General features: G+C 39.9%; 5 protein-coding genes across 13 annotated transcripts; 3 read left to right on the forward strand and 2 right to left on the reverse strand.

The window, feature by feature from the left end:
• Positions 1 to 6,397: 6,397 nt before the first annotated feature.
• Positions 6,398 to 20,255, forward strand: FBXO28 (F-box protein 28). Of its 2 annotated transcripts, XM_065058577.1 has the most exons (6): positions 6,398 to 6,652; positions 12,766 to 12,875; positions 13,903 to 14,041; positions 16,560 to 16,755; positions 17,981 to 18,037; positions 18,522 to 20,255. In XM_065058577.1, the coding sequence occupies exons 1-6, from the start codon at positions 6,440 to 6,442 to the stop codon at positions 18,914 to 18,916; spliced, it is 1,110 nt and encodes a 369-aa protein (XP_064914649.1). In that variant the 5' UTR covers positions 6,398 to 6,439; the 3' UTR covers positions 18,917 to 20,255. The 2 variants fall into 2 exon arrangements, with proteins under 2 accessions (XP_064914649.1, XP_064914650.1); XM_065058578.1 differs by lacking the exon at positions 17,981 to 18,037 and having other exon boundaries at positions 6,399 to 6,652.
• A 4,810-nt stretch (positions 20,256 to 25,065) lies between these two features.
• On the forward strand, positions 25,066 to 31,044 carry DEGS1 (delta 4-desaturase, sphingolipid 1). The gene is made up of 3 exons (XM_065058579.1): positions 25,066 to 25,303; positions 26,238 to 26,980; positions 29,209 to 31,044. The coding sequence occupies exons 1-3, from the start codon at positions 25,222 to 25,224 to the stop codon at positions 29,353 to 29,355; spliced, it is 972 nt and encodes a 323-aa protein (XP_064914651.1). The 5' UTR covers positions 25,066 to 25,221; the 3' UTR covers positions 29,356 to 31,044.
• Positions 31,045 to 36,618: 5,574 nt separating this feature from the next.
• On the reverse strand, positions 36,619 to 82,597 carry NVL (nuclear VCP like). 4 transcript variants are annotated; one of them, XM_065058573.1, is made up of 23 exons: positions 82,291 to 82,597; positions 80,663 to 80,736; positions 79,478 to 79,530; positions 79,292 to 79,388; positions 78,332 to 78,386; positions 77,594 to 77,860; positions 76,393 to 76,519; positions 76,022 to 76,098; positions 75,600 to 75,734; positions 73,994 to 74,095; positions 72,078 to 72,195; positions 71,466 to 71,610; positions 68,354 to 68,624; positions 65,611 to 65,829; positions 64,888 to 64,992; positions 64,025 to 64,087; positions 62,532 to 62,651; positions 60,622 to 60,721; positions 48,868 to 48,974; positions 44,706 to 44,782; positions 43,233 to 43,321; positions 38,642 to 38,712; positions 36,619 to 36,863 (listed from the first exon to the last, which is right to left on the reverse strand). In XM_065058573.1, the coding sequence occupies exons 1-23, from the start codon at positions 82,345 to 82,347 to the stop codon at positions 36,819 to 36,821; spliced, it is 2,574 nt and encodes an 857-aa protein (XP_064914645.1). In that variant the 5' UTR covers positions 82,348 to 82,597; the 3' UTR covers positions 36,619 to 36,818. The 4 variants fall into 4 exon arrangements, with proteins under 4 accessions (XP_064914645.1, XP_064914647.1, XP_064914646.1 ...); XM_065058575.1 differs by having other exon boundaries at positions 79,478 to 79,525; positions 80,663 to 80,795; positions 82,291 to 82,412; XM_065058574.1 differs by having other exon boundaries at positions 80,663 to 80,795; positions 82,291 to 82,412.
• A 37-nt stretch (positions 82,598 to 82,634) lies between these two features.
• Positions 82,635 to 91,824, forward strand: CNIH4 (cornichon family member 4). Its single transcript, XM_065058581.1, has 5 exons — positions 82,635 to 82,877; positions 84,302 to 84,370; positions 85,348 to 85,460; positions 90,904 to 91,044; positions 91,623 to 91,824. Exons 1-5 carry the CDS (start codon positions 82,809 to 82,811, stop codon positions 91,648 to 91,650), a joined length of 420 nt encoding a protein of 139 aa, XP_064914653.1. The 5' UTR covers positions 82,635 to 82,808; the 3' UTR covers positions 91,651 to 91,824.
• A 4,854-nt stretch (positions 91,825 to 96,678) lies between these two features.
• WDR26 (WD repeat domain 26) lies at positions 96,679 to 130,146 on the reverse strand. Of its 5 annotated transcripts, none has more exons than XM_065058568.1 (15): positions 129,047 to 130,146; positions 127,395 to 127,494; positions 127,210 to 127,266; positions 120,452 to 120,588; positions 119,795 to 119,892; positions 118,837 to 118,993; positions 117,150 to 117,206; positions 113,983 to 114,121; positions 109,555 to 109,695; positions 108,102 to 108,221; positions 107,179 to 107,324; positions 106,578 to 106,656; positions 105,883 to 106,012; positions 102,964 to 103,149; positions 96,679 to 101,417 (listed from the first exon to the last, which is right to left on the reverse strand). In XM_065058568.1, the coding sequence occupies exons 1-15, from the start codon at positions 130,123 to 130,125 to the stop codon at positions 101,392 to 101,394; spliced, it is 2,652 nt and encodes an 883-aa protein (XP_064914640.1). In that variant the 5' UTR covers positions 130,126 to 130,146; the 3' UTR covers positions 96,679 to 101,391. The 5 variants fall into 5 exon arrangements, with proteins under 5 accessions (XP_064914640.1, XP_064914642.1, XP_064914639.1 ...); XM_065058567.1 differs by having other exon boundaries at positions 99,930 to 100,225; XM_065058570.1 differs by lacking the exon at positions 117,150 to 117,206.
• Positions 130,147 to 144,179: the final 14,033 nt, after the last annotated feature.

Raw genomic sequence — 144,179 nt, forward strand, 5'->3', positions numbered from 1 at the left:
CATGTAATTCAGCAGAAATACAACCAGCCATCTTAAGCAAGTCTGCACTGTGTCTCAAAGAGAAAGAAACTTCCTTTTCTTTTAGTCCCCGGGATCTGTGAAAAAGATGTGGGCTGGCACAAATTAGTGTTTTGTATGCATCATACACAGCTGCCATTCTTCTCAATAACTAAATTATATTCACCAGGCTCACCCTGGATCCCTGTCCATTTGTCTCAGCACAGATCCTGACAGAAAATCCTCTGTCACAAAATGTCTGTTTAAGGCAATTACAGCAATGCAAGAAAGCCATGTCTGCCTGCAGCCACCCAGCCAGCCCCATAAGGGAGCTGGTCAGTGAGGAAGAACAGGGAAGGAACTAAAAAACATGCTTATTAAGCACATATATATGTAGCTCTTGCAAACAGGAATTCTGTGACCAAAATCCCATTCCTTACCAGAAACCTTAAGACACTGATCAGCCATGCAGTGATGCTGAACCTTCATCCCAGCTGGATGGTTAGAGAACGTGGAGAGTTAATTTATCACTGCCATTTTACTGCTGCCTCATCCCTATTTCTCAGCCACCAAGCAGCCAGCCTTAGCTCACGCTAGCAGTCCCTCTGGAGTCAAGAGAGAATGAAACCAGATGCATTTCAGAAAATACAAACTTATTTCTAGATCAGGCTCCGCACAGTTTATTTTTCGTAAAGTGACTGCAGAACTGAGAAGACTACATCTTTGATGATGTATTTTCCTGGTCAAGTTAGGTATTTTCTTCGCACATTCTCACACAGAGCTATAGTCCCATGCCTCAGAAAATCTAATTCTGCTTTAGATAACCCTGGCAGACACAGGTACATGGTCTATAGGCAACAATAGACACTTTGGGAGCTGTCTTTTTCTTATTCATCAACATTATTGGTGCAGTTTGTCATGTCAGTGATGTTTCACTGAACTGAACTGATGAGAGACAGAGAGACATTGCCGATGTCTTCACTGAATTAATTTTATCATAGTGTAAATATGTGGTGAGATACTAAAATCAAAGGAATTTCTTGGAACTTACATCAAAACTGAGCCCCTCCTATATGCGGGAACTGATTCCCCAGCCTAGGGCTTGTGAATATCGTACAAGAAAACAACACGGAGAATTAGTGATAGTAATGTAATCTAATTAAAACCTTTTTGTTTATTTAAGCTTTTTCAAAGAGCTTGCCTCCGAGTACAGCTGTGTGAGGATATGTAACCTGACCACAATAACATGCTATCCAGTACCTGATTCTGCAGTCTGCTTTCAGGGATGGTATTTTGACGCCAAGAAAACAGAAAGGTTATTCGCCTGAATCCTTGTCCTTTTTATCCTCCAGGTACATCAGTTTACCTAATTAACATATTACATGTCTACAAACCCCAGCTTTCTTGTGGATTTAAAAATACTTTCAGTTAAACCTTTTCTTGAAATTTAGAACAGAAAACCATATTGAATGAAAACTTGACTGGACAACATGCTTAGCCTACAAAAACTGCTCAAGATTAGTTTGGTCCCCATGCTTTCAGCTGAGAAAAACCTACAGGGATGGTATTTTCTTTCATCCTGTCTTCTACCTGTTTTCCTTTTGCTTCTACCTCTCATTTCCCAGGGAGCATCACATCCTTCTGCCTCTCAACTTCAGCTTATGACTGCTATCAGATATCTAATGTACAGCATTACAAATAAATTACAAGGTAGATGTTGATTTTAGAGGCGATTTCTCAACAAGCTTTTTATGCAACATGTAGCACTACTGGGCTCAAACCAGATTACACTACAAAGGATCCATTTAAATATTTATATTGATTTAATTAAACTAGGATTAACATTCACATCTGAAGCTATAACTCCGGGGAAAATAAATATCAAGTTACCTACTACTGGATCAAAAGTCTCAGTCACAAAACACAAATCTGTGTGAATTCACACTCCTGTCTACATTTGTTAAAAACATTTTAAAAGGAAATTTTAATATGGCTTTCCCCGCCTCCCCCACCCAGTTCTTTTGTAATGCCTCTCTAAACAAGACGTTTAATCAAGCTGGAGGTGACTCTCTGTGGATCTCCCCCAGCTTGCTAATAGGTCTCTCCTCTTCTGGCTCAGAAGTCATGGGTCCCTGGATGTGCCCATATGTAGCTGCTCTCCTGTATAAGCAAAACCAGGCCCTATGTTTTGGTCAGATATGGCCTTGCACCAAGCCTCTGTATTAGTTCTAGCCTTAGACTTTACTCTGTCCTCAGTGTCCAGTGGCCCAGATGAAAATATGGCTGTTCAAATATGCCAGACATCTTACAGATTTAGCACCTCCTAAAAAATCCCCTAATATTCATAAAGTGAGCAAACTGCCCCAGAGATGCAAACGTGCCGTGTGGGAAGGCATTTTCTATCTTTCTATTGATTACACTAACTTAATAAAACAAATCTGTTCTCCTCCCACCCAACTTCTGCTCTTATCCTCAGTTTTTTGAGCACATTACTCCTCTTTCCTCCTATATTCCTCACTAACACAGCAGTTTTTGACCTAGTTACACACATTCCCTTACCTCCTTCCTCCATCCCTGTCTTCCCAGATACCCGCTTGTTAGCTCCTGCTTCTCACTCTCTCCCCTTCCTTGAATTTCTTCTCCTTTCTCACATTTGATAGTTACAACTTTCCTTGTATTTGAGTCAGGCTCCTGCTCTTCAGCGCGGCTCTTGCCATTGTGTGCTTCCACACAAAACCCAAACAAACCCACGTACTTCTGGTAAAATTTCACAGTCTCTGCTGTCCTTAATAGACCCCACTCGAATCAGTTGGAAGCACAATATGTGTACTCTCTATGAGCTTCTAGTACACTGAGAGGCTTAATCTGTTCAGTATAGATACAACCAGTAATTTGACAAATTTTAAGACAAGTAGTGAGATTTTACAAAGACTTATGGCATAAAAATTGTTTGCAGATTATCACAAAGAAAGCAAACCAAATAACCTTGGCCCAAGCGGCCTTCCTTTTAAACCTCATATTCCTAGGGCAAAGTACAGAGACACAGAAATTTCATCCCTCAAAAAAAAAAAAGTATTATGAGAATTTTTACTTAAAAGGGGAAAACCAATATATTTCCGCTACATCCTTCTTGTGAGTCATTGCAATGTTTCCAAAAAAATTCAGTCCAACTATACTTATCCTTCTAAGATGGTATAATCAAAACTAAGGCTATTTCAAGGCTTTTTAAATCTTACAAGCATTGCAGAAATCTGAAGAAGTGGAACCCAAATGAGGCAAATGAGGTATGTCTCCTGCCGGAGTTGTCAAATATTGACAAAATGTTTGCATGTTACTTGACATTCAACAGACTCTACATAACTTTGTTTCATCCCTTCCAGGAAGTATTATCAAGTTGTCTGCCTTCACCCTATCCCACAGTAACTGAAAAGTTAAGCCACTAAATAGTCTGTGATGGGGATTTTGTGTGTGTTTGGTTTATGTTTTTTGCAATTTAATGCATGCTCAGAAAAATGACACAAGATGCTCTGGGGAAGCATGTGGATCAGAACCTGGAAGGCAGCTGAATTAGCCTACTTATTGAAGCAGACTTATTAACTATAAAGATATTTCTATTGTTGTAGTTAATAATATAAAATATATATTGTGCACCTTATTAATATATTGTACTTAGTAATATAATACACATACAGAACATTCAGCTTATATTTATTAATCATAAAGCTGTATCTTACAAACTAAAAGTGTTCTAATTATAAGACAAAACAAAAAGTGTTCTTGAAACTATCTTAAATTATATATGTTTAGGTAAGATGAAAAAAAATCACTTCATTTAAAACATGAATGGACTGCCAGCCCAAACTTCATGTGCCAAGTCACAAGTTTATCAAGAACTCTCCTGAGTGTGTTTGAAACTGCTGAGTGTGCATGTGAAAGGAGATCAGGTCCTAAAATCATGCACAAGAATAAAACCCTTGTTGCAAGACAGCCAGATCATTTTACAGCAACACTGATGAGTTAAGGGGCGGGGGGAGGCAAAACACTTCCACATCCGTACAAGGCACACAGTGTTCTGCTCCCAAAAAGGAAATATTAATTTCAGCGAACATTTTTGGAGTGCCATTAGGATGACACACATAAAGGCTTACCCTTGCGTTTGCCCTGCTCCCAAGTTAATTATTTTCTATCTGTAATTTTTTTCTTTTAAGAAAGAGGTTCCAGGTGGGTTTCCAAGGAAAGGGGGAAGTTGCATGTGAAAGAAATGCACTGAGATAAACCTTCAAAGAGAAGAAGCATGGCTGAAAATAATGACCAGCGTTGCTGCAGGCAGCTAATGCTTTAGTCCTATCATATTTTAAGCTGTAGTACCTCAGTGCAGGTACTGCAGTGAGTAGTCTCATTGTGTCCAAACATTGTATGGTTTTTTCCCATACACTTTGCTACCATCACTTCTGGCACATACCTATTGATTTTCTTTGACAAGGAGGTCTTTGGCAGCACCAGTTCCCCAGTCAAACATGCATGCTCAGCACTACTGATGTGAAAAAGCAGCAGCTGAAGGCAGAGAGGAGACTGGCACCATACTTTTCAATGGCTGTGTCAAGTTCTGTCAGGCTAAAACGTTTGTGAAACTGTGATGTGTCCATGAACATGCTAAGAAGCACCAGAGAATGTTCTAGAAACAGCCCTTGGTCCCATCCCTTTGCTGCTCCAGATATTACCTCCAAGAAACCACCCTAATATAACTGGATTAAAGGCAAATAAAAGAGTAGAGTTTAATTGTTTCACTGCCTCAATATCTGCCGACCCGCTGCTCACCCTGGCTCCCACTGCTCATCCCAGCCAAGGCGGGTGGGCCCAGGTTGGACACAAAGTGGGGGCGCTCATCTATCTATACATAGAATAGAAAGACCAGGATTAAACTTATAAGAACTACATAGTTGTGCTTCACAAGCAACAAAGGTGTTTTTCTGTCCTGTAGCTGCCTCACTGCAATTCAGCCATATTTTCCTGGGGAGCGGCTGTGCCGGTGCAGCCAGCGCTGCTCCTGCAGTGTAGTGGGAGCACCTCTGGGCACCTGCAGCTGTGAAGCCTTTGGAGGTTCTTCTCACATGGTTTCCTCAGAACTAGGCATGGAGAGGGAGGCACTGATCTCTCCTCTGCCACGGGCCGGAGGGGATGGCATGAAGCTGCCTCAGGGGAAGCTCAGGTTGGATATCAGGGAAAAGCTCCTCACAGAGGGCGGTCGGGCACAGGAACTGGCTCCCCAGGGAAGGGGTCACAGCCTCAAGCCAGTCGGTGTTCAGGAAGCCTTTGGAGATATATAGATATATACAATTTAGCTTTTAGGTTGCCCTGTGTGGGATGAGGAGCAGGCCCAGCCGATCCCCTGCAGCTCAGGACAGCCTGTGTCTCTGAGCCTGTGCCTCCACCCCCCTACTCTGCTGTCTCTTCTTCCACAGAGCGGGAAGAAAAAAGCCCTGTAGTTTTGCAACGACCCATGTTAAGACTAGATGACCTTTAAAAGCCATTCTCTCCAGAGAAGGAGACTCCACAACCTCCATGGGCAGCCTGTTCCAGTGCTCTGGCACCCTCACTGAAAAGTTTATTCTCAAATTTAAGTGGAACCTCTTGTTTTCCAGTTTATACCCATTACCCCTTGTCATATCATTGGTTGTCACCGAGAAGAGCCTGGCTCCATCCTCCTGACACTCACCCTTTATATATCTGTAAACGTTAATGAGGTCACCTCTCAGTCTTCTCTCCTCCAAACTAAAGAGCCCCAGCTCCCTCAGCCTTTCCTCACACGGGAGATGCTCCACTCCCTTCATCATCTCTGTTGCCCTGCGCTGGACTCTCTCCAGCAGTTCCCTGTCCTTCTGGAACTGAGGGGCCCAGAACTGGACACAATATTCCAGATGTGGTCTCACCAGGGCAGAGTAGAGGGGGAGGAGAACCTCTCTGGACCTACTGACCACCCCCCTTCTAATACACCCCAGGATGCCACTGGTCTTCCTGGCCACAAGGGCACAGTGCTGGCTCATGGTCATCCTGCTGTCCCCCAGCACCCCCAGGTCCCTTTCCCCTACACTGCTCTCTAATAGGTAGTTCCTGACGCCCTCACCAAGCCCCGCTTGTGTTTTCACCCCCTGCCACGTTTGCCGACAGCAAAGCCTCAAGGTTTCGCTACACGCGGTACCACACATTTTCCAGCCGTTTGTGTTAAATCTGCCCTTGGTGGGGCGCTCAGCCCGAGGGCGGCCCGCGCCGGGCCTGCAGGGGGCGCCGCCCACCAACGGCCGCCCTGTCCCACGCGCTCCACCGCCCCCAAGTGGCCAAGGGCGCGCGGGGCGGGGCGTTCCGTCCGGTACAGCCGGGGGCGGAAGTGTCGTCATGAGAAGGCTCATTCTCCTCCCTCAGCAGAGGAAGGACGGGCGGCAAGATGGCGGCGCCGGAGGAGCGGCTCCTGTCGGACGGGGAAGGCGGCGCCCTGGGCTCGGCGCGGCTCTCCCCGCCCCCGGTCTCGGAGCCTCCCGAGGCTCTGGCGCCCTTGGAGCCGCCGCCTCAGAGCAACACGCTCATGGGGCTGCCCATCGTGGCGATTGAGAGCATCCTCAGCTTCCTGTCCTACGATGAGACGAGCCAGCTCCGCCTGGTAGGGCCCGGGGAGGGCAGGCGGCGGGGCGGGCGGGCGAGGGGTCCCGCTGCGGCCGGGGCCCGGGCCCACCGGGGGAAGCTCGCCTCGCCGGCCCCGGGACTGAAGAAGCGCTGGGGCGGGGCGGGGTGTCCGCGGCCCCGGCTGCCCCCCGCCGGGCGGCTGCTCCCGCCGGGAAAGGGTCGGGGTGCCGTGGGATGGGGCTTTCTCCCTTCTCCCCTACCGGCCCGCAGCCTCGGACATCGGCAGGGACGTGTGTACGCGCCTTCCTAAAGGTCTTTTAACCATCTCGTACTAATTTCGTTTCGCTCGTCCTCTGTGAGAAATTGCCAGGCTGCTGGAGGCTTGTTTTCCCCGGTTACCGCTGTTCTCAGGGGACTAGTCTGTTGTGTCTCGTGTGTGTATTTATTTTTACTTATAAAGCTTAAGCCTTCAAGTGTAGGAGATGGTGACGCTGCTACTCCAAGGGCCCTGCCCTATCTAGAAATAAATGAGGAGGGAAGAAAGAAATGTTTTTAAAAGCCCTTATCTTCCTGAAAGGCTGCCTGCTTATTCCAGTTATAGTAGTAGATCTAATAAAAGCATTATCTCTACCTCTGAACTTTATAATGCCAAAAAAAGAGCAGCTGTCAGTGAGATCAGTGTGTATCAGTCTTTAACTGCCTGCATAGGGAGCCTGATGTAAACTATGACATAATAGGATAAGCTGCTGTCTCTTATTGAATTTCTTATGAGGTTGTAACTTGAATAATAGCGAGGGATTTAATGCGTAGCTTATGTAACCCTCAGTAAACTTGCATGTACTGTACTGTTTATTTTTTAAGAACTCAGCCTAAACTGGATAACACTAGAAGCATATTTCTGTAGAAAATGAGATGGCATGTGCCCTGGATCAGCAACCTGAAGTGCTGCATCCTGACTGTAACTGTAAACTGAAAGCTCTTCAAGCAGAAAAATCTGTTTTTATTTATACTTCACCAAGAATACCAGTACCTAAATATTTCTAGCATGCTGTCAGTCCATTAAAGACTTCTGTTTCTTCTGTGAGAGTAAGTAGTGCATCTGTGAAAAAGATGTAGCTCTGCCTTTTTGGATTGCAGTCTCTGCTTTTGAGTCCTTAGAGTTTGGATAGAGGGAAGAGAAGTACTGTGTGCTGTTTGGGAATGCTTAGTGCCTCATGGTCTGTATTGCAACACTACTCACAGCCCTTTGCTGCAGCTGTCCTGTTGCATTTTATAAACAGTAGTGCCCATGGGAGTTGTCAATAGAAGGGTTTTTTTCTTTCTGTAGGGTGAAGTTAATGTTTGTAAGCACTTTGTTAGCAGTGACTTTAAGAATAAGAAGGATGGTGGTGTAAGGACTAAAACAACTGTTTAATTCTCTGTGCTACTTAAGAAGTGAAATGTAACACTCCTATGCTCTCTTGTGTAGCACCTGCAAGTTCATTTTTCCAGAAGACTGCCCCTTTCAGAAGTTTCAGAAATATGCAGAACCAGACTGGATAAATACCGACTTTGTCGCACACATGGAACAATATTAGTAGCAAAATGAAGGAAACTATAGAGCTGGTCTTTCCCTATTTTTAATGTTTTTGAGTCAGTGACAACTAAGAAACTTAGTCTCCATCAAATTCCTTACTGTTCCCTGAAAGCACATCAGAAGGTATAACTAGTGTTCTTGTGAGAAGTAAGTATGCTGGTCTCTGTTAACCAGCAGCAATGTAAAGAATTGAAGCCTTTCCGGTTTGACATAATCAAAAGTGTAACTCATAACCACACCAGCTTGATCAGCGAGGCCTTTCAGATGGCCATTCAAAACTACAGATGTTCTTTTGGCAGTTCACTGAGAGGAGGAGACTGGATATTTTGCATAACAGGGAATTGCATGACAGGGAATTAAGGTAGTCTTTAGAAATAACAGTGCCTAGGCATAAATTCATAATGAAATTTAATTACTTCCAGATTTTAAAGGCTACAAGTAGCCTTGGGAAACACTTGTATATTCCTGCTCTAAGATCTGTCTTACACAAACAGTGAATCTTTCTTCTCTAGAAGAACTGACTCAAGCTTCTTATGAGAGATGAATGGATGTATGAGTGGTATTCTGCTAAAGATACATTGCAGGACCACATTAATTGAATGAAAGCGATGAAATTGCTTATGTCTCATGCATATTAAAATTGTTCCCAAAAGAAACCTCATCAACACCTTAGAATGTGGCATTCCATGGAATAAAGCATCTTGAGAAGCTAGGAGGATATGATCCAGGACATGACCCATCCATGGAAATGTCCAGGGCCAGGCTGGATGGGGCTCTGAGCAACCTGATCTAGTTGAAGATCATCCTGCTCATTGCAGGATGTTGGACTAGATGACCTTTTAAAGGTCCCTTCCAACCCAAATTCTATGACATCAATCAACCTAAATGAAGTTTGGTCATAAATGTGTAGTCACAAAATGTGGATTCCCTAGACTGATCACTTTGATGCATTCTCTGGATCACTGCATTGGAAATGGATGTAGTCATCTCTTTCTTCTGGATCACCTTATCTCACTGATCCTCCCCCCACAAAAAAAACAAAACAAAGAACAAAACACGACCACCACCAAACAAACAAAAACCCACCCAACAAACAAAAGAAAAAAAACTCACCCAAAATCTTTGAGTTGAACTGGTGTTGCCACTATATTTTATACCAGGAGACAGAGTAAGGAGTTGGCTGGGTTGGAAGACACAGATCAGCAAGTTTTCAGATTAAAATAGAGACAGGAACCTGTATTGTTTATGTAGAGCATAATGAGGAGTATAATCTAAGGCTTAAGATCCATAAGTCTCTTTCTGTCACCAAAGGATGAGGTAAAGAACATTTCCTGCTTATGATGATTGCCATCAGGAAAGGCAAGACCGCAGGCCCCTCATTGTGCAAAGCAGCACTTGCTTTCCTGAGCGTAATGCTTTCTGCTATTCCTGGTGTTACTGCATTTAAAAGCATAAGTGAAGCACCTACTGGTTAACCAGAGAAGTAGTTTTGAAGTAATGGAGACTAAACAATAGGTATTCAGAATGCAGTCTTGTCTGAAATTATGCCTTAGCGCAAATCTTAAGTTCTTAAGCTTTTGTTCAGATAAAGTGATGAGGTGAAAAGCATTTTGCTTTCAGCCCTTTTAGTATTTACTTCATCTCCTTCCTCTGATATGTCATTATAAGAGAAACACAGAAAACCTGAAAGATCATTATATCTGAAGCTATAATGTTGCAGACAAGCTACAGCCTAGCATGCATGCTGATATGGAAGCTAAGCTATCTTCCAGCTTTTGAAGGCTTGTTGTACTGTGATGATTTTTTTTTTTCCTTTTTTTTTTCATGACTTACAGAAGCTCTGGATTTTTTAGCTGAGTGGGATAATAATGAAATTCTTATATTCCAGTTTCTTTTCCCTCACATGTCTGAGCTTGGAAATGCACTTCCATTCAGACATGATTAAAAACAAACAGTCCACAACCTCCTTCCGTGAACACTCTGAGAAAAGGGTTATCTTGGTTTCTGACACGTCAGAAGTGTCCTAGATTCAGCAGCAAACTTGTGTTTATTTTCTGCACAGCTCAAATAAAGACCGATAGCCTTTGGACATTATGCCTTTAATCTTCCTACAGTTTCCGTAAATCTGTGTTTACAGGCATTTCTATTTTACAGCTTCTTGCTGAAGTCATCAACATTTGGTCACTTACTTATACTTTACCCTAGAAAGACATTATGAAACATGATGTCTGTGTAGCCTCTAAGAAAAATAATATCTATTGAATGCTAAATGCTTTAGGATATTTTTATCTCTGTTTTGATATTGGTTATCTGTTGGTGAAGCGTGTAAGAAATAAGACATTCTTGAGGAAAGGGAAGCTGGTAATAGTTATCTAGTAGATTGTGTCAGTTTGTTTTTTTACAAACGAAATGGAAAATTCGTTATTTCATAGAAGCTGTTATTGCATATAAGTAAGTACATTAAGAAGCAACGACCTTTTCATTCTGTTTTTTGCATGGACTCAGAATAACTTTCTAATGCTGAGATTTGAACACAGTGCTGGTTGGACTTGACATTTGAGGAAACTTGGGCTTTTTCAGCTTAATGGCTAGAATAAGTAAATATTCACGAAAAATTGCAAATAAAAATATGAGCAAGTTTAACTTCTTACTTTCTTATGGTCAGCTGAATAGCTAGTATCAAACTGTTTGGACTAATATGAACACTTAAAAGTGTAGTAATTCTACTTTGCATATGACTGCTAACTATGCAGTCTAAAAGAAGTATATTGTTCCTATAAATAGAGGTGCCACGTGGTTTAAATGGTGACTTCAGGAACCAACTGAGAATTGAGGGGATTGGTAATATAAGTTGCAGAAAACCACTTTTGGTTTCTGCTGGTACCTGTTATCTGTTCAATGTCTGTGTTCTAGACTGATTATTTGCACAAATATGGGTCATGTCTAGACACTGGAGCAGGTGATTCTTCATGCTGCGTAGTGTAAGCGAATGGGCAAGATTAAAAAACCCAGTGTTCAAGAAATCTAGTGTTAGGCATTGTGACCTACTCTCTGGGATGTGGGAGGGCTTTAGCACCCTGAAAAGTCCCTGCTGCCACCAGGTGTCAGTGCACACAAGGTGAACATCTCTTTCTGTGCTTCCTCTGCATTGGTAGCCAATAGTGTATATAGGATTGTTTTGGATAATTGCCTTGCTAACACAGCCATTGTGCAGGTACTGGTTCCGAGTTCAGGGGTTTGGTAGCATTAGAATTACGTTGCAAAGTCTTGTACTCAAACACGGCCTCAGATCTAGGCAGCCCTAATGCAGCTTATATCTTAGAAGAAATGTGACAATTTCCTCCGTCCTGTAGTTGAAGGGCTAGTGTTATTTTTTATGTGTATTTTTTATGGTTTAGTTGATTTGGTGAGTTGGGAGGGTGCTGTGGCTGTATCTCTGGAGTCAACCTGGCTCAGCCTTTTCCTTTGACTGATAACAAGGAAGATCTAATACAAAGGAGCACAGACAAATCAACAACAATTGCTTAATGGGCTGTTAATACAGATATGTTTGAAAATGGTATGTTCTCACAGAACCTCAACTAGACTCAGAGAAAGTAGAATTTCTTTAAGTAGTGCCTCCAATATGAAGAGAAAATAATTGGCTTTTCTGTGAGAAGCAAGAATCTTCTTCCACAAGGTTTAAACTTACATAGACCTTAAAATTGTGAAATGAGGAGTGCTATTTAAAAAAGAAAGGCAAAGCTAATCTATTGGAAAGTGGGGTCACAGTGGGAGCTTGTGCAGTTTAGTATAAAAAAAAACGTAAACAGTTTCAAAGTACAGTTGTTCACTAAGCCCTTGCATCTTCAGAACTGAATTGCAATTGCTTTAAACTTTTGTAAGATTTGGCTTTGTTTTGTAACTGGTTACTCTGTGAAGGTTTAAATTTAGCAGTTTATTGTATTTCTGCAGCTATTAATGTCATTACTCCCTGCATCTGTGGGAAAAAAATGAGGCTGTTTGCATCCAACATAGCAAATAAAGGAATCTGTTAAGCAAAGAAGAAAAGGCCTTTTTTTAATATGAAAAGGAATCTTGTTTCACATGCATTGTATAAGTTTTTTAACTTAATTGTGTCTGTCTTCAAAAGCATGAGCCTTAAATACTGAGATAAAACCATCATGATTTCTTGTTTTTAAAGGCTTCTTTTTTGAGACTACAAAATATTAACTTGATCTGCCAGAATCACTCTGGAGACCCAAGTTAAAACCTAGACATGGGCATTTGCAACTTCCATTAAGATCAGAGGAAACTGTATCTCCATATATATGGGTGGCATTCAGCCTACTGTCTCATTAAGGCAATATGAGGAGATAAATTTGTGAACTGCATGGAACATAGCAACTCGTTTTTGGAGTGTCATTGTTGTTAGAGTTGGTGATGCCTTAAGCTCAACTGCAGTTTCTGCTTCTTGAAATGGAGCAAAAACTGATAAGATAATATTTTACTTGCCAGCAGTATGCATCAGATAATAGTAGAAGTGACTTTTGGCCTTAACTGAGCCTTAAGTTTTTCTTTTTACATTAATACAGGTTTGTAAGCGAATGGACTTGGTTTGCCAGCGAATGTTAAATCAGGGATTTCTGAAAGTGGAAAGATACCACAACTTGTGTCAAAAACAAGTTAAAGCTCAGCTCCCAAGGTATGTACCAGTTAAAACTGTACTTAAATTTAAATGTGCTACATTATTTTAAGCAGAATATTGAAAAGGAATTTCTTGCTTGTTATTTCTTCTTATATATCTCAAATTTGAGTCACATTCGGTTTTATTTCACTTTTTTCCATATGTACCTCGAACCTAAGATCTAATTATAGAATAATAATGTAGATGAATGTAAGTTGTCATGTACTAGAAACTGGACTATTGGAAAGTGTCTCTGGTATTTTAAACAGAGGAAAGAAAAGTGGGTCCTGTATTACTCAACTGTTCTGGCAAATCAAGCAAGGACTCCTAGGAATGAATAAATGCCATTCCTTTTCAAGACCAACTGCTTTCACTGATGATTTATCTATGACTACTTAAAAAAAAAAGGGGGGTGGGGGGGAGGGTTCAGTGCTAAGGATTAAACGGGAACGGGAGGTGGGTTTGATGTTGTGAGCATTACTGGGAGCCAGTTCATCACTGAAGCAATGTCTTTTATCCTCTTTCCAGTGAGTAAGTGCAGCTGCCACTGTGTCCTATCAGATTTCCCAGTCAGAGTGAAGAAACTAATTGCTACTTACTGTGGAGATCCTTTGTCAAAAGAGCTTTTATCTCAACCTAAACTTTGTAGCAAGCACTAATAATATATTAAATTTGTCAACTGCATTGAAATACTAACTGTAGGAATGGGGGCTGATAAAAATGTTAACACCAAATCAGTATCTACCGCTAATTAGTACTGAAAGTTTTATGCTTTTAAATAGTCCTACATCACATATAGAATTTATGTATCACATAAGATGTAGGAATTATTTAGAGACCTAGTTTTGTCTAAGAAAGCGTAGTATGCTCTTACTAGCTGGCTCTCAATCTATCAGTTTTTTTTTCCATAAAGACAGAACTGATGTTAGTGGTTACATTTTCAAACCTCAGAGGTTTTCAGGGTGAAATGACCTTGAGCGATTGTTACAGTTTCATTTTGTTGACTCATTGTTAAATCAGTGTCACTTAATGGTCTATCTTTTAGACGGGAGTCAGAAAGAAGAAACCATTCATTAGCTCGTCATGCAGACATCCTTGCTGCTGTGGAAACAAGACTCTCTCTGTTAAATATGACTTTCATGAAGTATGTGGATTCCAATCTCTGTTGCTTCATACCTGGAAAGGTAAAATGTAGACTATATTATGTGAATGTGTATCTATGCTTGAAAAATACAGTCGTGTAACTTAACCTGGGGCAGCTGGGACAAACTTATTTTTTTTTATATGTGTATATATATACTGAAACTGTTTCAGATACTTTCAAACAAACACACAAGTCAATACTCTGCTGTAGTAGGCAGTCTGAAATGAATGAACCAGACTCTATCTAATTATTTTAAACTTGATTTCCATTTTTTCCTTAGATTCTCTCCTAATTCTGGCATTTGACTTGTGGTATATGCATCCTGTAACACCTTTTACAAGAAGCACATGATATGTAGGGTTTAATTCTGAATTTTAATTGCACAGAACAGCTGGAGGCCAGGTCATCAGAAGATGTAGTAATTTAGACTAATTTAACATTAAGCACTTAGTCCATCAGGAAGCTTTTTTGCTCTTTTCTTAAGGGCCTTGAGTACTTTAGATTAATTGAATTAAGATATTTAGTATGTGCAAACACTGTTCAGTATTACAGTAGATGGAACTGGTTTTGTATGTGGACAAAGTGTGTCAAAAATATTAATGCTACTGTACAATTCTGGTGTTTCAGAATACTACTCCCAACGTAAAATATAAATTATGTAAGCAAGATGTACATTGGAGGTACCACTGTTTTACAAGCTGTGAAAACAGAAGTGCACAGGTGAATTGACAAAGTCATGATCTGGGGGAGATTGGTACAGCTCAGTGTTGAAACAAGATCTGTGAACATGAGCCTAATGCTCTATTAATTGGTCTTTCCGTGTGAGGTTTGGATACATTGGTATTATTTTTTCATGGGCAGATAACTGGATTTCACTGGGATGAATGGAAAAGATAGCTGTTGGGTTCAGGTGCAGCACGGCAGGCATTTCTGCATTCAGTATGGTAGGACAGGCTGTTGGCATGAAATGTGTTTTTTATCTTAAAGAGGTAACTTGATTTCTGTACACTTTTGTTGACTTTAATTCATTTAAAATTATATCACTATAGTTGAATATTTTTATGCTTATTTGACTTTATATTTTATATATAGTATTTTTTTTTAATTTAATGCAACATAAAGTCAAATTTCAGTCTTTGTTACTTGCATAGTAAATGGAATAATTAAATGTTGCCTCACTTTTTTGAGGAGCAGATGGAAAGGCAATACTCAGTCTAGACCCGAAGCCTGCAGGAGCTGGGGAAGTGAGCTTGCCAGCCATTTTCCTTGTGGGCACTGAGTCATAAGGACTTTGTTTGTATTCTGATACAACGCTAGGAAGTTTTTTTAAATTACTTACGTAGTGTATGACCTTGCTGGCACCACTGCGCTCTCAGCACAGTTACCAATTCGCCATAAAATCCTATTTTGATCAAGCAGATTCAAGGCTTAGTGTTCACTTAGAGTTGGTGGTTCCCCCCACACCTGCCCTGCTCCACACAGGAAATTTTGTTTGAATTAAACTGCCACAGAATTGTCAGGAAGTGAATTTCTGTTAACATACGTGAGTCTTGGTTTGAGTTTCGGCATACTGTGTGAGGGTTCCTGATGATAGCAGAGCACTGCTGTGAGATTTTATATTGAGGATGGCAGGAGAAAGCTTTGAGGTTATTGTTGCTAACAAGATATAATGTGGGTAAAATTAGAGAAGTCTTTTGTAAGCTTGTGGTGTGATGAGACACTGATCTTGCCTGTCTTATGCAACATTTTAGCTGAGCTTCCTTTATTAAAACCCAAGGTGCAACTGTATTGTCTTAGCTACGATTCTAAGTCCTTACGATATGTGTTCCTCAGGAGACTCTTCAACCATTCTTAATCCTGTGCAAAATACCTGTGTCTGTAGTTTGAGTAATGAGAGCCCAGCACGCCTATCTTCACCTGCCTCTGATAATTCACAGATTAGTGGGACATCTTCCATCTCTCTGTATCTGTCCTAATTAAAGGGCTTGTTTGTCAAACCTGTTAAGAGAGTGCTTATGTTCTCTCTCAGTACTGGATTGATGTTTTTTAAATTAATGTATTTTGGACTTAACCTGAATTTGCTGTATTTTAGATGTATGCAAGTGGACTCAAATATTTACAGCTCTTTGGACTGACATAATCATAATTCTTGCTATTCCATTCACATGTTTTTTATGCCTGGTTACTGGCTGTGGGAGTGACTGCTCTGCATTATGGCTTAGAATATCTTGCTTCAGATTCTCCAAAAAGAAATTATTATGCTCTACTGAGTATAGATTATGTAACTTAGAACTCGAGTATGCACATAGTAAAACAAAATTTTATACAATTAGCATTGTTTCATGAGTTTGAAGAGAGCTGTTGTGATTTATCAAGTGAGTAGCTTCTCTGATACCTCACAAAGAGCACTTCACTTCAAAAAGCTGATCTAGAACTGAAGCACACAATGGTATGCAATAGTGGTATAGTAAAAGCCCCTGAATATGCCAGCACTTCTAGAATGATCTGAAATAATCTTGCCTTTATCGGAAAATTCTAATTCTTCTTAAATGTTTTAGGTAATAGATGAAATTTATCGTGTGCTAAGGTATGTAAACTCTACAAGAGCTCCTCAGAGAGCTCATGAAGTTCTTCAAGAACTAAGGGATATTTCCTCCATGGCTATGGAATATTTTGATGAGAAGATTGTTCCAATACTGAAAAGAAAGATGCCTGGGTCAGATGTATCGGGACGTCTGATAGGAACTGCCCCAGGTATTAATTCCAATGTATAGTTAATTTTTATTTAGTTTTTCTGTAAAAATTCACAGCACTGTTATCTTTTTAAAGCTCCCTCCCTTCAATGTGAGCTTTATTACATAAATATTGATGACATTTGTTTCTTAAGAATGCCAACTGAAATTAATTTGCTTTGAAATTTAAGGAGCCTTTGTACTACCAAAAGAACAGTCACTTGAATACGTTAGAATTATGCATAGTGTGTATTCATTAAACAAATGTTTTTGTGCCACCAATGAATGAGACTTTATCATTGCACTTGGTTGAAATTTGGCACATGAGATGACAACTTGACGCCTTTTATTTTAAGGAGAATTGGCAAATTAATTACCCTAAGCTGTTGTAGTGCATAGAGAGCTAGAACATACTTATACATCCTTTTTTTTTTTACTTTCCTGGGGCGCTAGTGTATCACTAACAAGCAAAATACTTATGAGTAATAGTGAAAAGACAATTAAAACAACAGTCTATAAATAAACAATTAAACTGGTCCTTCATATAATCTGTCAGACTTCCCAGAACTTTTGTGAACCAAAGTCTCAGGTGGTTGCCTCATATAATGGCCAAAAGCAAAAGCTTAGTAGAACTGTGGTGTTATCCGTGTGCTGAACATCTTCACCCTTCTTAGGAACTGGGAAATTAACTCTCCGAAGGGATAACTTACTATAAATTAAAAATAATTATATCTTAAGCAAAAATTATAGGCCTAGCTGTAGGAGCTGCTTGTTGTTACTGGTATGTCCTGTCCATTCTTTTAGCCATAAATGTGTATACCACCTCTTAATTATATCCCATTAATTATACATCAATTCCATTGAGTCTCTCAGTTGAGAAAGCATTGCCCAAACCATAGTTGATGTCAATTGGCTTTTCAAGGCTTTATGTGGCATAAAAATGCCTCTCCTGTATGGAGGGAGGAGCATAACCTCTGTAATGGCAACCCTTTAGTGTCACCAAAGTGAAGCTGTGCTGGCGTTGTAAAGAGGAGTAGGAGGACTGTTCTAAGCTGTTCTGTCTTTGTAGCCCTTACAAGTTTCACCTTAATTGCACAGCATTGCTAAAAGAGTAAAATGGTAGAAAAAGTGATATATTTTATGACAGAAAAAGTGCAAGACATTACATAGTAGCTGCTAGTCTCCTTGATTTGCAAGACCTTAATTAAAATCAACATTCCCAAGCTCTAATTCTAGTATGGTTTTAGTACTTAGGAAGAATGATTCTAAAGAAGGATGGAAAAGAATTACGTTTCTTCTAAAAAGTAAGTTAAGCCCCAAACCACAAAATTTTAGAACTTCAGCTGTCTACAACTAAGACAGCAGAATAGTGCTGCTCTATTAGAATATATTTATTTAATATAGCTATTCTGTAATAAGTAATTTATAGACATGTTATGGGTTTTTGACTTAACATCTGTGACAATAAGTCTAGATGACAACATAATATCTGTACATAATTTTTGATACAGCAAAAGGAGGGAGGCTTATATACAGATAATGAATGGCGAGCTGTCTTCCAGACTACTGAAAATTGAGGTATTTTAATTAAACTAATTGTGCTATGAGATACCATATGCTCCTGTTAGACACTTAAATGACTGTAAATCTATTTAAATGTTCACGTAACTCTAAAGCGGCATTCAGATTCATGTTTAGAGTGTGGGGATATGCAAAATATGAAAACTGGGATGCAATTTCTACCTTTGTCTTGAAGTTGTAAAGGATTAATCAGAGTTTTCTCTGAAGTTCCAGGGCCTTCTGCAGCACTGACAACAATGCAGCTGTTCTCCAAGCAGAACCCTTCGAGACAGGAGGTCACCAAACTCCAGCAGCAAGTAAAAGCGAATGGCACGGGCTTGACAGCACTAAAGCGGGAAATTTCAGAGCTTCGCATCAAAGTGCAAGAGCAACAGAAACAACTCCAAGATCAAGACCAGAAACTGCTAGAGCAAACCCAAATCATAGGTGAACAGAACGCCCGGTTGGCTGAGCTTGAACGTAAGCTGCGAGAGGTGATGGAGAGTACAGTAGGAAATTCGTCAGGTTCTGGCTCAAATGAACAATCTCCTAGAAAACGGAGGAAGGCGGTTGAATCCACAGACTGTCCTAGGAAATCTAAACGCCTTCGAAACAGAAAATAACTTGGGAGTAAATGTCGCCTTCAGGAGGATACACTGCTTTAGTAGCCCAAGCAGATTTGCTTGTGTGGATACTGTGACTAGCTTCATGGTGTCCTTTAGGCTGCTGGCTCTTCAAAACACCACTTAGACTTGAACAGTAATTTTATTTCATTGAGACTTTTCCCCTGCTTTCTGTATGGGTGGGCCTAATGCACAGAGTCTTTATGATTTGCAATAGTTACATACTAACCAGACCTGCTCTGTTATGTTTTGATGGGTTAATCTTTTTTTTTCTGTGCAGATGTGTTTAAAGTAAACTTATTTGTGTTTATGCATATGTTCACATAAAATCTTAAATAAATTCAGTCTTAACTGACTAAAAAGTTAAGCTTAAAAACAGATGTCCTGTTCACTTGAAGGAAAGATCCACTTTTAAAATCTTGTTTTAGAGAACTTGACCTTCTTTGTTACAAGTGACCTTGTCTGGAATGTCTGAAAAGTAGTTAATACTTTTTGGGGTTTTCTGTAATGAGTAAAACTGACTTCTTAAGCTACAGTATTGGCTATATATTTTTGTAAACTTACAAGGAAGGGCCTTCTATCCAGTCTTCACATGCACACACCCTGGTTCGAGGTCTTGGGAGCCATATTCTATATTTGCATGGATAGATGCATGTACGGCTTAGCCTGCTAAAAGCACTTGCCCAAAATTGTTCTAAACTCTGGGAGAGAGCACAGAGACTTATAAAGCAATTGCTTTGTTCCTCAGCTGTGACTTTGCATCTGCTTTCCGCACATCTGCTTGCTTACAACGAGGTGGTCTTACAAAGCCAGTTGCAGGTGAGCTTGAACCCAGACTCTCTGCCACTGTCACTGCCTGTAAACTGCAGGTACTGTTAGCCAAAGCTGGAGAATTGAGAAGCTGCCTTGATTTACAGGCCAACATCTAATTAAACATCAAACAAATTGTCCCTACCATAATCAGGCTCAGTGGGACATCACGGGAATGGAATGCTGTATTATGGAAAAAACTTAAAACTATTTTGTGTGTATGTGTGGGGGTGGGGTAGGTGGGATGGAGATTTCTCTGTAACATTGATGACAATATTCAAAGCTTTCCTTTCCTGAAAAGTAAATCACTTCAGACAAAGCTTTAATTTCTTTTGCACTTCTGTTTTGAGCTTGTAACTGGAAAAGCTTGTCTTGCACTGTTCAGTCTCTCTGGTCACTTTAACAACCTCAGAGTTGTGTACAGTGATTTTTTTATTTTTTTTTTCCCCTCCAACTGTATATTTTTGGAACCTTATACAAATACCATTGTCCTTGGTTTTGTTTTAATATACTAAACTATGTAGCTTTACCATTTGACTTAATTTTTTTTTTTTTTTTTAAATCAGCTGCTACTTTGGCTTTAGATGGTACCGAATTCAACTTTGTATGGCACTGAAAATGCAAATGCTGCATTTGTAGCTGTTCAGAATCTTGATACTATTACCATGGGTTGAAGTACAAGTTATTCTTACATTTTGTATGGCTCTCAATTCAGCATAGTGGTTGTATTCAAATCACCATACAAATCAGAAATTCTATGGTCAAATGTTACATAGTTGTGGGAAGTGATTTTTTTCCTGAAACTTCAGCTACCATTTTTACTTCTAAAACATACCAGCTCACATCAGAGGTAGCACTGCAAATGCCTAATTTTTGGAAGACATTTAATTTTTAAATAAACTTGTGGATAGTTTGTGTCTTCTAAAAAAAAAGCATGTTTCTTAAGAAAAGCATCAAGGAAGTGGTAAAAGGTTATGTGGAAAAAAGGTCAAACTGTTAAAGGAGCATTTGCTACTACTGGTCTTTCATGGCTCAGAATTTTTTTACTGTTAAAGATCTCTTTAGGCAGATGTCTGCTGTCAGTTTAAATTTACTGGCATGTACTTTAAAAAAAAATAATTTTGAATCAAAGGGTTAGCATGATAACTATAATTTCTGTGTATCATTTGGTACAAATTCATTTAATGGTCATTCATGATGACAAATACATGTAATGGTCTAATTACCAGATAGTTGTGGTTAAGTACTTTTACACAAGTAGAAACCTGTGAATTACATTTACTTAAAGTTTATTCATACATCCCTTAATATATTTCATTTTAATTTCTTTATCCATTTCTAGAAGATGCAAACAATTTCCCCCACCTTCACAATATATGAATAGTTTCAGGTTATTTGAAATTACTATTTGTTTATATGTCAGTGAATCTCTAGTGGTGTGTAAACTGAGCTGTAAAGAACAACAATGGCCTATTGTTAACATGAAACATTCTCCGTGCCAACTTGGAACCTTCAGCTCAAGGAAGTATCACATGCTGGAAGTTTGCAGGTGCATCCTGATCCTGTGTGCTACCAAGTACAATAAAATTGAATGAGGCCCACAAAACCTCATGGGTAGAGGGGGGTGGTTATGAGTAAGCTCTGAGAAATGTCACAACAAACATTCACTACTGTTTCCTTTTCACTTCCTAGGGAGGCAGAGAGACACCAGAATCAGATGTCTCTGAGACTGGAATATACACCAGTGGTATAGATGGCATGTAGAAAACAGAACGAGCTAATCGCATAGAGAAAATAGCTGGAACTCTTAATTTCTGGCACCATACTATCTCTTATTAGATAAAAAAAGGATGCATTTTGCTGTATATAAACAACCTGATAAATAGCCTGAAGTAAAACTAAGTCACTTTTGACTATAGATTCCTATACAAGCTTGCATGAGTTGGTATATCAGCCTCAAAAACTCCAGTATTAGTAGTGATCAGTGACTGTATAATCTGTTCAAGGAAAAACCTCAAACTAGTGAGAGTAAGATGGACTTTACAAAGTTACATGGAAAAATAATTTTATTTGCAGCCAGGGTTCAGTGTTAGCACTTGTAGAAAGGGCTGAAACTGGACATCTCAGGGTTGAACAATAAAGCAATAATAAGTGTCTTACAGTTAGTTTCTTAAAATAGATTAAAATTAGTGAGGCTAGCTTTCCTTCTTTTCAAGCTTTCTTTTTTTTTTCTTTTTTTTTTTTTTTTTTCTCCTAAAAAAGGCAACTTGCTCTGTAAACTGCATTTTGGTTTTTGGGTTTTTTTCTGTTTTCATTTACAAATTTGTGTATCTAGTGAACACGGTGAAAAATGGTACCCTACTTTTGTGAGGGAAAAGCTGTTTGCAGCCACATCTTGCTCCCCAAAATGAACAACTTGTATAAAAATACAGTATGCAATCGCCTTGTAAAGAAGGGCTAATAGATGTAATAGGTGAAAGCCCTGAAGGAAGAAAGACTACTTGCTTAACAAGATAAAATTCTCAGATTAAAGAACAGAAAGAAACAAATGTTATCTCCAGTCCTGACACTCGGCATAGCAAGTTAATTACAATAGTTCATTAATGTTACGACAATGCCTTCGTGTAATTTCTTAAAAGATAACACTGTATTGAACAGAAACTTCGTTGCTATTACTGAGATCTTTAACAGTTAATTGTGGGAAGCACTAAGACTGCCTAAGGAATTTAATCAAGAGCCTCTTGAAAATAGGGTGAGGTAGGTTGTTTTCTGATAAGCGAGAACTACCTTATTTCTTGGTGTTCCTGCTGGTTTTAAGAACTGGCAAATTACAGTATAGATTATTTCATTCATAAGTAAATTCAGTTTGAAGTATTTAATACGAATATGTCTGCTAGTTGTGAACTATTCTGATATTCTGCAACTCCATTCCTATGCAACTTTGCACCATACCTGGGTGAGCTCACTTCTCTGCACGCTTTCTGCTCTTGCAGTTGTGTTTTCTGGATCTCACCTGCCTGTCTGGATGAGAATGTGCTGCCAGCTTCGGTTTACGTGGAGGATTTTTGTTCTAGCTTTGTGCCAGCTGAAGACACACTACATACCGGATCTCTTTGTCTTCAGAAGGGAAAACGTCAGATACAAAACCTGTTAGCTTGCTGAAGACATAATAAATCTTGATTTGTTATATGGATTGCTTAAGCAAGAAAGGCACAGTGATTAAATACGAAAAAGACTTTGCACTCCAATTTTTCCAAAACTTTACTATTTAATATTTTTTTAGTTGTTTGGCTGCTATGGAATGTTTAGTTTATAAATCTGGGGTCTTCTGTTTAATCACTCTGCTGAAACCTGTGACCATTTACAAACTTCTATACCTTTGCAGTGCCATAAACCTGCCTCTGTGTACCCAGCTCTTGATACTTTGTCTCTCCTCCTATGCTCCTCACAACAGCTGCAATCTTCCTTATCCACAGATGCATTTGTTCTTTTGGCAGGATCGTTCCCATGGATGGGAAGGTCTCTAACACACTGTCAGATAGCAGTGCTAATATTTGAACTACAAGAAGATGGGAACATTTTCAGAAACATTATGTACAGTGTTTAGAGGGCAGTTGAGCGAAACACTTGCGATCCTGGCAGTTTTGCAGTCAGCTTCTGCACTGGTAACTCAGAAGCATTTCCTGGTTTATTGTGAAGTGGTCACTGAGCAAGAAGTAAAACTGACCATCTTTTGCAGGGACAAAATGCCTTGATGAAATCTAAACATATGTTTTACCTCTTATGCTGCACCAGCTCTTACAAAGTCTACAGAATTCAGCTCATGTGACTAAGGAGGGAAAAGCTGTGAATAAACTTTTCCATCTCTCCTCTGCTTGCTCTCCTTCTCATTTCTAATTTGTATCCCAATACGCACAGGTTAAAAATGTATGTAAACAAAAATATTCACAAAGCTGTTATGTTATAGATCCTGTGCTTTGTCCATTACTTTAAATTAAAGACATTTTAAAGTAGAGATTGTATTTCACCTACATATGCACAGCTGCACGTGGGGCTTTTAGCAGCTGGTATGTATTATCCTTTTTTATTCATTGTTACTAATACTCTTTAAGGGATGCATCATAAACCTTGAGATATTAATATTACCTTAATAAGGTATGTTTTACATTGTGGTAACTTCCTGTGTTGCTTTTAGCACTGTTATTGATTCAGATTATTCTAATTTGAGTGGTTTTATGGACAACTAAAATTCCAAGCAAGCAGTCATTCAACTTCCACATAAAGTAAGCTTTGTGACTGAACTGCCCACAGTCAATACTATGAGAGAAACTGATGCAGGGACAGATTAAACGGAGTTTAGTTCTTACAGAGGAGTTTCTCAAAAATACCTTCCCACAAAAATGAAGAAAACGGAGACCTTTGTACAGGCATTTCGAGTTGTCGCTAGATATCTTTAGGCAGCTTACAGAAATTTAGATTTTGGACAAATGAGAGCTAGTCCTCGCAATCATTCGTCTCTTACCTTTGGGAAAAAAATAAGTACTTTTTAAAGAGCTGCTGTACGATGCTGTTTCCGTTTCCAGTCTGAAGAAAGCGGGTCGGACAGGACTGCCCGGCCATCGCGGCGGCTTCTGGGCGGCTGGCCCAGCAGCTGAGAGGGGCAGAATCCTCACAGACAGCTGGACCGGTACAAACAACGCCCAAGGCAGCAGGAGCGGCGGGGCGGGGCAACTGGAAGCCGGTGAGGTTTCACCCGTCCAGCTTCTTAGGGGCTCGTTTGTCCACGGTGAACGGTGAAGGGGCTTCGGCTTCCCCCGGCGCGGGGGCGATCCCTGGGGCAGGGCCTGCGTTACCAGCCGAGAATTTTTTCTCTCTCCTTAAGTATGAGTTGTACATGCGGCGTTACCAAAGGCACCCCCAGCGCAGGCAGCGGCACTGCCGGCGTCAGCGGCTCCTTCACCCCCGCGCTCCGCTGAGGCGGCAGCGCCTCATGGCCCCTGGGGGAACCCCTGCGGCCGCCAAGGAGGCGCAGGGCGGCTGAGCGTCGGCCGCAGGCCGCGGCAGGATGAGTCAGTGCCGCCGCCTGCAGCGGGAAGGTCGGGGAGCCGCAGCCCGCTCGGGCAGAGTAGCTGGACCTGTCCCCTGAGGCGGGGGACACACGGGATCCCCCCGCGCCGCGCTTGGCCGCCGCCGCCGCAGCCCTGGGCAGCAGCCCGCCCCACCCGCCACGCGGCCCCTCAGGCAGCGGCTCCGCCGAGCGCCTCACCCCGCCCCGCCCCGCCCGGGCTCTCGCTGCGGGGGCGGGACCTGTCAGTCCTGACAGGGCCAGCAGCAGCCAATGGGCAGAGAGGACGGGGGGTGGGCGGGACGCTTGCCGCGCCGCGTCCGCGTCGCTATAAAGTTCGGTGCAGGAGGTGTTGTGCGTCGGCTGGTGCGGAGCGGAGCGAAGGGGGTAACGAGCAGGCTGGGTGGTTGGGGGCCGCCGCGCTGCCGGGATGGGTAACACCGTCGCCAGAGAGGATTTCGAGTGGGTCTACACGGACCAGCCTCACGCCGACCGCCGCAAGGAGATCTTGGGTGAGGAGGGGGCGGGGTGACGGTGCTGCCAGCTGGGGAGGGGGTGAGACACAGACCCCACAAAATGGCCGCCCGGGCCGAGGGGCGCCGCGGGGAAGGCGACGCGGCAGGGGGTCCGCCTCTCACCACCAGCCGTTAACGGCGACCGCGGCCAAGCCGGGCCGGGCCCGGCCCGCGTGAGGGGAGCGGCGCTGGCCGCGGACGTGGAGGCGGGAGCCGCCGCCTTGGCGGCGCTGGCGGGGGAGGGGACGGGAAGGAGCATGTGGGGGAGGTGGTGACTCGTCCTCTGCGGGGGCACAGCCCGAGTTCCCCCAGACATTGAGCGGGCGGCCCGCGCTGCCATGTTGAGGTACGAAGCGAGCGCCCAGCAGCCGCGGGGCGGGCGGGCGGCTGTGCCGGCGGTTCGGTTCCCGCTCCCCGCGGTGGCTGCGGCCGCTCCCCGCCCGCCGCCGCTGCGCCCTTCGTGCGGGGGAGAGCAGGCGGGTCATTGGTGAGGTGTCCGCTGGCCCTTATCAGTAGATGGTGTGTCGTACGGAGAGGTCATGGCGGCACCCAGCATTGGTGGTAAATAAGCGCCCTTTTAAGTAAGATAGCTGAATCGCAGCGGAGCTTACTCAAGCGCTTCTGAATTGCTGGTGGGTTGTCAGTTTACAGCCGTTTCCTTCCTGGGCAGGCTGGAGGTGGTTCTGGTGCTTGCCATGTACATGTCTAATTGCCGAACAACACAAGAAATGCTGAATTATTTAATGCTAAAGGTTTATTTATAGCCACAAATGTCACGAGTGGAAGGGTGGTGCATTTTCATTGCCTTTGTAGACATATCCTAATTGGGAGGAAAGGAAGAAATAACGTGCTTTTGTAACGTAATTGGGATAGTTGGCTGTGAGGAGAGCTGCTAAATAATTCCTTTTTGGTGTAATTCTTTCCCATCTAGCGAAGCATCCAGAGATAAAAGCCTTGATGAAGCCAGACTACAACTTGATCTGGGTGGTTGTGCTGATGGTTCTTGCACAGTTGACTGCCTTCTATCTGGTTAAAGACTTGGACTGGAAATGGGTCATCTTCTGGGCTTATGTTTTTGGGAGTTGTATTAGCCACTCCATGACTCTGGCTATTCACGAGATCTCTCACAATAGTGCCTTTGGCAACAGCAAAGCCATGTGGAATCGGTGGTTTGGAATATTTGCCAACCTTCCTCTTGGTCTCCCATACTCCATATCCTTCAAGAGATACCACATGGATCACCATCGTTACTTAGGAGGTGATGGAATTGATGTGGACATTCCGACCAACTTTGAAGGCTGGTTTTTCTGCACTCGTTTTAGGAAGTTCATATGGATTGTTCTTCAGCCCCTTTTCTATGCGATTAGACCTCTCTGCATCAATCCCAAACCCATTACTCGACTTGAAATAATCAATTTGTTGGCTCAGCTTTCCTTTGATGTGGTGATATATTATTTATGGGGAGTCAAATCCATCTTTTACATGCTTGCTGGTTCCATACTTGGACTTGGGTTGCACCCAATTTCAGGACACTTCATAGCTGAACATTACATGTTTTTAAAAGGACATGAGACTTATTCCTACTATGGGCCACTTAATTTGCTCACTTTTAATGTTGGTTATCACAATGAACATCATGACTTCCCCAATATTCCTGGCAAGAGCCTTCCACTGGTAAGTTTACTTCCAACGTTATTACTTTTTCTTAAGTGCTACTTAAGTCAGGTAGAACACTGATAGGTAGAAGAATGGAAGTTGGGAGATTAAAAAACAAACAAAAAAACCCCAAAAACCACAAAAAAAAACAACCAAACAAAAAGCAAACAAACAAAAAACCCCTCTAGAACAATTTCTGAGTTGAGTAATGAAAAATAATTACTTACTATTTTAGTGATATTCTGAACAAGCTTCTAGTGAGCTGGCTGCTCAAGCCCCTTCTGTGAAAGGAGAGGGGAGGAAACATGTCTTGTGCTTTGCAGTAACTTTCATTTTCTGTAGTTACAACCAGCATTTTGGTTTCTGCAGTTTATAAGTATGCGGAAAATTAGTTAAGAAGTTGCAAATACCTTCCGAGATTTGTTTGCTCTCTGAAATCTTAAGCACAGTATTGTGATGCATGCTTATCCCTTAGTCTGTTCTATCATTGACATTCTCTGGTGGGGAAAAGAGAGAGTTTGATGTACTGCTAATGTTTATTGTACTGTTGACAAATATTTAACAGCTTTGTAGTTTGGAGCAGCTCAGTTTCCTCTAGTAAGAAAACCTTTGAACCCTAAGTAAGTTTCAGCTGTATACTGACAGAATTAAAGCTTCAAAGTTAAGACTTCGACCTGTCACATCTGTATGAGTAGCAGAGGTGAATTTTCAAACTAGCTTCTGCCCACTTCAATCTTTGCTGGTTTATTTTAAGCAGGTGCTTAATTCTCTTTATATATGTGTTTCCTAGTTGGAACGTAGGAACACAGCCTTCCAGGGTTACGCCTACTACTAACTTGCCTTCAGTGAAAGGTGGTTTTCATTGGGCACTAAATTTGCAATTTGGCAGCAGCTCTGGTGTTGGTCTTGTAGCTTTATTGCACTTGGTGATAGCAAGACCTTGTAAGTTTGTGCTCTAGTCTAAACTTGATGGTTATTTCTGTTGTCAGTGGTGGAACTGTAAATAAAAGAACTACTCCAGCACTTCTTCAGCAGGGCAGTTAAATTCTATAATTGGTTTGCTGGGACTTCATTTTTGTGTGTTTTGTGGTTTTGTGTTTGGGTTTTTTCGTTTTGTTGTAGAAGACAGATATTGATCTTACTCAGGTTTCACCTGTCAAATACAGCTGATGTTGTTTTAACCCACCTTCAATACCTAGGTCTGTGCTGTGAAACCAGCATTTCTCTTGTTGCAGCAGTACTTAAGTCATAAATAGGGAACAGTTTTTTCAGCTATTTAGTTGCAGAGGTAAATACCCATCTCTGCTACAGGACTGTTAATACATGGCTCTGCTAAGAAAACAAAGCTTTCTTTTAGAACAGTGTAGCTAATTTGATTGGTCTGGACTCTCCCATGCTGTGTGCTAAAGCATCACTGAAGTACTGAACACTTGGTTCCAGCTGGGGTACTGGTGAGCTGGGAATAATTACTGTTGAGTAAAAGTATACTGGCTAGATGTACTATTGTAGAGGTGTGGTGACAGATTAAAGTGACCTTTAGCTCCAAACCAAGCATGCAAATATCTTGGGTTTGTTTGTTGCTTGTACAGATCAATATTCTGTCTAAAGCTATGGAGTTTAGTGAAAAATCAGTTTTATTCTGTTCAGGTTTTTAAGGCTTTAGGTGGTTTGCCTTAAATACTAGTAAGGAGATCTAACTGAAACTCCAGCTCTTCTTTTAAAATGGTGGTCTAGTCAGTATGTACATCTGAGAATGGAGTTCTTGGAAGCAGTTTATATTTATTCTTTAATGTCTGTCTTCAGAAACAAGGTGTTTCTCAGAAATAAGACTTTTTTTGAGTGCTGCGGTTTGAAACTACATATAAAAATAGCTGTGTTAAACATCACATCCTAGCACTTACAACATTCTTTTTAGCGATATACTTATGAGTCAGCACCGAACCGAGTCACCCTCTTCCACAAGCAACCAGACTGCTTGTTTTGGTGAGCCACATCACAGCGAATGGACAGTGTTAACAGACTTTGTGCTGCTGAGCTTTGGTGTAAAAGTTTCACATGAAGTTTACTTAACCAGGGAGTTGCCTTTTCCTTCAAGAAACTTTCACACTGTGGCACTAGTAGCCTTTCACCTAACATCCAAAAATGAAACTTTTAGTGCTCTGCGTTAAGTTACAGGTTGAGGATTGTAAAGTTGTGAGGCTTGGTGCTAATATAAATAGTAAAAAACCCTCATATCTCCTCTTTAGGTGAAGAAAATAGCAGCTGAATACTATGACAACCTGCCACAATATAACTCTTGGATAAAAGTACTGTATGACTTCGTGATGGATGACACAATCAGCCCATATTCACGCATGAAAAGGCAATTAAAGGGTGAAGTGAAGCAAGATTAAACTTCTGGCAACCAAAAAACTTTGAAATGTCTGCTTGCTTTAAAGTGGCTGGTATAAGGTCTCCTGCTAAATGTTTTCCCTGGTGTCCTGAAATAAGATCTACTGCAACATAGCAATGCATCCTTAAGGATTTTGTAGCAGACTCCTACCAGCTATAACATTCCTCACAGTCCTCAGATTCATCGGTTTAATGTGTACGTGTTTGCCTAAGGATCAGTGTTATATGCATAATGCTAAATCACTTTGTTACAGAATTTACTTTGGCAAGTGTTAAATCTATATAAAATATCTGACATTTAATGTTTTAAAAGTTCTCAATGTGCAGTATACTTCCCACAACATGCTGTTTAGATGACTGTAGTGTTAAAATGCTGTACTTACCTGTTAATTCTAAACTAATGTGATCTGTTAACTTAAACCTTCTGTTGAAACCATTTCCTAATGTATGGGTGGAAGAATGAAATTTGCACAGAAATGTTAAGTCTGCTTTTGTTTAAATATGTAACATGTCATTTGAAGCATTGCTTTAAAGTTGTATATTTTCTACTGAAAGTACCTTAAAGGAGCAATCTGTCAGAATGAAACTGGTGTCTTTGAGATGGCTGGTGTGACATCCTTGTAGAAAAGGTGGGGAATTCAAGGGTTTGCCAACTTTGTGGGTCCCCACCTACTGCTGTTTGTGTTAGCATATAGCTTGAGCAGCTCACATTTAGAATCGTAATTGTGTAAGCCATTAGGTAACCCAATGTATTAATGGATTAGTTTTTTTTTTGCACAGGGAAAATCTCTTTACAGTTTGGTGGTTTTCTGATCTGCAAAGAAAAATGATTAGGCTTGTCCTAATTGGTTCTGCTGTTACTATGGTTTTAAATGCTTGATCTATAAACATTTAGACTCATTTTGAAATTTGGCTTGTATGGAAAACTAAATCAACTGAAGCAGGTACTGTTCTGGCAGACAAGGCTGCAGCCACTTGACAGCTTTACCTATTAAGTGTATTTGTCATTTGTGTACACAGAAAAGCGTTGCTAATTTTTTTCTGAACCACCACTACCCTACATAAGCACTTGTCTGTCTTGTTTATTAAAATGTGGTGAGGGCACTGGCAGTGATACCAAATTTCCTGCCTAAGAAGTTTTTTAAATTGGGGACAGAGAATGGATGGACTTGCTGAACACTGAAGAATCTCTACATACCTTGGGGCTATCAGTGTATTTGCCTTCTGTCTTCTAATGCATGATGGCTTTAAGCTGTCAAAGATAGCAATGAATCACCCTTAAATCTCAAATGGTGATCCTATGGTATGTTCTGATCTGGAGAGTGGGATCTGATGAAGGTGGAGGTCTTAGCTGCTGTCCACACTGGTCTGCTGTAAGTAACTTAATTTTTAGATGCCTTCAACTCTCTTTTTTTAAGAAGCTGAGTGCCTGACAATGCATTGGTACTTCTTAACCCTTGCTTGATTGTGGTCCTAATTTTAATATGCTTTAAGTGTGGGCCCTCACCTGTGGTTAAGCAATAGAAAAGATATGAAAGTATGCCAACAACTTATTACTGACTTTATGATGATGCTGATAACATGCTAGCTGGCCAGCTTATTGCTCAGGGTAGAGTGTAATATCCAAATATACTTTGTCCAGTATTTTTACATGTAATTAAAAAGCAAAGATTAAAGTAATATTGGGTCAACTTCTGACTGGTCCTCTTATGCTGAAGGACCTAAGTTTTAGAGAAATCTGGTATTTTTAAAGCAGATGCAAGACCTGGTCTATTGAGTGGTGGTATAGGTGGACTGTAAAGAGTCACTACCTTTCCTTTCTACTTAGGAGAAAACTGACTTTGAGAGACTTGAACAGGCTTTTCAATTTGCAAAACAATTTCTTTTTAAGCCATTTCTGGATGACTCTTTAATGTAAGAAGTGACATGTGGAATATCTTTTTTTTGATTGCTTACTGTATCTGGATGAAGGATGGGAAGTGTCTCCAAAAAGTTTAATGGCTAAAAGCTGAAGCTAAGAAATTCAGTTACTGTAGATGAACACTTAAGATAACCAGAGTTTGGAGTCAAAATTTTATAGTTGGGCTTAGTTACCTACTTTGTGGAATCACTCATGTCCCTTACTGTCCTCCCAATGGGTAGTACAAGTGTGAATTCCTTTTAAACAGGACTGAAGTTGCCATCTCTCCTGTTAAAATTCTAAGTGTTGCTTTAAGGTGTTCTGTGATCTTTCCTTACAACTGTGATTATAAATACACTTTTCACTTTAAGAGCTGCAGAGTAGTGGGTGGATTTTGAGGGAAATGTGCCTTGCCATTATCTTTCTGAAACATCTGCTGCTGGCTGCCTACTGGATGAGCTTAATCCGAGTCAGTGAGACTTTGCTTTGAATCTGAACCATGGTCTGGTACTTGTAAGCATTGGTAACTACCTTTCTAGGCATATAATTCTTCTGTGATATGCAAGAGGCCCTGGCATCTTAACTTCAGTAGTAGGGATTTTGCCAGAAGTAAATAATCTGAAAGCTGACCTACACTGCAGGATAGCAGAAGAGTTAGAAGCATTTCTGAACTACTGGTAAAAGGAATTAAGACCAGATGGGCTACTTGACTTGTGCTTGTATTCTAAATGAATAACTAGTTTTCTCTGGTCATATTTATAATGTGGTGTTCAGTCCAAAGGCATGGCACAGAAATAAAAACAATTTAAAGAAAAATGAATGAACCATCTAGTTGTTTTTAAGGAATTGAATAATCTGCATTGATACTATTAAAATGTATCTGTCAGAAACAGGTCAGTATAATTTAAAAATATTTTATCTGAAGGCTGGAGAGAGCTTTGACTAACAACTGAAGAACAAATTAAACCCGAAGAGCATTAAGAACCCTGACAGTCAACTTTTAAAGTCTATTCAGATGGAATGAGTTAACTTGGTCCTTTCTACCTGCTTGTTAGGGTTTGTTCCTTTCTGTTCAGCTAAAGCATATTACTTGTCAGCTTGGCAAACTTCCCCTTTATGTGAAACCAGCCTGGAGTTTAACTGTGAAACCACAGCTGACTTGGGGTCAGTTGTGTTAAACATGTCATCAGGGTATTTTAGCTGCAGTTATTGTGCAGAGCCCTGAATCCCCTCTGGGGCTTTCAGAATGATATGCACTTTTCACAATAAACTGCCTTACATGGCTTTCAGCACCCCCTGCCCTAATTATCTTAAGCTGTTTAAGTGGAATAAGTAATGCACCCTGCAATCTGATCACACCAGGTGTGAGTTTTTTCACAAGACAGGTGTGGGTATATTCCTCTTCCAAAACACCTCTGGTGTTCTTGTTTTGCTGTTGAACCTGTCTGCTCCACAGCAGTAGCCCATTAACATTGTTCAATGGGTGCCTCTTTCTGGCGGCAGGGTGACATTCTTTCTGATCTGGGGCAAGGCTTTCTGTGTGGAAACAGAGGTCAGTTGCAAAGTAGTTAAGGCTTTTAGTTCTGTGTCTTAACATTCATCTGGTTAAGCCTTTATGTGCTTGCTGGCTACATTTAATGCATCCTTTGCGGTCCACGGATGATGAGAAATTGATTTGTTCTAGGGAAGTGGACATTGTTAGATAATGAGCTCTGCCTCCTTGGCATTTATTCTTGTATCAAATGAAATAGCATGCCACAGGAGAAGTTAAAGCTGAACCTCATCATTAAATAAAGAGTAAACAACCAGTTATGTCAGTGCTATAGATTGTGGACTGCTGTGCTAATCCGGTTGGACAAGCAGCAGAGAAGTCACTTTCAGGTAGTGATCTGGCATGATTAATGGTCTAAGACACAGCTTTTGGAAAGTGTGCTCCTCTGTCATTTGAAAGAGCCTCGAAAGGCTCAAGGCAAAGCAAGTTCTGGTGTTTCAACTTGCATGTTTTAAAGCACAGCAGCCACTTCTGGGTCTGCCAAGATTGTTTCTGCAAAGTCCTAGGAAAAGCCTTGATAAATAGGTGTGTCTAAATCATGTAGATATGCCTTCAGTATAGCCACCTGCAACTCCATGTACACAATTCTCTATCAGTCAAATCCCCTATTTCACAATCAAGGCTGCAGTGGTTTATAAGACTTCAGTGAGGACAAAAATCTTGAAAAACTTTCCTATTGAGCCAAAAATCAAGGCAGATTTTTCTTTTTTATTTTCCCTGCTGATGTTTCCCTGCACTACCTCTGCCCCCATCCATGCTTAAGGTGGCATCTAATATGCTGTGGGATAAATCATGATTGTGATTTAGGTATGTGGCTACCCTCAGGCAGAAAGAGAGAAGAATGGCATGATGAACAATTTCTTTAACTTGTCACAACAGCAACAAGATGACTGGAGGGAGAACGTCCCCCAGGCATGTCTGCTAGGAGGGGCGTATGCAGAATGAAGTAGTGGTCTGTATTGCGCCAAAAGGCTTGTTCCGTCAAGCAATTCCCATTTGCTGTGTACAAGTACCAGGGGTCTTGCATCTTATTTCTTATCAAGTTTTTGGTTGTTTTTCAGTGGTACTGTAGCCTAAGCAGAATTTCCTATAATAAAAAGCCGCGGTGTGGGTGCAGCATTTCTTGTGCAACCAGTTGAATACAGTTCAGGTGCCCACCCTTGTCTGCTTCTCATTGCACATGTTGCCCAGACAAGGTCAGCAAACAGAATATGGACACTTGACTGATGGGGCTTTTTCTGCCTTTCAGCTTCAGATTTTTCTCATAAAAACAAACCCTCTTGCAACCCATTTCTTCTTCCACTATCCTGTTTTAAGGAGAATGATCATCAGACACTTTGTATGTTAGACATTTATTTTGTTTTAGAACTCTTGATAAGACTATATTGTTATTAGTACTTTGATAGTAATAGTGTTATTACAACTACTCAAATAGTATTTTCTCCTTACTCTTGTCTTGCAAGTCCTGCCTTGCTTTCTTGCTTCATATATACATAGGAATTATACCATTGTAAGAGGGAAAAGAAAATTCTTAGGTGAGTATGTCAGGGCTTGCAGGACTTTACTTGTTCCTAAGTTCATCAACTCTGGCAATCCTTAAGTATGGCAGCAGGATTTTCCTCTATATATCAATAAAGGAGAAATCATTCATGTGGTTATTTTCAACTGTAAAGTGCAGCTTGTTTCCCGAGTATTTTTATTCCCAAGAAAGCATGACAAATATTTCTAGATTGTGTCACTGAAGTTCTATCACAGACATTTATTTTTATTCCTGATCAAATTTTTCTATATAATTTGTTCTGAAACTAGTGCATGTGACAGGCAAGTAAAAACAGTGATGGCCTTTAGAATGATCACGTCTAAAGGCAAAATGACTGACAGTTTTAAAATGGGTGTTTTGAGGCAGCGTTTGCTCTCATGGGGCTTGGTTCTTTCTTTCGTTGGTCACCTCTCAAATACTGAAGCGACTTGAGTGTGTTATTGCACTAAAAGGGTTCACAGCTTACTGTGACACAGTTGTAGCTTCCTATAAAGCAAAAGCCTTTTTTAAGAAAAGTGGTAAAAAACCCCACCAAAATACCTGTAAAATTGTAGATGTAGAGCTAAAATGGGAAAAAGTTTATGTAACATAGGTGGTTCTTCTACAGCTCGGTACATGGTATCTAGTTAAGGGACTATTTTTAACTGATAGGTACTAATTGCATTTCCTCACAGTAATGAACACGCACAATGAAACTACTCTGAAAAAAAATGATCCTTCATCCTGGTGTTCTGGGAATCACAGCGATTCCTGAAGCTCCAACCAACCCTGATTTACCATTACAAGCAGATGAGTCATCATCTGCTTTATGCACAGGGACTTCATTGTTAGTCATGTGGGCCATAATTTGAGTGACAGAGTCTCAGGCTTTGCTGGAAGAGGCAGGGACTATCATACCATCTCGTGCAAAAATCACAGTGGTGTCAGTATTTTTAACACACAGCTCTGTGGTGATGAGTTATTTGTAATAGCCTTCCACGTTTACTTTTGGGAAAAATGTGTGAGATCTTTTGTCAGATGGCAATTCAGAAGAATGTAAGATATAGGGCACTATTCTCTCTCAAGTCAAGGTCAGTCTTCAAGTTAGATCAGGTTGTTCAGGGTCACATCTAACACATGGCAATTTATTTAAATGAATTACGATTTGAAAAGGATATTAGATGATCATCTTTCTTAAACGTTAAAGTAAGTAGGGGAGGGATGCTTAAAGAATAAATGTTGCTTACAAAAACTGTTTTACTTTTTTACATGGAAACTTCATTACTTCAAAAATTACTTAAAGTTTGATGTTATCCAACTTAAAAGACTTGTTGTGAAATTGGGCAGCAGAAAAAAAACAACTATTTCCTTTTCTGATCCTTGACTGATGGCTACAGTGCTTTTAGGAAGAAAAAGACTGATGAAAGGTAGGAACTAAGATTAAAGAACTTCTTAGAATGACGACAGCGGTAAAAAAGAATCCATGAATGTTTGTAGGTTTCAGAGATCACTTGCTCAGTATCTGCCACACTTCAGTATTTTGTTTTAACTCAGATACTTCCCAATTTGCTGATGTTGAAAGTTATGACCCTCTTTCAAAGCTGGAATTTCTTGTACTGGGGGGAAGAAAAACCAAAGCAAACCAAAAAACTCCCAAAGCACACACACACAAAACCAAACCCACAACAAGCAACTGGAGGCTCTTGGCTTGTTTCTTAAACCAGTAATGCTTTTTTGATTGAAGAATCTGAAATTTTTTGTTGTTGCAGATTTGGCTTTTTAAAATAGAAAAAATTAAGAACCAGCTCGTTAGATATCTCTTAGTGTTTCAAATGTTTCTTAGATGGTTGTTAAATCATAATACCATAGCACTTGTCAGATTTCCAGACTTTACTCTCTCCTAGGTGGCTTCAAGACAGCTTGCCATCTGTGGATGGTTTCTTTTGATAAGGTGAAGGGAAGCTGTTAGAAGTTCCAAGAACCTGTGTTAGCACAATCATAATGCATCGCTGTGTTTGGGAAAGGCGTGAGTCCTGGTGTGATAACACGGAGTGCGGCACTTCCCCAGTTCAAGTTCACTTTCACAGCTCCGTTCTCCCCGTCATTCTTCCAGAGTCCTTGAAAACACAGCTATTTTCATTTATTTTCATTTACAGTTGGCAACAGCTTTGTAAACACTTGGAAGGGTACATCTTTCTGAGTGATTTCCGATTAAAGGCACCAAATAGATCAATGGTATTAGCTCTTTAGCACTAACAGCATTAATTTTTAAAACTTAAATGGTGACAACCAGGAAGTGTGTATTGTATCTTTTATTTTGCAAATAGTTAAATTAGGATGGTTTAGAGCAGCAGGTTAAGATGACTTTTCTTCAGGTACAGTTTAAAAAGTTGAGAGGTATTTAGCACAGCTTCTTTCCAACTTGTCTCTTGAAATCAGGCACAGGTATTACAAAACTCCACCAATGCAGAATAAATGTCTTCTGGGAATTGTATCACCTGCATAGTGACTGACGCAGCTCTTCATACATTATTTGATCCTAACAGTGCCAAAATAAGAGGAAAAAATAATTCAGACAATAGCAAAAAATATCATGCAATGTTTAAAAGTGACTTTGCTTGTATTAACGAAGTGAAAGAAACCAGCTATATGAGCCACTAGTTATTTTTAAAACATTTAGAAACAAAAGCCTAAACAGGGCAAAACTCACTACACTGGCTCATTAATGAGGTTTCTCCAGTGGTAGTCACCAATTATATGTAATTAACAGAAGCCTTTGGCAGAACTCTTACACTTCATATTGCCGTGCCAGGTACAGATCGCAGCCTTACTGAGGGGATAACTGCCCGCTTTACTGGGGAGCTGCTGAACTGACACATCTAATCCTGCCAAAATGAGCACGCAAGATCTTTTGCTGGTCTAACGTACTTAACTGGAACTGTTTCTTAATCTCTTTCACTAGTCACTCAAAACGACAACTTTGAGGAACAGAATGTTAGAAATGTTAACTCCCACTGACATAATGGGCTTCAGAAGGTGGTGTCTGTCTGTAGCTTTAAGAACAACTGATTCTGGTTTGTCTTGAGTCAACCAGTTAAACCAAAAGCAAATTAACTGGACTCAGAGATGCATACAGGAGGGAAGAGTTAGAAGCACTAAATTGGTGAGATGCAGCTTTTTGTATTTTCCAGTATTCACAGCAAGGTGTGTGGAGAGCTTTTTCAGATTGAATTTGTCTAGCAAATTGGAAGTAGCATCTGGAAATGGGAGAGTAGTATCTTGTAATCCAAAAACATCCAAAATACCTAACTGAAACAGAGGGCTCAGAGACATGATATTTTGCCTGCCTTGGAGATGCAGAATGATATTTCTGGTTAACTCTAAGAACCAGGAGTGTGTCCTAACACTTAGCAGTGATCGCTGTGTTGTAGGAGACTTCAGGTTTTTGTGGCTGATGCTTCTGATGCTTAGTGATCAGCAAAGGGGAAGAAAACCACCACCAACACCATCTTTAAAGGGTCTTGGACCCAAAGGTCACTTTCAGTTTTAGAAAAGGTCACTGACCATCAACATACACTAACAGGGAAAGGAAATAGTTAACTAATGAACTTCTCTCTGGGTAGTGTTCAAAGTGAGTATATTAACATATTTGGGCTGCAGTACACTCTTGGCAACACATACAGACATATACACAAAATCTCTGCAGCAATAATAATTCCAATATATCTTAATTTCTCAATTTTATTAATTAAAATGATAAAATAGCTTTCCTTTCAGTCATTGAAAAGAACAGACCGTGAGGAAACCTTTAAAACAAACGTCATTGTCAAATGCAAAATAGTGACAAGATTGATAAGCAATTACAAGGATGACACAGTGTGTTTTACATCGTCTCTCAAAATGATGTATTTTGCACATTAGCAGAAATGGTTGAGGATCTTTGGGTGCCACATCCATCTAGGGAGAAAAAAAGGTGGTGGCAAGGTGTGGTGCACTCTAAAGACCTTTACATTTAACTGAAAACTGCACAGAGATAAGAGGTTAGGCCCAGGCCCATACCTAATCTGGGAATGTCAATGGTGAGCCCAAGGTGCTGTACTAAAAGATGCCCTTGATGGTGATCCATCTCCATGCAATGCAACATCTGCAAGGGGAGGCTTCAATTTCTGACCCCATAAGAAACATCAGGTTTGTTTAATGCAGAAACAGGTAGTGTCAGTTTGAAATACATGCAGGTATTCCCACCGGTCTCCAGCACACACACGAGTATCCTCTCCAGGGGAGTAATGCATCTTACATACTTGAAGCTTATCTCACCTTTTTTGATACCGAGGATTTCACTTTCCTAAAAGCTTCTTCAAAGTGTTGACGGGAAATCTTGATTTCTCCTTAAAGAACAAAGCATAATAAATTACTAAAATTGCAGGCCAGTGGCAATCAAGTGATTGTTGCATGTTATTTCAAGGCAGCATTCATGAAATTTTACTGCAGGTGCTGGTCAGTTGGATAAGATCTAATTCAGCAGTGTTAGGAACACCTGAACTCTTAAATTGTATGTAGCCTCCTATGATCTTAGGCAAGTTCTTAATCCTTCCATCCTTTGCACCAAAGACTACTTACATGTTTCAGAAAGTTATTTTAAGTATAAGTGTTTCTACCTGCAGATTGAGAATTTAATTCTCAAAGATGCTGAGTTAACAACTCCAGTTGGAATTCAAGTCCCTTAATGCTCCTGGAAGTGAATGCCTCAAATCCTGCTGTCTCCAGTTCTGTGCTTTATTTTCTGTACACATCTAATATTAAGCTCCCTCTACAGAGTGCTATTTAGTAAGTACCTAGAAAACATTTTATTATCATTCCAGTTCTACTACAGGATGCTTCAATTCCTAAATAATTGACTTGATGTAATTGCCTTGTCTGGCATTACCCAGAAGTGATGAAAGCTTTCACTTTTACAACTCCATGTGTTTAAGTTAAGGCAAATTGCCTTTTTGACCTTAATACAGCTATCCACAGTAATTCTTCCTAACCATAATCTTTTGAACAGGTTTTTTGGTATGCTAAAACATAGGAATCCATTATATATTTGAGGTATGCTTCTGTTCTCCCAAGCAAGTGCCTTGTTTAATCTAGACTTAAGAATCCCAAGCTACTACTCCTATCCAGATTCACTACAATGCTAACATTGTGCACAGGTATCACATATGACAGAAGTACAAAAGGTACGTCTTTAAAGTCAAATTGGTGCATTTTTTTATGTTTTTCATTAAGACAATTCTTGCTTCCACAGATGGATTCTGCCGCTACCTTTGCATACACATTTGTAATGTGAAATGGGATGTGCTGACATGAAAAAACTAAGATACCTCATGAATATATTTGATGTTGGAGTTTAACAAAATTCGTCTGCTGGTAGAGCAACAGACTACACAGCACATGGATGGGACTAAAGAACTTATTTAAGGTATAAAACAGAACAGCAAATAGTCAACAATTATTATTACTTGCTTTAAAAGTACAGATAAAGGTCCAAGTTCAGAGAACTAAATATACAGCCTTGCTGCTCTTTCTCATCTCAGTTCTCTGAAGCTCTTATTCAAGATTCCTATTACCGTATAAAATTATACCGGTAGAAATGAAGATGTACATTTAAAATAGCAGCCTTTTAACTTATTTCCCAAAAGAAACATTACTTCTAGTAAGAAAAAGAAATGTAACATGGTTCTTTCACGGAAGCCAGATTACCTTTAAGACTGAGTCATCAAAACTCCATAAAACAATAAAATGAAGCTATGAGGATTTTGCTTTCACTTTTGTTTTTAAGCCTGTAAATTTTTAATCAAATTGTAAAATAATATATCACCTCAACTATAGGAAGGGAGGAAAGGGAAATGAGAAAACAGCATTAATCAGTATTGTTATGGACGTGGTTATCAGGAAAAGTCAAGGTGAAACAGTCAATTACACTAACGTTAAGAGTATTAGCTATGGCTAGGTGTAAGCATACTCTTACCTACTGCTAGATAAAGTAGTTTACCTCTCATCGAAGGTACATTAGGCTGCTTCATGGTTACTGTGTGATAAAAGCAGGCGCAATGCTTGATACTGTGGAGAATTTAGCTGCCAATAATCTATACCTTGGCTACTTGCATTAACAGTTTGCCTTCATTTCAGATGACAAAACCATTTAGTCTGAGTAAGCAGGTATGGATGCTTTACTATTTAAAACAACTTATATTGATAAATGAATGATAAATTAAAATAATGAAGTATATCAACAGGTATAACCTTTTAAAAGTAGGACTAAGTACTTTAAACACCATTCTTTTTTTCCCTATTATATTTACATAGATGAGTGAAGGATAGCTGGTTCCCTTTCCTCTTAATTTGAAAATATCAACAAGGACTAGATCAGGCTTTACAAATTCAACTGCAAAGAGAAAGAGTTGTAATTAATCTCACTTGTTAAATCACACTCTTAATTGCTGTAACAAGAAGTCTCATAGACTCTTTGCTTAAGAAGGTCAGCTTTACAGACCATGCAAGTGATGTGGGGTCACTGGCTGTCTTTTAAAAAATATATAATATACAAAAAAAAACCCATGCTTGGGGATAAGGTCAATACATTCTCTGCATTTATCTTTGCAGCTGAAAGTGTCACGAAATTCTCATACCCTATACATTCTTTGTAACTAGATCTATTTGAAACAAACGTACAGCAAGTATTAAACTAAAACAGGTCAGTTAGGATGTTAACAGTACAGACTTGTTACAGCCACCTGAGCACTGGTGAACTCCGAAAAATTGTAGGAAAGATCCCTCAGTGGACTGAAAGCTGAAGAAATTATATGAAATACGGCATAAGGCTTATGAGGATATGAAACAGACAGCAGAAGGGTCCCACTAGGGCATTGCTGCTGAAATCAGTTTTATGCAGCATCTTCATCAGGAGATTGGAAAATGGGGCAAGGAGTGGAAACTCCAAGTTTGCAAATGATATTGAACACTTGTGGGCAGTCAAATGCTGGGCCAATGATGAGGAGCTCCAGAGGGACCTCAGAACTGCACTTCTGCCCAATCGTCATTAGGATTCCCCTTCTCTTCCCCCAGACAAACTGCAATATCTGGCAGCTCCCAGAGCACAGTGATCAACCTGATCAGCTCTCCTAGCACTGTTCAAGGTGGAAGTAGGACTTATGGATTCTTATAAGAAATATCACAAAAAGGATACCTTTCCATTTCACTATAAAAAAGTCCCTTCAAACAAACCACTCGAGTGTTAAAAAAAACCCCACAACCTTTGAATTTATCCCAGAGGAAAAATATGAGGTATAACAAGGAACTTGCGACAGAGTTATTACAGGGCAGAAAGGAGCAGCCCTGATCTCAGCCAGGTGATGTCGAAGTACTGACTGATGAGGACACACACAGCACCACCAACAGGCACGTACAGCGCATGGGAGAGGAGGCGGTTGTGTGGTGCATGTCCTGTGCTAATGCTGAAGGGAGAAATTCCCCGGTCTGTACACACACTGCCCTTATGAAGGTGTAAATGAACAAGGTCTCAACTCAGAAACCCCCTTACGCACTTGGATACCAGCCAGGGCTGACACCATGGAAATCCAGACCCAAGGACATCCCCTACAAGCCACTGCTATAAACATGCAGATCACGCTATGTATATATTAGGGGAGTTGCTGGCTGCCAACACATGTGTACAATAAGTGCTCAGGCTGCAATCCTAAAGTTAAGGCTGAATTCAAGTGCTGAACATCTTTGAATAAAGCCTGCTGTATTATGGATAATTACAAAACCAAACAGGATCATTTCTGAAACTTCCATCTCAATTCAAGAGCTTTCTGCATCTACAGCAGGCAAAATGGGGAACCAAGTCATTAGACAGTGAAGGTTTTTATGATTTGTTTATTTTTCCCCTCTCTAAATGAATGTCCTAGTTACCTCAAAACAAGAAATACAAACACCCTACCTACTGTTGTTAAAAACCAGATGAGACTGGATATGTACTAGATCAAAAAGAATGATTCAACGCCATTAAAATTCCAGTGTGGTTCTTAGAAATCAGAGGCGCAATTAAAACCTAATATATTTTCCAAGGACACAGCCTGAAAAGTCACAATTCCTTCTTAGCTTTGCACTTTGACGTAAGGGTAAAATAAAAAACAAAGTTACTTGGAAAAAAATCTAGATAATATACACATTTCATATAAAAGAGATTAAATTTCCAATTACATTTTTCCTATCTGCACCGAAAAAATAATCTGAAAACCAGGAAAATACAGCTTAAAACAAAAGTGCAGAGATATGGAGAGGGCAGACATTGTACTTGAAACAATGTATGGCTCCCTGTTGAAGTCCTGGCAACAGCCACTGGCGAGCTAAACACCTAAAATCAAAAATGGCACTCGGGTTTTTGTAGCGCCATTACTGCTTGCTGCGTGTGTCCAGTTACACAACACAATTGTGTGCCAAAGGTATGGGATCAGTATGTGTGCAGTTACAACTCTGCTCAAATCTGCAAATAAGCCAGTATAATTAGTCTTCAATAGTTAGGTGAAAATTTGGCAAAGATGTGTTCAGTCTAGTATATAAATCATCAGTTTATACCACCATTTCACATCAACTTTAAGGTTACAAGGTTCAATTCTTTTAGAAAAACAACTTATGCTGAACCTCCAAGCATAATAATTTTTTCTGTACTCTCCCCTCTATCTACTTCAAAGATGCTGGTGTGTTCTTGAAACAAATCAGACTTCATTTTTGTTTGGCTCAGAAGTCATCCATCATTTTTTTGAACATGCGCACCTTTACGCTTGTCTCGAACCATAAATACTTTACATTCCATTAATCTTCTCACTGTTCAGTTAAGATTTGTGTAAAGCTTTCTTACCTTTCTTACGTTTAGTATTCTGCAGGGCCATGTCCTGTCTCAAGGCGCAAATGGAAGCCTCACGCACTAGAGCGGAAAGGTCTGCCCCTCTACGGGTACAAACAGAATAGGGTGTTTTAGAATAGATTTCTTGTGTTTTGCTGACGGCATATACAAAGGTAAGACACTACAAATGACGGTCAGAGACCGGTTGTGCTGTCATAAAGGTTCATCTTAACAAGAACACTGGAAGAAGTCCAAGGACTACCCAGTGCTGCAACATTTATTACGGAGTGACATTCTCCAAATTTTAGCCACAGATTAGGATCAAATAATGAGCAGTAAGGGAAGAGGCAAAAACCCACCCAGCATCCTTGAAAATGCCAAAGGATTAATATTGTGCCCATTGGTCGGAACATGATACATTTGTTGGTGTCAGTTTTATGAAAGATTCAAATGGAATCACTCATTATTGCCTTGCTCAAAGCTGGATCAACAGTTAACATGCTCTTAAAATAACAGTATCCACAAAATATGGTCAGATCAGTCTCTCTAAATATTTGTTTCCAGTTGCCAGCTGTTGAACTTTTCACAAGCCTTCAAACTGGGGCGATTCATTGAACTTAAAAATTACAGAATTAATTCCCCATGCTTCATTTGGGGGTGCTGGGAATACTGCTGTATGCAAAAAACAAAACCCCAAACCAACCAAAACCCCACAAACAAACAAAAACCCCCAAACAAAGGAAGCCCCAGACCCAAACATTACATAACAAAGAAACCCCGAAACCACTCCACCTCCGCCCCCCACAAAGTGATGAAAGGGGCAGAGAAAGAAAACCACTCATCTTTCCCAAGTACAAAAAATGACAAACTAAAAGGTGATAGCCTCCATTTCTAAGATTCAAAAGCAATACCGTGACAAGCAGCATGTCAAACTTTTTGAATGCCAGGAAATTCATTAATAAATCTTTTGGTAGATTAAAGCTTTTCGAAATTTTGTAGAATGCCATTTCGAATTACGCTGACAGATGCGGTTGTCAAGCTTTCCCAACAAACACGTCCAAAGCACAAGTTGCCACAGGCCCTCGTGAAACACGTGGCTTTCAGCTGTGTGACAGAACGAGTTGGTTACGGTTGTTTCAACAATTTGCTTTCATCATCACCATTGTATATGGATCCACAATTTAAGAGGGCTCTTTTATCCTCTGATTATGCAAGAATTATAAAATAAACCCACGCAAACCCAAGACTGATCTGTAATTACAACATGAAGAGGACTATTCCAGATTAAAAAAAAGGCTTTGGCTTCCACGTATTCCTACCAGCTCCTTGGAAAAAAGCGCAAGCAAGAGAAACTTCATAACAGAAAAGGCTGAAAAACCCTGAAAGTTAAGACATCCTCTTAATAATAACAGAACCCACGTTATCATGCATCAGAGGACTGTTGGCACTTCACATTAAATAATAAAGTCACAACTAGAAGATACTCACGTATAACAATCGCAATGTTGACTGAACGCAATTTCTTCAAGGCTTACATCAATATCTAGTGGAGGGCGGGTGCCATCCTAAAGGAGTTGAGACAATAAAAAGAGGAAGAATATGTTATTTTTTACACATGTCCTCCCCAAAGTAATGCAGTTTCATCAATCGGGAATCATATCAGGGTCTAACTAATTCTCTGAAATATCCACAAATCTTAATGCTGGTTTTAAAATCAAACGGGCAAAAAGGTCAACCAGCCTTAAAACCATTTAATTATGAAATAATAATGTTAAAATTTAACTTCCCACCAACAGATTAGATTTTCCCTAACGAAATGATGGCCAGCCTGTCACAGGGCAGTAGTGCTGCCACTGTTCCATATGCAGACGTGCCCTCACCAGCTGGTGACGTGAACAGCACTGGTCAGCTGAACTTCCTTGAGTTGTACTATGTGCTGAAATCAAACAGCTAAGCAATAAGCACGTAGATTTAGTCTTGTCACCTTTAAGATTGAATTAACTGTGTATCTTTTATGTTCTAGACACATATCTTCAAACTTAACAGTTTTCCATTCTGGATTTCATAAAGGTTTACACTGTAGACATTCCTATAGACTTTTTGACGCTACTCTTCCATATTCCCCCACAAAGATGCCAGAAGCGGCTTCTTCTGTTACTATTTTTGCATCTCCCATTGCACCAAATACTGAACAGCACTCTAAATTTTGTTGGCTAGCCAACAAAATATTTCAAACACCGTAAGCATGGAGATGTTGACTGTAGACAACAGTGACGTAGTATCAATAGTACAGTGATTCTAGATGTCTACGGTATCAAAAAACACCCGAGTTCAGACAGGATGCTTTTTGATACAACTGATATATTTCTGACAGAAACTCTTTTGACAGAAAGGCACAAATTTATGTATTTCTTTTCCGGCTTCTTCAGGTGAACTAATATACACCACACGCCTACAATATCTTCAAGAGGAAAAAATAAAATGTATAGGAACTGGCCAGTTAAAGCCCTGGAGTACTTAACAGACAGAAGAATAATCAAGGGCTAGGCAGGGTAAGGGAGCAACCCTGAACGAATGTTTGGTAGAATACCAGTTAGAGAGGTGAGGAGAGAGAAAAAGACAAAGGAACAGACTGATTTTGAAACATCTTGAGAGGAGAGACTTTACACTGGAAACAAGGAAGCCTTGTACAATTTCACATGGGGTATTTTAGTAATTGTTGTAGAAGACTGCAAGCCAGAGAGACACTGCTAACAAGAAATGTTTTACCTATTGCTTTGAGTAGCAACACACGCTGGGCATTTATTGAGGGGGACGATCTGCATGCTCTGAAGAGGAGCTGAGCAGTACATACAGCGGAGGAGGGGACACAGCTTGCAGGAATGCAGGTACGCTCGTCACTTTAAACATGTGAAGACGTGTTTGTCTTGCATAATTAATATGCAACTTGAAATTGGCCGATTTGTACAAGTTAACTAAAATAAAACTCTTTCACAACAAAGCTTCAGCCTACGTCTGGGCTGGCTGTCTTCCTTACATCCTGTTCCTCCTGCCAACTCCCTCATGCTGCCTTCGCAAAGCATCCGTGTTTTCCCTCAGCAACGACTCCCAGTTTCCACATCCTGTGCTGTATTCCTCAGGGATTGCTGGGAATGTACACCAGCACCCAGAAACCACTCACATCTCACCAAACGTTTTAATCAAGGCCTGAGCACGTATTTAAGCAAGTGTTTCTGTACACAGGGTTTTTTGAATTTCCTTACCTAGAATGCATGATGAAGTCTGACAAAAAATAAAATATTTCAATTAATTTAACATATTTTCCATGTTCTTCTTGCAGGTAACTACTATACATTTTTAAAGACAGTAACAACCTATTTCTTGCTCTTAACACTAGAAATACAAATCTTTGCCTAGCTTTATGAGAACTCTGGTGACTGCAGAAGTAGTAAAGTGAGAACAGCACCTGTCTCCTCATGGAATGAACATGGAAACGTGCAAGGGAAAGATTAATTCAGACAGTGTTTGTATCTCATTTCTGCTGGCCTCTAATTAGGAGCTGAAAAGAAGAATTCATTAAAGACTTAACACCTCATTCACTACAAAGAGTTGTAACCAAAATATTAAGACTAGCATGCATGAAGTACGCATGGAAGTGTCTGGCATTCCAAACATAACATGCCCTGATAAGGACAAGATCCACAGAAACAGCGCTGGTAAACACTACACAATGCATTGCTTATATCACAAGGCCCAAAATCAGATACAGCCACAGCAAAGACGGTTTGTCAGCAGAAGACAAGTACACTCTGATAACAGGATAATGACAAGGTAAGCACATCACATGTGCCACTCCCCATGGTGTTATCCCAACAGGAAGTTGGGCTGGCGCCACAAAGATTCCCAGAAGGAAGGAGCAAAGACACTGTTCAGCAACCTCACCCAAGATTTATGGCAGCTGAAGTAACCGCCATTCTGAACGGTTTGATTCTTACAGAGTACCTAGAAAACCTCTAACCCCCAGTTTGCCATTGCCAGTCAAGAGGAAGCCGAGAGATACAGTGAGGACTCAGAGAGCTGCTTATCACACAAGTGATCCTGGCCCCACCATTCGAATGCACATGTCTTGGTGACCACATGTGGCTGTGAAAGCAGGAGCAGGTGAAATTAAGAGAGAGAGTGAAGTAAGTCTGTTTTGTTTAATACCACTTTCCCCTCCCAGGAAGGCTTTGCTGCACTATTTTCCTACACTACTAATTGCAGTGAGGGCACCTGAGACAGTTACAAATCTCCAAAGATACTCCAACTGAAAATTAGGGCCAGCAAAAGCTCCGTTAAAAAACAGAGCAGATGCAAACTCTGCACCGGAATCATGCTCTGTTCAGATGGTCTAGGGACCGACACTTACTGCCCACTACATCCAGAAGAACGAGGTTGGTTGTATTAAGTTAGAACATATAAGCCCAATTTTTAAAGAACGTTTTGAGTTATCTTTTAAAATAAGCTGGTAAAATAAAAGATGTAATTTCTTATGGTATGTTTGAAAAATGATTCACTAAAGTTACACTTAAATTCTCTCTAGGTCTTATAAGAGGCATCCATCTTCAGGAATAGGATTCTAAACAGTTTTAACTGAAATATTTTAATAAAACTTATAAAAAATAAAATAACCTACTGCTAACATCAAATGGGAGCACACTTACCTGTTTTTTTTCTCCATGAAATAATGCATAGAACAAATGAAGGGAAATCTAACATCCTGAATTTGTAATGAGAGCCTAACTTTTCAACACCTATTTTGGCATGCAAGGACATGCCTGAACGGGATTAACACAACACAACTTTATGGTTATGCAAGTCTGAATTATCTTTTTTTTTTTTTTTTTTTTTTTTTTACAAACTTGCTAAATAATTTTTGCCACACTTTTCGTAATACAGCAATATCTTTTCTCTGTAGTGAAGACTTCACCTCCTTTGCAGCTCAAAAAAAAAACCAACCCTGATAGGACATCTGCTCTTAACAATCAGTCCTGAACTACTGGAAAAAGCAGGAAATACCTGAGTAATTAATAATGCTTTGTATATTAAGGCCTTGACTACTTCTCTGCTGTAGTTAGAGAAATGCTCCAACAGAATTCTATAAACCAAATCTCTGAAGAGGCAGAATGTGCCAATAACCACAGGGAAGACCCATAAAGTCCGGTATTTTATGTTGTCACATTTATGTTGACATACAACCTCTATCACCACAAGTTTCCTTTGATTCTAAAGGCAAATAAATGTCACAATTACTGTTGAGCAAATACAGCTGGAGCTAGTGAATCATTTTGGTGAACGTGTGGAACCCCCCCCCCCAAAAAAAGCTTACAATACACTTCTAGGCCCATTACTCACGCAGATAGGAATCTTTTAATTAAATCTGTTCAAACTGTGACTATAAAGGCAGCAGTTTATACATTAGCAGGTTTGCTTTACAAGATTTATCAGCCCCTTGTAGTCTTAGAGCAAATTTAACAGCAGATGTGGCTGACAGTTTATTTGGATGACCTCATGTGTTTTACAAGACAGGATCCTGCAATTCTGTCAAATTTAATTTGCATTAAATCATTCCACCGAGCTGCAAGATAAGGATTTATTTCCAAATACTCACTTTGGTGATGGTCTTTAAAATAGCAAGTCGATCTTCAGGTGGTGGCAAACCCACATAAAGTGTTTTATCCAGTCTACCAGGACGGAGGATAGCTGGGTCAATTATATCTTAGGGAGGGGAAAAGAAAAAAGACTAAATTATCCAGAAATAAGATACACCCTTAAAGTGTTCACATGCGAAGGAATATGTGCATACTTGTACCTAGATTCAAAGAAGCATTTATGCTGTGATGTGAAGCTCAGACTGTTGAACAGCCAACTGAAATAGTTTCATCTTTGTCAAGTAGGAGCCTCTATTACCTAGTACTTATGAGCCATCTTTGAGCAGATGTGGCTTAAATAACAGTTTAATCTCTTCACAAATGGGAACAACTTTGTCTTTGGAAATATAGTAGTAGAACATTTTTACTGTCATAGGCAGCATGGTCAAGTGAGGAATTCGCATTAGTTCATAACAATGGAAAACTGCTTCCAGTTCTACTGGAAGGATCACCACTTGTATTAACTGCTGCAAATCTGCTTGAAAAGCAGTGGCAAACTAAGAATAACAAGTACGCAGGGTCAGTCATAAGCATCTATTTGTAAACTTAATTTTACTAGTAATTTGCATTTCTACTACATATTAGTTTTCTGAATGGTAAAATAGGAAAGCCATGAAAACACAAAACAGAGCTGCAAAGTACAGAATTTGTTTCCCAGGAAGAACTACAGACTCCAAACTTCATTATGTGTGGAGAAATAAGAAACCAAAATCGTCACAGATGTTTCTAGAAAACAATTCAAAGCTTAAACATAACAGAAAAATCCAGCAGCCTTCTAGCACCACAGGCTTCAATATAAAACTTCCACAAACAGTAAGTCATGTTATAAATACTAAGGATAGATAGAGACAGGGTACAAAACCTGGGAAAGACCTCAATTCCTGTCCCTGTTTCAGCATGAGCTGCCTGGATGATGTTTCTAAATGCTTCTTGACGCCCCATTTCTCCATCTACCAAACCCGATGATGGTTTTACTTGCTATGTTTCACTAAGGGGTTCTGATAATCCATCTGATTATCTGATCTATTCTGATAATCACGTTACTGCAGTAACGTGAACAGCAAAGTCACAAAAGCACCCACAGAGGATATGATGAAAACTGTACTTTTAATACAACAAATTGTTTTGAACTCCGAGTTCTGTAGATGTTTTAGGTAGCTATTGTAAGAACCTTATCAAAAGCAACAGCTGAAAGTTCCAACTAAGACTTAAGGACTCCAAACAAAGCTGTCAACACCCTTGCAATCATTACATCCTCTTGACAAAACGCAGCGAACTGTCAAAATACGTGCATTCATGTAAATTATGAGTGAAGAACTGGGAAAAGTTAGGCTGTTAATCCTTACTGTACGGATGTTCAAAAGAAAAAAATAAATCAATCAACCCCCCAATCACCAAAACAATAGCATGGAACCACAGCGACCACTTTTTTTGCAAATGAAAAAAGTTTGCTCAACTGTGTCAAGACTTCAGCGACCTGATCCTACCACAACGGAGTTTTGATTCGCTTTTTAAAGACGTGCATGGCTTTGTTCAAGTTACTCTCCTACTTATGCTTAAAGGACAAAAACTAGAATGAGAGACGCATACATTAAAAATTGTTCCACCATGTATTTCTTGGGCAAAAGCGATTTTCTTCCCAAGATACAGCAGTCATTGCCACAGACACCTACATAGGCAAAAATCAGCTATTGCAAATGTGACAGGAATTTTGAGAAGAAAAAAGGAAGAACTTGATGTACTAATTTGATCCAGACCAGATGAAACAAGGGTTAAACAGGATCCCTACCATGGCAGACCCAGATCAAAATATCTTTTTTATATGTCTGTGCATAGTGCTACATGATACTTTATCTTGCTCTTGGCACAAATGCACTGACCTGGTTTTGTGTCTCTGCGGAAGGAAGTCTTGCCACAGTATTGAGATGACAAGTTTGCTCAACAGATCAATTACAAACATCAAACCAAATACTTGCAATAGGGACTGTATGACAACACCATGCACTTGATAACTTCCCCATTCTAAAGTTTCAAAAGCTCTTTCAAAATATTAAGCTTTATATAGAAATTACTGTTTCCATTTTGCACGCTGAGAACATGCCACTTCCTGTGCTATTTGTCTGACACTACAAAGTCAGTGATCTGGTCTGAAGATATATTTATCCATTGGTAGGTACAGGATTACATTGCCCATATTCAAAGATTTACCTCAACTCACACTAACTCAATATCCTGCAGTACTGGCAGTTTACAATGAGAGGATCATACGCAAGTTTAAAACACAGACCTACACTCCCCATCTCCTTATGAGTCAATTCACTTCACTTCACTCTGCTGGTTCAGACTCGAGCTTCAAGTTCTTGAAAATTCAAGTCACATAACACAGAAACTCGTATTTCCTCATTCATCAAACTCATTCATCAGACGCACTTCATATCTGTTTAAAGACTTGAATAATGGCCCCCATTTAGGAATTTCAAAGCATTCCATCCCTATAAGTCATAGTGTTCCCTCCATATCCATTATCTTGAAACTTAACAGAAGAGAGTCAACTGATTTTAGACATATTTAAAATTTTTATGAAATTAAGGTAGTTATCACAGTATCACAGTATGTTTGGGATTGGAAGAGACCTCAAAAGATCATCTAGTCCAATCCCCCTGCTGGAGCAGGAACACCCAGATGAGGTTACACAGGAAGGTGTCCAGGCGAGTTTTGAATGTCTGCAGAGAAGGAGACTCCACAACCTCCCTGGGCAGCCTGGTCCAGTGCTCTGGCACCCTCACTGAGAATAAGTTTTTTTCTCAAATTTAAGTGGAACCTCTTGTATTCCAGCTTGTATTCCAGTTCCCTGTCCTTCTGGAACTGAGGGGCCCAGAACTGGACACAATATTCCAGATGTGGTCTCACCAGGGCGGAGTAGAGGGGAAGGAGAACCTCTCTCGACCTACTAGCCACCCCGCTTCTAATACACCCCAGGATGCCATTGGCCTTCCTGGCCACAAGGGCACAGTGCTGGCTCATGGTCATCCTGCTGTCCACCAGGACCCCAGGTTCCTTTCTCCTACACTGCTCTCTAATATGTAATTTCCCAACCTATACTGGAACCTGGGGTTGTTCCTGCCCAGATGCAGGACTCTACACTTTCCCTTGTTAAATTTCATCAGGTTATTCCCCGTCCAACTCTCCAGCCTGTCCAGGTCTCTGGATGGCAGCACAGCCTTCTGGCGTGTCAGCCACTCCTCCCAGCTTGGTGTCATCAGCAAACTTGCTGATAGTACACTCTATTCCCTCGTCTAAATCGTTAATGAATATATTGAATAATATTGGCCCCAGTACTGACCCCTGAGGCACTCCACTAGATACTGGCCTCCAACTAGACTCTGCACCATTTACTACCACCCTCTGGCTTCTCTCCTTAAGCCAGTTTGCAACCCACCTCAGTACTCTATTGTCTACACCACACCTCTTCAACTTAGCTGTGAGGATGTTGTGGGAGACTGTCAAAGGCTTTACTGAAGTCAAGGTAGACCACATCCACAGCTCTGCCATCATCCATCCACCTTGTTACATTCTAATAAAAGGCTATGAGGTTGGTCAAGCATGACTTACCCTTGGTAAAGCCATGCTGACTGCCCCTAATAACCCTCTTATCCTTGATATGCCTTGAGATGGCACCAAGGGTAAGCTGTTCCATTACTTTCCCAGGGACAGAGGTGAGGCTGACCGGTCTATAATTACCCGGGTCCTCCTTCTTGTCCTTTTTGAAGACTGGAGTGACATTTGCTTTCCTCCAATCCTCGGGCACCTCCCCCGTTTCCCAAGACTTGGCAAAGATGATGGAGAGCGGTCCAGCAATGACTTCAGCCAGCTCCCTCAGCACCCGCAGGTGCATCCCATCTGGACCCATGGATTTATGGATGTCCAGACTATTTAACTGCTCCCTAACCCAGTCCTCATTGACTAAGGCAAACTCCTCTATTGACCTGGCTTCATCTGGGGTCTCAGGGGTACAGGGCTCCCCAGGACAGCCTCCGGCAGAGTGGACAGAGACAAAGAACGCATTCAGTAATTCTGCCTTCTCTGTATCATCTGCCACCAGGGCACCCACCCCGTTCATCAGTGGGCCTACATTGCCTCTGGTATTAGTTTTATCTGCTATGTATTCGAAAAAGTTCTTTTTGCTGTCCTTGACCCCTCTCGCCAGCTGTAATTCTAAGGAGACCTTGGCTATCCTAGCTGCCTTCCTACATCCTCTAACAGCAGCCTTATGTTCTTCCCAAGTGGCCAGCCCCTGCTTCCATGACCTGTAAACTCTCCTTTTCTGCTTGAGCATACCCAACAGATTCCTATTCAACCACGCAGGCCTCCTGGCTCCCTTCCTTGACTTCCTTCGTGTGGGAATGCTCTGATCCTGAGCGTGGAAGAAGCAATCTCTGAATGCAATCCAGCCATCTTGGGCCCCTTTTCCTTCCAGCAGTCTTTCCCATGGGATTTCCCCCAGCAATTGCTTGAAAAGGCCAAAGTTAGCCCTGCTAAAGTCCAGGGTTGCAATTCTACTTGCTATTCTGTTCCTGCCACACGAGATGCTGAACTCCACCATCTCGTGGTCACTGCAACCCAGGCAGCCCTCAACCTTTACTGCTTCGACCAGGCCCTCCTTGTTAGTGAGGATGAGATCCAGCAGTGCACCTCTCCTAGTCGGCTCCTCCACCATCTGCATGAGGAAGTTATCATCAATGCACTGGAGGAACCTCCTGGACTGTGGCTGGCTGGCTGAATGGTCCTTCCAGCAAACATCAGGGAAGTTAAAATCCCCCACAACAACCAGGGCCTGTGACTGTGAGGCCACTCTCAACTGCCCATAGAAGGCCTCATCAACCTCCTCAGCCTGATCTGGTGGCCTGTAACAGATGCCCACAACAGTGTCACCCCTGCCAGCCTGCCCCTTAATTCTGACCCATACACTCTCAACTCACTCCTCATCTGCTCCTGGGCAGAATTTAGTACATTGTAGTTGCTCTCTCACATAGAGAGCAGCTCCACCACCACGCCTGGCTGGCCTGTCTTTCCTGAAAAGGGTGTAGCCATCCATGACCACATTCCAGTCATGTGAACTGTCCCACCATGTTTCTGTAATTGCCACCAGATCATAATCTCCCGACCGAACACAGGATTCTAACTCCTCCTGCTTATTCCCCATGCTGCGCGCATTGGTGTACAGGCATTTCAGGGAGTAAGCAGAGCACACCAATTTCTCCCTAGGGGCATAGGAGGCCACCCGGTCCTCATCAGTTTTAGAATGCTGCTCCACTGGGACAAGCCCAGCTACAACCCCATCCCCCTTCGAGCCTAGTTTAAAGCTCTCCAAATGAGCCCAGCTAATTCCTGCCCCAGCATCCTTTTGCCCCTGCGAGATAAACCTTTCCCGTGTAACACTGTCCAGACTGGAGTCTTATAAAACCAACCATTATCAAAAAATCCAAAGCCCTGCCTGTAGCACCAGTCTTGGAGCCAACCATTTAGAGACTGAATTTTCCTATTCCATCCCACATCGTCACTTGAAGATGGAAGGAGTGAAGAGAAGATCACTTGAGCCCCTGAGTCTTTCACCATCCTTCCCAAGACCTTGAAATCATTCTTCATTCCCCTCAGACTATGGGAAGCAGCTTCCTCCCCATCTGTCTGTAAGACCAGCAGCGGGTAGTAGTCTGTCGGGTGCACAAGTTTGGGGAGCTCTCTAGCGATATCCTTGATCCGGGCTCCAGGTAGACCACAAACTTCCCTAAGATGAGGTTCAACTCTGCATATTGGGCCCTCTGTTCCTTTCAGAAGGGAATTTCCTATTACAATCACCCTTCTCACTTTCTTATCAGAGGCAGTCTTAAGTTGTGAAGTCAACCACCTCTTCCTATGTGATCTTGTAGGCCGGCTTGGCATCACCTCCTTAACTACCTCTTCTTCAAGATCCAGGGCCTCAAACCTATTACGGAGGGGCACCCGGGGAGACAAAGCAGGCAGGGAGGGGGGCTGCCCGTGATGCCGAACTGGAATACGCTTCCAACCCTTGTCGTCTTTTAGGTCCCCTAAATCTGCCCAACAGCAACAAGGGTGGGGCTGTCTCAGGACTTCCGCCTCTGTCCGAGAGGGCAGGAGGTCCATCTCCTTTTGGGGGGTACCTCCCTGGGACCTTTCCGACTGGCACGTCAGGGTGTTACTCCACCAGTCGATCTCCCTTTCGCACTCCCTGATGGACCTCAGCGTCTCAACCTCCTCCTTAAGTTTCACAACCATGTCGAGCAGATCTTGCACCTGCTCACACCTCACACAGGTGGAGTGCTGGCCTCCCTCCCCCGGCAGCAGCAGGCTCTGGCACTCCCTGCAGCCGGAGACCTCAACAGCCACCGTTCGGGACAGAACCTCAGTCTGCCCAGCCACAGTCTGTTTCAGACAAGCTCTCCTCCTAGAGGCGACCATGGTCATCAGCAGCCTGGGATGCTGGCAATAAGTTAGAGGGACTGACAAACAGCAAGTGCTCTCTGCACCCTGCTGCACAAGCTACCACCCCCGCTGCTGCAGCACAGTGTGGGTGGGACTCACCCGCTACACAAGCTGGTTGCTCCTCTCTGCACCTGGTGGGCAGCGACTAGTCGCTGCCTTCCCAAAGGCTTCTTCAAGGCAAGGGGAGGGGGTGTGGTTGCCATTACCGTGGGAAGGCCCCCCACCATGTCAGCCTCTCGCAATGGCTGCCGGGGCTGCGGGGATCGGGACACGCTGGGAATCACACTGTCCCTGTACGTTTCCCTCTGAGCTTCTTGATCTCTGCTGAACCTCGTGGTCGGCTGAACCCCGCCGGCTCTGGCTCTTGCTGGGCTGGCTCCGATCAGCTGACTGAATCACAGGTATCTCTTTCAAAGTCTATTATCATCTCTCAAGTTTGAAAGTGAAGCACGGAAATGTAGTAACATACAACACTTCTTTTCCAAGTAGTTGTTTCACAGAGAGAATATACTTCTATCAAGAGAAATGTCTAGTTAATAACTTTCTGTCTTTGTTTTCTCATGTAGTCAATGGTGTTGACTACATCCTTAGAAGACAATAGGATTTTTAAAAAATTGGCAAAATTGTATAGGATGACATTTATAGTACATCCATTTCTTGCTTTGTTTTTAAAGGTTAAAACAGGCACCAGCCTCCAGAAAACCATGTATTGTTTCATCTGACTAAGCTGCTCTCTAAACTACTGCAAAATTTTATCCACCTGATTAAATTCTATTGAAAATATCTCTGTGTACGTCCCTATAATGTGACACTCTACTGTCCTATAATAATATCTATTAGTCTCATACTTGTTTCCAGCTGATTATTCACATCTTATTTCAACTGTATAAGAGTCAATGTTTACAAAAGTTCAGTGCATACCAGCAACAACTATGCTTAGTCCATCAAACTTCTCCTATAATCCCTACAGCTTTTAAAATTATATTTGAAGTACACAAGATCTAGGTCCTCATATTCAGGATGTTCTGGAATGCGGGCTCAGAAGACCTAAAAGGTTTTCTGAGACTCCAGATGAACATTGCAGCAAACAACTTTCCTCCCACACAACAAACAAACTCCACTAAAATTACTGTGAAAGATACATATCATTTAAGGGCTGGCGAAATGCAGAAATAGAATTTCTGTGAATTAGAATTACCATGAAATAAATTGTTCCATGCCTCACATAATAGATGTTTTTCTTAGATCTTATCTTGCCTTTAATTCAGCACCATGTATAAACAGGTATAAACATAACAAACAAAAAATCCAAACCAAAACTGTAACTATTGTCAGAGACCGAAGGAAAGATTATTTTTCTTTTACTGTGTTTCAAAACACGTGATTCAGGTGAACAGCTCTAGAAAACTAAGAAACTGGCTAAAGAAAAATAGAACTCACTGAAACTGGAACAATGCTCCAAGATAACAGTAAAAGTGGAATTTTGCTGTAATTGATTTTAAAAAGCTAAAAGCCATGAGTAAAAGCAAAGACATTATCAAAATTTACATCAAGCTTAAATCACTATCAGTTTATAGTGTTTCACTGATTTCTTGTCTTCTTCCTCAGGTTACACACAGTTGTTTAGATCCCCATGGTATATGCTGGCAAATTTAGTCTCAGATTCAGGGAAGGAAGTAGGACTGAAAAAGAATATAATTATTCTGACCCATAAGGTTTCTAACATTTCTGCCTCTTCTATTTTTTCTTTTCTCCTCTCTCTTTAATGACATCAAGTGCTTTAAAAGTTTAATCCTCTTCAGACAAAGTTTGACATTGATTCTGCATTTAGGTGGGAAGAGATTGAGTTTGGAATACTGCACCCTGCTAATTTAGCACCAGTCAAGAAAGATCTACAGGGGACTTTCAAAGTCACTGAGTAAATGCAAAAAACATTAAAATGTCCCGTTTTTAAGGACAGATAAAAGGCTTATTTCAGCACTGACAGAATACAAATTACCACTTGCAGATTGTATATGATAAATAAAGGAATCAATTTATTGTGCCTGCCCTTTGGCAAAATGGTAATTAGAGTGTTCCAAGCCCTTAAATGCCATCATAAAAAAAGAATTTGGCAGTCTTCAGCCCTAGGGTACACAAACCATCACCATGTCACAAGAACACCTTGTCACAGGTGCTAACACCTCTCTAGAACAACTGCGCCAGGAATATACTTTGATGCCAAAATGGCTTGAGCCACCACTACCCTACAGCTAGTACTGTTATTCTTTATAATAATAATAATATTTTTATGAGAGAAGACTCTTCTTTTAGCACCACACTCTCTGAGACTATAATACTGACAACATACACTAATAGTTATGAGCAGTAACAACAAGCAACTATAAAAGCTACCACGCATACAACCACTGAAAAAGAAGCATCTTGCAAAGCCATTTTCTCTCCTATTAAACTATACTAGCATGAACTGAAAAAAGATGACACTTAGAACATTGGCCCAGTGGAAGATTTCTGCTGGGACACATGTTGTTTAGATTTATATTACACAACTCCGCTTCAGCACCTCTATTCAACATGACAGAAGAATCTTTCATACAAATGTCAGACTTCCAAGCAAAAGAGCTTTTGAGGCACCACACCTTTCATTGTTTGCAGGAATAATTTAGATATACCAGCCAGTATAAGCTACAGGTCTCTGTGCTTCTCTTAAGAACCCAGCCCAGACTAGCAGAATGTAATTTGGTGAACTCTCCCTCTCTTCCTAACCCCCACAAATGGTAAGTACACTGCACAAAAGAAAAATCAGTTTCCCCAATTTAACCACAACTTCAGTAAAAGTTGTTCTGATAAAAGCTGCATCAATTGGAAACTATTTCTTCACACTGATAAATGCAGATATCACAGCAAAAGTTTGTGGTCTAAACCCATCCCAAGTGTTACTCATACACACAGCTGACATCCTTCCTAAGCAAGGGATCCATCCTATCAAAACCAGCAAAAGCTGGATGCGCCAAGCTTTGCCATTCAGCATTAAAGGTATTTTATTGTGTTGGCAAAACAAGTCCTTTATCAAGATACAATTAATTTCCATTTACAGAATTTGCAGATATATTTATACCCTTCCATTTGACAATTATATTGTTATCCATAGCCTTGCATTTTCTTTATGTTTGGCATTTTTACCTCAACTTCACTTTTTTCATCAGTGTCACTGGCTAGCAATACATCGCTGAAATAATGCCTTAGAAATTTCCCAGCTACCCTCAAACATTATTTCAACCTTTATTACTCAGGAAAGTTTTATAATTTTAATTATTCTGGTATGGTAAAAGAGTACATTTAACACTGCAGCTGGACAGTGCATTAGGACAAACCTGCCACACACAAGTATTTGTATCATCAATCAATATCTGAGCAACATTTACTCTAAACTGGCCCTTGTAAAGCTACTGAACTAATTGCACTTGGCTGCCCCTAAGAGTCATTAACTCAGAACAGCGTCACATACACACACTGGCCTCAAAAAAGTCTTCAGGTGCACAGCTGAGGTGGTACCGCAGGATGACGAACTGGATGTTTCCTCAACTACTGGAATTCACACTCCAAGCTACCAGTAGGAGATAACAATGAGTTTACTGCAATCAGATATGAAGCCTCTGAGAAACACTAATACATAAGGCTGCTTGATATAAGTACTTTCATCAGTGGAACTCATTTAGTGAGAGATCTCTTTCCTAAGGGCACCAGAGGACACTGGAACCAACACCCTTGGTACACCCACCTGTACCCGTATGTAGATGTGCTACCTTGTATAACCTTATTGTCTTTTCTACATTGCATTAGCTAGGTCAGAATCACAAAGCTCATGCCAGGAAAATTCACCATTTTAAATCAAAGGATTTATACAAGTAGATATAGATTTAAACATCTACTGTTTCATACTTCACCGTGTAGATGGCTTGATAGTCTGCCGTGGTGCAAAGAATTCAAGGGACAGGAAAATTTCCTCAAAATCTTTGAATTTTTTGCCCGTTGGAAAAAAACAATAACACCTCATAGTTGCCTGGTTTTGGTGATTTCAGATGAAATTTTCCTTAGTCTATAGGACCCAAGCAATCTGTCAAGTATTTTAACTTTTTCATCTTCCAGTTTATATCCAAAGTAGCTATGCTGCTATTTTTCCCTGTTAAGCCATTTCTCATCAGAATTCTACATCTTGCCCTTACTTAATACGTGTAGGTATGAAACAACTAACCATGTCTTTCCATTACCAGTAATTTGCCAAATACATGCTCTAAGCGCAAAGGTTCTTTCCCAAATTCTGGTACCTACACCAGCATGATTTTACCATGATAGGCTAGTAACCCTGCATTTAATTTCAGTTGCGATATTCAGAAAAATACTCATAACCAAGGAAGTGCAACATCTTCATGCGTATGTTTTTTCTATACTGACAACAAATTACTTCTAACTCTCACCACCTAGATGGAGTTTAAATTCAGGAAGAAACAAGTTTCTGGCTATGTATAAAAAAAACACAGGAAAAAAAAAAAGAGGCAGAAAGTTGCTAGTAAAATGTGATATTTGTAAAGTAGATATCAGTGTTTATCTTATAGAACTGCAAAAACTACCAAAAATTGAAGACCCAGCAAGGCAGCACAGACAGCTGTCAATATCGAAGTTTGACAGAACATGAGGGAACAGCAGAATAACCTCGGGCTGAGGGAACAGAGTTTGTAACACGAATCCCAGGAAGCAAAAGATAAGCAAGTGAAAAAATGATTTAACATGAGACAGATGTCTCAAGGCAAGAAATAAACAAACAAAACAGCAGAAAAGTATAAGGTTGCTTTCGATAGAAAATCAATGCAAGCAGCAAAATATACATAATTTATCTTTTAGTTCTCTCTTGTTCTCTTATGGTCCAAGATGATAATCCAAAATCTAGTTAAATCAAAGGTCTTTCAAAGTATTTTACAGCAATGGTATCAGGTGCTAATTAAGACTTTCAAAAGAGTTTACTTCATCTCACAGTGCCACAAAAATGTAGAAGAGATTAATTGATCAGAAAAGATTTGGATTTGAGAAGACACTGTAATTTTAAGTAGAGAGTAAAGTTAATTACAGAATTCAAATATGCAAGACTACATGATTTCATGAGAAGAGAACCACGGATGTCTGATTTCTCTTGTTTATAATTTCTGGGTCCTTACCTGGCCTGTTTGTGGCAGCCATAATGAAAACCTGCTGACGATTCTCCAGACCATCCATCTCTGTGAGTAACTGGTTAACTACTCGGACACTGGCTCCTGACTTTGAAAGGAGAAACTTATCAACAAAACCGAGGAAACAGCGGGAATGTAAATATTTCAAAGTATGTGAAAAAAAAAAGATCCACTAGCTCCCTGGCCTGAAACACTGATTGAAGTTTCTTTTTCACGCTTTTCATGTAGCTGCATTCTGGATTTCTACTATCATAGCCTCAGCTTGTTTCCACCCCAAATTCATGCTACCTATATACCCACCACACATTTTAACATGTGGTTAACCCTTTCTTTCCCATTAAAAATGATGGACTCACTTGAAGTACACATACATATTTATACTCATCATTCCCCTATTCATCTCAACAAGAACACCAAAATTTCTCAATTTTGAGGTTTTGAAAAAAAAAATTAAAAGTTCTCCAAATATTTAAACTTCTGAAACAATACTTTCAGCAGCTGAGGTACTCCAAGTTAAATGTTAACTCCATAGTACTGAAATTTTATAAGCAAACTCAACAGCTTAATCTGAATGTCATTGTAGAGTTGGGGAGACAAAGAAAGCGCAGGAGCTGGAGAACAAGAGTTCAATTATGCAGTAAAACTGCTTGATGATTTTGAAGAATGTTGTTCTACGTGTTACTGTTTCATTTTAAACATACAAAAAATATGAATCCACCTATGGATAATTAGACTATGTGGTGGTGCATAGGTCTCAAAAAGCCAATGGAAACAGCAAACATCCCTGAATTTCAATTATGAATTCCCAGGACTGTCACCAGTATCAGAGCCTGAGTAATAAAGTCACCGATCTCCTGCCCAGACCTCTACATGGTTAAAGGAGGCTGTGAAGAGCAGGGGTGGGCTTATAGGCACCAAGTTGCTGCCTGCTGCTGCCACCACAGAAGTGAAATATAGTGAGGCCAAAGCACACTTGTTCCGCTTCCTTGGGTACCGTCTACATCTACCGTGGTACCTAATACTGGACGCCTTCTTTTATGGTTCTGTGGGAACCACCACCTCAGGACATGCAAGAAGTCAAGTCTGAACTTTTCAGCTTGGCTGTCCTTCATAAGAACTGACGTAAGCAAATTCAGAAGACAAGGTACGATTCAGAAAGAGCTGATGAAACTTTCGCCTACAGACTGAAACTACAGTCTTTCTGCTGAAGTAACCGATGACAATATCTGAACAGTACTCGACTTGTCTGTTGGAAACAGCAGCTTTTCTTTCAGCCATCAACGTAGATGCGCCAGTACAGTATCATAACACAGATGCACTTCCTCTGCATAAAAACCAGAGCAGCTTTCCTTTCAGCACACTAACAGTTTGCACTAAGAAAAGAACACCCCAAAAGCAGAAGTTAATCCTAGGTGTAGGTAGTTTCTATTCCAAAAGAAAAAAAAAATCAAGACAGAAAAAACTTCACAAGTGGAATAGCTCTGAAGTCTAATGCATTCCACTGATGCTCCTGCCTCAAATATTCTCATGGCCCAGTTCACGTTGTTCAAACCAAGACATACTTCACGTGAGCACTATAGCTGCATAGAGCTATGAGAATTTGGCCACAAATTAAGCACAGTATTAAACTGCACTCCTTCATCTTTTCCTATGGTTCTACACAGCCAAGTTGATGGATTAAATACATATTTTCTGGATATTATTTTCTTTATGTGCATAGATACTAAAAAAAGTACTAACCAACATATGGTTCCCTAAATATGAGAAAGCCCATCGGACTGTTTTTCTTGGGATCTACTGAATGTCATACCCTTACAGGTACTTCTGTTGCTAGCACAACATCACAAAAGCTGCAGTTGAGATGATTTATTTATGGAGAGATTTTAAGATGAACTCACTTCACGGTCAGATCTCCGAGGACACAATGCATCAACTTCATCAAAAAATATAACACAAGGGGCTGAATTCCTGGCACGCTGGAATACTTGACGTACAGCACGTTCACTTTCACCAACATACTAAAACAAATGACAAATCACAGCAAAACAATGTAAGACATGAAGAAGATTTTGCTTGGGAAAACAGACAAACACACACAACAAAAACCACAGTTTTAAACACTATTTAGGGTGCTCTGCAGAGGAGAAATGCAACCTGCTAACCAGTTTAGTTCTGATAACGGTCTGTTATCTCTATTTCCCTACTGATTAAGATTTACATGGGAACTACTTGTCAGTCGCTCACTTCTGACAGTTTGCAGTACATGCAGACTTTAATAGAATTCTGACTTTCTGGGGACTAAGTCTAACTTGCAATCGTTCTGCTGATGAGAATTAACAAATACAATCTTCATTAAGGGCCCTGTTGTTCTTCAGCTGTTCATAAACAAAACCATTGAGCTATTTGAACACAATGAACATCTAAAGTTCATATAGTGGTTGCTTGAAGACAAGGGGGGCTGGCAGTAGGGAACTGAAAAGTAAGCCAGAATTTCTCTTTGAATGGAGAATTGCAGAGGCTGCGTTGCCAAGTCACAAATGCAAACACTTAATCTTTTCCAAACAAACATGTTTTGATACAATATATGTCTTAACATAGTCTCTGAATCACAGCCAGACATCATTTCTTCACTCCAGAAGGAAGTAGGGCTTCTCATTAACTTAAGAGTTATATTTCCTGCTTGTATCAGGACTTGAAGTACACATTAAAAGAACGTTTGGGAAAGGAATAATCAAGTCCAGTATTTTGGTTTTATCTTCCACATTATCGATAAACAGGTAACTGCCATGGTGCTCTGAGATGTGGGCTGCAGCTGCCTTGTTCAGTTCAACACATTCTCTTAACTGTAAAAGGAACTGAAGTTATATCACAGCATTTCTAAGCCTAGTGCTTCAAAAACTCAGACCATAATACTTTTATCTGTTAACATTTAAAATCTTTAAAAACAATTCTGATCAAGTAGAAAACAACATTGTTTTCCAAGGTTTCAAGCTTCCATTAAGAAGACAAAATGACTGGCAAAATACTGGAAGCTGCTGATTTGCAGTTAATGATCAGCAGTTGTCCTCACTGTAGATTTGAATTTTGTTTTGTTTTGTTTTTCCCATTTTACATAAAAACAATGATGAATGTAGTTGGTCATTTAGACATCCTGCTTCGGTTAGGAAGGCTCTGTCTGCCAGGTAATTTAAACCAAGATATGTACTTAAACTACCCAGAGAGACTTTTCCTTTTCACATGAATAACTTCACTGCTAAAAATTGTAAGCACAGATTAAATGAGGCAACTTTGGTTGCACCACTATCGCTTGTGTAATTATGAGGAATTTTGCTTGCCCCACACTTTGGACAAGAATCCCCTAAGTAAGAAAAGCACAATGATTAATACATACCATATTTAGCAGTTCAGGACCTTTCACAGATATGAAGTTCAGTCCAGACTCATTTGCCACGGCCTGTCAAAAAGGGAAAGACACATGTATACATAATACACACATTTTTTCATGTTTTCTTTGCTTCTACTCATGGAGCAATAAAAAAACTTAAGAGGAGGAACACAGTTATCAGCTGTTCATAAAATAGAGAAAACAGCACAAAGTATAACTATATGCAATTAAGAGTGGGAGAGGTGTTGGGAATTTAGCCAGGTGTTCTCTCTCTTCAGTGAGACAGTGTTCCAGATTCACACCCCGCCATTCTCCCCCATATTAGCTGAAGGTGAAGAATTCTCAATAATTAGTGGGAGGTAAAGAGATCCAGAACTACACAGAAGTATTTGAAGACAAAAATGAGTAGTCATCATGCAAGTTTCCAGATTGTGTGTGTTTACATGGGGAGGCCACAAGAACTGAAAAGTTTGAGGAGAAGAAAAACAAAAGTATTTTCAGTAAAGTAAATGTAACAAATAAAAATACATAGAGTGTAGCTACTTCCAAATATATAATTTAGTTACAGTGAAATATTCCATAGAAGTGGTTATCTAATAGAGTTTCTTCCCATCTTTGCTACTTTCTTTTTAACCAATTTGATTCCTTCACGTTTTACAGTAACTCCCTCCCAACTCAAGCAAAACAGTAACTTGATTACAAGAAAAATCAAATGACTTTAGCACAGAGGTCCAAATTTCTTTTTATGACAAGAAGTGGTGCAAAAGCCAAGCTTCTGGCAGTATCAGCTAGATTCAGTCATTCCTACAGAAAACTCTACTTCAGAAAGATCCTCCAGTATTTTTAAACATGTTTAGAAAATGTATTACCTTAGCTAGCAGTGTTTTACCGCACCCAGGAGGCCCTGCAAGCAGGACACCAGCTGGAGTAGTCAGGCCCAGAGCTTTAAACTGCTCCGGGTTACGCACAGGTGCCTATAAAAGAAATTAAGATAATTATCTGTGACATGAAACTTCTCGTTTCAGTTTCAGTTAGAAGAAAAAACATTCATACACATGTTCTTTATTCCAATTTTTATAGGCTAAAAGAATAAACAGTCCATCGGCATCTTACTATCTTGCACTGATAAGTACCCCAAAATGGGAGAAGTATCATTATTCAGAGGCAAAGATTTTATTTACTTAATTTCTTGTCTTAAGGTCTAAGAGTTAAGAATCCCTTTGACTAGCAGGGAGACTGCTATTCTTACAGCTAACTCCAACTCTTTGTGTGGCAGTTGCGTAACTAAGGTTATCGGTATAAAACTTTTAGAATACTTTAGATTCAGCAAAAATTAACATACTGAAAACTGAAAGCATTAATGCAAAAAGTGAAAGGTTAAATATATGCACCAGACTTGTAACAAATCTGAAAGCAAGTTATAGAAGTCTATTTTAAATTTAGATGTTGCATAATTTCCATTTCGTAGCATGTTAAAACTCATGGGCAGAACATTATACCTTAAGTAAATATTAAAAATCAAACAAGCATAGCTTTATTTGCTGTATATGGGGGAGTGCAAAGAAATCTTTGAAAGTAAGGTTAAGATATACCAATATTGCCATAGTCAGCTCCTCGCGAACATCCTCCAAGGCTCCGATATCTGCCCATGTCACATCAGGAATTGTGACAAAGCCTTCTCTCTTGGCAGAGGGTTGCACTGATGTCAGGGCAACAATAAAATCATTCATCTCAATGCACAGCTTCTGCAGCTGCTCTTCAGGCAAGGGCTCTTGCTTCTTCAGCAAATCCAAAAGTCTCTGCAGTTCATCCTTAGGGTGCATGGAAAGGGAGAGAAAAAGATTATGCTCTGGATTAAATTTTTAGAACCATTTTTAAAGGGCTTTTTCAAAGCAATACTTTCATAAACTGTAATAATAATTACTGTAATTGTACATACAATGTACAGTACACACAAAATATGTAAAATAACATTAAAACTTAACATTAATGATAATAAAAATGTTCCAGGACAGCTCTATGTACATTTAACACTTGTGAAAACACTGAGCTGACAGGCAATTTTGATTTAAATACTATAGAAAGAGAGCTAGCACATGTATTTTGTCTTCAAATTCTTCCTACTGCTTCTCCCTCACTGATTAAGAAACAGTTTTTTCCATGCTGGAATTTCCAAAATATGTATTAATTATGTGTATTAGTTCTGGTTTTAAAAAGAAATTGCTCTCAAGAAAATATTAATAACTCTGCTGAGCAGTACAATTTCAACAATTTGCAGAATATTCAGCTACATATAAACCTTTAAAACCCTTAACATACACTCTGAGATTATACACTTTTATTTAACATAATCTGAATTCAAGTAATCAACTCATTTCCTCAGGCTGATTAGACCTGGTTTTGTAACCAGGCCCTGGTTAAGTTGGGGCAAGCAGAATATAGCCACAGGGTGACGCTTTTCAACACTGTCCTGTCGTGCAGACCACAGTGCCCCAGGCAGGTACGTTCCAATCTCCCCAACTGGTTCGTTATTGGGGAAACTGTCTGAGAAAATACTTGATCAAATAACTTTATACCTCCACGGCAGAAATGCATCCCAGTTCTAATAAGGAACAGCAGTATCAAAGTAAAGTGATACTGCACCACCTGTAAAACTAAGCCAGAATTTTTATTATAAGATAGAGTGAGAAAAAAAATAAATTGTAAAAATTCTGTTCATTTTCCACATTTTTCCTACAGCAGTATATGGGAAAAGTATCACTTTCTATTTGTTGCAACTAAGATAGCTCTACAACTGATTACAAAGAAATAAAAGTATTTATAGTGCCTGATATTCCTTTTAAGCCCTTCCTCCTCTTATTAATAGAGAACCATTAAGAGAAACTCAGAAATAGCAGAGACAACTGGGTTTATTTACTTGAATTGTGTGAATGATTTTTAAAGGTTTTGTATGTTTATTTTTCCATTACAGACATAATATAACGGCTTCAATGACAATACCCTGTATTAGACTATGTCAGCCTGCTGCCAGCTATCAAAATACAGCTCTGTTAGGATTAAACTTCCTCACCCTCAATAACTCCTTTGATCATGGTGATGTTGATAAGAGCTGCAACTACCTGCCCCTCCCTGCCTTTTTTTGGCCAAATCAGGCCCTGGGAAACACTGGGACATATGCAGTATGGCTATGTGACTCTAATACAAAGGCTTACTACAGCTTTTTACACTGTTTATTTTGTTAATTACAATAACAGTTATCTTTGACAGTCCTTCTAAAACCAGAATCTGATTGGATATTAGGAAAAATTCCTTCACAGAAAGGGTTGTAAAGCACTGGAACAGGCTGCCCAGGAAAGTGGTGGAGTCACCATCCCTGGAGGTTTTAAAAGACGTGCAGATTAGGTTCTTAGGGACAAGGTTTAGTGCTGGAGTAAGGCTAACACTTAGACTTAATCATCTTGAGGGTCTCTTCCAACCAAAATGGTTCTATGAATCCATGAGCGTGGATTTAACACCACTTGGTTTTACTTCTCCAGACAAATCTTTAGTAAGCCTACACAAAATGAAGGCACATACACACTCCAAATTTTGAGTAGAGCCAAGAATTTATATATAAAGATGTGCTCGTTCACTGGCCACAGCTTGTTACTTGGGCCACAGAATAATTCTGGCACTGGAAATGCTATTTTCTGCACCAGAGTTCCAGCTGTACTGCACATTAACAGGTTCTTTCTCTGCAGTTCAAGTGATGTTGCTGACCCAGCTTTTGCACCAGATAGATACCTCTTCCTCAGACTTGCTATAGGTACCAGACACCACATGCAATTTGCCCCGGGTGATCACACAGCTGGAGGGAAACTGTAGGCCACATAAATACCTCTAGACTTCAGCTAACTGTAACTGTAACTGTATTAGGTCAGGGAAGAGTTTCACGCGCCACAATAGATATTTCACTGAAGGAACAGCAAAGAGCTTGGTAAAAACTCAAGTGTAAGTCCAATATTCTCTTACAGTCAATACACTTTAGAAGACAGATGTAACCACTATTCTAACCTCTGGTCTGCTAGAAAAAAAACACAAAGCAATACAACAACAAAAAACCCAAGGAAAAAAAACCCAAAGTTGTATAAAATATTAACATGATTTTTAGAAGGTGTGGGTTTGGGGAGCCACTTGTTCAGACCCATTTTAGGGGTCATTAGGAGTTAAGCTTCTGGCTTAGGAGCTGATATTTCTAAATCTAAATGTTTTAAGGATTTATGAGCAAAGACTTTCACAACTATTAAAGGCTCAATTCTTAAGACACCAGAAGCATACGCTTCAAGGGAAAAATACCTTAGGGGGAAGTTCTAGTTGTTTGTTATCATCTTCCACCAGGATGTCTGTTCCTGTTCCCACGCCTTCCTCCGCTGCGTTTCCTCCAGCATGTATCTGTTTCCCTTTCTCCTTCTCAGCTTTTATCAGGACTCTGTTCACTGTGCACATGGCTGCCTCACGACAAAGCGCCATCAGATCAGCACCTACATAACCCGGAGTCAGACGTGCTAAATGATGAAAGTCAAAGGACTCTGGGAGCTTAAGTTTTCGACACAAAGTTCGAAGAATCCTAATCAAGCAGGGAGAAGAAGAACAACAAAATAATGATGAAGCTCTGGCTTTTTTTAGTTTCATATAAAAACAAGCAGCATTGACCTATGGTCTTTTCCAGTTCATATGAACTGAAGTATTACAGTGGTAACAGTTTTCACTCAACTAGGAATTAACCAATACCGAAAGCCACAAAATGATACTACATATTTCCTTTCAGTTCTTAAGCAAAAACCAACAGCATCAACGAAGCAATGTCAGACAGAGGGTAAAATTTAGTTTTGGTGCATCTAAATATTATACTTTAAACCTTAGTTTATGATTAAAAATTGACAAACTATATCTCAGAGTGCACTGCAGACACACACACACATTATCTATTGAGATATTTAGAGTTGTATTCCTAACAACCTTAGACTGCATTGTCTTTTCTGTCACACTTCTATTTATTTATTGAAGAACATCCACAACAAACTAAGAATAGTTTCAGAATCAGACTGTGTGAGGAGTTCTGTCTTTTAACCGTCAGGATCTTTTCTCTGCCATCTTCAGTGGAATGTAACTGCAAATATTTCCTGTGTCCCCAGCAGAATTTCCAATAGGCAACACAGAACATATGTGTACACCTCGTGTGCTATCTCAGCCTCATTCAAAACCTAAAGATACAGCTACCTGTTCAGTTCCATCACTAATACAAACCAGCTCTATGTAACTGACAGTGAAGTGCTATGCTTCGCACTTTTTTTTTTTTAAATGGGGTTTTTTTCACTCTGTATCAAGGCTGAAGCTTTAAAAACCTCCTTCAAGGTCCATCAAGACTTTCAGCTATTCTAAGCCAAGGAAGACTGAAAACTACATGAATAGTCAAAAAAAAAAGAAAAAGCCAATGTCACTGCACAAATACTGACGCTGAAGCAGAGGGATCAAATCAACTTGTTTAAAAACAGCAAAACATCTCTTCACTGGGAAAATATTTTAAAAATGCAGCACAAACCAAAGAAGTGAAAATCATTAAAATACTTTCTAGTTCCAATGAAAAGTAGTTTAAATTATTTCCAGATGAACTAACGTAACCACAGAAAAGTTATGAAAAGAACGAGTTATTAAACTACTCAAATCTCTGAAATTATAATACATTTCGCCTGTTTGCCTCCCCCACTAACAAGTTCTATTGTCTCTCATTTAAATCTTTATTAGTGATATCAGCTTGGTTCTTAATAGTTTTTCATCCTTACAAGAGCTGTAGCTAACCAAGTGACTCAAATGTAAAAAGCTAAGAACTGTAAATGGTTCATTCCAAATTGGTGTCCTACATATACTATTTTCCTTCAATTGCTTCGTGCATGCACAAGAAAACACTGCAAATAAAGCAAGATCTCCAGGTACCTCCTCATCCTATTCCATGCCCCTAAGGCTGCAGAACCACAGCTAAGTAGTTCAAATCATGCCTTCCACAAGACTGAATTATGATGTGGTAAATCAATACACTATAAGGACTTCTGTCTCTATATGACCCTTTTATTAAAAATTTAAAAAAAAAACCAAACAAAACCAAACACCCCCCCCAACAAAAAACATGCAAAAACCAAAACAAAAAGGCAATTTAAAGAGAAAATAAAATCGACAATTGCTATAAACCTACACCCACAGGAACACGTACAAACAACTGTACAGAACAATAACATGGACAAATGTGACTACACTCTAACTCAGGGGTAAAATACTCCTACATTTATACAGTCCTAAAATTACATTCGGCCTTTTGAAAGCAACTGTGAAACTGATGTGGCCCTGGTGAAAATGAGTTTGACACCCCTGCTCTAACTCATGAACAATCTCTACACACTATGATGGCTTTCCCATTCACAACTCCTTTAAAACAGTGCTAGTTCCAGGAATATAATAACTTTTAACATGAACCTATGAAATATTGTAGAATCAGAACTATCATCGCTCAACTCTTTAGTTCTACCTCTAACCACTCGCATGTTTTCCTGCGACCAAAAGCAACATAATTACTACAGTTCTGCAGATCTGGAAAAAGAAGAAGAAACAAACAAAAAAAAGTGGAGGCATGGCCAGGAAAGGGGGAAAAAAAGAAAAAAGGTTGGAATGATGCCCAGTAGTGCTAACAACATGAAGTGAGCAATGCCACAGGCAGAATAATTTGCTTTTTTCAGCCTAGAAATTAGATTAGTTGAGCTAGAAGGAACTTATCCTTTTAACCTTTCTTTCCTTCCTGTAACAAGATAAGCACAGCTGTTTTCACACTTCCCCTCCTGTGTTTTCTGCTGTTGTGGAAATGAGTAGCAGTTCCTTTTTAATTTTTTTAATCTAGTCTGACAGTCACAGATCTTTGGAGTAAAAAGGGCCAGTTATACAAAACAGGATGACTGCAGCTCAGCTTAATGCCTTGACTGGTGTATTTCCATGAGGAATGGAATGGAAGAATCTAGGCCTCCTGCTTAAGGTATGTGCTTGTGAGGACTAACAAACCGGCTATGCTTAATTTATGTTCCTAATTTAATAGCTACATAGGGAGCACCATAGACAGAATATTAACTTCCTGAACAACAGAAGAGATATATTTTATTCGGCAGTCTACACTGTTAAGGCACTTGAAAATCCATTAACATGATGCTAAAAGCAGATGCGCACACAAGAAAGGAAGTCACCCCAAATGTAGACACAGCAACCAAGACAAAGAGTAGATATGCACTTAACGTCTTCTGAACTTTTCAGCTGACCCATAGGTGTGTACAGGCACAAACAGGACTAAACAAGATACTTTTCCTTAATTTACATGTTAACTTACATTTCTTTATTAATCAAAAAGAAGCTTAAACTTGGTAACACATACTTTTCTCTTGCTGCCTCATCTGGGATTCCCAAACAAATTTCTCGATCAAACCTCCCAGCTCGCCTCAGTGCAGGGTCCAGTGAGTCAGGTCTGTTGGTTGCTCCAATAACAAGGACCTGAGTAGTGGCACCCACGTTATTCAAGTCTGAAAGGAGGAAGGAAATTAGTATTCATACTCCCCCTCTCAACTTTGTTCCAGTATCTGCGTGACACTGTTTCTGCAACACACAATAACACTCAGAACAGCAGAGATAAACTTACCAACACTCATAATAAACTGCTCTTCATCCTTATTTCTACTACCTAGAATGTATTTTTTGCACAATCAAGCAAAAAGCATTTCAAATAACATTTGACACATTTTCCCATTATTTCTGTTCATAGAACAGACAGGCTTATATAATGCTGTACAGACCACAGTGAAAATAATGTAGAAACATTCCCTCAAGTTTATTAGAATTTTCCCACCACCTCCAGGCAAAATGTGCCAAAATATGAAAAGTTATTACCACTATCTCTACTAAAGTAACCACAAGTCACTACTGAAGGAAAGCAGACAGTAAGCCTGATAATCAGAAAGTTTATCTTTGTACAGATATTCCTGAAACTGACCATCCATACAAGTCAGGAACTGAGCAACAATTCTCCGCTCCATGTCCTTTGACGCAACTTCTCTTTTTGGGGTGATTGCATCAATCTCATCGATGAAAAGGACGCATGGTGCACTAGACTGGGAGCAAGAAATATCAGTAATTACAAAACTACACTGACATAGTGTATTACAGTAGAGAAAGAGTAATAATTATTGACCAGAAAATCTGGAAAAAATTCAAAGTCTGCTGCACAATTGACCTGTCCTGGAACAATTCTGTTGATCTTACTGAACACCTGGAGAGCCACCAGACTATGAAACTGTGCTGAGCTGAGCCTATGAAATAATTAAGGCATGAGATCAAAATTTCTCTCTATATTGTTTAAAATTTAAACGTACTTCTATGTTGATGTTTTCCATAGTATTCCATTCTGACTGCTTACTTGCTTAAGTCTATAAAAGAAAATCAGATAAAGCCCATATGATTTGGGGTTTTTTTTGTTTGTTTTGTTAGTGACATTAGAACTGTGGAATGTCAAGAGCTACTGCTAAGGACACACATAATGAAACAAAAGGAGCAGTGGGTGGTAATGAAAAATGATCTGCCAACTTCACCATGACTCCAGAGCCTGACCGTGTTCAAAGAGTAAAAAGAGCAACATGCAAGTCCTACAAGTGTTCTAAAATTCCATGTACTTCATAAAAAGCCAACATTATTATAGAAAAATAACTACTATAACCAACAGAATAGTGTTTAATTGACATATGATTATTAAAAGTCTCAAAAAGCACTAGTAGCGCAAAGGAATACTCAAGGAAAACACTAGACCCATCTTCAAACAAATACTAGAAGCACATTTAAAGAAACAGTCTTTTGAACCCCATGCAGCCTGTGTTTTCAGGTAGCAACTGCGCCATCTAGTTGTCATTCACTTTTCCGTTATGTCAGAGAGGAAAAAAATGCAACTAAGTTATAAAGATTCCATAGTACACCCATAATTATAGTGGAACCATGTCTTTTTTCCATGCACAAAAATTAGTACACAAACTAAGTGGAAAAGCTATATAAGTAAATGTGAGGGACTATAAGGCAATATATTTAAATTTATATTTATATTTAAATATATTTTATGCATACATTTAATTTCTTCAAAAATAACTTTTATAGCAACCTCACCTCAATCACTATACATACATAAGATATGTAACTTCTAAAAACTCTGTGCAACCACTTAGTTAATTTTATTCTAAACAACAGCTTAGCAAGGATTTCTGAAAATTAAAATGCAGTGTGAACTGGAAACATACTAATAATCTAACAGCTCCACAATCAATCTTTTTGTCCTGTTTAGCATTCTTTTTTACAGGCACGTACTCAAAACATCCATATACTGTTGTGAGGAACAGGAGAAACATGGAACATTCTCAGAGGTCAGGAACAGAAAATTGTCCTCATGAATCTGGAAGTCACACCAAAGCAAGACTTCGACTGTAACTTGACTCCCGCTCTTATATTTGTCCCAAATTTCTTACTTTATACCTAAGACCCCAAAGTCTTAAGTCTCTCATATCAACTCAAATTTCATGCCATAAAAAAAAAAAAACAGCAGAAAAACTGCTCTTACATATTTTTTTCATTGTATTTATCAAGCCAAGCATCTCCAAGTAGGTAAATAGTTTATGTTGCTCCCTTTACGTTGATATGATCATCTCTCTTTTGTCCAGATTTCAGAATAGTAATCTTTGTGCTCTATGACAGCACGACACAGTACAATGGAATTCTGGTCACAGAGGGGGAGACACTATGACTTGTGTGCAGCAGTATAAAGATTCACTCACTAATATTCACTCAAATTCAAATCACAGCAATGAAGTATGAATCTTTACAAAGAACAGGACAAACAATGCAGAGTGTTATTTCCCATGAGTGTCTCACCACAGCCTGCTCAAACAATTCTCTCAGTTTCTGTTCGGATTCCCCTGACACTCCAGACACGATCTCTGTCGCTGCCACTTTCAGCATCGGGAGCTCAAGCTCCTGAAAGAGACAAAGAATGTTTTATGATGCATCCAGAGGTTAGAAATGTTGCTCTCCTAGAGGACAAATATTTTCCAGTATGACATCTTTTACACCCAAAGATATAACCAAGACTAAATCTTAAAGAGCTCTTAAAAAATACAAGTAGCATCCTCTAATTTAAAACGGGTCTCTTTGCACCTTGATCCCCAACTCAATCCTTCAAAACACATACATTTCAGGTCATGCCTTGGCTCCCTTCTTGAGAATATAATCTCTTTCCTTCTGAAACAAACCATTACTTAATAGTGTGGAAGAGACCCCCACCAGGTTTGGTTCCCTTAGTCTTGCTCTAAAAATGTCTGAGCAGGATTGTACAATAAGATACTTGTAAAACTCACACTCAAGGTCTTCTGTTATTAAAAAAATAAATAAAATTTTAACTTTAATAGACTGTAGCACAGTAGTGCTACGGGTAGCTGCAGTCTATTTCAAGTTCTTTTAATGACATATTTTTAAAAATCCTAATTTATACAAATTCCAGCCACCCCAGGCTCTACCTGGGGCTTGGAGGAGAATAACCTTCAATAACTATTGAAAATATCTTGTTTAAGAAAATAGCTTAAGAAGTAGTCATTAAACTTATCTAATCTCGGAACATTTTTCACTTGTGTCGTATTTCTTCCCCTACATCTAGTAACCTTGCAGGATATGAACACCCACTGAAGTATTTAATAATCACAGATTCATTCAACCGGTACCTTTCTATGGTAAGGCATTAAAAAGAAAAAAATAATATATTTTGAATTAAAACATTTGACATATAGTGTCAGAAGGGTCTAACCAACATTTAAGTAATCAGTATTTTCTTTAAATGATAAAAGCTGTACTACAAAAATTCATCATTTACATATAACTAAATTTAAGGTTATAGTATGACACTTAAGGAACAATTGTATTAAAGACAAACAACTGTCCATGGTTATCACTGAACAGCCCTAAGTAGCCCCCAGATTTATATCCAAAAGAAACAGAGCAGCACAAAAGCCCCACCACACACGACGCTGTCAATAAAGTTTGGCATAGGCAAGGCAACATCTGATTTTAGAATCTAGAAATCACTGTTTAATGGATGCCACCCAACAGAATCAACATAATGTCTCATAAAAGATGGTACGGTTGAGTCCAGACTTAAAAGACTACAGTAAATTTAACCAAAAGTATCTCCCATTTATAGCTTTCTCAATACCCGTGCCTATACTGCTGTCCTGGGTGTGCCCCAAACAATTAAGTCTAACATAAAACCCTGTCACTGTGTCCCATCTTCATATGAGTTTCTATCAAATACAGATTCAGATGGCATTTAAACAAAGGAAGTGAAAATTAATATATTTTAAACTAAGATAGGAAGGAAAGAGATTAAAAAAAGAGAGAGAAAAAGATCTAGTCTATCATGAAGATGGATTATTTCGTTTCTTCCTAAGTAGAACTGACAAACAGAGGTGTAAATGTAAAGCTATCTCACCCCAGCAATTGCCTGTGCAAGCAGCGTCTTGCCACATCCTGGAGGTCCATGTAAAAGAAAACCGCGAGGTGGAACCACACCTAAGTGGTTATAAACTTCAGGATGACGGACATGAATGAGCATCTTGCATATTTCCTATTAAGGACAATAGAGACCTCAATTTAAATTGAAGAAATTAGCATTACAGATTGCTACTATTATAGACAGGCCAAAATAAAGGTAAGTTCTGTTTATTAATATAATCTCACTGACTGCTTTCCAATAGATTTGCAAAGAAAAAAAAAACCCAAACTTTGTTGCTGTTGGTATAAGCAGCTATTCTCAGTGCCATGCAGATTAATTCTGAGAGATTTTGTTTGTCATGTTTCATGTGACATTTTATTCAGAGCATTCTGTGTCTCACAATAAAAAATTTCACTAACCTGTAAAGTTTCATCATTGCCTCCTACGTCCTCAAATGTCACTGAAGGCTGGTAAAGCTCTGGTCCCTTACTTCTAACTGTAAAGGAGGAAAAGTCACGCAAATTTAGACATGGCATGATAGTAAGTTGCTAACACCAAACAAGAAAGAACTCAGCCTAAGCAATTATCTAAGTACATGGAGCAGTACTATTTTTTGGTAGTAGACACAGGACTGGAATATTGATTAGTACAACATTAAGACTAAATTTCTTAACAAAATGCTCAAGGCCTCTTCTCTGCACCTCAGTGTAAAACACTTTCCTGGTAATGGGATTCCACAGTCAAAAACCACACGCTTGTTTGGAGCAGCAGGCCAAAAATAACTTCTCACCTTTCTCTTTAAGTAAGACAGCCTCAATTTCTCCATCTACATCTGGAAATTCTTCTTTTTTTCTTTTTGTTCTCTTACCCTTTGTCTTCTTTCTTTCACTCTCCAAGACAGAAAAATCTGTTGATTTCTAGGGCATAAAACCAGAATTATATATACAAAATCTTCCAAGTCAGTGAATTTCTGCAAATAGTTAACAAAATGTGTAAGTGTCTATGGTGGTTAACTTATACACATTATATGAATAAAGACCAGCAAGGCAGGAATTTAACTCCTCCTTTTTGTAGAAAAATCCATCTTTTTTTACATATGATTTGCCTTTTTTTTTAAGGGTTGATTACATTAGCCACTTTTTTGCTAGGGGTATGTACTTAAAAAAACCCCTAACACTCCCCCCACCCCTCCCCCCCAAAAATCACAAAACCACTAACTAAAAATCAGAGACCAGTTATTTGCATACCAAAAAGCAATCTACTTTGGGTATGAATGAAACAGCATCAATGCATGCACTCCAACAGAAACAATTCTTACTAAGTCATGAGTGGCTGTAAGAAGATATTCAGTGCTGACACAAGTTAACTGCACGTAAGAAAAGGACTAATACAGGAGAAAAGAAATAAAGAGGTTCAATGATTAAAGCTGGTTTTGTTCATGTTTTTTGTTTTGGTTTGTTTTTTTTTAGAATACAGTATGGCTACAGCAAGCCATGTGCTTCCTGACTAGTTAGGCTGCTCACTGGCAAACAGAATAAATAACAGCTAAGTTCCATTTATCTTTCTCTCAGTATGGGCACTAATCTGGGTCTCCCTAATACCAAGCTCTACACTTTCCTCAAAAAATATGGAAGAAATACATAATTTTGTGACTACTTGCCTCTCATATAAACATACTTGAAATGGGCCAGAAGGTTCAAAAATTGCCTCTGGCACAGTAGAGCAATGGGCTAAGCCCTTTCTTCTTTGGAAACCAAGCTAAAAAACAAGTACTCTATGGGTCTTAAGCCCGTCTTCCCTTTCTGTTTAACATGTTCACTATCTTTAAACACAGAATGCATGTTTGTAATAAAAATAATACATTCTACAAATCCAGAAAAACAAACAGTCCTTTTGGTCTCAGTATGACCCTTCAAAGGCCTTGTAAATTACACCAGAAATTACATTTAGGATTGCTACTTAAATCACACTGGGTTTGTAAAACACGATACCTCAGAAATCGGTTTCTTTCCATCTCCTTCTCCGTCCTCAGAAAGGTCAATGAAAAAGTCTTTTCCACACGGAGTTTTATCAATGAACCAGCCACCTTCAGAGATGCGCGTTTCAACTCGTCTTCCTGGTGCGACGGTGCTTGTTTGAGGTGCTGTTCTCACAGGAGGGGGAGTTTCCACCAGCTCAATTTTTGGAGTGGTTGGAACAGAATCAGGATTTCCTTTCTTGTATAAGCTCAGCAGGGAACTGTTCATATGATTTGCAGACTGCAGATTCGTATATTTTAAAAGAAAATATACATGTTATAACAAAAACTGTTTCATAAACACCATTTAGCATTATCCCTGCTGGAAAAAGTAGTCACGCACCTTCCAACCCGCTCCTCTGAAAATCAAATAACTGCACACAAAACTACAATTTACCCTGAAATGAGCCCTGTTAATTGACAGTTACTTCTTTTAGTAAGAGCCGGATATATCAGTCCCTTCAATAATTTCATAGCCAAGTCTTTTGGGCCCTCACTGTGCTTTCTTGAAAAGTGATTCCTCGACACAGGTTACTCCTTTTTCTTCAGCAAACAGCCCCCTTTTAGCTCTATAGATTCCCAGCTGGAATTGCCAACTCTGACTACGTCTCATCCTCACGTCCACTTTCAAACTCTCCAAGTGCATTGCAATCTCACAACACAGAATTGTGTATTATGCAAATATAAACAATCATAATAAAATACAACTTACTAGATCTTCTGGATAATCATCATAATCAGAGTCATCTGTAGCACTTCCTGTGGTCCTTTAAATGGAAGGAAGACAAAAACTATTAATGTTTCAGAGCAGAACTGCAAACGAGACACCCACAAAACAAAACAAATGCAATTTTCACAGTGTTGTTCCCCACAACCATGATATGTAGCCAAATGGAGACAGACTCTTGACTAGCATGCTCTAAATTTACTACTATGAAGAGTTAAAGAAACAATCATCCTTTCTAAGTCCATGATGAGTTGGATCAACTTCGCAACCTTGATGAAAGACAGTCCTAAAAAAACCTGAGGTAGGACCAATCTGACTCAGTTCACCTAGAGATGACACAGTCACCAATGCTGGCACAAGGGAAGTGGCATTAAAGCAAATCACTGCTGAACCAGACTAGTCCTTCTGACTACAACGTCCTCATCTCCCATGAGACCCTTAATATCTATCACAGGTTAGAGAAACCACAACGGTCCATGAGACTATGCACAGGGTTAGGAGTTAGGAAATCTTAACTCCAGTCTCCTACCCAGTGGTGATTTACTCTGCATAGCCTGTCTTGTAGTCTTGTCTCTCAGATTTAGCTAATATCTCTCACACTCAAGAAAGATTAAGAACAGAACAAAACAAAACAAAGGAAGTAAATCACATGAGGACGGGGCTTTATGTGGAAAACTATCAAGGAAGTCCCCAAGGATATTCACTGATTCAGGGCTGTATGTTCCCCATAACAGAGAAACCACAATTGGCTCCAGTATCTGTTCATCTTCAGTGAAAAAAGTGCTTCCATTAACTACAGGCAGTTCCTGATGAAGAGAAGCCAACGGAAAACCAAGCATTTGTCTGTAACCTTGAAACTACCAAAATGTAATAATATGAATATGGAAAGCTTCAAATAAATGCATGGCATTAGTAAAGTAATCTAATGGTAAAAATTGTTCTTACTCATTTTTCTCATGTTGTCTTGCTCTTTTTGCCACATGTTCAGCTTCTAAAACTGCTAAATCTTCACGTTCTTTTTCATTACTGATTATTCCAAACACTGAAAGAAAAAGTTTAAAACATGTTAAAAAAATAGCCAAAGCATAATAAAAGAACTTGACATCTTGGACATAATACTAACAGAACTACCTTTTTCAACTTGTATTCTAAACGCATTTCTTTTTCTTCGTCCATAATCTGCACTGAAAAAAGCAAAATAAACAGGTTATATCAATTATATCAATTGCTCTCCCCCCTCAAAATAAATACATTGTAAATTGATACTCATGCTTCTACATAAGTTCTTATTAAAAACCAACCAGGCGAAAACATGAAAGTTGTTTTCTTAAGCCTGGAATAGTACAATCACTGTGATGAAACAAACCCACTAAACTACACTGGTCTCCAAAGGTATGTTTTGTACAAATTATCAAGGTCCTCTAACTGTAGATACAGAGAAGCAGCAATGTACACATGAGCACACTGGATTCTATTTCACAACACTACCAATTCTTTAATTTCAGTTCCGACAAGACCATACGGACACAGGACTACAGTACAGAAAGGACAGTTCGGCAAAGAATAACTGTGATGATTAATATTAAAAGTCAATATGAGAAAATCTGATTCAATTAACATCCTTCGATGCAAACAAAAGTCATCAACCTTCTGCCTTCACTTACTGTGGTTATACCTATTTGCTTTTACACAACAGCTGACAGAGAACAAACAAAACAAAACCAAACCCCAAGACCTATAAGCATCCTGAACAAGGGCTTTGGCTCCCTTTCTCTAACAAGGCACAAATAAATAGACTCTGCAAACATAAATTAATATACTTCTCCACACACCCACCAATGACCTACTGAAATATAATCTTGCTCCCCACCCAGAGAAGCACAACAGCCTAAAAATAATTCGACTGACTGTCCTGCTGAGCAACTGAGCAAGAGTCAGTGTCTTACTGAATCCCACATCTCCCCTATCTGCCTGCACTGAAGTGCTGTTTTCCCTCATATTTTAAGTCCACTGCGGTAAGGACCAACATGCCGTAATGGATCTGTAGCTGTTAAATTTAAAAACAAACAAAAAAACCCACAAACCACAACTAGATCGTACTATGCCAATGCATTAATAAAACACAAGTTACCAGATATATTGGCAGAGGAAAATACTAGAGTGGAAATTATCTTACCGTTTCAATCACCCTCAACAACTGGTACTGAAGTTAACATAAAGACAACTAAAAATTTGATTAAAAAGACACAAATGGAAAATGACAAAATATATTCTATATCTTGAATGCAGAACATAAGAATACAAATCTTTGCTCACCTGTAGGTCTTCTGCAAATCAGATGCTAGAATTCCAATGTCAACATACTCGCCACATTTACTACTCGCAAGATACTGAAATGAAGAATTTTAAGCGGCGAATAAGATCTTTGTCGATCACTTCACCAGAACACCTAGATCAAATATGCCTATTTAAACTCCACTCTTCTTAGAAGTCAAACTGAAAATCAGAAACAGCTTCGAAATGCCCTGGAACACACTAGAGAGGATTGCCCGATGAAACGGAAAATGCTTATTAAGGCACAAATAACTAACCAGATACGTTTCCCAGGGAAAAGGTGTACACTGTATTTTGGTGCTTGGGTGACTGCTGGTGCAACTCCATATTTTTTATTTAGTAAGAAAAATGACTTTGTAACCCACACACCATCTTATAGTCAATCCTTTTAAAGTTCTTGGTTTCTCTCCATTAATCTCCTTTTGGTTTAGATCTCCCACCCTAAAAATGAAACAATCTACATCAATGAGTATGGACACTGTCATAAGAAGAACTTTAACCTTTACAAGATATTTCAAAGAATACTCTAGAAACGTATATACATGAAAGTTAATTCTATCATGCCTTTTTTTTTCCTGACAGCAGCTGATCCAACCCCTTTGCAAATCACAATTATGAAGTGTGAGAAAGTGTACTAAATTTCAGGTACAACTGTGCTCCATTTGCTTTCTTCCCCCACTCTCCAAATTAGGAGTAAGAAGGACTGTAATGGTGGACTCCTTCTTAAAAAAAATTAAATGGAGACAGAGAATGTCTCCAAAAGATAAGGTGTCACAAATGTCACAGCAAGGAGAACTTCAAAATCTCATTGAAATTAATAAATCTATTTAAAACGTTAAAATTGCATAAAATTTAATACAGAATGATTTTTAAATGATGTTACACTTCACGTCACCTATGGGCAGCCACTGGCCTGAACAAAATATGCAGCCTACCATAAATGCAGCTGGCTCTTCCATTTCAGAACAGCCAAGCCACAGTCACTGTGATCTCGTAAAGGAAAACAGACAAGCTCCCTCAAGCAGCCGCTCACGTTTTAAGGAATTAGAAGTGGAGTACACTTACACACCAAAAAAATGGTGTTTAACTTGTAAAGTCACCACAAATATTCACAAAATGTAACACAGCACTGTGCCACCTGAGGGAATCGCTGTTCTCCCCACCCTTCGGATTTGTATTACGGAAGTAATCACACTTTTTCCCTTTTTTCACTCCTTTAATATAATAGATATACATTTCCAAACGTAAACGTTTCCAAACGTAAACACTTCAAATTTGCCTATATCTACCAAGGGTGCAGTTTTTTGCACTATCCATTTCACACTGGAAAGAGCAGTCAGATTCGGGACCAGAAGTGCTGAAAAGGATGGAGGAAAGCAACAAAACACACGAACAGAACAGGAAAAAAAAAAAAAAAAAACAACAAAAAAGACCTTTTTAAAGGTCTTCCCGGAGCCTGTTTAAAGCCCTGAGAGGCAATGCCGGGCCTGGGCCGCCGCTCAAGGCCGCTCTCAGAGAGACGGGGAACCGCCAGGAGTCCCCCCCACCCCGTGCCGGTGCCGCCGCGCGGGAAGCCCCACGGGCAACTGCCGCCGCGCGGCCGGCGGTACCTGCTTCACACGCTGCTTCAGCCGCAGGTCCACGAAGTGCCCCGGCCGGCTCCGCATCGCCGCCCGCCGCCACCCGGGCCGAGGGCCTCCCCGCGGGACCAGGGACTGGCCGAGAGCTTCGCCTGCGCGGGGCGGCCGGGCGGGAACTGTGCGCAGGCGGCGGCCAGGTGGGAATTGTGTGCAGGCAGGGCCCGGGCGCCTCAGCCACGCCGGCGTAGGCCCCCTTCCAACTGCACGCCTGTACCGGCACACCGACCCGGCGACGGCGGGCGCTGCTCTGGGTGCTCCTGTCTCCGACCCTCCGAACCGCTTATTCGGTTTCTAAAGGGCGGGTGAGATCCCAGGCACCGCTACCGCAGCACCCTCACGAAAAGCAGGGGCTCGGCCGCCACCCCTGAGGAGGCGGGGTCTGCCGCGGAGACTCCATTTCCCAGCATGCAGTGTGGCGGGGCGGGGCTCGGCGCTGCCCGGCGCGGGGAGCGGCGTACGGCGGCCGGGAGGGCGGCGGCCACGGCGGGATGGAGTCGGTGGTCTTCATCTTCTCGCTCATTGACAACTGCGCTCTCATCTTCCTCTCCGTCTACTTCGTATCCTTCTCCTCCGGGGCTGCGGGGCGCCCGGGGTGGGCAGGGTTGGGGGGACCGAGGAGGGCCGGGCCCGTTGAGGCGCCGCTGAGGGCGGGCGAGGGGGGCCGGAGCCGCAGCCGCCGGGCGGGCGGTGGGTTGGGGGTGGCGGGGCCTGGGGGCCTGTGCTGGGTAGCGGCCGTTAGCGGGGGGCGGCAACCCCCGGGAGCCGGCGGCGGGTGATGGGGGGAGCGGCGGGTGATTCAGTGCCCCAAATATGTTCCCTCCCTCCCGGGCTGGGGCTCGGGCGGCCACAGGCTGCCCCGGTACAGACACTGTGCCGCGGTTCAAGTGCTGTGTGCTCGGCGTTGGTGTGGAGAAAGGGATGTCGAAGCAGCTTCGCACCCCCAGAAACTACACAGGCCTGAGAAAATACAGCTAGACGATAGTCCCTTAATTGTGAGGGTACCCTACTCTACTTCAGTTGTGAGCTTATAGGTGGGAAACTGAGTTCCTCGACAGTGTTTCCACGTTTGTTACAAACTTGCCTGCGGTTCTTGCTGCCTGGTATCGTTAGAGTGTCGAGGCACTCATTTGGCTTCTATTTTTTTACCCTGAATAAAAGAGAATTTGCTCTCCTACTCTTTTAAATCTTGGTGCTATTTCAGAATCTACCCCCTTCCAAAAGAAAAATGTGCAGAAGCACTTGAAAGAAGTTAATTTTAGAAGGATAGGTTATTTGTTGGAAAATGAAAATAGTAATACTTTACCTGTTTGGGGTGAAACAGAAAGAATCTCGTGCTTATTTGTTTGCTTTTGTTTTGTTTTTTCTTTTTTTTCTTTTTGAGGAAAAAGAGCATGAGCTTTACGGGATGTAGCATGATGATGTGCACACGTGCATGCTAAGCCTTTTTTGAGAGGACTTTTCTGTCTGAAATCTTCCTATTTTGATTGCTGAAAGTTATCTGATAATGATGTTGCCTGTTTATTTCCTAGCAAACTATGAATTAATCCAGTGTTTCTGTTAATGTAAAAAAGTACATCCACTTCTTAAAACCATAGTGTTTGACTTTCTTTTGAGTTTGAAAGATGCATTAACTACTTCTTCCTTGTAAGTTCTGGTTTCAAGTGTTGTAGTAATAATTCAGATACTAAAAACATTGACTTTGCCTCCCTGGTCTTTTTTAAGGGTTGAACTGAACTTTAGCACTTGTGCAACAGTTGCCATTGGAAAAACATCATAAAATTACTTGGCCTGATGATAAAATATGGTCTAACATTCTACCTAAAGTAGAAGAGAGTTGTAACTAATTGAGTGCCTTTGACAGGTCAGCTATAGAACAAGACAGTCTATGCTGAGGGTGGAGTGTTCCCCCAATTTATTGGATAAAAATAAAGCTTTCTGTATTCTGAGTTACCATACAATTTTTCCTTATCTTGAACTTCAGATAATTACACTGTCAGATTTGGAATGCGACTACATTAACGCTAGATCATGCTGCTCAAAACTCAATAAAGTAAATTTTTCTTCTTTGCATTTAATGTGGTTTAAGAAAAGAGTCCATCTTAGCATTACAAATAACAGAGGTATAACGTGTATCTAAAGAGACTTGACTGGCAAGATTTTGCATGTATCTTTCACTTCCATCTGGTTGTCTTTTTTGGATGCCTGTCTTTCAGCAAATTCAGTCACGAAAGCCTGTTCTTCTGACCCTCAGTGCTCCCTGTGCTTTCATTCTTGTTGGTGTGCCACACCACGGCTGTCTACTCGTGGCTGAACTCTGGGGTCTTTATAGCAACTTTGTGCAATGCTTTTGTATAGTTTCTAACCTCTCTTGAACAGCAGAGAGTTTAAAATGATAAGAAAAAGTACCATTTTAACCAAATCTGCTTAAAAATGATTTCATTAAATCAATGTGGCCTTCCAGCATGGGTGTTCACTTTGATTTAAAGGTATTTTCTTTCTTAATGTAAGAGAGGATGCTATAGGATAATATCAAGTCAAAAATGTGTTATTGCCAGGGGCTGACCCAGTTTAACTATGTCAGTTTTCATATTGATCTGTTCCATGCCTGAGGGTGTTTGCATGTCCTGTGTCTGTGCAGATTTTAATTATCTGCTTCTCTCATTCCTAAATCCAATGTTCTCTGCAGTGATTTCAAATGAACACTGTCTATTTAACTCATTTTCTTAAATGCTTGTGTAATACAGTTGTGTTCAAACACAGCTTCTCTCTAGAATTTTTTGTAATACTTAGGTGAAGAACCTGTTTTATAATATCTTAGGGCCTGATTTCTGGCTTATTCACATGGAAGCTGTCTGAAGGTTTTAGTTTCCCCACATGGTGCTGAAATCACATGAACTTTCTTCTTGCATGAATTTTCTGTCTGAGTTTGAATAGAATCAGATGACAAATCTATGTAGTGGTGTTTTTTTTTCAGAAATGAATTTACATTTGTGCATTTAACTTTTTTCTTTGCTTCCCTTTTTACAGTGGGTGGTCCCTGAGGTGATCGGCCATGCTGTTGTAACTGTATTAATGCTTATTTCATTGCACTGGTTCATCTTTCTCCTTAATTTGCCCGTAGCAACATGGAATATATATAGGTAAGTGCAAAGGAGTTTGCATGCTTTGCCCCCCCCCCCCCCCCCCCCCCCCCGCTACTGTTTCTACTTTAAGTATAGTATGAAGATAAGTGATGTATCATTATGGGATGGTTCAGTTGTGTTCTTGAGCTGTGTTCTTGAGTCTTCATGGATCTGACTAACATAAAAGCTCCTCTTCTTGCAATTAAAACTACGAGAAACCCAACAGAGTAAAGGAGATGAAGCTTTTGGCCTTGCCATATGTTGTCACTAGCGCTCAGGAATCATGACTTTTCAGTCATTCCCAAGTTCACAGGAAGTAATAGCATGTTAATTGGGATTATGACATAGTGCTTCCAACATAGTTTTTAACGTTTGTGCCTACATGCCTGATAGAGCTATCAGCATAAAAGTAGTTAGGTCAGCATGGCTGGTGGCTCTGAAGTCATTGGGCTGTGGTTTTATCCTTGCACCCTCTTTTATTACTGTCTTGTGTCTTTCCCTCATATGCATCGGTTTTGGTCCCCCATCTTGCCTCTTAGTATTTGGGAAGGTTTACAGACTTTTCGTTTTACGACAACTGTCAGTGTTACTGGTCTTTGTACGCTGGGCCATCCACCGCTTTGGAATGGTTTACTTACAGGAAGGGGTTTCCATGTGGCAACATTGCTACTGTTGGTTCAAAAATGTTCTTTTTATTTTGTATCATTTGATGTGCAGAGAATTGAAACTTTACAGGTGTTACGCTAATGAAAACTGGGTGTGGATTTGTCACAAGTTCTCTCTAATCACTGTACTACAGGAAGTTCAAAAGGCCACAAGTTTAAGATAGAGGTATGACAAGTTGGCTGTAATTCTTGTTTGTCTGAACCTGCTAAGGCTAACTATTTGCAGGGTTGGCTCGAGTTTTTGATAAAATTAAACAAAAGGTTTCATAGCACTCATTAAAAAAAGTTGAGGAGCCCTTTACTGATAACCTTGTTGTTCTTGGGCAAAATAATGATGCATTGATCACCCTTGTTTTCTACAAAGCTGCTAGCAAAGCCTTAACATGTTTCTAAGCTAGAGTAACATGAGACAGTCTAACTTGTATGCTTAATAAGCAAACTGTTGCCTAAATGCACACACATAAGGATAGTTTTGTTTGGCTGTTCATATGTACAACCCGATTATACACTGTTACACAAAATGACCAGTGTTGTTCTTGATATCTGCTGGCAAGTATGGAGTAGGATATTTCATTTAGGCTGGCCTATTTCTACAGAGACACTAGAGAGAGAAGTTTCTTCGAAGCTTTGAAGATTACTTGTACTTTGCTGCTACACCCCTTTGCTGCTTACTTCTGTTAATGTTTGAAGTAGCCACTTGTTTTCCCTTCTAAACCTGGTCAGAGAGAATTTTAAAAGATACAATTATTTCTCTTTCCACAATTCAGGCAGTAAACTTCAACAGCTGTTTTGAGTTGACAGTTCTCATTTTATATTTGTCATACAAGGGCTAGGCATTTGAATATCCTAAAATCCAGTATTGTTTCCTCTATTTTAGATGTGCAGTGTAGGCAATAAATTAGTATAACAGTATCATACTTTGCCTGTCTCACAGCAAAGAGTCAAAACATTAAACCTGTGTTGCTAATCCTGCCTTCTTTCTGAGGACTGTGGAGTTTTACCCACATTAATAGCCTGGACTATCCCATCTATAGGGAAGGAGTTAAAGGTCTGCAAAAGCAAGTGTATTGTTTAGCATTATAAAGGAAATTTTATTATTTAGGATAGAATCTACATTTGACCCTGTGCTCAATGGACAAAAGCTGCGATAGGCAGAAAACTGGTGGACTGTAAAGTAATTTGGATACACTGAGGCGAGGAGAAGGTGTCAATTACTAAACTAGGGTTAAGTAGGAACAGATAAGTGTGAACCCGTTATCATGAGCTGCAAATTTACAGCATCAGCTGAATGTGTTTGCATCTTCTGTTATACAGGGTGTTTCAAAAAGATGGATTCAGTTTCAAAGCAGTATATTTCACGATGGCAACATGTTACATAAAAATTTACAAGTGGTTTAATGAGTTGTCAAGCTGTAATAATTTGAAACTCTATGCGCCACCCCTTCAAGTGGGAAGAGTTTCATTTGTGGGCAGTTTGTAGTTGCACAGATATAGGGGTTTCAAATTGGGTCCATCTTTTTGAAACATGCTGTAGTATTTCAAGAAGCAATTTCTGGAGTGTTGCTGTACTACGTTGCTTCAGAAAGGTTTAAGGTTATCATTTCACTCCAAGATGAGTACAGAAATCAAAATAGTAGTGTCGAGATTGAAGAACTCTGTGCTTTGTAGTATATCTAAGTGATAATAGAGAGAAAGATGGAATAATAATTCCTTCCCTTTATTTGCTTTCCTTCAAAACCTGCTTGATCTTGGTGAGTTAATGGTGCAGTTACAGGCAGTACTGGCTTAAGAAACAAATCCCAGGGAAGATAAATCAGTCAAAAACAGCATCAAGGTAGACTTTTAAAGTCATGGCATGTTTATTGTAACATCATACTGGCCTTGTTTGGCATAGTCAGATGCTCATTTAGTTTGGTTTATTTTTTGCTGAATTTTGTAGTGGCTCATACAGTCTCCAGTGAGACGTAGTTTTGTCTTACATTCTCCTTGTTTTAAAACTAGATATCAAAGCATCTTATTTGGAATCTAACCATATTTCAAAATAGACTTTATTTTTCATTTTTAAATATTTCTTAGACCTGCTGCTATGTAAAAGAAGCAAGAATTTCAAAGAAAATGTTGAATGTGACTAGGCAAAAGAAAGCAACCCTTTAAAAACTTGTTGAACACTTCCCTTTCTTCTTTTATAGACATGCTTGAGACAATAGGTCAAAATAATGTGATTCTTGTTGTGTTTTCAAATAGATTATACCCCTCTTAAAACTGAAGGAGTTTAAAAAAAAAAAATCTTTAAAATACAGTGGAAATTCTGACCAGGACTAACATAGAGTCCTGCATCTGGGTAGGAACAACCCCAGGTTCCAGTATAAGTTGGGGAATGACCTATTAGAGAGCAGTGTAGGGGAAAGGGACCTGGGGGTCCTGGTGGACAACAGGATGACCATGAGCCAGCACTGTGTCCTTGTGGCCAGGAAGGCCAATGGCATCCTGGAGTGGTTAGCAGGTCCAGAGAGGTTCTCCTCCCCCTCTACTCTGCGCTGGTAAGACCACATCTGGAATATTGCGTCATGTTCTGGGCCCCTCGCTTTAAGAAGGACACTGCTGGAGAGAGTCCAGTGCAGGGCAACAAAGATGATGGAGTGGAGCATCTCCCTTACAAGGAAAGGCTGAGGGAGCTGGGGCTCTTTAGCTTGCAGAAGAGGAGATTGAGGGGTGACCTCATTAATGTTTACAGATATATAAAGGGTGAGTGTCACGAGGATGGAGCCAGGCTCTTCTTGGTGACAACCAATGATAGGGCAAGGGGTAATGGGTTCAAACTGGAACACAAAAGGTTCCACTTAAATTTGAGAAGAAACTTCTTCACGGTGAGGGTGCCAGAGCACTGGAACAGGCTGCCCAGGGGGGTTGTGGAGTCTCCTTCTCTGGAGACATTCAAAACCCACCTGGACACCTTCCTGTGTAACCTCATCTGGGTGTTCCTGCTCTGGCAGGGGGATTGGACTGGATGATCTTTCGAGGTCCCTTCCAATCCCTAATATTCTGTGATCCCTTACAAAATTGCATAGAAGGAAATACCCTGTTGCTGTGGTAGCTCCTTCCACCAAATGGAGATACCAGAGGCTCTAATGCGTATATTCACTAAAGCTGCGTGGGTTATTCTGCGTGGGTTTGCTGCAGGTGTTTTTTGCTGTTTAGGGTATAACAACTGGCTTAGATTGTGTTTGTCAGCATTTAGCATTGCTGTGTCCATGACTACAGTTCCTTAGAGGTATAATACCAACTGTACTAGCTTGTGGATCTCTTGGAATCAACCTTTCAACTTCCACAAGCTTTAATTAAGTTGCATCATTTAAATGTTATCATTCTTCTTAAAAAGTAAAATTAATACATATTATCTATATGGCACTTGTATCCTAAAGATATAAGAAAACTATGTGCTTTATTTTTAGTATAAATTGGTTCAGGAAACTTGTTCTTTCTTTTATTCCAATAAAATGCATTAGATTTCCAGTAATTGAGCAATAATTTATATTATAATACTGAAAATACAACAATAGCTTAACTTCAATTTATAAGAGACTTTCAAACTGTAATTATGTCTCATAAACTATATTTAATGGGACGTAATTGTCTTTGTTATTAATCAAATATGTTGCAGTGCTTTTTAATGCCTCTGTGAAATAAACACAAATACTTTCTTCTTTTTTGGTTTCTTGCTGCTGCTAGCAAACATCCTTGTTTCTTGTTCCCTTCCTGCCCAGTTATGGAAGCGAATGTTCTAAGAAGTGGGGGAATGCCTTTTGGAGTACAAGTGGTGCCATTCTTTTGAGTATATAAAGGAAATAAAAAAGAGTTCAGTTCTGAGACTTTGCTTTTGCTCCAGATGCAAAACCAGAAGTTAAATTCCTCTGTAGAAAGAGTATTATGTCAGGAAGGTAGAACCTGTATGACATTTAAGTGAAATTGTAATAGTGTTTTACACTGAGCTCATCTGGAGTGAGAACTTCATGTGCTTGCATTTGCTCTCTTGAGAAATGGTTATGACAAAAGAACATGCTGCTTGTTCAGTTTTCACAGGACATAAACATTTGGATTGCTCAGTTTATTCTTCTTTTTGCTTACATTTCACTTTGTTTCACTCAATTTTTGTTCTTATGTGGGTTTGGACAGCAGTACTTAACTTCTTCAGTTCTGCCCAGTCTCTCATCCTGTCACCTCAGTGTCTCTGCTGAGGTAACACGGGATGGTTGTAACAGGGAATGACACACAGATCCTTTGTCTTGTCTTACGCTATCTCCTTTTGACTGCTGGAGTTAGTGATTATGGGTTGGGTTTTTTTACCACTAATTCTTAGCTAAATTAATTCTTTTCCTGTCCCTTTCATCTAATGCATCTTTCCACCGTGGGTGGACGTCTCCTTCATAACACCAAGTAACCACGAACAGCAACTAAAATGAACTGGAATCAGCTGTTACCTGGAAACTCTCCCATTTATACATGAGAAGCTGGGCTGATGCTTTTAGAACTTCCTGTCCTCTTATTCTTTTTCTATAGGTTGGAATCCCTATATGCAATATCCTGAAACTGAAATAGAGTTAAAAAGGAGCTCCCTTATGCTGAATTGTGATGCGACCCTCTAGAGGGAAGAGTCGCAAAACAAACAAACACTACAAAAACAACACACAAAAACACAAACAAAACTGTGCAAACTGTCCACTTCCACTCCCTCATGTTTTGATGACCATACTTCTGTGGTTTGTTTTGTTGTTTTTTTTTTTCTCTTAAACTTTCAGGTACATTATGGTGCCAAGTGGAAACATGGGGGTATTCGATCCCACAGAGATCCATAACCGAGGACAACTGAAATCGCACATGAAGGAAGCCATGATCAAACTCGGCTTTCATCTGCTCTGTTTCTTCATGTACCTTTACAGGTTAGTTTCAAAAATTGCTCCCAAGGAACAAAGGAATTGTCTGCCAGCTATTTTAATCTCCTCTATTGTGCTAATGTAATTGCTGATATTCATAAGTGTCTTATCTTTTTCCATCCTGCTAAGCCTCTAATATATTTTGACATCTATCTCCAGGCTCATTATACGCCTTTATTCTTTCTGATCAAACATAGTTCGGAAACTCAGACTACTCCTTAATCTCAAAACCACACTAAGTACAATATAAAGAGTTACATTATTTCAGTGGCCTATTTAGAATGGAAATCATCTTAGGGAGCAAGTTTATTTTACAAAGTTCTGCTTTAGAAAATAAAGTTGATGTGGCTAAGTTACAAATGGATGAGTTCTGTGATGGGGCCACTTACTGTGAGATGGAAGAACTGCCGTACTTCTGCTGCAGGATTACGTCTGCAGTCCTTGTCTTGAGAAGCAAAACAAACAGCAGTTGCTTTGACATTCTATTTCAGAATCAAGTGCGGTTATCTCATGAAAGCAATAGCTGTTCCTGCTTGCACATGCCTCAGTAATCCACTGGTCTCATGTTTTCTGTTTTGTCACAGTATGATTCTGGCTTTGATAAATGATTGAGAAGTTGAAAAAGAACTATTAGCTGCCAAATTGGGTCATCACTCCTGTGACTGGTTGTGGAGCGGCAGACACCTTGCGAACGTACCTAGATCAGTGTCATCATGCAGTATATTTTTCCTCTTTGAACAAGAAGTATTTTTCTGTATTTTTAACATAAAATATTTTCAAAAGACATTGGATTTGTGTAGCAGTTGTTTTTGTTCCTTCACAACCCACGCTGCTGCTTCTGTAAGATGAAATCCTTGCTTACAGAACTGGTCTCACAGGAATTAAATGGTGAGAAGAGAAACTCCTTGCAGCAGCATGGGCTGGTAATAGTGGTAGTTCCAGACAAATTTAAGTGCAGCTCTGATGTGTCCTTCCTACTGAAAGGTGTGAGGATATGCCTCTGGCTGTCAAGCCGGCCTACTAGAGCCTGGTTTGAAGCAGCACTTGGAACACAGATTTCAAAGTGCAAGAGTAGCACAGCTTGCATCTTTCTATCAGTGTTTTTTCCAGCTAAAAAGCAATGTAATAAAAGTTATGCTTTTCTCCATTTCTACCCCTCCCTCCAACAGCCTCTATGAAGTCTTGTGTTGAATGGATGAAGGTCCCTTTAGTGAAAGTGACACTTGTGTGTAAGAGTAAAAACCAGATAAATAAGAAACATGATTAATACTTTTACCCTTCAATTCCCATTTTGTTGTCAAAATACATCACAGACCTCTATACAAAGTAAACGTAACATTGCACCATGGTTGGAGTTGGTTACAGAGCAAAAGACTATTGGGGTCACTGTTCCATGAACCTGCTGTGTCCGTATCCAGTGAGGTGAATCAAGAGTCTGTATAGCTCGGGATGGGGTGGGGAGGGTGGTAACCCATAAGCCAGTTGTCCCATTTCTGATGTGACTCTTCTTCGAAGACACCAGCAAACTGAATTCTTTTTGTGCAGCTCTTGCATTTATATGAGTATATAAACCCAACTTCATACCCTCACTGTCCAATAACTGTCTTGAAATTTTTTATATGTGCATAGAAACAGGTTTTTTTGAAACCAACATGTCAAGTGAAACACTTCAAAAATACAGCTCTGTAATTAAGTCCTAAAATGTATGAGCCTTTCCTTCTTAAGTACTTGTTCTCTGGTGTACAGCTGTAGATAGCAGATTGTTTTCATGGCCAGCAGTGAAAAGACAACACGGAAGCTTGATTTCTCTGGATACCTTGTGTTCAATATTTGTTCTAGGAAAAATTTGGCTTTAAATTTATGACGGATGGAGTCCAAGTTCAGCTGTTGCAAGGATGAAAAACTCCTGAAAATTACGCTCATTAAAAATAACTAAGGAAACAGCTACCACAGCTGCATGCCACTGATTACTTGACACCACAAAAATCTATCTACAGAAAGTGCTGCCTTATAAAACTGAAATCCAGACAGGATATAGGTCTGGAAAATAGAAAAGCAAATAAAACTTTAAGAGAGTGGAAAGTCAGTAACTTTTGTAGCAGCTTATGTGGTAGGCACATAAGTTAACGTAAGTTAAAACATGTATCTATTTTGGGGTTTATCCATGTGAAGAAAGGGTAGTGTTAGTAAGCTGCTTAAATCCTTGCTGTAGTGATAACAGTAGATAAATTTCATTAATGATGTTTCACACTGAGAAACATGATCATTAGTCTGTAAATCCACCACTTAAACTCGCAGTATATATATCTTTTTCTAAATATATCATTTTGATATAAGATCTTTATTATTCATGAAAATGTTTGTAAGATAGTCTTCATTGATTTTTACCTACTAGCAGCTCAGAATTACAGTGGTGACATTAGATAGGGTAGAACATTCCCTAATGGAATTGGTAATGTTTATCACTATGAAAAGCTGCTTTTCTTTCCTCCTCTACTGAGGGAAGTGTTTCTTCAGAGATGGAAGCAGGACAGGGAAGGATAAGGGAAAAGAACAACATATCTGAAAAAAAAGGGGGGGAGAAGGGGGCAGCATGTCTTAATTTATATCCCTGACATAAAGGGATGTCCTTGTGGATTCCTCCTCACTTTCCTTGCTCAAGAATCAACTAATAACCATGACAGACCAACAAAAAATACAAATATGTTTTCTAAGTGGTGGTTGTCAAATAGTAAATAAGCTATTCTTTCATATGAATGTAAACTTCCCACTTCACTTTTTTATATAAATTATCTGTTCATTCAGAACTAACAACTCGTTATCATAATTGTAAAAACCACAGCAGCAGGCTCGAGAAGCCACAATTCTTCTGAGTAATTACACCAGTACTTTTGAAGCCTTCCTTACTATACAAGCGTATCTCCTGCCTTCACAGAGATCTTCACAGAGCTCAGTGTCAGCAACAGGAATCATGTATCTGTAATTGCTAAAAATGTAGCTCATTAGCTTGAAATTGGGATCCTACAGTCATCTGTCTCATGGGAGATGCACAGTTTGACAGCAGTGAAAACAAAAAACTCCTTACATTCTGGATCTCCATTGAGGGAGAACAGGGTAATTTAAATCCAATCTTACTATACAGAATTCAAGAAAATTACAAACCTTAGATTGATTTTTAAATAAAAATTCACTTTATCACTATGAATCATTGTGAGACCAAAACCCCAATTCCATCTTCACACACCAGACTATACATCCCTTTGGAACTCAGGTATCCAAGTATAACTTCATGAGGGGAACATTATCTCAGCTTTCAAATGATTAGCAGTGATTTATAGAAAGCTCTTAATCCACAAAAGTCAGTCTCAGGGACTCTAACTTTTAACCAAGGTTACTAAGCTCTTCTCCTCACCCACAGTCTGGAGCCTGGTCAGCTTTAGTCATTCAGCAGTTTGCAGAGTGGTTAGACAGCTGTTATCGTACTGCACCTGGGAGGGGGGGATTAGTTAAAATCAGTATGATAGCATGTTTTTCCCTAATTAATCATTAGTTACAGACTGATGGTTATTAATCTTGTTTTACTAAAGAATATACTTATCTCCTCATCCTAGTAAATTACTGTTTTTTTTCTAAAATAGTTGTGTATTACAGAACATAGTAAATCTGTGGGATTAATAGTATGACCAGTAGTCTTAAGAACAGTTAGACATGCAAGTTAACAATCAACCTGAAACCCTGAAGAAACCCATAAAGGCAAATCTTTCTGTTCAGCATTGGCATAGCTTTATTCAAATTCTTTTTCTCACAAGAAGCTCTCTAAGATTTCGTACAAATGCTCAGAAAAGACCATTTTTTGCCTCTAAGCATATAGTAATGATGAGATTAGAGGTAGCAACGGGAAAATTTGTGTTATATAGACTACCAGGTAGTTCTCAGTATATTAACGACCTTTGGCAGAAACCATGGATGCACACAAACTCCAGTGGTTACTCTTCAGGGCGTTATAGGTCTTTTACAGTGAGGAGACAACTGGGAGTGCCACCTTTCTGCAGTGAGTAGGCAGCCTACGCATGTGCAACACACAGGATACATCAGGCAGCATAGAAGGCATAGGGCAAGGTGTAAAGTGACAGAGCGAAACAGGAACTGTCCCTCTGGAGAAGGAACCTACCTCAGGGCAGAGTTTAGATATCAGCTAATTATGAAATGTCCATGGTTCCTTATGTCATTTCTTTGAAATGATCTGAAGGGTTTTTTAAAAATAAATTACAATTAGTTTTAAACCTTACATATGCTGGCATTTCAGTGCTCTGTAGAAATCATACACCTTTTTGTCTTGTGTTCTTCTCACCACTCAAAGGCAGACACAGGACAGAAGTTGAAGCACAGTAACAAAAGAGCCAAAAAACTTCCTTCATCTGTTGTGTGGATGGTTTGAGGCTTAAGTGGGTCTGCTAACAACCTTCCTGTAAGTACCCAAGGAAGGGGCACAAAGGAAGGTCTAAGGCTTAGCCCATTCTGTTAGCAACCACATTTAAGCCATGATTATCTATACTCTGCTTAAACTGTAAGGGAGGGTTAATACGAAGGTGCTACTAGAGGGAGCAAAGACCTTTTCTAATCAATATAGAAGGTCAAAGAATTTAAAAAATTGAATGCACTTCAGCAAAAGGTTTGAGTTTGGAGAAGCTACAAGAAGGGGAGGGCAAATTTAGGCACAGCTTTTTATTTAACAGAACATTAGCTAGAGCCAAATAAAAATGACTAAAATGCAGGATGAAGATGAGGTTCTGTTTTAAGGCACAGGGAAGACAGAGAAGAACACACAGTTAATTGGAAGGAACACAGGCAACAGCTGAGAAGTGTCTTTGAGAGCTGTCAGCCATGGAAACTGCTTAGGTCAGCTTCACATAGAAGTTTGGAGGTTCCTCATCTCCTGTTTAAGTGGAGTCTAAGCAAGAGATGCAAGTACTTTAGGAGCACCTTCTTAATATGAAATACCAAAAAACCCCACAAAACCCACCCATCACCTAAAGCAACCCATGTCTGGTATTTAAGCTCGCTCCAGCATTGAAGAATCAAGGCATTCATGGAGCCTCAAAGGAGCCAGACATTCGACAGGTTAGATAAGCGCAGAACGGGACAGAGGCAAGAAGGGCTGCAGGTGCAGTGAAAACACAAGCACAAGGTAGATTAGAGCCAACCATCAAGAACTGGAAAGCCTGCGCACAACACAGAGTGAATTCACCTTCAGCTGAACTGCCACAAATCAGTTTTCCTAGCCAAGGAAATCGAATCCTACAAAGATGGAAGAAATCTGTAACTAACGATTAAGAAATTAATATCCAAGTCAGTCATGTAAGTGAAGTTAGGGAAACTAAGAACTATTCATTCCAGTTATTTATTCTGTTTATTGAATTGAAAGGGAATACAAACATTTCTGTTAAGTGCTGTGCACCAACATGGAAAAAGTGTATTTTCTTTTTTAAAAATCCTAATAAAAACAAATCAGAAGTTAATGTAGTTCCAATTGAACAGTTTTTAAAGATATGTTTAAAATACTACACATTTATAAAATAAAAAAGTTAAAACGGTGTTCTGTAAATAATTAGTAAAACAAGTGAAAATAAATACGAGACCCAAAGTTCTTATGTTTTTAATGTAACATAGCAAAGAAATTTTTAACTACTTGATATAATCCGAGGAGAGTAACAAAAATCCAGAAAGTTTAAGAACGCAATCCTTTGAAACATTTAATATCAGTCCATAGCAAATAGTCATTACATACCAAAAGCTCTAAGTGTTAACTAGTTCCACCACAACTCCATATAAATCTTGACAATTTAGAAATCTTGAGATCAACAATAAAGTTCTTTTTCTTGATCTCTACAGCTTGGTTTGTAAGTACATACATGCTTTGAGGATCCATTTTGTCCCGTAAGTTTTCAAGGAGCCAATAACTTTTTCCATCTGTGCCTAAAAATGTTAAAGATTCAAATCTAGCACATATACCCTAACAATGAAAAATGTTTTAAGAAAAATGATGGGGCACAATGAATTTCAAATTTATAAAAATATACTGATATTAACCAAAACCTTCCGGTCAAAGGACACTTCACATACACACGACTTAAGTATGCAATAAAACATGACAAGTACCTAGAACATTTGGTTCTCTGTCTGTTCATGGCCACACGCACACACACATTCACACCAGGTGGGAGGAAACACTCTCACAGACGTTTTATTGAATCCAGATTATCTGGATTAATACACAAAAAACTTGTCTACAGTTTATTTCAACAACTAGAGGCAGCTACTGCAGCAGTAGTTCAACACTGCACACTTCAATTAAGTCCACCCTGTTTAAAAAAAGTGTCAGAGTTAATGATTTTTCTTTTCTTTCTAAACATAGTTAAAAGTAGCAGTTTAAAAAAAATAATTAAGTATGGCAGCTGAAAATGGACTTAAGCCAATGTGGAAGAGACAGGAGGAGGTCAAAAGGAACATTAGCCATTTATGGGATTGGGTCTTCTTCTTAATAGTTGTCTCAAAAAAAATTAGATACAAGTGTATTTCGTAGCTACAAATATGGACAAACTCTTGAAAGTGCATTTTTTTCCTCCTCCCCCTTGAGTTACAGTAGTTTGTCTGTTGGTCAGTAAATCCTGCTTTTTGTGATCATTCCTCTTTCTCTACCTCCCTGCCCATTTGGGTCTACAACATCTCCCCTCAAACTGTGGCTCACTGTAGGAGTTCTTGTTTCCTGCTACAGAAGCCTTCAGACCTGATTTGGGGTGGGAGTATCACTGAGCAGCGTGCACACATACACCTAGACACAAACTCCCAACAACGTATCGAGTTTTATTACACATTACCTGTTGGAAGCCAAGTTGAGAAGTAACTGGCAAGATCGGGATAGATTTCTAGCTTGGATCTTTGCTCTAATCATAAAAAGAAGTTAACTTCAAAGTTGGAGAACTTCAGAAAAGACAGAGGGAATTTAAAACAAAGGTGTCCTTTCCCCCCGCTCCCCCTCCCCTCCCAAACAAGGACAGATCTGGCATTTTCCCTTTTGTGCTCCATTGTGCCTTGAATATTACTTACCTGAACAGCTAAAAAGCATTCAGATAATAAAATGCTTCAGCATAATTTCTTTAAATATCTGCCTTGACAATAAACTGGGGCTCCTGTGAATATTTTAAGCCAACAGCTGACCAGAGGAAGTTACAAAAGGAGTACACACAATGTTTTGCTTTATAAACCCATAGATCTGTTGATTAGAAATACAGTAATTTATTGCAGGTGTGTACTTGTTCCAGCCTTAGACTCCAGCCTATGAACATTTTTAAGCACATGGAAATCAACGTGTTGCAAATAAACATATTTGGTTTCCCCCCCCCCATGGTCTCATTTTATAGTCTGTGTACAAAAAGTATTGGTACTTTTCAATTCACATATCATAAATATGCAACATGTTAGAAATAGTTTAAGGTTCCTCTTTAATCTACAGGTTGGAATGGCAGTCATTACCGCTACATCTAGAATGGTTCACCGTGGGGCAAAGTAGTGTGGCGAAATACAGATGACTCTGACCTTTCACCTCCCATGAGAAGCAGCCAGCTGCGCAACACGCTGCTCCTGAGCCGCTCTGGAAGCGGCGCCGTCTACATTGAGCCTTCCTGTACATTGCATAGTTATACCAGGAAACTCACGCGGAGGTAGCAGAACCACCTCTGGTTCTCCCCTCACTCTGCTTCTAAATACCCAAAGTGCGTTCTAGAGGTACAAACCAAGTCCAGAGGAGAAACCCCAGAATGGAGGGGCAGTATTTTGGCAAAGGTACCAAGTTTCACTTTCTAGCGCTAATGCATTGCAGTGGACAGTAGGCATCAGCCCACACATACCCACACACAGCTTGTACCAGGCGAGGAGTCTGTTGAAGTGTATATGAGACTTGACATCTAAACTCGAGATTTGATTCAGACTTCACCCCCTACCTAAAAATCCCACTTTAGTCCTGGGAGTATGAGGTAAGCAAGTAGTGCCAGACCATGGTACAATACCTTGTTAAGAGATATCAATCAAACCCAAGATTATTCTTTTTACTCTCCCTAAACAGCGTTTTGTTTGAAAACATAAGTTCCAGAGTAAGATGATACTAACTAGGGTAAGTTCTAAAGATTCATATACTAGCATTGCTTATGAATTATACCATGTTTTGGACATATAAAACACTGTTTACAATTTAGGTATTCAACTTTATTTAAACCTCAAAGGTTTAAGCTTACTTAAATTTGCCCTCAGGAAGGTGTCTGTTCCCTGAAACAATGATGCCGCAGGAACAAGACCGACTAAACTTATGCCGTCTGAACTAGGAAGAGAAACAAACAGCTTCCTCTAGAACTTGCTAATTCAAGAAGGAACCAAGTAGTCTGAAGTTTACACACGTATTCCCAGTACTGCAGAACACAAATTGCTCTCAAATTCACCTTAATTTAAGACAAATGTACTTGACTGAAAATAAGAACATTAAGTTCCTATTTCATTTTGGAGGTACTAAGAGAGGAGTATGTCAAATTCAGGGCTGGTCTCAAAGAATCAGAATCTTGAATAATTTTTAAATTTACACACAAGGAAAAAAAGCGCCTACCACCTGATGGCTGAAACCTTAAAAAAACAAACCACAAAACAACCCTGCCCCCACCTAACCTACTAAGCTTCACTTTGTTTTTCTGGGGAAGAAAAAAGGTACTGTTGATGTTAAGCACCACATTCCCATTCAAAGTGGCTCCACATTTCTTCCCAGGAACTCCAGCAAACCTTCCCCCATCCTTCTTCCACACATGACTAATAAGGACACTAGATTATTATCACATTAAAGGATGAAGTCCACTCTTCCGTTCACGTCATTCTCAGCAGCATGTCTTTCCCTGCTCCCTCTTTACTTCACAGCAGTACCAACACTACCTTTCTACCAAGGTGGCAAAAGGGAATCCAATGCCATCCCATAATGTATTTGTGTGTGGTACAGAAGCGCAGAGATGCCAGGCCATTTATGTCAAAAAGAAAAAATATTTTAAGTCTTTCCCTTTTCTTAACATGGGATGTTAGTGGAACTATTCCTAGATGTGTCACGATGTTCACGGCACCAGCTTGCAACAAAGTCTGGGAGAGGCATTTAAATCTGCAAAGATAAAAGTATATTCTCAAGAAGAAAATCTATACACCTTTGTTTAACAAACAAAGAAAAATTTTCATTGTAATGCAAGTGTTTAATTATGATCCGTATGTCAATTACTTTTACAAAATGTTGACTTTGTGAAGAAAGGATTCAACACGTTCTTTCCTCGAGGGGTAGTCTACCTTTTACCAGCATTGCTGCATATATTTATGCAATTAAAAAGAAAAACTAAAAAGGCCTTGTCGTGTTGAAACTCTTAGTCTGGTGGTGCACTCAATGCTTTTTTTCTAAATACCTGTAAAGATGGACAGCAAGTTTCTCCTTGTAAAACAAGCTTCACTGCCTACGTAAAGCTCCTTCCAGCCACTGCTTTTGATTGAGTCTCAAGACACTCCAGAAAAGCATCAGTGATACCGTGTTTCACGACACTTCTTGATTCGTTTTAATTCCAAATGTATACAAATGAAGTCATTTTAATCCTATAAATAATTTATTTTTAAAAAATTGTGCTGTTAACCCCTTTGCAGGGCAACGAGCTATGTGAAAAGTACAAAACTTTTTGTCAAATGTGATACTGAGAGTGCTTTTGACATAGTTCATTGGTTTATCATCTCAATTTATATATACTGCGCAACGGGCAAGGCTAGAATCCATGAACCAAGCTGCAAAGATCTCAAGCTAAGTAAGGCGGAGAGAGACTTGAGAAACAAGAGAAGGAAATACTTTCCTATCCAATGTATACTCTTCAGACTAAAGCACTCTTTCTATCAAGCCTTCTAAACTGTTAAATAAAGTGTTCCAAACAAGCATTTAAACTTCATTACACAGAAGAGCAACAAGAACAGTAGCCTGCCAGACAAAAAGGCAGGGGGGAAAAATATATATACTGAGTTCAATGGTTAGCCTGAATGTAGCACAGTTCTTCACAACCGATGGGGGGGGTAATTTCAACACGGTGTCCAACAACGTTCTAACGACGTGCTTCATCTCGACTGGTTACTATGAAGCAAGGTGGTAAATGTTTGGCCCCAACCGGGCTTCAGAAATGGTTCTTTTTCATGACGAGCATGTCTGTCCAGCTATCAATCATGTTTGTTTGCACCAAATCCCAAGCCATTTAAAATACGACTAATTAAGTTAAACTGAAGTCGTCTGCTCCAAATTCGCCATCAACTATCCATGCTACTGCATTCCTCTGAGCAAAAACAAAAACATAAGAGAAAGAAATCACACCTTGAAGATCTTATCAATACTTCATATTTCTATCATAAGGTCACGAATAGAGTGTATTTACAGAAGTTTCACTGAACATGCATTTGTTAATGGATCTTATTTTTATTATGTAACTAAATCCCATACAAAGAATTACTTATTTTAGATGTTATTATTCCTATTAATTTAGAGATGATTTAGCATGTTGGGTGCCGATACACAAATTTCCAAAAAGAAGTAACATACATTTGCAGTCAAGTTTCAGGGAAGTGTGCTAATTACAAAGCTGTTTGTTATCCATTGAAGATTCTTAAACTGCTAGATATTATTCTGTGCACCTACAGCTCGTGTGGAAGTACTGCTGTCAGAAATCAATTTCCTATTGTTTTGATGATGGCATTTACTAGCTCATTTTCTGGAGGAACTAAGAAAGAATGAGCAAGCAGCTAATGGGAGAAAAACACAATGGCGAGTAAAACCTACTGGAGGACAGGCTCTGAGTCCTTATGGGTGTGTTCAAGGTGTTACAAAACCAGGAGACTGACCAGGCTGGTCCACCTACTCCAATACCAGCAGCAGATGTGTCAGAAAGCCCAGGAGCAGGGAGAGGAGGTCATTCTTCCTCTTAATGTCCTTCCAACTTCCAGCCATTTTCACCTAAGGGCCATTCTGAACTAGAGGCATTTACTTATCCAGTAGCACCCAATGGATTTATCTGATTACTTTGTCCAGGTTCCCTTTGAACTCATGTTCATGCCTGGTACCCACGAGGTCCTGTGGCAATGTGATATACTGCAATTCGTTTTAATGTTTACTGTAAATTAATGACAGAAGCCTATAAACTGCAGAATAACCCACCAGTGTTCATCTCGTTACCAGTTTGGGGGGGAGGTAAGAAGGGCTGGTAACAAGTGGGCTTTTTGGCAGTGAAAAAAGTTGCATCATTAAACAAGTGGCTCTCCTGGACACAGATAGTTGCTGATGGTTAGGGAAAAAAGTTTTGTACAGATTTCACAGTTGGAAACTCCACTCTCTCCAGATGCTGGAGATTCCTTTTGTAAGCATTGTAATACCATTATTCAACTTGCAGTGTCATCAGAATGCATAATTTAAATTTTAATAACACTGTATATTATTAAACCTTAAGCACTGGATGCAGGATTTTTAAGATGTCTACATAAATAAGTGAAAATAATCCTGATGTTTTACTGACACCATAGTTTTCCACAGGGCCACGTCAGAAACTTGAATATTGTTCTGGAAATATCAGTTGTTTCCTTTTTATTCCACAAATAACTCAGATAAAAATCAACACCCATACATTAAAAAACAAACAAACAAAACAAAAACAAAACAATCAAACAAAAAAAACATAACAATACTTTTTTTAGTAAAAGTAATGATTCTAACCCAAGAGTTAAAAGCATTATTCTATCTTATTTATGGTAAGGAAAATCAACTGAAGCAGCTGCCTTTGATGTCAGCTTTCAGTGATTAGAGAACACACATACAACACAAGAGTTTTTTACCTTCAATATCCTGGTTGTCTACGAAAGGCGCTGGTCCCCATATTCTAACAGTGCCATCATCAGAGGCGCTGGCCATCATGGATGGAATCTGCGGGTTCCAGCTCACACAGTTAACAGTACGTGTGTGCCCTGTCAGCTCCGCAATTGGCAGCTCGCTACGCTTGTGCCAAATATATACTTTGTGATCTAAATAAAATATGCATTCGAAAAAAACACAATCAGAAACATTGTTCTGCACAGGCCAATTTGTCATATCAAATAGCACTTCCATACAAGCTCTCAGCAACTAAAAACCCATTATGCTGTAAAACTCATGTCTAAAATCCACACCTGTTCAATGTGCAACAGCACTAACAATTTTTATTCTAAAAGTGATCAAAAGAATACAGGTAAAGTTCTTCCACTGAGAGGCACATTCCCATTTAAGACTTGCAAGCCTATTACCCCTAGCGTTTGAAGAAAAACATTTTACTGCAATGCAAATATAAATGGCTAAAGACAAAAGCCAAATTAAAGATATGGGATTGTAATCTTATTCAAAAAGTCTTGCAGATTATGTTTTTCTTTAAACAATCGTATTTACAGATTAGTACACGCATTATAAAGTCAGAATTGCTAAGGCAGAATATTTACAACGATCACCTGTTGATGAGTATAAGGTAAGATCACAATTCTATAGTTCATGAAATACATCCTGATACTAAAGACCTAAAACATTCCAGTGAAAGTGCAAACAGAGCAAATGAGGGAGAGCAACAAAGCTTAATGTCTCAAATTGTGAGCTATTCTTGTCTTTGACAACAATTAATTCCTGTGTGGTAAAGACACAGATTTGTACATATTAAGGTAGATGCAATGAACAGATCTTCTTTTGTGATAGGAAACTTTTAATTACTTCTAGCAATGTGCTAGAAATAGACTAGTGAACTGGTCAGACACTCCAGTGCAATTTTTAAAGATTTGTTACTGCTTCATAACTATATTTAAGAATAAATGACTAAAGGTTTAGCTTTTTCTCCCAACTGCATACTAGCAGCCTTTAGTGGGCTGACCTCGATAGGAATGTCTTTGCAATATTCCAAACAGAGCTATACAAACCAAACAAGTATGTATTACTAGTATTACAGAGAAGCCTAGTATTTAGGTCTAACATATCTCATGAAAGTATTTCCATCTATTTGAAAGGTTTTAACTTGGATGTCATTCTGAAGGCTTGGCAAACAAACCGATTTTCCTCTATTCCTCCTCCCAACCCCTTACAAAACAAATTTGCTCTCTGACCTACCTGCTAGAATAGCTTCACAGAACCACAGGGTAACTCAATTGTCTTCTGCTGAATCAACTCATTTGAGTACAACACCTTTACACATGCTTGTATTGCTGCAAATGTTCTGGTTGTGTTTACATTCCACTTACAATTTCAAGAGACTACATATCCATGCTATTCAACAAACAACATGATTCACTCTCTGCTTAAACACTGGACACGCAAGCCTCTGCTGCCCAGGAGAATCAAAGCCTAAACGTAAACCCGTGTTTTGGTGCTTGTCTAAATTCCTGCATTTTATTTTGGAAAAAAAGAAGTTCACTAGATTAAGGCAGCATTCAATTTCCTTCTCAGAAACAGTTTTCTTCCTATTGATTCAAGTGTTAGAAAAAAGCCTGTCTCACTGGCAACATACCTTAAGTCTAAGAGGTTATGACAATGTAATCAACCTGTTACTTTTTTTTTTTTTAAAAAAGTACTATGACGATGAGATCTGTTATTTTGGGGTTTTTTTGCTTGTTTTGTTAAGATAATAGACTTCCACAGTAGCTAGATCTGCAACAATTCAGTGCAAAGAGGCAACAATTTTAGACAGTCCAAATCTAAACAGGACAACCTCAGTTTCAAGTAGTACTCTGTAGTTTTTAGACAATGGGGATAATAAAGACTAAATAAACAGGGGAAAAAAAGAACCAGTTCAGTGTAGTATCTACACCTCCCCATGCACGTCACCTACCCATGCTCAACACAAATCCTGAACTTCTGGGTACTCAGGTCCCAAACCAAGAACCTTGCTCAACAATGAAGAGGATCAGACTGCATTGGAGGTGCTGCCCTTCAGTCGTTATATTCCACTGAGTATTGTCAGAGGGTGAAATTTGGCTTCTCTTTACACGTATTTGGTGTTTGCCAGAAAAGGATAGTAGTAATGTCCTGGCCAACCTTATTTTCTAACAGCTCTAAGTTACGTAGTACTAACAGTGAATGCTTACATATTTCAAGTGTAATTCTTAGCCCTGAGAAGGCTTGAATCTTAAGTGACCTCCCTGGGAGGCAATGGTACAACGTCAGTGACAGAACAGAACCAATTCAACATGTAAACCATTAACTAATTTCTATTCTTGCCACAAACAGTTGAGTAAAAACATACCACAAAGCCTTTGAACACCAAGAAACCCTACCAGACTATGTCAACAACTGCTTAATTTGAGACTACTCCTTCCATAATTAAGCTGATGACTCTATTGAAATTAAAATAACCTTACCACACCTATCTCTTCAACATGCAAATGAAGCTGTTACTCCCCAGGAGTATTTTTAATTCAAACCATAAGCCTAAATATCATACCTCAAAGCAAAAAAGCCTCAAAAACACCCCATCCACTTCTAAGTAAACATATGAAGATGCTTTTGCTTTAGAGGAGCAACCCAAAAGATTCATTAATGCATTCTACTACTACCATCCTCTCCAAAGATTATTTTGGCTAGCACACAGTTATTTCTCCAAGTATGCTACGATGTCAGTGCTCCTTAAACTTAATGAACCAGTTGCTTGCTTTTATAGATGATAAATGCTAACAACAACATTATAAAAATAAGGTAAAGGAAGGATACAGTGTTCCAGCTTTCTGCACAAAAGAGAATGATGTTACCTTCGCTGCCACTCGCAATGAAGTCTTCATTATGACCTCCAAAACACGAGTGAATTGTGTAAAATCCTTGTGTAACACCTTGATACTTTCTCACTAAAACTCTGTCTTGTAAATCCCATAAGTGAACTCCCTGGGAATAAGTGTAAAGAATGTTATTTTATCATTAACATTATTCATTGCATTCTTTTGACACACTAAAAAAAAATAAAAAATTTAAGTATTATGAAAGTATATAACTTCTGCCAACTTCAGTACTGTTACTAGATCAAGAGAGTAAAGATATACTAAATTGTTAGATCAAACTTCTTCCAGTCTATGGTCCTTTCCATTCTGAAAGCTCTTACTCAAGGTTCTAGAAGTATAACTAACTAAAATGAAATCTAATTCTCACAAGCCCAAACATGTCAACCTTCCACAATTCTTGGTATACCTGGCTTCTCAACGCAATAGCCAGATAATATGCAATAGTACATATTTCGTAGTATGAAACTCTTGACAGTAGATCAGTCAAAAGAAAAGTCTCAAGGAGAATACTGCCTTCTTGTCAGAGAATGCCATGCTGTATTTATGAATATTAAGGCATTAATATTACATGATATACAACTGGTTAATAAACTTTCCAAATCAAAATATTAACAACAGGTAGCAGTTGCAAGCAGATTTATTTGTATTTCCATTTATCATCACCAACTCACCTGAGTTGCTACATTTAACAAAGCTAAACGGCCATTTTTTGAAATAGTAAACGACATAATAGGGTGATCTTCTTGTACTCTGAAAAGATAAGACACATCAGTGTTAAGAGTACACTTAACCAAACAATGATGCAACACAGAAACAAAAGGTATGTCCTGTCTCTGTAATTATCTGGGAAAGACAGCTCTGAACTTGAATTTAGGTATGTCTCTATGTCAGTACAGGCCAGGTCTGCAATAGTTTGCTTATAGTTATGACAAATCCCAAGGCCAAAAGGGACTTCAGATCTCAAAATGCAGCTCCTAAAAAAAATCCAGCAAAATATGCCAGGAATTGAGAAGACAACACCTCTTGATGACAGAAATGTCAAAACATCCACAAGAAACCTAGCCCAGTGCTTAAGAAGTTATTTCTATTACTTGACCTAATAATTCTTGCTGCAACTGGAACTCACTCATTCTTTTCCCATGTTGTTCTCCTCTTCCTTTAATACTGAAAGCATTTTAATAACTTGTTTTCCACCGTGCCCCAAAAACCCTTCCTCAATCTTCTTCTGACTCTAAGAACCAAGAATTCAAAACCGAAGAAAGAGGTAGTTACATGTTCCTGTCTGTAAGATCCTCAAAGTTATAACCCCGAATTCGCTGGTGTGTGTCCGATGCTAGAACAGTTTTCCCATCACTCAAGCACCAAAGGCATTGTACTCTCACCCCTTCCCAGGAGTCAAGAAGATTACCATCTAAATCCTGACCAAGAAAAAGAAAAGAAAAAGAATCATTAGTCTCAGATTTCTGAGGAGTTGTGATAAATATCTTTTTAACCTTCTGTTCAGACAACTGCTACAGAAAGCAATCTTACCCTGTGAAAGAGATGACTTAGCGAATTAGGACTTGGTTGTCTTAACTGAGGCTTTTGTAGGTATCTGTCCTGTAAAGCTGAGAATCCCTCTCGTTACTTATTTCCTTGTGCATGACACATGCAATTTATGTCATGTCACCTTTGCAGTGACTGAGACTTGCATACTGCACTATTATTCTGGGCATACTGCACTATTATTCTGGGCACCAATTCAGATGACAAATAATCACAGGTACAGTGAGACTGTGGACCACCACCCAAAATAAACACTAGTCAAGTAACGAGGGTTTCAAATTTCTGTTTACGCAAAGCAAAGACAGCATGCAAAAACTAAGACAGATATAGTCAAGTCCAAATTCTGTGGAATAAACAACATTTGTGGACAAAGGCGCTACTTTTGAACAGTGTATTTTATAGAGCAGGTAAGAAAAAAATTCTCAGCCCACAAATCCTCCTTTGGGCAGATAAAAGATGCCTGAACCCTTCAAACTGCCACATACAAAAGTGTTGCTAAAATACTAACATTAACGTGTTGCTTCTTTGAATTACAAAGGATTTGAAGTTGTACTGTACACACACATGAAAAAAAACACAAAAACCTCAGGTTTGACTATGACAAAACTTTCATTTCTTGGTTTTCAATGGGATGGATGCAGAGAACTTACACACTGATAGAACTGTCCACGCTGACCTCCCGTTACAAAACGCTTCCCATCGGGATTCCAGGCCACGCTTGTTAAACTGTCTTCATGAGACTGGCTCATCTTTGTCCTCAGCTCCCCAGTCTTGAAAATAAACAAAGGCAACAAGGTCTCATAGCAGAACCCTTTCCCAAAAACGTATCCATAACTTTAATGACACACATCATGTTTGGAAGTGCATATATTTCAACACATTTATCAAAAAACAACACAAACCTAAGAATAATGCGATAAAAAGGCAGAACTACTTCAGCATCTCCAGTGACCCTGGACTTGATTTAAGACAATTTATTTTGTCCATCAAATCAGGACAGATGGACTACTCAGTGTGTCAGACAACTGGAAGATTATGAGTAAAGAGAGGAATTCAAACAAGTTGGAAGAGCACTTGAGAGAGAAGCCATACAAAACAAAAAAAAACCCAAACATGGAAATGCAAGGAGACAGGAGGAGACTAAAAACAAAACACACACACAACACAACAACAAAACAGAAAGGACAAAATACATTTCACTAAAAAGTTGAGAGTATCAAAGTATTTAGAACATTTTCCTCCCTGAGCTGGGAGTTCTCCACACCAAAAATTTAGCTTTCATCCCTGGCTTATACCACTTCTGTTTCACAGGACAGACTGCCAATGAGTGGCTTACCATTGTCAAAATAGTAAGGGCTTCTCTCCATTCCCTTGCTCCAGCTCTAGTGCTCTTCACCAAGCCAATTTAGTCAATTAAAGAGGAGAAAAGTATTCCATGGGTGAAAAAAAAGAAACTTTTTGTTTTAGGAAACTAAATTACTTAAGAGTCCAAGGCAGCAACAAAGACTATACAGCCTGCAACTGAAGCAGGGGAAGCTTTTATATCAACGCAAGTGCCCATAAAAATCAACAGTAGAAAAGGATTTTCAAATTAATGGAGAAAATAGCAGAATGCCCTAGTGTCTGACTGAAAGATGAAATTCTGAAATCACCAAGAGGGTTACACAAAGTCAAAATAACTTTCATCTTTTACTTTTGATACTTGTTAAAAATCTTGAATAAGCAATTGTTCCCCTTAGATGATAATTCTGCCCTCTTTCTCTTGATTAATTTACTGTTCTTCTCTTCACTAGCTCTCTAAGGTCTTATGGATTTATGCCATCCCTTCTCAGAAATTATCATAACACCAGAATTGCTTCACTTAGACTTGAACTCTCATTTCAGTTCTGTACAAACCAAGTACAGAATTTGTAGGCTGCCACAGTAATTTTCTCAAAACTGAAGGGAGGCGCAGAGATCAGCATCTCTTCTTTACACTCCCATCTTTGCACAAGTCTGTAGAAATGGCTTCTTTCATGCTTAACATATTTAGATATTAAAACAAAGGTAGGCAGCTGACCACAAAGTTTTTTGGGTTTTTTTTGACTCTTAGTCACCACTTACTTGTACATTCCAGAGCCAAAGCTCAGAACAATCATCTGGGCCACAGGCAACAAGATAGTTGTCATCTGGACTCCACGCAATATAAGAGACGCCATATGCATGACCTTCTAACGTCTTAAGTAGTTTTAGCTGGTGAGTATCCTGAAACGAGAGATTCTGTTGAGACAACGCAAATGAACTCCTACTAGATTTCACACACACAGTGTATCCAAGTACAGCATGTCAAGTTTGCTTTATGCAATGTGGCACCTGCATTTTACAAGATGCATGAATAGGTGGAAGAGCAGTTGCTAGTTTGCAGAGTAGGACCATTAAAAGTGTCCAAATTTCAATGTGCAAAACAAGAACACTTGTAGGTATTTTTGTTTTAATCTTCTGTGATTCTGAATGTGGAACTCTCAAGATATCATTGTGTACAGAGTTACACTTGCTTTAGTATATAAGATTTCTGTAGTGTCAAGTCTCTCTACATCTACTGGAATACAAAAGTTGTTATCCATGTTTTACATTATTAAGTCACCTTCTTAAAAGTAAAGACATGCTGGAAGCCTATCATGGTTAAACAGAGAACCAAAACCTTCAAGTGCCAATGTTTTTATAAACATTAATGTATCTTGTGTATGCTGCTCAAGAAAAAAAGTTTTACGAAAGGTATTTTTAAAAGCTTCCTTGAGAGGTGTTCTAACTTCCAAAGTGTTCCCTACAGCAAGCTGTTGCATCTTTTCTGCCAGATTCCCTGAATGAAACATACTTTGCTCACTAAGGGTATTTTGTATCACCTTTATACTACAATTGTTCTACTGCTGCCTTGTCAGAGGAAGTCAACTTCCAAACAGCTTATCAGAATAAACAGGACAGATAGATAATGGTAAAACCACACACTGGCTTCCTAAATCCAGAAACATGCTTCAATACAATATCAGCACCAACTCTTAACAACATGCATATACAGAAAGTAGAACTGAGCTTTTTCAACTGTTGACAATAATATTGTTGACAATAATTGCGAAGTGTCTTGGAAAGGGGCAAGTGGATTTTCCTCCCTCACTGCCCCCCACCCTCCCCTTTTTCTTTTTCTGCACAGGGGATGTTTATATCTCCTACTTCTCTTCAAAATGAGTGAGTCATTTGAAAATCTAGCTTCATTTCTCAAATTGTCCCTTCTCTTTCTTTTGTTTTAGTATTAATCAGCAGAGCACCTCTTGATTCTAAAGAGAAAGAACATGGTCAACAGAGGAACAGAGTGACACAAAGGACTGTTTCCTGGGATCAGCTGCAAGGGATTTGGTGACTCTCAGCCAGCATGCAGTTTTGAAGGTTCTGCTGGCTAGAAAAACTAACTTCCTCAAAAGGAAGTGGGCAAAGAATAATCTTCAAAGCACAGAAATAGACAGGCAAACAAATGGACCTCCTCAAGGCCCCTCTTCGATTCTAATAATTAATCCTGGTCTGCATTAGACACTGCTGTGTCTGTAGCTACGCTGATCTGCAAGGAAACCAACTCATGTTTCACATCATCTCACATTCTGGAGCTTGCCTGCAACTGATGTATTTCTTTTTACATCAGCATTAAAGCAGCTTGTCACTTCTCCATCACATATAAGACTCCTGAGGAGCAAGATGGATAGGAACTTCCTCTTCTAATGACAGGACTCTGTGGCTGTTCTCTCTCACACTGCTCTCATACTTCAAATACAGCAAAATAGCTATACCATGTTTTGCTCTAAAACAGCAGTCAATGGTATTTCAGGAAAACACCCCCAAATTTAGTCCATCTCCTTCCCACTCATCACCAGAAGCAATCTCAGCACTTCCATCCCTTACAGCTTCACAGATTTTTGTTATGTAGAAGAAACAACTACTTCGGTATCAACTTAAGTCTGATGTAGCTGAGCTCCTTGGCTGAAAAGCCAAAAACCTGTCAACAGTTTTCAGAAAGTACGGGGGGTGGGCGGAAACACAACGTTTCTGTAAGAAACAAGTGAAGGGAAAGCTCTATCTAAGAAGATGCGTGCCAGACAAGGTGATGCACGTACTATGCTTACCTTTGTGTTCTAGAGGTTCTGCCACGCTTAGTAACAGTCAAATAATACATTCCACACACAAACCTAGTTCACTCAAGACATTATTTAATGCTGCTGAGTCTGCATAAGAAATTTGAAATGAACGAATGAAAATGAAAACAGAAGCATGGGTTAAGACAGTCTGGAGATGTAGCTGCATCTTAGAAAAAAAAAAATAAGAAACTCATGGCATGAAACAAAGAAAAAGTTACGGAAGCAGTGTCATTACACACCAAGAAGGGAGATAAAGGGAGAAATGAAGGGTTCTCAGACACATGAAGTGCATGTGGAAAAAGAATACTGTTTAAAATAAACAGTGATCTCCCATCACTTTCCCAGGCAGAGTTGGACAGATGTTTCCTTGTAGTTTATATACCTGGGTAGAATAACTAAATACCTAAAGCCTTGAAAACCTGATTTAAAAAAAACAAGTGATGCAAAATACATTATCAACTCCTCCAGGAAACGTGAGAAGCATGCTTGCCAAATATGAAAATGAACCATTTGAGTTATTTGGCCTAATATTATTTAGGCATCCATCTCCTTGAGACTGTTTCAAAGCCAGGTTGTTTTGTTGGGTTTTGTTTTTTTCTGATTGTTGTTTTTTTTTGTTTTGTTTTTCCAGATGGGGGTTTTGGGATTTTTTTTTGGTGGTGGGGAGGTTGTTAGTTTCGGGGGTTTTTTTGGTACTCAAATACTGAAGATAAAACCATTCAAAACTACTTTCCCATTAACTGTTTATTAGAGATTTTGTTCCTTTAGAAACCCCTTGACCAAAAGGGTTGGTAGTCTAAGACACCAAAAAACATTTACTTGGTTTGATTAACCAGATATTAGCTAACAAATCACTACAAAATGTGCTAATCAAGATGTTGGGTATTAAAACCCATCAACGTAAGAGGAAGATGTGCCTCTACAATCAAGTGAGAACAGCAAAAGATATTTGATCCTTAATTTACTTCAAATTACTCGTTTGTTAAAACAAAACAAAGCCAACAGATCATTTCCTAAATAAATAAGTCATCTTATGCTGCTACACATCTCTTGGCCCAGAGCACACCAGCTCCAGCTGCAAACAAACCACACCAGTTCTATGCCTGAAAAATCCATAGCACTTGCTGTTAGTTCAGGGGCTACATAAAACCCTGTTCTATGTGCGTAATTGTTAAGTTCTCCCATCTTCTTAATATAAAAAACAACTCAAATTATCATAGAATAGTTTGGGTTGCAAGGGACCTTCGAAGGTCAGCTAGTCCAACCCCCCTACAATGAGCAGGGACGTCTTCAACCAGATCAGGTTGCTCAGAATTATACAGCTTCCTAACCTGTAGCTGAAGAAAAGGTTTAAGTTCAGCTCCCAAATCCCACTAAAAGCCAGTACAGAACTGCAAAAGCCTTTTATCTTCTACTTAGCGTACCAGTTTGCAGCTGTGTGGTTAAAAAAAATCTAGGAATCTTATTTTTGATAGTGTTTTACAAGCATTGAAACCTACAAATATTGTGTGCATACTTTCAAGTTTATTCACAATTGTTATAAAATGTATGGATATATACTTCCATATCACTTCTACAAGTCAATTAAAACAGATTCACCACTCAATCTTTTTATTTACATAAGTATAGCTATGGGTAGGAAAGGTAAGTCTTGTAGCTGTAGGATATTTCATGTAAGAGAAACAGTGCCACAGATGGGTATCAAAACCTAAAACCACAGTCTGTAAGAAAAAGGATGGGTACACTTCCATTTGTCAGTGGATTCTGACAAGTGTTTAGATCTTCATCTCAGGACAAGACAAATCTTACAACAGCAACCAGCATGAAGTGGTGTACTGATACAATTTCAGTTTAACACACACCATTTTATTGCTCAGAAATAAAGTAATAAATGGTGAAATGGATATTTAAAGTCCAAGCGTACTAGGAGTAACCAACTAACAGAAAGGGGTTAGTCACATGCATCAGATGAGAAGCGCTCTTAGTAGAAGTGATTTAGAAGAAAGGTTCCTCATTGTCACACTCCTTCCACTCTCACCCAATGCTTCTCAAGGCCTTCAAGCCAAGAAGCTCCCTTGGTGGGCACCAGCAGGCTCTACCCCATGGTACTGGTTAGGCACACACAAAGTTCCTGCCCCAAAGCAGTCAACAGTTCAAGCCTTATGCTCAGGCACCAGGTTTCCAAGCATCCTCCTTCACTAACTTAGACTGACCACAATCTTGAGTCTTCTGTGTCCCAGAGAAATACCTTTGTCAGTGGGCTACAGTACGTTAGCCTGTCCTACAAAAAAGCAAATCATCCTAGCAAGATAAAGTAGACAGGGAAGGGAAAGGCAAGTCATACACATTTTAACACACGTTGCACACTTACTGGATCAACCTGCCATATAATAACAGTTGTGTCCTTAGATCCCGTTGCCAGTTTAGTGCCATCATTGGAGAATTTACAGAACCACACTTCATTACAGTGCTCCGTTAGTATCTGCTGTGTATAGCATGGGAACTGTTTCCTGGGAAAAGAATGTATTTTCAGATTACTACAACAGCAGTAAGATTTTATTTTTTTTAAAGCAAGATCATAAAAACTAAAACTTTTTTAAATGCAAGACCGGACAACTTTGAAAATTCATCTGTTAACAACTGTTTCAAATAAGTACAAAATGAAGTGTCTTTTCTGGTAAAAAGCTCGCACCACCAAGTGACTGTAATTAATTGTAAGAACTTAGAACTATTATTCCATTCACATAATTTGTTATGCTTTCATATAAATCGGAATAAAACTGACCTCTTTATGAGCATAACAATTTATTAGCACACGCTTCTACGATGTATAGAAAATACTGCAGTCCAAACCTGTTTGAACCCTACATGCAACGTTTCAGGTACATGTGAAGATTTTGTAAGTACTTAACTCAGTTATATCTTGCCAAAATCTTTCGAAGTGATTCTTACATAAAAGCTGAGTAAAATAATTGTCTTGTTTCTTTTTCTTGAATGTGATCTTGCAATAGGGTATTTCTTTGCCTTCCTTTTGTGCCATTTTTCACTTTCTTTGCAGAGTACCACATACAATAGCTAAGCATAACACAATACCATTATAAGCTTTCAACTTGAACAGTTTTCCCTCACAAAAACTACATTTTGTAAAACATTAAGTTTATAAAAAAAAATATGATAAACTACCAAAGGAGTCAAACATTTCTGTAGAACCACTATTTAATCTTCCAGTTACACACTGAGTAAAAGCTAACAGTCAAAATATTAAGCTAGGTAGAGCTGCACATAAGTTTTATTTTATTTACAGCTTGCCCACTGTATAAGAATTCGATGGCTAAGCTAAAATAAATGTAGGCTTTTACATCAGATGACAGCTTCTACATGTAAACCTGCAGTAATTAAAAGCTCATTGGTCGGATGCACTAAAAAGCAGTCTCTAACCATGGACACTTTCTTGAACTGCAGGGATCCTGAGGTGGTTTAGTTTTATGCTGAGTTTTCACAGGGCTCTGTGCGACAGGACAACAACTCTCATGGGACACAATGGTACTAATGTAACAATTACTGTCTCCATGAACACACACAGTTGTACTTATCACTGGAGATAAACTGGCCTGAAAAAAACCACACACACAAAACCCCACCACAAAGCAAACAGCAAATAAACACCCACCCAACAACAACAAAAATCCCAAACAACTACCACCTACTTCCTTTAAATTTGTATTTTAAAATACAGTTTGGTGGTAGCCAGGCTGACAAGACAGCTGAAAAATTACTTCTTACCAGAATCTAGAAAAAGTTCTGCTTAACACAGTGTCTACATCCTCTCAATCCATTTCCTTTTAGCAGAAGATGCCTCCTAATCCATGCTTAAAGGCTATCAAGCACCACTGAACAACCCTACAGCCCTCATATTTCCTGACTTACAGTAGAGGAGGACACACAAAATGTACATGTACATATCTGTAGTTGGCCTCCTTTGGTCTGTCTACTTACTCTTCTACTGAAAAAACACAAGTCTGTTCTGCTCCTGCTTTGAGCTGACCAGGAGCTGTCTAGTTTGCACAGTTGCCACAGGAACAACACTGAGCCCAAGGTAAAAATCCCCACCCATCGAAGACGACTTTTTTTCCTTGAAGTCTAGAAGGCAGACAAGCCCTTACACAGATATGTGCACCTACAGAAAGAGCATTTCCTTATTATTTAGCCATATTGTAATGAGTTAATGTTTTTCCTCAGAGCAGCAGTTTGCTCTAGAAGGTGAGAGAGTCTTTATCTGTAACTCACACAAAGTACAAGGGGCACACGGTGTCCCAGGAAAGCCTTTTCAGCATATTTCATTTTTAAAAAATACTCTATAGAACAATAGCGCTTGTATTTTAAAGCTTGAGAAAAGCAGCCAAAGTTTTGTAGACACGAAAATCAAGCAGTATAATGCTGGAGTACACTATTTTCATAGTAAGGTGGTCTTTAGGTTCCTAAAAAGCATAACAGGCACAGTTAATGTAGCTGCTGCAGACACATCCCAATAGCAAGTTATGCTATTCACAATCCAGATCAGTGCGCTCTCACAAAAAGTTCACTTCATTAATGAAACATACAGCCCAGCAAGCTGGACTCCACAGATAGCAAAGCACACATTAAACAACTCTTCTGTAGAAGAAAATAGCAGCAGTCTCCAAACAAGAAACTAAAGCTGGTTGCATAACAGTTTCTGGGTTGGTTAACTAGATACTACTGTAGCTCAAAGGTTTTTCTTTTTCCTTACAAATTGTTCTGTTCAGCACAACACACTTTAATCACGTTGTTCACATACTGAAATAAAGTAGTGAAATAAAGTAGTAAAAGAAAGTTATCTGGTTTTGTATTTACAAAAGTTCAAAATTCTAAATAAAACAAACAGCATTTTTTTTTTTAAATTTCCTGTACATACAACAGAAGATATATTTCTCAACTTCCACAATGGTTCTTTTTCAAAAATGCTATATTAAACTAGTACCTAGAAAGCAGCAGCATTCACCTCTTGTTTGGGCTCCACTGTTTGTTTGTAAACTTTAGTCTAAAGTTTATTTACATGAAAGCAAGACAAAAGAACTCAGGAAAAAAAAAAAAAACACCATCACACACACAAAAAACTGCAACAAACAAACGACAAACACGACCAAACAAAACACCCAATAGGCTGAAGGCTCTCAAAACCTAAAGTGACCACTCCCAAGTGCATCATTCTCTGTTACCAGAATCTCAGACACATTAAGATGAAATAACCACAGCTTTACTCCCAGCAGATTCTTCCTCTTTCTCCCACTCTCATGAAGTGAATAAGTTTTAGTTAAGCGTTGTACCTATTAGTATAATTCAAGCATGCTTCATCAAAATATTGCCTGAAGTCCACAACAGATTAGTTCCAACTAAAAAATGGAAAGTTGTCAGTATTCTATCATTTAAGTAGTACAGAACTTAGATTGTCTAAGCTATTAGATTACTGTTACTTCTGTCAGTTTAATCAAAATTTGGCTTCCACTGTCTTTAACTCACCTCATTATGCCCAAGCATGGCAGCATGTACATCGCACCACAAACTGATCTCAGACCCCTGCAACAGGTAGGTACAATAGGTTGAGTTGAGGACAGAATGGAAGCCTTTATTTTGAATTGGGTTTTTTTGGAATTAAAGTAGTCACAAGTATGTATGTTTGCATGTATGCATACATACCAAATATACAAGCTTAAGAAGTACATTAGGTGAAAATAACCCCCAAAACCTATGGCCAAACTTACATCAGCAAATAGATTCAGATGGGTGAAATTCAAATTCAGATTTATTGCATATAGTATTTTATATCTGGCTCTAGCTAGTCCAACTTTAGTTAACCATGCTCTTTACAGTTGGCTTGAACGCCCCTGGGGGGCTTGATTAAGCACAAACCCCTACAAAACACCCAATGTTATTTATGACATGTAGAAAGACAAATTAAATCTGTTAGTCTGATTTTAAGATTCACTTCTTAAGTAGGGAAGACAATTCCAGCATCTGACCTTTTCCAATATCTCTTAAAATGGGCAAATGTCCATGCACATATACACACAAAACTGTGGCAACAATGTGATGTAGCAAAATTGCAAGCTAGACAATAGCCTAAAAATATTACTTGAATACAAGAAGATCCAAGGATATTAAATTAAAACTTTCAGATGGGTAGAATGAAGTACTATGGAAGTCTGCATCTTTCAAAACAGACTCCGAGTAACCCAAAAATGTAAGTCAAACCAGCCAAGTTCAGAAAGTTTCTATAAGTAAGTTATCAATATTTAACTTCCTCAGATGAGCTAACCTTAACAGGAAAAAAATCCCCATGTAAGCCCAAGTGTTGTTGGCCTGTTACATGAGCAAACATAAGAGTATCATACACAGCCTTTGTTTTCTAGGTGTCCTAGCCCTCATTACACCATGCACAGCAGTTTTCCCAAAAAGTTACACTGAGTTTTGGGTCCTTGGCAGAGTTCTGCTGGATGAGAAAAAAAACATCTCAAGTCAGCCATTTGTTACTAACAAACATCTTCCTGCTTCTTGCCTGGTGGAGTATGGCAAATAGTTTTAAGACTTAATACGTAGGTATAAGAGACATTCAATTCTTACTACGTTACAAATCTGAGAAAACAGTTCTTTATACCATTCATATTATATATTATGTAAACCAGAAATGTCTACTGCACATTTCTGCTCTACTTTAACATTTGTGTCTAAAAGCACCTCACTGTCCACTACTAAAAGCTGAAAGCTGACTTCATGAAGTATGTGTCAGTAGACTTTCTGCATTTCAATAACGTTGAAGACAGGAGTCTAGATAAGAAACATAATAGCAATTCTCCAGAGGAAAAAGCACAGCAATCATGTGTTGATGAATAAACAAAGTGGCTGCCCAAAATTACAAGAAACAAGTGGGAAGGATTAGCATAGTAATATATTTTATTCATACCTATCTGATCAAAATGATAAATCTTCAATCTGACCCCATCACCTGACTATCCAGCTACCAAAGTGTCTTATACACACCTTCTACTCCCTGCCACTACTCATTTAATGAGAACTCTTTTCCCAGTCAACTCCTGTTAAACCAACTCAAAATAATCTTCATATTCCTTTTCAGAGTAGGTACAACTAGATTATTTTAAAAAGACAAATTATATTGCTTCCCATATTAAAAGTAGCAAAGGTTTCTTACCTACTACAAACATGATCTATTAGCAGCGACACAGAATCTAGATTACTATCTAGTTTGGTATTATGATATAGGCACCGGTCCCGTTGAAGTTCCACAGCCTGACGTAGCAGGTTCTGTAAACGCCTTGGAGGAAGCATCACTGATGGGGGTAGGTACGCTTTAAAAGAGTTAAGAAAAAAAGCACAACATGATATATCAAAACCTAGTCACAAGTAAGAATGTATTTTGAGTATTCTTAGAAGAGATATTAATAAATAAAGGTCAAAAGCTACAGGAAAATAGTGCACACGGTTTGCCAAATCTACAGCTATACATCTGGAATTTGAAGCATGAACTTCTGGAAATCAGAGCTGTATGCAAGGTATTTGTAGTTATAGTATACATATTATATGTGTACTAGTAACATATATTGTAGTCATAATATATGTTGTCCTGGCCAACAAGCACCATCTATACAAACTAACTCAAAAAACAACAGTATGAGTTGTGTTCACCTAAAGAATTCTCTATTAACATTATCAAAATAAAGATATACCACGGGTTTTCCAACTCTGATACACAGTATCAGACCAGCCACAAGAAACAGAAGAAATCATAATTCACATCCGAGTCTGAGACCACTACCAACCCATCCTGGTATCACTAGTGGTTATAGGCCACACTTCAGGTGTAGCTCAGTGTAGCTGCCATTTACAAAACACTCCCCTCTCCCTCCAAACCACACATTTAATCACCACGTTATGCTATCACTGCATGCAGCAGAGCTAAGAAGTAAGAGCTTCCATTGCAAAAGGTTAGATACAGGAGACCAAAGGGTAAAGGCATTCCCATTAACCAAGAAATACAAAAACATCAACCAGCAAATGCAGTTAAAGCCATTTCCCTGGGACATGTCATTATATAAGATACACTGGATTTACAGAGGTGGGAATAAATTCTAAACACTAGAACATCTTACTCTGGAGTTTGTCCAAAAGTTTAGATCTGGAAGCTGTTCCTTTCCCTTCCCACTCTGCTTTTGCACGCAAATCTTCTGCATGGCTACACATCAGATACCTGTTTAAAAAAGTGCACACACACCAGACTAAATCTTTCTGGAATCATTCTTTCCACTTTTAAACATGATACATATATAACAACATTCTCAATGAACTGGAAATAGGTGACTTAAGCTTGAAAAATGGCAGTGAGCTATTCCACACACACACATTTCCTTCAGAAAAAAAGGTCTGAATTTGCAATAGAAAAAAGTAAGCAAAACACAGATTTTGGGAAAGTAGAAATGTCTTATTTTCATCCAAGCACAAACAAGACTATATTAATCTACTTATTCAGCTATGAGATAACAGGCTAATAATTCAATATCAGATGACCATAGAAGCGTATGTATTAATTTGGATTCTAGTACTATAAATCACAATGAGATTATCTTCAAGCATCTGAAACCAGGCATTTTCTACTGAATAGTCTTCTTTAATCACCATTTTAGCATATCTCACTACAGTTTATTAATCAACAGGATAATGGCTTTGAGTTTTCACAATGTCAGCAATCAAAAGCTATGGAATTCCTTCAAAAATTCCACCAAAAGAGCTTTCAAAGTCCAAACACTTACCCACTGAGGATATGAATGCGTTCTGTATTATATTTCAGAGGTGTCAGTTCACAGCGTAGAACTTGAAGCGCCTCCAGGACCTTGCCATCCTCCAGGTATTCCAGGTACTTCTGCTGCAGCAGCAAAAACTTCATCCTCTGACATGACAGAAAGCAGCAGTCAGGGGAAAAAGGTTGACTGAAGTTTCAGAAAACGTTTGAGCCTAAACAGAACAGTAGAAACCATTCTACTATGCCCTTCAGAAATACAGCTATATGTAATGTTCATTACTCAATTTCTTTTTGCTGGGTTTTAAACAACATTGCAGAAATCAAGTTATCCATGAATTTCCTTCCCACCTTACGGGGCTCCCAGGTACCTTCCTACCTCATTTCTCAGACCCTCACTTCACTTGTCTCATCTCTCTTCCCAATCTTACATTAAATCAAGAGAAGTGACCAAAAGCAGCTAATCACAGACTTAGGACTGCAGGACAGCACAGAACACAACAGGCCAACTCAACAAGTTCTCATACTGCTTATATGGGAGCCAACATGGATTGTCTGCATAGCTGCGTAACATATAGCAATAACAAACAAACTGTCTGAGGTTTTGTTTTGTAGTTCCACATTAAGTTGTTTTCCTCAGATGTTGCATCATTTTTCAGGATTACAAGAAAAATACTTTCCTATATTTAGGAACCACTTCTCCGAAGTAATCACTGCTATTTCACAGTGTTCCTTTCATCTTGTACAGGTTTTGGTTGTTTTCTTTAAAAATAAAAAAAGAAAATCAAGCCTGCTATTCTAACAACAAATGTCTGTGGATTAAAAAAAAAAAAAGAAAAATCAGGTATTCATTTACTATACTCCAAAACCCGAAGTCCTAGAAATTTCTAATACCAAATTATCAGAAACAGTTTTTTTGTTTCTGGATAAAACCAACTATTGTGTGTTTGCACATCTTTACTGCTAGCAGTTATCAGGTGGAAAAGACATTTCTGGTACACAGGACTCACCAGGTTAAAGAGGAAAATGTACATTCTTAGACATATCAGTGAGAAACAGAATGAAGATTAAGTGCAGCAAATTACATTTGCTTTTCTAACAAACACACCACCAGTTCAATCACTGGCTTCCTTTGCTTTGTCAGACCTCAGGCACCTCACTATTTTCATGCTCATATTTGGTCAATGTTTACTTAGTTTCAAACACGCTGCTAGCCTCTGTAAGTAGAGGGATAATTGGGAAGTTTAAGATGCTCCCGTCCTATTAAAGCTTACATGAAAGTTTAAGGCTTACTGTATGTAAAATCCAAAGTTAAACTATAAAGCAAATTTATATTCCAAAGATGTTCAGTTCTTCAAAAGAATCAAGTTTCCACATACACTGCTATTAACTTACCGCACAGCTTTACAAAGCACAAAGCATTACATAGTAAAAGTGATTTATGTTCAAACATGTCTGTAGTGCTCTATTGCCCTGCAGGTGACAGGCAAACCCATAGCACATTCCCTATCCCGTTGTTTAGTTTATTTGAATTTGGAATTGTTAGAGCATCACTGTACAGTTCTTCCAGGTGAGACATTTGTTGGTGTTCTGACACGCAGACAACCCAAAGAAAGACATGCCAAGGATTTACAGCCTCCACGGTTGTTTCCACACAGCAGGCCGGCAGACCTCATGCTGTTTGCTTATCCACCAGCAGCAGGAGGGATAAGAGCTCCCTCTCCCAGCCAGTGCTCACAAAGATGCATGGAGGTGCTCAGGTAGAAGTCACATATCATATTTCACTACTCTTGGTAACCTTGCACTGATGATCACCATAAATTAAAAAATAGTCTAATATTTCCAGTCTGTAATAAAAACTCTAATCCCTCCAACTCTTCTTTCTCCAATTATTGCCTATAATATCTATTCCATTTATATAATATTTCCCTTAAATGTGATAACCATCTCTATCTAGTCATTCTTTCTCTCTCCCTGCTTTTAGGACTCGGCATGTTCATTCCATTTCTTTAGGGGAATAAGTAAAAAGAGCAGAAAACCCTAAAAAGCAGTTTTTTCTAATGCCAGTTCTAAAAATTACATGGAAGCATTAAAGGAACACTACCAAGTGGATAACTTGCCAATTTATCCAAAGATTCATAATTTCAGTTTTGGGTTAGAAAGTAGAATTTCCTAAAAAAGGCATCAGTGCCATGTGCAACTCTGGCATATCAGGAAGATAACAGCTTCCAGAACAACACAGCACTGTATACTTCATGCAGGAGTCTACTGTTAACATAATGGAGAATTAGACTAAAAAAAAAACAGTTTTAAATTGTAACTTATCTATAGCAAAAGGCAAGAACTAGAGCAAAGTGTTGATAGGGAAATTAAATCTATTTTCTTAGCTATTCTGATAATTGCTCAAAAACTTGCCCTACAGCATACTCAAACAATGGCATGAGTACAGCCTCCTTGAGGCAAAAGTCACACTCCAGTGACATATTTCAAGACATTTTTTATAAAAGGACACTCACAGCCTCTTGCCACTTATTTTTGTGCAGCTATTGACTTTGCTGACAAACCAATTTCACTAAACAACTGAATTTTGTCTTCATTTTCTCTGAACTACTTATATGCTCTACTAATAGTAGTGCTAACTACTTTCAATACCACCTTCTTATGGTAGACAAGACCATTTTGAGTACATCATCTCCTCTACAGCCTAAGCAACCTCTTCTAGAAGGAAAGGGAACTGTTTATAACGCTGGCAACCGTAAAGTAAAAGCACAAACCCCACCATTTAAATAGAATAAAATGAGTATAGAACTAATCTGATGCAATGCACAAGAACTGCTTACTCATTCTCCATATTCTTTAGCTGCCTTCCAAAGAAGGGAAATAAAGATTATCATAACCCAAATTATAACATGTACAACATAAAACAAGTGCCTGGGATTTGTTGTTATCATCTCAGTGTTTGCAATGGAAATTCAACATCATTACACTCTTTACCGTTGAACAATTTAAATCCAGACACCACCATCGTTCAGCTTACAGCAAAGATTCTTCACCCTGTAGGACGCATGGAAGAGCCCCACACAACAGCTTCAGCACTGCCGCCTGGCTGGTTTTGTTCAGTTATTACTACCTCTGCCTGTCTTTCAACTCTGTAGAGAGGATGAGGATAAAGTGTGTTACTTTGTTGTTTCTAGAAGCTATTATTGAAGTGTAAGTTGAACCTCTGATCACCCTGGGGCAAAACTAAGAGTTACTACATTTACAGGGGTTTTTTGTTTTCATGTAATATTAGCATTTTGCTTTCTTCAAACTACAGCCTTTGATTACTAACATTAATGTTTAGCACTTCAGTCCTTCATTGTCCTAATTGTTAGTAGGAAAGACCCTTATAGAATCCTAAATTGTAGGAATTTCTGCACGCACCATGCTCCACTAGTACTAAGTAACCCAAGGTGAAAGCCTCAGCAACACACCTGTGAAAATAATAGGACAAGTATCCTACCAGAGTCAAGAAATTGGGCCATTTTGATCACTAACTGGGTACAGTAGCAAATCTTCAGCAGTTTAAAGACTAAAATGCATAACAACCTAATTTTAGGATTAGATTTTGGTGTTACTTTTGACCTGCATATCTTAAGTAATAAAACTGTTGTGGAGCTTGTTATTTTGAACTCTTAGCACAGTAAACACTACTGAAACAACTCTTCTTTGAAATGAAGCAGGTAACTAAAAGACATGCTGAAATTATCAGCTGATGTTTCAGGACAAACTCAACACAGTAGCTACCTGCTTAGAGCCTGCAAAACCAAGACTCCAATTTTCATTACTCTGTAGCCTTTACTTTCATAGTCTTGTAAATCACTAACAAAAGCACTTAAAAACCATCCAAAACTTAAATGCAAGATTTGGTACATAAGAGGCAGAAAATATTCTGGCCTATAGAATTTAATAAGGCTTCAACCACACCAAATCCTCTCACTTAAAACAGTAATTTATTCCAATAGGGAACTGCTCTTAATGCTGGTAGCAAGAGGGACACCACACAGGCAGGTGGAGCACTTTGCTCAAAGTACAAGACAAATCTCCTCTTTGTTGTGCTGCCTGCTGCAGGCTGCCTACCTCAAGAACTGGTGGAAAGCCCTATTTAAGTAAATGGAAATAAAAAGTAAAGACGACAACTTGAAAGTATATTCTAGAGGACTATAGAGAAATAATCTTCAGATTTCTTCCTAGGTTACCCAAGATAGATGCCATAATATGCCTGAGTAGCCCTAAAGTAAGCAAAACCTCGGGCTGGCTTGAAGCTGATATTTTTCCAAGTGTTACTCAAAGAAGAATAACATGCTTGAATCAACCATAAAGTCTCCTACATTTTGTCTCAAGACAGCTGTATCTTATATGCTGGAAAAGTAAACACGACTAATCACACACTATACAGCACTTAGTTGTGTTGACACAAATAGAAATAGCAGACTGCCATGTCCCCCTACCAACATATAAAAGATTTACAAATTGAGATCAGCCATTTCGCGTTTAGTATTTTCACCTGTAGAACTTAAAGCACTTTGTACTCCTGTTTTATTTCCCTTATTTCTGCAATTTTCAAAATACCTATCCTGCTCACTGACCACACATTTCAAAAGCAGCTATATATCCTGGTTATTTTGTCCAGGTCATATTAACCATAAGGAAAAAAAAAAAAAAAGGCAAACAAACAAACACACACCACACATGAAAACAACACAACACACAAACCAAAACCAAACCACCAAACACACACACCCAATTTTGTTAAACACTCTGTGTCATCCAAACTTTTAGGTACCCAGTCTTCTTGTACGTACACATTTTGAAACATCTAGTCATACATTATGAGTCACAAGTCAGGAAACCCAATATCTAATATACTCTTTTTAAAGAGTTACCTGCAGCAGCATCTTGTTTGGACTTTCCCTAATCAAGACATTTATAATCTTCATTAGCTCTGGCTTTGTTGCAGTCGGGATTACCTACAGGGCACAAAGCATCCCTCCTTACCTGTAATGATCTATCACTAGTTTTCCGGGTGCCAACTACACTAATAACCACCCATAATCTCAACTGTGTACAAAAAAAGCCCAGTGGGGAGGGAGGTGAAGACAGCGTACACACGATGGAGCACGCACAAGCTCAACTTATCCTTGCAAATCAGTATTTTCTTACTAACGCACACATGCAAGACATTTAATACTGCTTTCTGTTTTCCATTATATGAAGTTTACATAAAGGAGAACAACTTTAAAAATAAAATCGTTAATATTTGGTTCAAGTAAAGTTTAGTCTAAACCAAGTATTTTTATCGCACCAGGTTTTAAAGCAGTTAGAGATCAACCAACATTGAAGAAAAGCATGCTTTCAGAGCCCTCCAAAACAAAAGGAAAATGTCCTCTTTTTCCTCAAATTAAGTTCTCCACAAAGTACACTGATGATACTCAGTTGAACCTCTTGACTCTCAGACATGTAAAATATTAATACTACAGAGAAACTTGACAACTCCAGAAGTTCAAAACATGAGAAAATCTGATTCAAATTGCCATTCATATTCACATACAGTGGTTTCATACTTTCAGTCTCCATAAACTATTGGAAGCTGCATGCAATATTCTCAACTATTTGAACAGTAAATCTTATGTACATCAAGTCTTTAAGAGAAAGTGAACTACTAGTCTAATGAAAAAGTGCTAAGCTTTGACCAAATTAATAGAACAGAATGTAAACTTCTCTCAAGTAGCCTCTGATGTTTTGTTAAACATCTGTTTTTCCTACTTCACTTCCTGTTCTCTCTTTCCCTCCCTCCCCCACCAGACAGGAAACTGTCTTGACAACAAATGAATCAGCTAGAAGTGGAGCTAAGCAGCCATCAGCTGATTCTTCATTGTTTACAGTCAGACTTCAAAAAGCCTTGCTAGTGTTTTCTTCTTAAGTGACCATAGTTGTACTAACTTAATTTCATTAAAATCAACATTTAAACAAAACAGAAGAAGCCATTTGAAGAGCTAATTAATGTTTTTCTATCTCCTCATAGAAAAATCAAAACAAGAAACACTTTCCTCAAAGTTACAATATATGTTGTTATAATTTCAGTAATTGCCAAGTCACAGGACCTACAAACCTCTATTTCTAGGTTCATCTTAAAAAAAAAAAAAAAAAAAAAGCCAGCCAAAGAGAAAAAGCTCCAAATAAAATCCCAAACAGCAATACAAATACATTCGCTTTTTAGAAGCCATCTGGAAAAGCAACAGTATTGTTCATGGTCTATACCAGTCTCCATATTCTTGTAATGTGCTATTACAATGCCAACTCCGCAACGGTATTACTGTATTTTGTTTCTAAACTTCTTTTCCCTCAAGACGACTTAACTCCCATAAACACAGAGATTGTGAGAAGTATTTCAAGTTTGAAATTAGTATTAAACATACACAGTTTCTACGGAAACTGACCTAATTTAGGACCGTTACAGGATTTATATTTTATCAGTTAAGTATGTTTAACAAACTTTGAACATTCAGTATACCAAATATTAACCTCCATACTTTGGAACCTCCTATCTCACATTCTAAAAAAGAATAAAAAAAGTTCAGATTAGTATGACGTTTGAGATAACATGCAAGCAGCTTAAAGTAAACAAAAAAGAAAACAAGAACTATGGACAACCAACTCCATAGAGAAAGATTACACCACTACAATTAGTCCAACTATACAGCTCTGAAAGAGTTCAAGTGTGCCTCTTACCACAATTGCATGCGGAGAATGCACTAAGGCCTTAAGTTCATTCAGGTCGTTCTCAGCCTGCAGAAATCAGCATAAGAAAAAAACAAACAAACAAAAAAGTATATAAGGAGAGTGGATTTTGAATTCTCTCACAGATACTATAAATTTAAACAGTGGTTAATACAGTCCTATAAGCCCTACGTTACCTTATCCCATTCTCCTTCCATGACATGATTGCGGAATTTGGTAGCAGAAGGATGTTCTAAACGACATCCTGACTCTTGCATGAGAAGATCAACAGTCTGGCTGCAGGAGAGATACAGTGTAAAAAAACCCGACCAGTTTTACCCTCATAAATATACCGCCTGCTATGATAACAGTTAACCATATTTAAAAGTAACCTTGATAAAGTAAAAATACTAGGACGATATTCAGATGCCTGTCCAAAAATACTGTCTCAGTTGCCTGGGGTACATAAACAGCTACCTGCAGCTAAAGCAAGTTGTGAATGAGCCTGGAAGCTTCGCTGAAGTACCATAAAGTATGGGACTTACCAGCCACCACAAACAGCCATCCCTGCACAGAAGATGGACTTCATGAAGGAAGAATCAGACTAGAAAGCTGTTAGATACTGGCTATGATCCTCTATCCCCTCCCTTCCCCCAAAACAACATGGAGAGCTACTACACCTTGAGCAGGCCTAACTTTTTCTTCTTCATCACATATTAAAAGACTGGCTCCTTAAAATAAAATAAACAAACTCATGAACCTGTGGCCCTCCCCCCTTTACACTAAAAATAGCTTATTTACTGTGGTGTCGTCTATGAATAGTCACGAGTTGTCTGCTGCTGTAAACTTGCCTCTTGTGTCACAGGCATTTTATGTACCAAGTTATTTCTAATTGACCCATTCCACGGTGTTTTGAAGACTTCTTTTGTGGTAGCTACATGAAGACTTTGCAGGATTTCTCTAGCCTTCTTCCAAAATCATGACATGTTGGCGTTAGCTTTACTCACAAACTCAGTGTTGTGATTAAATTTTTGGACTTCTGCTCCACTGGGAAATTATTTTTCCTATTCCAGTTCTAAGAAAGAGCCAACATATTTGATTCTAGTCGACAGATAAGGTTATTATCAAAAACGTGTCCAGCAGAAATCTGCAGAGACCTTCATCATTTACAGAGATGAAGGTTTTTCCAAGTGAAACCAAACAGCCTAATCTAAGTGGCAGTTTAGTTCGTGCTCACTTCCTCCGAGCTGACAAGCCAAATCCTGGAGCTCATCTGCAAAGAGCCGCCCCCCCCGCGCCCAGCTGCGGGCTCCATTATGTTTACCAGATAACTTCTCCCCCACTAACACATTTGTATTGATCTGCCCTTATCGGTGTGCAACTCGACTTCCATATTGCCATCCCTGGCAGAGCAAGCTCCCGGCCCCTCCGTCCGCAGACACCGAGCGCAGGCTTAGCAAACACATCCCCGGCTCCATTTTTTTGGGAGCGGGCCTGCCTCACTGCTGTTTGCACCCAGGCACTGGCCTCTCCTCGCTGGGGACTACCAGGCCGCGACAGGGCATGTTTTGCCACCATCCCCGACCCACCCCGCTCCGCAGGTCCCTTCCTCTCCCCCCCACCCAGTTCCTCATCCTCCCCGTCGATCACCGGCCTCCTGCGACCCCGCGCGGGACCCTGCCGCCCCCTCCCCGCCAACGGAGAGAAGGACAGCGGGACGTGTGTGCGGGGCCCCCACCGAGGGCCTTGGGTCAGGGCGCCCCGACCGGCACCGGGAGGGAGCCCCCCCCGGCCGCTCTCCCCCTCGCCCACCGCGGCCTCCCCCGCCTCCACGGCCGCGGCCACTTACTTGAGGCCCAGGCCGTGGAGGTGCTGCCCGATCAGCCGGATCACGTCCTCGTCGGACTGCGAGAGCCGCTTCTTCTTCTTCAGGGCGCTGCCACCGCCGCCGCCCCCCAGCTCCGCCGCGGCCGGGCCGGGACCCCCGGCGGCGGGCACCCCGTTGTTGACGCTGAGGCCGCCGGGGCTGCCGCCGCCGCTGTTGGCCGAGGGCAGCAGCCCATTGGCGTGGGCCAGCTGGTCGCCGGCGGCCGTGCTCGCCGAGGCCTCGCCGTTCTGGGCGCTCAGGCAGCCCAGCTCCGGGCCCGCCGGCCCCTGCGACGGCTGCTGCTGCTGCTGGCCCCCTCCTGCCCCGTTGGCCTGCATGGCGCTGCCGACGCCGCTGCTGCTGCTGCCTCTGAGCGGGGCGGCGGCGGGGGCGAGCCCGGCGGGGAGCGAGGGGGAGTGGGACGAGGTGAGGCCTGCTCTGCCCGCGGAAGCCCCGGGCTCTCCTGCTCCCTCCACCGCCGCCGCCGGGGAGGCCCGGGCTTTCTTCCGCGGGGGCGGGGAGGCTCCGCCGGTGTCCGAGTCGGAGGAGGAGGAAGCGGAGGCCAGAGTTTCCTCGCCGAGAGCGGCCGTGGTGGGAAGCCGGAGGGGCGAGGAAGGGGGAGGTGGGGGGCGGCGGGGGTGAAGGGAGGCGGAGCGGGGCCCTGTGCCCCCCGGGGGTCCCGGAGGCAGCGCCGCCGCCCGCTCGGGGCTCCCTCTGGCGATGGCGGCCGCCGCTGCCCTGAGCCCCCGCCCGGCAGCCCCAGGCGCCCGGCCCGCTCCGCTCGCTGCCCGCTGGGTTTGTCTCCTCTCAGCCCAGCTGCAGCCTAATGGAGTCCGGGCCGGGACGTCACAGGAAATTCCTATACTGCCCCCTACACACACTTCCGCCGCCCGGGGCTGGGGGTGGGGTATGGGCCCTATAGGTGCCGGCGGGGGCGCGACGGGGCCGGCGCTGGGGTCGCCGCTGACACCCCGCCGGGGCCTGCCGGGCTGCCGGCGGTCGCCCCGCACCGGGCCCTCTCGCCTTCGGGACGGGGGTCGGCCGACGTCTGTGGGGGCCATAGGCAGCCCGCCCGGGGGGTCCCGGGGGTCCCGAGGGTGGGGGGTGTGTACTGCACCTGTCAGTCCCGGGGCCAGAGCTTGGTGTCGGACACATGCAATGGCGCGTGTGACATGTGGCAAGCGCCCACCGCCCAGACATGTCTCCCTGGGACTGGCCATCCCCATATGATGGCAGAGGTTACTGGGCACTGGGAGGTTATGCTAGTTTCCTGAAGCAGTTTGTTTGTTTGTTTAAAAAACACAAATGCTCAATTAAGTCACGCCGGTTGTTGCCCAGGTCGGTTAGTGGAAGGGTTCACACCTTGCTGCTGGTGTCGTCTTTTGTAGTCGCCGCATGCATTGGCGTGGAAGTCAGGGAAACTGGTGTTTTTGCCATAGGTTTTCGAGGATTTTGGGGGGACATTTGTCACAACAGGCTGTCAGGAGACACTGAGCATTTTGGGGTCCCAGTATCTGCTCTGAGGTGTCTCCCTCTTGTTCTCTCCTGCACAATGGAGGGGAAACTCAAATCCTCAGCCAAGTCTCTGGTCAAAAGTCATGAGACAAGTGAAATCTTAGTCTTTAAAAATAGTGTCTTGAAATAATATGTTGTGTGTTGCTTGGTTTAGAGCCTAGAGTTTTCATTTTTTTATATTATCAAGCTTTTCTCCAGAACCCAAAGGGAAATAACAGAACTTTTTTGTTCTTAATGAAAGCTGAGATTAACATCTCATCATCTTCACCTTAAGAAGCTGAGGTTTTAGGAGCACTGAATGTTACTTATTTACATGAAAATTATAAGTTTGGACAATAGCACTTACTTTCAAGTGCAGCTTTAAGAAGTCTGACAGAGGGAAACCATGGGCCCAAGAGCAGGGGAGAAGTCTATGAAGAGACAAAAATCTATTAAAAGAACGAAACCAGAGAAGTAGATGAGACCACATGGAGTCCCGTATCTGGACGATATTATGTGGGTAAGTGGCTCTATATATCCATCCGTGACAGAAAATGGTCTCACAGAGTCATGGTATGCCCCTTTCATTTCAATTAATTATTCTTGAAGTAGGAGTAGTGTTTGGAGCTGAAAAGACCCTAAAAGATCACCTCTAAGAGGTACATCTTGCTGCATTAATCACAGTGAAAGTTCTACCCACCCCCACCTCATTTCCCTTCTTGGGGGAAGAAATATCACAGCAGAAACATGAAGAGCTGGAGGAAGAAGCTCGGTATTGCTGGGATGGTACAGACACCGGCTGCTGTGCCAGGAAGAGCTGGGACACACCACCTGAAAACTTCTCAGGATCCCAGCTGACATGAAGGTGTAGAAGGGAAATGGTTCAGAGTCCCAGGTGTGAAGAGCATGCTCCAGCCAGATCCTAGCCCAGACATGGAAAGTTCCTGAAGCAGTTCCTGCTCCTTTCCTCCTTTGTCACCGATAGTTTTCTCAGTCATAGGAAAGGCTTTCCCTTCACCAAGGCTTTTCCTTCACCTAGGCTTTACCTAGTCATGAGGAGGGGCCTTGAGGGCCAGGCCTGTGGCCAGCAGACCTTCTTCCTTGTGCTGCAGCAAGGAAAAAGAGAATCAGGAAAGGTGCAGGGGCACTGTGTTTAGGCAGTCTTTCATTGCCTCAGCCCTGATTTGGATCCTAATTCTGTTCCACACCATTATGAGAGAGAGCAGATTAAATGATCCAAATGGATGAATCAACTGTTGAACACAAAACATGTCTCACTTGTAACAGAGGACTTTATCATAATTACAGAAGTATGTATTAGTCATATTTGGACACCTTCAAAGTTTCCCAAAAGTAAAGAATAAGTGCAACAGTTCAGCAATAAAAATTGACAAACTTATAAACACCCAGATGAGGAATTTTAAAGACAAATTTTGGCAACTTTAAATACAGCTGTCATCATATCAACCAAGTTACTGAAGTACAGAGTGAATACATGACTTTGCAGAATATGTACAATTCTCACTATAGAGTTATTCAAACAACTTCCTATTGTATAGACCCATATCTTTAATAGAAAATGGTTCAGAAACACTTGTTAGTTATTGCAAAAGATTGGAAGACTGAAGAGACCGATCTCTCCATATCAAAAACAACCAATTAAATGACCAAGTGTAGAATATGTCAAAGAAGTGGTATCTTTATGTGTAAGAAAACTGTCTTGGGGCACTCTGGACTAAATACAAATGGTTGAAAATCAAGAACCACCTCTCTTTTCTAGATTTGGAATGTTAAAACAGAAAAAAAAGTAAACACCCTCAAATTTATCATGTATGGGCTGACTACAAGTAATAAAACTTTGGCTAATTTTTCTCCTTTTTATTTTTTTTTTAATTAATTTTGCTTTAGAGGAGGGTGAGGCAGGAAGTCCAGATCTGAATAATAGGAAGTAGCTCATTAAGGGGCTGGGGTTTTTTTTTGTGATAATCATGTGAAGTTGCTTAGGCAGAACTGAAATATTACAAAATATTAGAGAAAATCCTAGAGAGATGGATTAGCAGTCAAATTTGCATGATAAAGGTAATGAATCATTTTATTCCCTCCTATGAGGTATATATGTGTATACTTTTCTTCTGCACTGAGTTTGAGGTTACTGGAAACAAACCAACTAACAACAAAGGAAGAAAGATTAATTTAGAACAATGGCATTTTCTGCAGTACCAGCTAAATAAATGCTTGAACAGGCACCTGCATATGTTTGCAACTTTCAAAAGATGAGATATGGATGAAAAACAACCGCTTTCTTTAAATAGCATTTCTAGAAAGCATTCAAGAGAGAAAGAATTTGTAAGCAAACTACACTGGGCTGCAGTTCCATCACTTCATGCAGAGCATGGTCGGTATTTTAGTAAAGGGGTGGAATCTGGAAAGCCAAAGTTTGGCTGGAGTTGCAGCTGAAAAGAGAATGTGAAGGGCAACAAAAAAGGCTTCTACGGGCACATCGGCAGCAAAAGGAAGACAAGGGAAAATGTGGGCCTGCTGCAGAAATGGGTAATAACCTTGTGATAAAGGTCAAGGAAAAGTCTGAAATACTCAAGGCTTCCTTCACCTTGGTCTTTATTGGGAGAAAACCCACAACTCCCAAGCTTCCACGGCTAGTAGCAGACTTTGGGGGCAGAGGAAGACTACCCACAGCAGACCAAGTTAGTCCACTGAATCAGACTGGGCATATTCAAGTCCGCTGGAGTGGCTGGTGTGCATTTGAACATGGAGGGAGCCGGCCAGTGTTGCTGCATGCTCACTCCCCAGGACATTTGAAAGGCTGTAGTGTTTAGGAGAAGACTGCCAATGACTGGAAAAAAGGTAAATGTTGTGTCTTTAAGTTCAGTTATGCATGATCCAACCTCACTGACTTCTTAAGCTTGACTTTATCAGGGTTTTATAGGGTTTCCCTCAGTAACCTTATAACTGGGGAGATGTGGATGGGGTGAGCAGACTATTTTTGTGAAAAACTGTCTGTACCACCAGGTTAGAAGGGTAGGGCCTCACTGGTCTGAAGTCTGACTGATGCCCTGTTAGGTGGGATCAGGGATGGATACCTGAACAAGTCCTATTTGATATGTTCATCAGTGACAGGGTGGAACAGAATGCACTTTCAGCAAGATTTCAGCTGATCTCCATGCCAAACTGGGAAGATCAGCTGACATACTGGAGGCTACAGCTAACATTCAGAGTAGCCTTGGTAAGTTGCAGGAATGTCAGTGAGAACCTTGTGGTGGTCAACAGAGATGAGTGCAAAGTCCTGCACGAGGGGAGGGACAGGCCATCCTCATACAATGTTAAGGTTGAGAGCCAACTGGCTTGGGAGTGGCCCAGCAGAAAAGGGCCTGACTATCCTGATGGACAAAAGAAGTTCATCATGAGAGTTCAACACCTCCAGGGATGTGTTATAGAATTATAGAATAGTTTGGGATGGCAGGGACCTTTAAAAGTCATCTAATCCACCCCCACTGCAATGAGATCAGGTTGCTCACAGCCCCATCCAGCCTGGCCTTGAATGTCTGAGGCATTTAGCACCTCTTTGGGCAACCTGGGCCAGTGTTTCACCACCCTCATTGTAAAAATTTCTTCTTCATGTCTAGTCTGAATCTCCCCTCCTTTAGTTTAAAACCATCACCCCTTGCCCTGTCACAACATGACCTTCTAAAAAGTCTGTCCCCATTCTTCTTATAGGCTCCTTTTAAGTACTGAAAGGCTGCAATAAGGTCTCTCCAGAGCCTTCTCTTCTCCAGGCTGAACAACCCCAACTCTCTCAGCCTGTCCTCACAGCAGAGCTGTTCCAGCCCACTGACCGTTATTGTGGCCTTCTCTGGCCCCTCTCCAACAGGTCCATGTCTCTCCTGTGCTGAGGGCTCCAGAGCTGGATGCAGGACTCCAGCTGGGGTCTCACCAGAGCAGAGCAGAAGGACAGAATCACTTCCATTGACCTGCTGACCACGCTTCTTTTGATCCTGCAAAGGATCTCACCTGACTTTAATTTTTACTTTGATTATAAGCACACTTCCTAGAATAATCACTTTGGTATGGGGGTAACAATATTGGTGACTCAATAATTGTCAGGTCCCAGAGCTTCAGCAGGGACATCATGTTGCCTTGCAAATGAGCTCATATGGCAAGGTTAAGGGCATTAGTGCTATTGTTGTAACTTAATTAAATATTAGGAAATCACACTGTGTCTTTTTTCCACCAAAGTTATACACATACACTGGTGCTGACCTCTGCACTCTCCTGGGCAATCACAGCATGGCATGGTAACAAAAATTAGTGTCAAAAAGTGCTGAGGGTCCCATGTGGTATGGAATGTCCCGTTTAATACAGGGTATGTTGTATTGTTGTGAGGTCAATACAATTTCTCACAGAAGAGCATACATTGCATGGCATTCCCTGTGTTTCTGTTTTCATAGGTGTCTTTCTGGATATGCAGGATGAGGAGAAGTCAGACTTCTCTGTATGGGCAGAAAAAACATATGTGCAAGAAGTCTGATGCCAGACTTGTATGGTGCAACTTCTCTGAGCGTGTGCAGCAAGGTAATATTGTATATGCTATGAATCTGACATGTCAGACTTGCTTTACATTCATGATTTAGCTGTCTGGGACTATCCTAGATATCAGCCTGCAAAATCTGTCTGTGTATACCATGGTATATCAGTCATTTTGAGATATTTTAGGAAGTTACCTGTAGCCAGGATTTGTAAAGATGGTAGGCCACCATGTCTGTGCTGCAAAAAGCTGTTTCCACACTTGAACTGACAGAATAACAGCATGCTTGGAGTTCGTGTTTGTTTTTTTTTTCCCCCTCCACATCTTGATGGGCATAAATATTCACTCTGACACTTACTAAATCCCTTTCTGACCATTGTGTGCAGCAGGAGCTGGCAGGTATTCCATTGAAAAGCCTAGCACTGATTTTGTCCCATGGGGCTTTCCAAGCCTGTCGTTTAGTGTCTCCTTCAGTCTGTGTTCATTAATATTAGTTTGTCGAGTTCACGTCCAGGGCTCAGATGGGTTATTGGTGTTTTGTGCGAGATTAGATTTATCCCTCTATTGTTGCAGTTATTTTACTTTTCCTACTGGAAGGCTGCTCCCCTGCCTTTTACTTCTTTACTGCTGTCTTCAAGGCAGTTGTTGTTTTGGGCTTGTTAATTGTGTCTGCCAACTCCCACACTGCTCCTAGAGCCTAAACCCAAGTGGCATAACACACCACTTCCTATTGCCTAGCTGTTGAATTAGGCCCTGCTTCTCCCAGAATGACATGTACTCTGGTCCTTTCTCTCTGCTTTTTCTGTTTTCTCTAGAGGGTTATATTGGGATAAACTCTTACACCTGGAACTAGAAGCTTAAGAGCAGACATGTAGACTGTAGTACCTCATATCCACTCTGGAAGGGGCAGAGAGGGGAAATTACTATATAGTCACCAGCAGATTATATCTTCTTGTTAGACTCTTGAGTAGCTCCTTGGACCCCTGGGATTACCTAGTAGGTTTTCTCCTTCTTAATCGGGAATCCATTTTTTAAAAAAGCAAGCGAACCACCAAACTCTCCTTACTTGCTTTGGAGAAGAGGTTAAAGGTTAGTGTCACAAGAATGTCACTGCACTACTATTTAAGTGCCCCTTATTTTCAGCAAAGTCACTAGTTTTTGTTGCAACTTTATCTTTGCTTAAAATGCAACTTTGCACAATCTTCTCCATCCTTGGTGCATATTATTTACATCAGAAATAAAGAGCCACAAAATTAGAGAAAAGATTCCTTCATGTGACTCTTTACACTTACAGAGTGAAACATCTTCACCACTTCGTCTAATTTGTAACCGGTTTCCAGTATATCAGCTCTGGCATTACTCATAGTTAAGACCTCATAGAATTTCAAATAGCTACTGTAATGAAGAATACAAGACACAGCCAGACACCACCAATAACTCTGCACAAAAATACTACTTCTGCATGCTTGAAAAAGAGTGTTGTTCCAGAAGCATACTGGCCTGAGATGCAAGAGGGGGAAAACAACAGTATTGCACAGCATTGAAGTCTGAGCACTTGAGCTCTCAGAGGGACACTCAAGCAAGACAGAAGTTCCTTCTATAGCTAACAGCAAGCAGTAAGGTGTTAAACCCATGTGATCTGGTGGCCTTTAAGTGTCACATTATTATTTCTAGAGGAGTTTATTCAGATCCTTTTCTAAAGGCTCCTGGTATCTTACAGGTTATTTTTTAAATCTTTAACTAATATATTAGCGTCTTTGGTATTAAACCAATGTGATTTCTCAAGTAGAAAACTTAATGTTCCCCAAATTTTCTAAAATACTAATTTTTTGAAGGGGGTACAATCTGTGGAATATAGACAGAGATAGTTTTTACTGACACTTGTTTGGAGTAGCTAATATACCTTATTTGAATATTTGCCTCACAAATAATATAGTAATTTCAAATACATGCAGATTAAAACTTTATGCTTTTGTGGCTTCTCTCTTAAAAGAGAGTGCTGGGAGGGTTTCTGAAGCGTGGTGTGGTAGGTAGGCTTTACTGCCATTCATTTGGCAGTATTACTCATTGCGAGTTTCACTAATGGGAGGGACACCCTATATGTTGTCGTTCCTATTTTTATCCATCAGCACAAGATGAAACAATATACTCAATTACATCTGTAGAATTTTTGAATTCACTCCTAGTTTTCTATAAATAGTAACATCTTTGTAAGCATCTCCTATTTAGTAGTCTTTCTTCAGAACACCACATTTGAGAGAAGAGCATGTCCTGCTGGATACACACAGAGCTGGGAGACATAGTGGGAAGCAGTTCCAGCTGGAACAAGGAGAGGCAAGTTTTTAAAAATCAGGATCAAAGGCTAGCTCTTTTAAATATTTCAGTGCACATGTAGACATACTTTCATGGGTAGTACTATTTGCCACATTTTCACAGTTGGAATGTGATATTATGAATTATAACAAGATCTGTCACCTTGAAGTAGCTAACTCTATCACCATGGCCACTCAAAACCTCACAGTGCATTCTGAAATGAGCTCAGGCTTTCTCTCCTAAAAACAAAGGCTCCTGTCCCTGAAGGTAAAAGGATCTCCATGTGTTGTTAGAATTCCACTGCCAAAGATTCATACTGCCAAAAACACAGCAGAACAGAACAAATTCCATTTTGCCAGGAGCACTGACATAAATGCAAAGTAGGTAGCTTGATAAATCTGCTTTGCTGTTATTGTTATAGCAATGGCATTAGCAGGAAAACCTTGACAGAACTGTGTTTTTAAGAAGATTGCTCATGATATTAATCTAGGCTGACTTTATACCTCTATAAGTTAAGCACCTAACCCAAGCTATTTTTTCTAGGCTTCCTCTGGAGAGATGGAGGCATCTACAAAGGTGATTCATTCCAGATACTAATTTTAGGATGGGATGAATCACTTTCTGGTGTTTTTCTCCATTGACATTAGGGTGAGCCTAGCCCAACTCCATTAGACTACATCACTAACTTCTAGATGAGTACAGTTAAAAGAAGTAAATTCTGGCCTAAATTCTACCACTGTAGTGACAGATTGGAAAATGTGAAGAGTGTCATTGTGGGTGAAATATGCCAATATGCCATTGTCACAGTAGGTTATGACAGTTGAACACCTACTCCCAGGTTACTGGAAGACCAACCACATGAACTGCATGAAGCTCAGAAGCAAAGTGGGAGCTATACTGTCACATCACTTCTTCGTGATCTGTCATCTGTCTTCGACGTCGTAATAGTTCCTAATACTCAGCTGTGGGAGAATACTAGCCAGGAAGGGATGCTGAGGCCAATATTGACAGATCACCTGAATTAGCAGCAGGTCTCTAAGAAGATGCTCAGGAAAGATCCTAGGATGACTTTCAGGGATCTCTGACGATCTAGACCTACTACCTTCTACCTGGAAGCCGCTCCCAGAGCTTGCCATCCTCTTTGTTCTTCAGGGTATGTGTCTTGTGGCTCCTGCCACTAGCTGGGGTCTCATTTCTGCAGTTCATTGGATAGTAAAGGGTGGTCACAGCTGCTCGATTAGTTTTATTGCTTTAAAAATATGCAAATTATTAAACTTCTTACAGAAATATTGTGATACCTGCACAGGAGCAAAATGCAAGATGACAGCTTAATAACCTCTACTGATTAAATGCAGTAAGCATTCTGAATATACTTAACAGCCAGAAGTTTCTCATTATTCCCACAATCTCTTGTCCTTGGTAGAAACAAGAAAAATTACAGGTGTCAGCTATCCCATCTTGGAAATAAAGCTTTTCCAATAAAACTCTAAAATATGCCCTTTTGTTCTTTAAACCCATTCTTTTTCATATTAATTTTAATTTTTTTTCAGCTTGACCATGCAGGTAGCTTCAAATGTCTTGCATCAACACATTATGACTTCACTGGAGTCCGATGAGATATTTGATGTGAAAACATCTTTAATCTGTCTTCTACACAGAACTAATATATTACTGTACCATTTACTTTTATAATTTATTATTTTTTCTCAGTATTGTTTTAAAATATTAATTAATAATGTTAACAAAATAAATACCCACTATTATGTGAAAAATAAGACAATGCTATGTTCTAAAGTTTGTCATATGAATGAGAATTTTTAATGGGTATTATCATTTTACCTACATAACATGTATACCTATAAACATGAATTTAAATTGTAAATAATTTAATGTCTCTAACAAACCCTATGGATATTTGTTCTGAATGTTTTCAGCTACAGATATTCTAAATACAGTAAGTTGAGGTAGATTCAGATTGTTAACAGAACTGTTTCTGTGACTTTTCTTTTGAAACAAGCCTTATTGAATAATATTGCATCGTTGTTGCACTATCAGGCAATTTCCAAACATAATTAAAATACTTAATTTTTTAATGAAGCCTCCTAGCAGGCTCAACCTGCCAAATTTTACATTAGGCCTTTGTAATCCTTAGGGAACAGTGCTACTCGATGTTTCAAAAGGCACCAGTTTCACAGGCAGGCCAATGTGAATCCTCTGAGATGGAGGAAGTTTTGCTGCTTGGATAAACATAATCAAAATAAGATGTAGAAGTCATGTCTTCAGTGGTATTCAGCCTCTGTTGATTTATGCTTTTTTTTCTTTTCTTGATCAGTGGACAAATATCAATCTTCTCATTTCTAAAGTTGTTTTCATCAGGGGTTTTCAAGTTCAGCCATCGTTTTTATTTGTCATTACATTGGGTTTCGGTTTGTACAGATCAGGCTGCAAGTTTTTCTTTTTTATTTTTTTTTTGTTTCAGAGGTATTCATAGGCAGGAAATAATATTGTATTGTTCTGAGTGACACTGACATGCAAATAAATAACACTGAAGCTTGGAAGAGTGTTAATTAGATATTATTATAACCTGACTGACCTGACTTGGCATTATGGTATCTTGCCAAACTGGCTTTTTATTCTTACGTGTGTCTGATTTGTGTTTGTGGCAGGAAGCTAATGATTTCATGGAATTGTTTGGCTTAATCCTGCTTTCTTTACACTACAGAAGTTTTCTATGAGGAAGAATAAATAAAATCAGAATGAGGTTCACTGGGTATGACCCGTGGTGATTACTCTCAGTAATATTTGGTATAGATTTCTGGTTTAGTAAGTTCACATAGATGGTATATTTGGCCTGTTATTTGTTTACTTAAATGAGATTTACATAAGTTTAACTCTGAGTTCCTGTGTAAAACTGGCTTACACTTGTGTAATTCTACTGGCTTCGTTGTTTTTCGTAACACTTCTTGGAGTTTTTTTGCAATTCTCATTGGTGTGAACTCAGAGTAGGGTCCATTGAAGCAAATTGTCGTTTATTGAATGAGGTAATTAATCAACAACAACATAAGATCCAACTTGTAAATTCTGATCACATTGCCGTCCTTTGTAGCTCTGCAGAAGAAGAGCAATTTAGGCACTTGCGAACAAGAAGGGCCACTGTGTCTAGCTGGACCGGGATCTCACTTAAAGAGGTCTCTCAGTTAAAAGAGGAGCAAATCTTATCTTTACATCCGTATGTTCTATGTAGACATCAAAAGGCTACTTCTTGAAGTCTTTGAAGTGAGATGGGCCTAACATTTGGCCTAGTCCTCATTCCAGTTCCTGCAGGGACACTGGGCCGTGGAAGCCCCAGGTCTCCTGCCTTTGCTTGCCTTCCTAATGGCTTGCTGCACTAATTAGCCGGGGTGGAGCACCTTGATGACACACCTATACAGCATCTTGTTTTGGAGTTAGTTTGGTAGGAGTGCTGCGCTGAGCTGTGCAGCATATCCTACATTTAACTATAGGGTTATATGAGTAATAAGCCAGGTAGCTAAACCAAAGTTATTCAGAATATGTAGCACAGGTGATGCAAATACCAGAGAGTGTGGGTCTCTGCTCCGTGGTCGGTACTGTGTATTGGTGGGGTTGTGAGCACCACAGGAGCATTCTCTATATGATGTATCATACTGGTTTTTTTTGCATCTCCTCTTTTTCATAATTTTTTTCTAATATCCCAGGAAGAATTCCTGGAGTTTATTTTTTTCTGTTTTCTTAGTAAGGTGTGTAGTAGTAACCACAATCCAACATTGCATTACATACAGCTCATAAGCAGAGTATTTTTAACATCCACATACCGGTAATTCCTATAGGCCCAGGCAAAACGAACCCCATTTTTGTAGGTATTTAGTACAAGCATAAAATGAATGTCTGTCCATGCCCCAGTAAGCTTACAGTTTAGAAAGAGGAGACAAAATGGGAAGGTAACATGAACAGAACAGTGTGAATATGGAGGCTTCCACTGTAGGTTATTTTCTTAATGTTGGCATCGGTCTTTCAAACTATTGGAAAGGCAGTTATTATTGAGAAGCAATGAGAAGGGGAAAGGGAGGATAAATAGTGACTCAGCAGTATGAAGGGAAAGGGCAGAAAGAATAAATTTCAATCAGAGAAGCTTTTGGTAACTGACTTCATAGACATAATACAATAGCAAGGGGAGAAAAAATCTGTGGTCACATCACATGAGGAGTCAGTCCAAAATTTTCGAATAGGATGCTGATGCTTGCTGGCAGCTTTTAACTTCAGCTGGAAGAAAAGAGCCTCTTGTCGCCACAAACCAGAATTAATCTGTAACGCTTTTGTCTTCCAACTCAAGTGACTTGTGTTAAGGGAGCAGCTTTCAGACAAGGACCCTGGACCAAGTCCTGTTTGGGTACAGTGGAAGATTTCCAGCTGTATTTTAAAGCACCATTCACCTCTTGTGTCTGAACTGTTAATTTGCAGTGGGGTCACTCCCAACTTACACTACTGCTAGGGCATTAATGGTCTAAATAACTGCACCTGCTATGTTAATGAAAGTGTGCATAATAGTGCCAGTAATTTAGAAAATTAGGTATTGTGTTGGGGTGGGGAGGAGGAGAGAGGGGCTAAGGGGTGAGAAATTGGTCAAAAGAAATATAGATTTCAAACCCCTTGCTGTATTATTGCCACAGTGTTATCAGTCCTACTGGTACAAAGCTTTTAGTATTTTACTGGCTGTATTCAGCTTAGCAGTTGAATGTGTTGAAGAGTGGGAGGGCTTTTTGAGCAAGGAGAAAGGGAATCAGAATAATGTTAATTAAAAAAAAAAAAATCTTTCCTTTTTTTTCTTTTGCCAGCAATGTTCTAAGATTGTGAGATTTAAGATGATCCCTGTCAGAAGATAGGCCAATAGATATCCTTGAATCGTAAAATCACAGGAATATAGGACTGGAAGGGACTTTGAATAATCCATTCTTTGCTCCAGTCTGCAAACATGTATACTAATATGACTCCTTTTCTAATGTCTAATCTAAACCTCCCGCCTGCAGTTTACACCCATTAATTCTTATCGTGCCATGCTGGGCATGAAGAACAGCTTAATTCTCTTCCTCTCTGCATCAATCTTTTATGTATTAGATAATGCTTACATTCTCCTGAGTGTGCCTTTTTGTGTATATCTGGATTTGGATGAACATAGGTTAAAGGAAAAAATAATAGAATTCTGCCAGAGAAAGTCATTTTAGCCAATCAGGCCGCAAGTGTCTGAGATGGAGGAGTTGGAAAACTCTGGGCAGGGCAGAGCAGTTTGCTTAAGGCGATCTGAGGCCCTAAACATAGCGCAGAAGAGAGATGCTGGTGCCTGCCATGTGTTACACATATCTTATGACAGTGCCTGTTTGGCATTTCTGTCTCACCTGCCCATGTCTCAGCCTGTATCGCTCACCCGTCACCTGAACTCTGGCCAGGAACTGTAGGTGCTTCTGCCGAGCCTGATTTTCCGGGATTAAGTTAGTTCTGTGCTTCCATTTTTAGTTCTCTTTCTAAAGTCAAAGAGGGGTAAGAGAAAGTAGGGAATGAGAAAACTTGAAATGTGGCAGCACCTAAAAGTTGCCTGGCTGGTGGGGACAGAGTTAGAATTAGAACCACACTCCTTCATTCAGCCCTCAAATGTCCAACTCCAGTGTATGCCAGGAAATACCATCGTTCTTCCTTCTTCACATCTTACAGGTCCTGGCAAAGATCCCAAAAACTCTGTTGTCCAGGATGATCATGAACGTGAGTACTTGACTGACCTCAGCACCTGTTCCAGACCGGTATCCTAACTCACATAAACCACAGATGCTTCCTGAGCATCCTGCAGACAGTGTGGTGGCCCCAGGCGCTTAGGAGCACCAGCCAGCCTGCTTGTCCTGGCACGCTTTGGCTGTCCTCTCCCAAGTGTCCACAGCCGTGCCAGCTCTTCCTGACAATATTTGTTCACAGTGTATGGACTCTAAACCAAAGCTTGATAGTTACGTGGTTTAAATTATATGGCATGGTAGCCTGTATAATTGCAAATAATTTGCTTGGTGCTGCCTACACTTTGGATGCATGGAGCAGCTGAGTTCTCCAGGTGTAAGGTACACAGGTGGGTGAGTGAAGCCAGCTGACCAGATACACTGCTCATCTTGTGAGGTCCTCTGTAGGGTTAATACTGGCTTCACACTCGTGGATGTCAAGAGGATGGGACTGGACTCTTCAGTGGTGCACAGCAGCAGGAAGAAGGGCAACAGGCACAGACTGAAGCACAGGAGGTTCCATCTGAATATGAGGAGAAACTTCTTTACTTTGAGGGTGCCAGAGCACTGGAACAGGCTGCCCAGAGAGGTTGTGGAGTCTCCTTCTCTGGAGACATTCAAAACCCTCCTGGACACATTCCTGTGCGATCTGCTCTGGGCGAACCTGCTTTATCAGGTGGGTTGGACTGGATGATCTCCAGAGGTGCCTTCTGACCCCAACCATTCTGTAATTCTGTGATTCTGTCTGTTTGGAGCTGACAACTGAGCAACAACACAAAGCAGTTCACATATTTTAAAGCTGTTGTCTGTGAACTTGAATAGGCACAAATTGTACTGGGGTCACATTTTCTTTTCTATGATGAAAACCACAAACTTACTTTTAAAAGCATAAAAAGTCACGTTCTTTTGCTGGTTGCATGGTTCCAAGAGCTGGGACCTGAAGTGTAAGGCTGTAGTGTTATGTGTACTGCCAAAATGTTTAGACTTTCTTTGA

The sequence above is a fragment of the Columba livia genome, chromosome 3, assembly GCF_036013475.1.
Source record: "Columba livia isolate bColLiv1 breed racing homer chromosome 3, bColLiv1.pat.W.v2, whole genome shotgun sequence".
Lineage (NCBI taxonomy): Eukaryota > Metazoa > Chordata > Aves > Columbiformes > Columbidae > Columba > Columba livia.

What these genes read in the sequence shown, in the direction of transcription:
- FBXO28 (XM_065058577.1), top strand. Translation starts at nt 6,440, where the DNA reads ATGGCGGCGCCGGAGGAGCGGCTCCTGTCGGACGGGGAAGGCGGCGCC. An exon ending in AGACGAGCCAGCTCCGCCTG is followed by an intron (nt 6,653 to 12,765) that starts GTAGGGCCCGGG and finishes ACATTAATACAG; the next exon opens with GTTTGTAAGCGAATGGACTT. An exon ending in GTTAAAGCTCAGCTCCCAAG is followed by an intron (nt 12,876 to 13,902) that starts GTATGTACCAGT and finishes TCTATCTTTTAG; the next exon opens with ACGGGAGTCAGAAAGAAGAA.
- DEGS1 (XM_065058579.1), top strand. Translation starts at nt 25,222, where the DNA reads ATGGGTAACACCGTCGCCAGAGAGGATTTCGAGTGGGTCTACACGGAC. An exon ending in CCGCCGCAAGGAGATCTTGG is followed by an intron (nt 25,304 to 26,237) that starts GTGAGGAGGGGG and finishes TTTCCCATCTAG; the next exon opens with CGAAGCATCCAGAGATAAAA. An exon ending in CTGGCAAGAGCCTTCCACTG is followed by an intron (nt 26,981 to 29,208) that starts GTAAGTTTACTT and finishes TCTCCTCTTTAG; the next exon opens with GTGAAGAAAATAGCAGCTGA.
- NVL (XM_065058573.1), bottom strand. Translation starts at nt 82,347, where the DNA reads ATGCGGAGCCGGCCGGGGCACTTCGTGGACCTGCGGCTGAAGCAGCGT. An exon ending in TGAAGCAGCGTGTGAAGCAG is followed by an intron (nt 80,737 to 82,290) that starts GTACCGCCGGCC and finishes TCTTCATTTCAG; the next exon opens with TATCTTGCGAGTAGTAAATG. An exon ending in GAAAGAAACCGATTTCTGAG is followed by an intron (nt 76,520 to 77,593) that starts GTATCGTGTTTT and finishes TTTATGCCCTAG; the next exon opens with AAATCAACAGATTTTTCTGT.
- CNIH4 (XM_065058581.1), top strand. Translation starts at nt 82,809, where the DNA reads ATGGAGTCGGTGGTCTTCATCTTCTCGCTCATTGACAACTGCGCTCTC. An exon ending in GCTGCTCAAAACTCAATAAA is followed by an intron (nt 84,371 to 85,347) that starts GTAAATTTTTCT and finishes CCCTTTTTACAG; the next exon opens with TGGGTGGTCCCTGAGGTGAT. An exon ending in GCAACATGGAATATATATAG is followed by an intron (nt 85,461 to 90,903) that starts GTAAGTGCAAAG and finishes TTAAACTTTCAG; the next exon opens with GTACATTATGGTGCCAAGTG.
- WDR26 (XM_065058567.1), bottom strand. Translation starts at nt 130,125, where the DNA reads ATGGCCCCCACAGACGTCGGCCGACCCCCGTCCCGAAGGCGAGAGGGC. An exon ending in TTATATGGCAGGTTGATCCA is followed by an intron (nt 109,696 to 113,982) that starts GTAAGTGTGCAA and finishes CTCTCGTTTCAG; the next exon opens with GATACTCACCAGCTAAAACT. An exon ending in GTGGACAGTTCTATCAGTGT is followed by an intron (nt 107,325 to 108,101) that starts GTAAGTTCTCTG and finishes TTTCTTGGTCAG; the next exon opens with GATTTAGATGGTAATCTTCT.